Source organism: Pseudophryne corroboree, chromosome 6 (genome assembly GCF_028390025.1).
Source record: "Pseudophryne corroboree isolate aPseCor3 chromosome 6, aPseCor3.hap2, whole genome shotgun sequence".
Taxonomy (NCBI): domain Eukaryota; kingdom Metazoa; phylum Chordata; class Amphibia; order Anura; family Myobatrachidae; genus Pseudophryne; species Pseudophryne corroboree.
Window position 1 is genome coordinate 753,370,542 of NC_086449.1, and position 144,179 is coordinate 753,514,720.

A 144,179-nucleotide genomic window follows, 5' to 3' on the forward strand; every position below is an offset into this window, starting at 1 on the left:
GTCGACCTAATGCATGTTGACCATACCTAATGACTGTCGACTTAGACATTTTAGATCTTCCGTACAGTACGAGACCCGGAACTCCCATAGGACCAATACTCAAGAAGTGACTTAATTGTGCTAAAGTTTCATTACCCTGTTTGTACATAATATAATACTATAATGAAGTGTCATAACGAAGAGAGAATATTAACTTGACAAAAAGTAATTGGTGACATCCAACAGATTCAAATTTGGGGTACCGAGTCAAACTGTATCAGGGACCTCAATATTAGGCAAAATCTTCACTTTCCCAGATATTTCAGATCTCGCGTGTATTAGATGGCGTTTAAACCGTTCCTTCCCGCTGTCCCCTAGTTAAATGTATAAGTCCACTCCCAGGACAGAGCAGCGGACAGAGTGGGAGTTGGGGCAGTATAGAGCAGATGTGCGGAGCAGGACAGATCAGCGGCAAGAGAGTGAGTGGGGCAGCACAGCGAAGGGGATGGAGCCGGATGGAGCAGTAGAGAGAAGCCGGTGCAGAGCCATGGTGGAGCGGGATGGTGCACAGCATAGAGATGCGGTAAGTTGGGACAAACTAAAACAAATTAGGTATTTTTGGCAAAACCAAAACCGAAACACAAAAATAGTTTTAGATCTAAAACAAGTATGAAATAAATATGCATGATGTCTAATTGTGTCACAGATTTATGAACATGCCCCTACTGTACTTGCCCGCCAGTTACCCGCCACATTTATTCACTAGCGAGTAAATGCTGAATATAATTAATAGAAAAGTAATACAAGTTATGCAGGGGCCCATGTGCAGACTCCGGGTGGGCCCCCTCCTCTCCACATTGCCGCAGGCTCTTGCATCGAGCCAGAGTATACTGCGCATGCGCAGGTCTCCGGAAACATGGCGCCCACCATGGTCTGGAGACAAATTTTAAACTGCGCATGCGCGGTGGCCATATTTGGATGGATTTTTGCAGCAAATGCAGCGGCTGTAACACTGGTCGTGGAACTCCGGAGAGGTTAGTATAAATAACATGGTTGCAGTGTGTGCTGTGTGGGTCCCCCCCCCCGGACCCAGGGGCCCCTGTGCACCGCACACATTGTACTCATGATAGAAACGCCAATGAAGTTATGGGAAAAAAGTAATGTATCGTCCAAAGGCTGCTTGAGACAGTCAATCCAATAAATACATGAACATTAAAATTAACAAAAAACATTTTTATAGGTGTCGAGCTCAGCGTGGCACCTACTTACCTTGGTGATGTCCTTCCTTCTCATGATGAGCAAGGACTTACTGTACCTCCCAAATTCCTGGGAGTCAGAAAAAAGTGCAGAATGTCAGAATAGGGGGCAGTTCCTTCAAGTCACGACTGTCCCACCCATCTTAACATTATGATGTTATTCTATTGTACTTGATGTCTTTCTATCCAGGGAGAAACATGTGTAGTAGATGTAACCTGCAGAAGTTGTTCCCTACCCACTTTCCCTAGAGGAAGATAGTAACAAACAAATAAACATTTCAAAATTAATTAAAACTGTCTGACACCTTGTTATTCTTGCTCTACACTGCAATCTGGCTGCCAAATACCAACACTGGTACCCTGAGAGCTGGCTTTATGATGCTGTCAGCAGCACATACTCCTCGTCTATTAAATTGTTAGTATGAGTAGCTACTGTTCTCTGTTTTGGATTTTTGACCCTAATCATTTTTGACCATGCTTAACTGCCCTTACTATTCTTGTCTTCCACCTGCCCTGACCTCAGCCACTCAGTTGATTGTCCTTGTCTGTCACCTGCCCTGGCCAATGTTTGTGACCTCTAGGTACTGTTTGTATGCGTCAGCTTTGTAATACAGACTTACACCATTACCCAAATCCTAGGGGCAACTGATTTTACGGGAATTAGGGGTTGTTATTATTATAGGTGAAGACCTTACAATCAGTTCCAAACGTTTATTACAGAACTGGTGCCATAGATTACACTATTTGCAGCAGTCTGAGGATGAGCATTAGGAGACAAAGCCCTGCAATGTGATAAGTTATTGGGATAATAAATTATTGAATTAATAAGAATAAAAACATTTATTGTATTTCCAGGATGAAGGGTGGTCAGAGGATTAACAGCAAGCAACAAACGATAAGCTGCCATGGAGAAAAACATTCTGTCAGCCCACCTTGCTAAGTTCTTTGCAATGCTAGTGTCAGTAATAATGCTCATCCTCAAAAGTTTCCTAAAAGATAAAGTAATGGGTAACAAACGCTTGCCTAATGTGTGCAGTGCAATACAATTTCTGATGACGATGCAGCACCGTACAGGGCTGGCCAGACCTCCTGAGCGCATGCCGAGGAGGCGGGGCCAACAGCCGCTGGGAAGAACAGCATGCTACAGGAGGACTGTACATGCTGCATTGTGCAAGTGGCACTGCAGTATTGATACTGTCTTCCAGGCACCCTGATAGCCAGATGCAGGGACCGAGTGGCCATGGTGTATGCTAATGAAGTGATCGTTCTGTTCTTTATTAGATCGTTCTGATGTGTACCCAGGATCTGATATGTCAGCCTATCTGGCCAACTTATCAGCTGGGGACACATCGCTCTATGGCCCTCATTCCGAGTTGTTCGCTCGCTAGCCGCTTTTCGCAGCAGAACACACGCATAGCCGCCGCCCTCTGGGAGTGTATCTTAGCTTAGCAGAATTGCGAACGAATTATTCGCAATATTGCGAAAAGATTTTTCTGTGCAGTTTCTGAGTAGCTCGAGACTTACTCTTCCAGTGCGATCAGTTCAGTGCTTGTCGTTCCTGGTTTGACGTCACAAACACACCCAGCGTTCGCCCAGACACTCCCCCGTTTCTCCAGCCACTCCCGCGTTTTCCCCAGAAACGGCAGCGTTTTTTCACACACTCCCATAAAACGGCCAGTTTCCGCCCAGAAACACCCACTTCCTGTCAATCACACTACGATCACCAGAACGAAGAAAAAACCTCGTAATGCCGTGAGTAAAATACCAAACTTCTTAGCAAATTTACTTGGCGCAGTCGCAGTGCGAACATTGCGCATGCGCAATTAGCAGAAAATCGCTGCGATGCGAAGAAAATTACCGAGCGAACAACTCGGAATGAGGGCCATTGTGTACCCAGCTTTACGCTAGTCTTGAAGTACAACCAACAGGTCATGTTTTGTGGAATCATGCACAGGTGAGCAAATCTATTTTGCTGGATCAGTAATTATCCCACCTGCTTCCCCAGACAGAGATCCTCAACACATGTCCTGCGGGGGAACTTGAAGGTTGAGATTGTGAGCCACTGATATATAAGATAGAAGCGGAACAGGACACTTGTCTTCCTAGAGCTCCCTTCCTAAAGTCACCCTTACTGTAACAATAGTCTTATGTTTAGAAATCATTTCAGTTTAGTTGAATCTATGCATTTGGGGGCCTGATGGCTTAGGTAGAACCTAGATGTTAATACCCAGTGTCTAATTTTTGTTGTTGTTGCTGTGCCCAACACTAACATCCCAAATTATCTTCTAGACATCCTCCCTAGCTATCACTTAAGCATGCTTCTCCAATAGGCATTGGGGGTGATACATACGGACCTATTTATTATCATTGCAGGAATCATTACACTTGCAGAAACACTAGTTTCCACATGTTTTATGCAATGGGCCCCTTCATATATTGGGGCCTGATATTACGTTCTTGGTGCTCTGAACAAAGAGGTGTAGTGTAGCAACTCCAAAAGCACCAGAACGTGACACTGAAGTAATGGCCAGGTGTGTAGTGATGTAAACCCCTAGCAACCTACCTCCGTTGTTTCACCCGCGTGGTCAGTTCACGCCTGCGAGACTATGGTTTCTTGGGCCTCCGGCAGCCGCGTTTGAAGGGCGGATTAGGTCTGCCCAACTCCGATGCCCCCAGGTCTTAATGTGAGACAAGGCGTGAACCGAGACGGGATGATAACAAGGGGACCTCTAACTAAACAAAACAGAGAGCTAGGGGCTACTAAGAGACCTAAAACTAAACGTATGTGCGGCACAGCTGCCAGGATAAACAGCAACAAAGGAAATGCTGTCCACACGCCGACACAATACTGTTGTGTACCGGCGGTGACAGCATATGCAGCACCTTCTGCAAAACACCAGTAACTAGCATAACAAAAGAATACAGCGGCCTAGGCCGATGGACGCGACAAAGCCGCTACTCACGGAACAGGTACAAATACTGGCAAACGGACAGGAACCCCCAATGTAGCAGACACAGGCTCTCAGGACCGGAGGACAGGCAGAATCCCAAACGACAGACCGGTGGACACCAAGAAGCCAGATACTCGATCAGGCACAGACAAAGCCACAGGACTTCTGGACAGGAATGCTTCAAGGCAGGATACTGGATCAGACACTGGATCAGACACTGCTAGACAGAAGCTCAGAAACTATCACCAGTGTCTGTGTAATGCACTGAGCCAGAATATAACAGGGAGCCCTAATTAATTATGTCGTGCAGCTGCCCTGTTGCACGACTCCAAACTGACAAGATGCAATTAACAGACAGGTGAGGCCAAACACATGGAAACAGGCTGCAATTACACAGACTCACCACCGGCAGCAAACAAGAGTCTTCTAAACCAGAGCAAAGGGTAATCCTGGCCTGCAAGAGAACTATAACATAAAATACATAAACGGAAAACAGGAATGAACCACTACCTGTGGTTCATAACAGTACCCTCTCCTTAAGGGTGGGCTCCGGACACCCCATGACACCCACGGGGAACAGAAACAGAAGTATAACATAAAATACATAACCAAAATGCAAAACAGGAATGAGCCACTGCCGTGGCTCATAACAGTACCCTCCCCCCCCTTGAAAAGGGGTCAACGGACCCCAAAATTCAGGTTTTCCAAAACAAGGGATACACTAAAAAACCTGATACTGGAACAAACAGACAAAGACAAGAAACAGAAACAAGCTGTGGCAACAGCTTGTAACAGAGCCCCCCCCCCCCCCCCCCCCCCCCCCCCTTGACGGTGGCCACTGGACACAAGACAAGGGAAAAAAATTCTCTCTTTTTTTTTTTACACAATGCAAGAGTAAATAATTATTTCTTTTTGTTCTTTTTTTTACAAAGTTCTTGAGGTCTGACCAAGGTAATTCCCCAAACATTGTCTGAACTGATGGTACCTTCCAGCAAGGCTGGGTTCAAATCAGAGATTGGTTTCTTAACCTTGGGAGCTGAACTTTCAGGCAAAGTACTACTACTAGAAGAAGACAGAAAAGCACATCCTGCAGTCAAAACAATGGGCTGAGACTTTCTGAACCCCACCCGGGGCAGTGGCCCTCGGAACCCCCGCTGGGTCAGTGGCCTTCGGGAACCCCGCTGGGGCAGTGGCCTCCCTCTCTGCCTCCCTCACTGGGACCGGGCCGTCAGCCTCCCAATCTGGGACCGGGCCGCCAGCCTCCCTCACTGGGACCGGGCCGTCAGCCTCCCTCACTGGGACCGGGCCGTCAGCCTCCCTCACTGGGACCGGGCCATCAGCCTCCCTCACTGGGACCGGGCCATCAGCCTCCCTCACTGGACCGGGCAGTCAGCCTCCCTCACTGGGACCGGGCAATTAGCCTCCCTCACTGGGACCGGGCCATCAGCCTCCCTCACTGGGATCGGGCCATCAGCCTCCCTCACTGGGACCGGGCCATCAGCCTCCCTCTCTGAGTCGATAATTATCGAAACATCTCCCGGGATTATGACCTCCGGGACTTTTGCTGAAGCTATAACCTTCAGAACCTCCACTAAAGCTATGCCTCTTGAGTCCTTTCCTGGGGAAGCAACCTCTAGACCCTTCTCTGGGGCTGTGTCTCTTGAGACCCCACTTGGGGATATTACTTCAAAGATCCCTTCTGGGGTTTTGCTTCTCGAGTTCCCTTCTAGAACTATGGTTTTAGATACCCTTTCTGGGGTTGCGCTTTTCAAGTCCCTAACTGGGGTAACAGCTTTTGAGACCCCTTCTGGTGTTGACACCTGAGCTATTATATCTAATGACCCTCTATGACCCTGGGCATCGGGTACCGCACCGGGACTCTGGGCATTGGGTACCGCACTGGGACCCCGGGCATCGGGTACCGCACCGGGACCCCGGGCATCGGGTACCACACCGGGACCCTGGGCATCGAGTACCGCTCCGGGACCCCGGGCAACGGGTACCGCTCCGGGACCCCGGACAATGGGTACTGCTCCGGGACCCCGGGCAACGGGTACCGCTCCGGGACCCCGGGCAACGGGAACCGCTCCGGGACCCCGGGCTTCCACTACCGGGGTTTGCAACTCTGATTCAACAGGAAAGTCAAGAGAGGAGAGAAACATTCTACTTTGGTTCCTGAATCTATAATGGGGCTCCCTAGCCCAAGGACCCCAATTATAGGACAGAGTGCTTTTTAGTGTGGGTTTTGTGACAAGTACCTCTGCCACAGTAGAGACAGGAGTAGGTCTTGAATCCTGACTCAACTTGGCCAGAGGGCAGGACTTGTTGCCACACTTTGGCTTGCGCATCTCACAGGTCTGCAGATAGTGGCCTAAACCCCCAAAATATAGGCATAAATTTAAGTTTCTGCGACGCAGACGCTCCTCTTCTGAGAGCCTGGGCCGCAGAAAACTTTTAAACCTTTTCTCTCCAACTGAACCTGATGATTCTCTTGCCACCATATTGTGAGCAAGAGTCTCTTTAGAGATAGATGTACTCTCAACAACTTCTGGCAAGATAAGCAAAATTTTGGTCAGAAGGTTTTGCAGTTGCTTTAAGGATTGCTGCAAAACTTCCAGCCGCTCAGGTTTCAAAGCACTGAAAGCAGAGTTCAGGGCTGAGAGAGACGCCTGCAGGGCTTGCATAGTTGACATAGGAGGATTTCAAACTAGACAAGACAAGACTGGACTGGATTCCAAACACCGGACTGGATTCCAAACACCGGACTGGATTCCAAACACCGGACTGGATTCCAAACACTGAATTCTAGACAGGACTGGATTCTAAACACCGGATTGGATTCTGCACACTGAATTCTAGACAGGACTGGATTCTAAACACCGGACTGGATTCTGTACACTGAATTCTAGACAGGACTAGATTCTAGACAAGACACTGGACTGGGCCAAAAAAGAAAAAACTACTATTTAGCTTTGTTTCTTTTTTGTTGTGGGCCGGTGATAATATTACGTTCTTGGTGCTCTGAACAAAGAGGTGTAGTGTAGCAACTCCAAAGCACCAGAACGTGACACTGAAGTAATGGCCAGGTGAGTAGTGATGGTAACCCCTAGCAACCTACCTCCGTTGTTTCACCCGCGTGGTCAGTTCACGCCTGCGAGACTATGGTTTCTTGGGCCTCCGGCAACCACGTTTGTAGTGCGGATTAGGTCTGCCCAACTCCGATGCCCCCAGGTCTTAATGTGAGACAAGGCGTGAACCGAGTCGGGATGATAACAAGGGGACCTCTAACTAAACAAAACAGAGAGCTAGGGGCTACTAAGAGACCTAAAACTAAACGTATGTGCGGCACAGCCGCCAGGATAAACAGCAACAAAGGAAATGCTGTCCACACGCCAACACAATACTGTTGTGTACCGGCGCGGACAACATATGCAGCACCTTCTGCAAAACACCAGTAACTAGTATAACAAAAGAATACAGCGGCCTATGCCGACGGACGCGGCAAAGCCGCTACTCACGAAACCGGTACAAATACTGGCAAACGGACAGGAACCCCCAATGTAGCAGACACAGGCTCTCAGGACCGGAGGACAGGCAGAATCCCAAACGACAGACCGGTGGACACCAAGAAGCCAGATACTCGATCAGGCACAGACAAAGCCACAGGACTTCTGGACAGGAATGCTTCAAGGCAGGATACTGGATCAGACACTGGATCAGGGCTGGAAGCAGCTAGACAGAAACTGCTAGACAGAAGCTCTGAAACTATCACCGGCGTCTGTGTAATGCACTGAGCCAGAATATAACAGGGAGCCCTAATTAATTATGTTGTGCAACTGCCCTGTTGCACGACTCCAAACTGGCAAGATGCAATTAACAGACAGGTGAGGCCAAACACATGGAAACAGGCTGCAATTACACAGACTCACCACCGGCAGCAAACAAGAGTCTTCTAAACCAGAGCAAAGGGAAATCCTGGCCTGCAAGAGAACTATAACATAAAATACATAAACGGAAAACAGGAATGAACCACTACCTGTGGTTCATAACACCTGATAGGGCCATTAGTATTCAGCAAACTCCAAAAACGCTGAGTTTTTGGTGTTTGCTCTCAGAAACCAGTGCAATGTTCAGATGGCATTGATTCCCAGGGCCCCACTCCTTCCTATGGGGGTTGTGAAGCAACAGAATGACCTGTGGCTGTGCGTATGCATGAATTCAGGTCATATATGCGCACAAGGCCAGATTGGCAGATGGCCCCTGATGATGAATAGGCCCCACAGTGATTGGGTTGGGTGAATTGTGATGACGTTCTTCACTGATATAAATTAATAAAAGTGAAACACGATTGCCTAAATGGAAAAAATTGATCTGGTTTGAAAACTTTTAACTGAAATTCATGGTGAACAGAATTTATAGACTTCATATGACCTCAATAGCTTCCTATACCACTGTTTTGTTTTTTTAAAATGACAAAAATAGCAAATCTATAGCATTGATATTCCTTTCTGCAACGTTCCTAAATACAGTATGGGGGTGGTATAGATCCTCTAATATTACCTGCATGCTTATATTGCTTTCCTCTCCAGTTTGTAAAACCGCTTATTAGTAAATAAACTATCTGCCCTTAAAAAAATGCAGCAAATTTCAATACTGGCCAAATGTATAATAGTATTCCACTTATTGTACATACAGGTATTTGATGCAATTCTCAGTTGATGTTCTTACGCTCTGAGTTTTATAAGTTATCTATTGAAGTGCTATATAAAAATAGACATGTCATCAGTCCCACATTATGCCTTTTCGTCACTGTGTAGTGTCTAGTGTTTTCCTGAAACTGCCTCACTTGACATTTAATTCAGCACATCTCTACGCACTATGAGCTTGATTCATGTTTGTAAGTAAAGCAAAAAAGCAAGTCATTTTGTGTCTGGAGCAAGCTATGGTTCCATGCAAGGGGGGCAATACTGTATATTTATATTTTTTCTGTGCAGGGTAAATACTGTCTGCTTTTGCATGTAGCCCACACATATTACACAGGTTGTTTTTACACTGCAATTTAGATTTCAGTTTGAACACCCCCCCCCCCCAAAATCTAACTCTCTCTGCACATGTTACATCTGCCCCACCTGTTGTGCTACATGGTTTTGCCCAGTTACTTGCTTTTTTGCTTTATTTACAAACATGGATCAGGCCCTATACTGCATTCTGGTCATTCACTCCTAACATTGGCCCTCATTCCGAGTTGTTCGCTCGTTGCCGAATTTCGCTATATTGCGATTAGTCGCTTACTGCGCATGCGCAATGTTCGCAGAGCGCATGCGCTTAGTTATTTTACTCAAAAGTTAGGTATTTTATCACGGCATTACGAGGATTTTTCTTCGTTCTGGTGATCGGAGTGTGATTGACAGGAAGTGGGTGTTTCTGGGCGGAAACTGGCCGTTTTATGGGTGTGTGTGAAAAAACGCTACCGTTTCTGGGAAAAACACGGGAGTGGCTGGAGAAACGGGGGAGTGCCTGGGCGAACGCTGGGTGTGTTTGTGACGTCAAACCAGGAACGAAACTGACTGAACTGATCGCAGTGGCAGAGTAAGTGTCGAGCTACTCAGAAACTGCTAAGAAATTTCTATTCGCAATTTTGCGAATCTTTCGTTTGCAATTCTGCTAAGCTAAGATACACTCCCAGAGGGCGGCGGCTTAGCGTGTGCAATGCTGCTAAAAGCAGCTAGCGAGCGAACAACTCGGAATGAGGGCCATTGTCCTTGGGCAAATCGGGAGGTGTGGCTAGGTCATATGGAATCACTTGACTACCAAAAATCTCCAAACTCTCCTCTTAAGGACACCCCCATTGCTGTGCTAACTAGTGTAATAACTGGTCACAGTGGTGAGTGGGACATACCTCCCGAAAGTCCCAGCAATTGGAATAAAGGACATTCTGTTCTAATCAGGACTGCGTTGCCTAGAGTAGGACATTAGGAAGGTAGGCAGAGAGGATGGAGGAGTAAGCACTAGTCTCACAAATAGAGATGAGTGATCTGGATTCCTTTTAATTGGGACCGCTCCGAACATTGGGGATCCAAGTTCTCCCACCAGAGTCGGATCCTACGTTGAGGCCGAATGTCATACTTCCGGTGTCTGATTCTCGCAGGACTTGGATTCTATATAAGGTACCGTGGCCATTTCACTGATGCACGCTGACCACTGCGCTGTACTCTGCTGTACTTATAAGTGACTGTGTATAGGGGGCACGCTTCTGCTATGCTGTGCTATACTCTGCTTTACTTATAAGTGACTGTGCATAGGAGGCACACTTCTGGTATGCTGCACTATACTCTGCTGTACTTATAAATGACTGTGTATAGAGGGCACGCTTCTGGTATGCTGCATTATAATCTGCTGTACTTATAAGTGACTGTGTATAGTGGGCACGATGCTGTATGCTGCACTATACTCTGCTGTACTGGCTGCACTTATAAGTGACTGTGTATAGGGGGCATGATGCTGTATGCTGTGCTATACTCTGCTGTACTGGCTGTACTTATAAGTGACTGTATATAGGGGGCACACTTCTGGTATGCTGCACTATACTCTGCTTTACTTATAAGTGACTGTGTATAGGGGCATGCTGTTGTACTAGCTGTGCTGTATAAGTGACTGTGTATACACTGCTGTACTAGCTGTGCTGTATAACCTGTGCTGTATAAGTGACTGTGTATAGGGGACTCACTGCTATATACTGCGCTATACACTGCTGTACTAGCTGTGCTGTATAAGTGACTGTGAATAGGGGGCATGCTGCTGTAAGCTCACTATACTCTGCTGTACAGGCTGCTCTGTATAAGTGACGGTGTATAGGGGCATGCTGCTGTATGCTGCGCTGTACTCTGTGGTAAATTATACTGTTTGGTGCCACCTACCTTAGTGCAATTTGTTCATGTGCATCTATACGCCCTGTGCCTCCATGCAGTTTGAACCGAGCTGTAAGTTCAAAAACAAACAAACATATATATATATATAGATCTATTGTTTGTTCTGTTTGGTGCGCTTTACCCTGGTGCGCTTTGTTCAATGCCCCCTGACTCCACTCAGTTTGAACAGTTAAAAAAAGAAATAAAAATATATATTGATCTGTTCTGTGCACTGTACCCCAGTACGCTGTGTCAATGTTTCATAGATGTGCTATAAACTGCTTTGGCCAATACTGGTGAAATTTTTTTGTGAGCTGTGAGGTGGTCACAATTGACAGGATATTAATATAATTGAGGTTAATAATACTCTAGAAACAAAAAAGGCCCACATTATTTGATTTTAGCTTTTTTTGTCAGTTATATTGGTAAAAATGCAAATCCAAATCCAAAGGTGGGGGACGAATCAGAGCCAAATCCAAATCCAGCAAAAATGGTTCGGCGCACATCTCTACTTACAACTAACCTGTCATATTGCACTCTGCTGCAATGTGCTCAGCCCTGGGATGGCTACCACTAAGTGCATCACATTTGTACTGCTTTAACTCTACTAGGGGTTGCCCATAGCAACCAATCAGATAATAGCTATTATCTTCTAGAAGGAATTAGCTACAGTAAATGATAAGTATCTCTTAAAACCTGCACTTTAGTAAATATAACCCTACTGTTGTAAGAAGTCTCTCCAGGAGGGAGCATAATATGCTAAATAAATAAATTATCTCTCTCTCTAATTGCCATTGTGTATTATCAGTCAGGTGCGCTGAAAGGGGAGGGGGTGTGGGTACTACTTACCAGGGCCTGGGCCGCTTGGAGGGGCCAGGCGGGGGCCCGGAAGAGAGAGGAGAGTGCTGCTGCTCAGTGCCAGAAGCCCCTCTCTACAGTCAACCACATCCTGCTGTGTACTGGGCTGCAGCAGGTCCAGGGAGGCTCCTCTCTCCCCCTATGATGTGCCCCCATCATGTGCCCGCCTCACTGCTGCTGCACTGCTATACAGCAGCCAGATTGATGACCCCCCCTCCGCCCCCAAAAAGGGAAGTGGAGGAGGGGGTGTGGCTAAATTGAGGGAGAAGTGGGCCTGTCCCCTTCTGGACTGCCCTGTATGTAGTTCAAAATCCGCTAGGTAGTAAAACAAAACACTAATGCTTCATGTCCACTTTAAGATGCAATAAAATAACATTACAGTCAAGTTCAGGTTCCATCTAGACAGCACCACCTGTTCGGCATTGAATTACACCTGGACATTTTTTTTAAAATGCGGGCAACTATGAACACTGCCGTGATCCATCTAACATCTACTCCTTCCCTGGAATGTCCACAAACCTTCCCAAATGACAGCAGGCAGTTTCCCAAGAAGAGCGCTTAGTTGCCGGGTCATCAAGAACCTCCGGCCTACATAAACACAGAGGGCCTGATTTAGAGTTGCACACTTGTGGGCTGCAGATCGGCCAGATTGTGCACTCTGAAATAAATGCCTACCTTTACCTGTATTCTGAGTGGATTCATTTATACAGTATGTCCCTATCCAGCAGCTTGTGAATGTAGCCGCCAGCGCACATCAGAACCAAAACCTATACATGATACAAGATACCTGTCAGGAATCAGATGGAGCTCCGGATACGCTTCTCCTCTGAGTTGCCTGGAAATCTGCATACATGACGATGACACCCTCAGACCACTTACAGTAGCCTATGTGTAGATACCCAGATGGGGCCCAGTTACACTTACTCAGCCGTAAGTGGAGATGCAGCTGAGAATATATACGGCTCTGAGGGGTACATGTACAGTACTATAGCACCACGTATCGGGCCGATATAGCTCTTCCTGCTTCACCTCTTTACCAAGGCGAAGCAGGAAGCAGTAGCAACGAGATGTATTAACATCTCAGCTGCCGGAGTGGGGGAGTGAAAATTACCCCCTCCGGTGATCCCTGTCACAGTCCACAGCTCATCAGCCTAGTGCTGATGGACTGTGTCTCACTGCCCGGTCGGCTCCACTGGGCATGCGCAAGATTTAACAAGCAGTGCAAGATCTTCCGTACAGCCGCAGCAGCCAGTGACAGTGGCTGTGAATGGGGCAACAACACTTGCAGCTGTGGAAATCAATAGCGGCAGGTGTCAGAACATACATTTCCCCGCACATCGGCGCGCTGTCTAGTAGACAGGAGCGCCGATAATGCCAGGGGTACATAGCGCCTCTGGAATTTGCACAAACCGCCACAGTAATACATGGGAGAGAAGTGGTATCAGTACACATAATGTGCGCTGAGCACTTTACCCCATACCAGCTAGTTATACATCTCCCCTGGTGGCTGCTCTAAGGGCCTAATTCAGAGTTGATCGCAGAAGCAAATTTGTTAGCAGTTGGGCAAAACCATGGTGGTCATTCCGAGTTGTTCGCTCGCTAGCTGCTTTTAGCAGCATTGCACACGCTAGGCCGCGGCCCTCTGGGAGTGTATCTTAGCTTAGCAGAATAGCGAACGAAAGAGTAGCAGAACTGCTACTAAATATTTTCTTGCAGTTTCTGAGTAGCTCCAGACCTACTCCTAGATTGCGATCAGCTCGGTCCATTTAGTTCCTGGTCTGACGTCACAAACATGCCCTGCGTTCGGTCAGCCACTCCCCCGTTTCTCCAGACACTCCCGCGTTTTTTCCCTGACACGCCTGCGTTTTTTAGCACACTCCCGGGAAACGCTCAGTTACCACCCAGAAACGCCCCTTTCCTGTCAATCACTCACCGATCAGCAGTGCGACTGAAAAGCACCGCACGAACAACAGCAAAACTGCTAAGTTTTTAGTTAAATAACTAAGCGCATGCGCGATGCGTACCATGCACATGCGCATTAACCATTTAGCAACAAATCGCAGCATAGCGAAAATCGGCAACGAGCGAACAACTCGGAATGACCACCCATGTGCACTGCGGGGGGGGGGGAAGATATAACATGTGCAGAGAGAGTTAGATTTGGGTGGGGTGTGTTCAAACTGAAATCTAAATTGCAGTGTAAAAATAAAGCAGCCATTATTTACCCTGCACAGAAACAAAATAACCCACCCAAATCTAACTCCCTCTGCACATGTTACATCTGCCCCCCCTGCAGTGCACATGGGCCGATTTTCGCAGCGCAGCGGTCAAGTGAAAAAACGGCAATTCTGCGCATGCGCAGGGTATGGAAGTACTTTCACACAAAAGTTTGTAGTTTTACCCAAGCTCGAGTGATCGTAGTGTGATTGACAGGAAGTGGGTGTTTCTGGGCGGCAACTCGGCGTTTTCAGGGAGTGTGCTAAAAAACGCAGGCGTGCCAGGTTAAAACGCAGGAGTGGCTGGAGAAACTGGGAAGTGGCTGGCCGAACGCAGGGCGTGTTTGTGACGTAAAACCAGGAACTAAACGGACTGAGGTGATCGCAGTCTAGGAGTAGGTCTGGAGCTACTCAGAAACTGCAGGGAATTATTTAGAAGCAGTTCTGCTAACCTTTCGTTCGCTATTCTGCTAAGCTAAGATACACTCCCAGAGGGCGGCGGCCTAGCGTTTTTTAATGCTGCTAAAAGCAGCTAGCGAGCAAACAACTCGGAATGAGGGCCATGGTTTGGCCCACCTGCTAACAAATTTGCTGCTGCGATCAACTCTGAATTACCCCCTATGTTGTGAAAGCTCAGCTATGTAGAATGCGGCATGCAAATTGCAAGATCCGTTCACATAACAGACTGCACAGGTAAAGGTGTTATGGCAAAATAAGTGTAATAAAATGTACATACAGTAGCAATGATCATAATGAGTCATCCATTCAACACTGAAGCTTAATTCATTGATATAAGCTGTGACAATTCTGCTGCATTTTATAACGTACAGTATAAGATCTATAGTAGTCCTTTTTGCTATTTCCATTTGGGGCCTAAAGTTTTTCATAAGCAAAATCTTCCGACGTAAGCGTGCATTGACCTACATGCCTGCTCTAGACAGTGCGTTACTAGGAATTTGGAATCCTTGTCTTCATAATTGCAGCCCTGAGGCGAACACCTAGTAAGTGTGATGTGTGAAAGCTCATCTGCAGAGACTGCGAGTGTTCAGCAGGTGGCAGCCCAGCTCTACAAATATGAATGGAATGGGACCTTGTATCACACTGATTCTGTCTCACTTCGAACAGGGAACCTAACGTGCAGACATATCAGCTCTTCACAGTGTGGGACACACTGCCATCTGTACTAAAGCTGTGATAGCCTCTGCTTGCTGTTGTGACTTGCCACACGCTGTGTACGCATCTGAGAGTGTTTAGGCATACCGTATATAACGTGTGTTGTTTATACTAGAGGCAGGTACTCCATTTGTCTATGTCGCCTTAATCTGCTCCGTGCTATTGTCTGGGATTGTGCTTTGTGTTTTATATGCCAGACAGACTTCATGGTCTGCCCTGGGTACACAGATTCTCAGATGCACGTAAGCACAGTGTTAAGGAGCGCGTGGTGAGGGTTATTTACTAACACTGCACATGATGTTACGTTTGCACTAATTCATAGCAAGCAATCAGACATTTACTCTCACTCATATCTCATCTCTTGTCTAAAGTAATGCTTCAAACTCACAATGGTGACATATAAGGGTCTGATGGAGGTCAGTATTAGGGAGCATGGGGGGCTGCACTGTGTAGCATCCACAATACCCTGTGGCTTTGCTGGGGGGGCAATTTTATTGGAGGGGGGGGGGGGGCACAACTTAGTTGCCCTGGGGTCCCCACAAGCCTTAATCTCACTCTGTGTGTATGCAATGGCGACATTTACGCAGTTGAGCAATTATCATCCAACTGCGCATGCGTGGCTGCTGTCAATGAAACTGCGGCAAAAGATGCAGTTGCGTACTTCTGCCTCGCTGCCCCCCCCAGTTACCACCCAGAAACTCCCACTACAATTGCAGGGATCCAAATTTGTTCTGCACCTTAGAGCGGTAACCATCAGGACTCACGCGCAGTGCAACTTTGACGCATGCTCGGACAGAAAACATTGGCCGCATGCAGCTTTAACATTAGAGGCACCTCTGAATCAGGCCCAAAGTGTAGAAGTTGCTCATAGCAACCAGTCAGTGACATAGGGGTCTATGTACTAAGCCTTGGAGAGAGATAAAGTGGAGAGATATAGAGTACCACCCCTTTCCATACCCGTTCTGTTTCTGCCCTCTGGGGCGTGGGATCATTATTTCAGCTCGCTACCCCCGGAGTAGGGAGGCACCCAACCCTTTACACAGCTAAACCTGATCACTATGGGTGCAATACGTGCGATAACGGAGATCATTTTAGAAAGGAAATTGGGCGTGATATATCATTTGAATCCCACCCTGTGTTTGAAAAATGTCAGTTAGGAGCTGAATGATTGGTACTTTATCTCTCTCCAAGGCTTAGTACATTTGCCTCTGTGTCATAATACTGTGACATTCTGTAAACCTGTTATATCTGGTTAATAAACCAATCCTGGTTAAGCTATATACCATGTGGACTAACCTCCATCACACACCGCTGCCACCCATATCAACTATAGGGTCTGCCAATAACTGCCCCTGAAAAGCAATTGTTTCCTACAAACAGACATCCATCAGCACACAAACAAGCATCACAGGGACACCAAGCAAACTAACAAACAAGGGAGGAAGGACGGGGAACTTGCAGCATCATTTCTACCCCATTCAGACCAAGCCTCCGACCCATGGCTATTCCTGGGGCAACCTGGGTCCTGGCTTGGTGTGATAGCGTCAATCCTGGTTGTGGGTCATGAGGTCTCGACCCAGTTGTGACCAAGGATGAACCTGGGACTGACCCGGGTAGTCTTCAATATGAAAGCGCAAAAGTATGCAGAGAGCCGGAGCGCCGACACTTGAAGATGATGTCAATGGGAAAACCCAGTAATAACTAGAGATGAGCGCCGGAAATTTTTCGGGTTTTGTGTTTTGGTTTTGGGTTCGGTTCCGCGGCCGTGTTTTGGGTTCGACCGCGTTTTGGCAAAACCTCACCGAATTTTTTTTGTCGGATTCGGGTGTGTTTTGGATTCGGGTGTTTTTTTAAAAAAACCCTAAAAAACAGCTTAAATCATAGAATTTGGGGGTAATTTTGATCCCAAAGTATTATTAACCTCAAAAAACATAATTTACACTCATTTTCAGCCTATTCTGAACACATCACACCTCACAATATTATTTTTAGTCCTAAAATTTGCACCGAGGTCGCTGTGTGAGTAAGATAAGCGACCCTAGTGGCCGACACAAACACCGGGCCCATCTAGGAGTGGCACTGCAGTGTCACGCAGGATGGCCCTTCCAAAAAACCCTCCCCAAACAGCACATGACGCAAAGAAAAAAAGAGGCGCAATGAGGTAGCTGACTGTGTGAGTAAGATTAGCGACCCTAGTGGCCGACACAAACACCGGGCACATCTAGGAGTGGCACTGCAGTGTCACGCAGGATGTCCCTTCCAAAAAACCCTCCCCAAACAGCACATGACGCAAAGAAAAAAAGAGGCGCAATGAGGTAGCTGTGTGAGTAAGATTAGCGACCCTAGTGGCCGACACAAACACCGGGCCCATCTAGGAGTGGCACTGCAGTGTCACGCAGGATGTCCCTTCCAAAAAACCCTCCCCAATCAGCACATGATGCAAAGAAAAAGAAAAGAAAAAAGAGGTGCAAGATGGAATTATCCTTGGGCCCTCCCACCCACCCTTATGTTGTATAAACAAAACAGGACATGCACACTTTAACCAACCCATCATTTCAGTGACAGGGTCTGCCACACGACTGTGACTGATATGACGGGTTGGTTTGGACCCCCCCCAAAAAAGAAGCAATTAATCTCTCCTTGCACAAACTGGCTCTACAGAGGCAAGATGTCCACCTCATATTCACCCTCCGATATATCACCGTGTACATCCCCCTCCTCACAGATTATCAATTCGTCCCCACTGGAATCCACCATCTCAGCTCCCTGTGTACTTTGTGGAGGCAATTGCTGCTGGTCAATGTCTCCGCGGAGGAATTGATTATAATTCATTTTAATGAACATCATCTTCTCCACATTTTCTGGATGTAACCTCGTACGCCGATTGCTGACAAGGTGAGCGGCGGCACTAAACACTCTTTCGGAGTACACACTTGTGGGAGGGCAACTTAGGTAGAATAAAGCCAGTTTGTGCAAGGGCCTCCAAATTGCCTCTTTTTCCTGCCAGTATAAGTACGGACTGTGTGACGTGCCTACTTGGATGCGGTCACTCATATAATCCTCCACCATTCTATCAATGTTGAGAGAATCATATGCAGTGACAGTAGACGACATGTCCGTAATCGTTGTCAGGTCCTTCAGTCCGGACCAGATGTCAGCATCAGCAGTCGCTCCAGACTGCCCTGCATCACCGCCAGCGGGTGGGCTCGGAATTCTGAGCCTTTTCCTCGCACCCCCAGTTGCGGGAGAATGTGAAGGAGGAGATGTTGACAGGTCGCGTTCCGCTCGACTTGACAATTTTGTCACCAGCAGGTCTTTCAACCCCAGCAGACCTGTGTCTGCCGGAAAGAGAGATCCAAGGTAGGCTTTAAATCTAGGATCGAGCACGGTGGCCAAAATGTAGTGCTCTGATTTCAACAGATTGACCACCCGTGAATCCTTGTTAAGCGAATTAAGGGCTGCATCCACAAGTCCCACATGCCTAGCGGAATCGCTCCGTGTTAGCTCCTTCTTCAATGCCTCCAGCTTCTTCTGCAAAAGCCTGATGAGGGGAATGACCTGACTCAGGCTGGCAGTGTCTGAACTGACTTCACGTGTGGCAAGTTCAAAGGGCATCAGAACCTTGCACAACGTTGAAATCATTCTCCACTGCACTTGAGACAGGTGCATTCCATCTCCTATATCGTGCTCAATTGTATAGGCTTGAATGGCCTTTTGCTGCTCCTCCAACCTCTGAAGCATATAGAGGGTTGAATTCCACCTCGTTACCACTTCTTGCTTCAGATGATGGCAGGGCAGGTTCAGTAGTTTTTGGTGGTGCTCCAGTCTTCTGTACGTGGTGCCTGTACGCCGAAAGTGTCCCGCAATTTTTCTGGCCACCGACAGCATCTCTTGCACGCCCCTGTCGTTTTTTAAAAAATTCTGCACCACCAAATTCAAGGTATGTGCAAAACATGGGACGTGCTGGAATTTGCCCATATTTAATGCACACACAATATTGCTGGCGTTGTCCGATGCCACAAATCCACAGGAGAGTCCAATTGGGGTAAGCCATTCCGCGATGATCTTCCTCAGTTGCCGTAAGAGGTTTTCAGCTGTGTGCGTATTCTGGAAAGCGGTGATACAAAGCGTAGCCTGCCTAGGAAAGAGTTGGCATTTGCGAGATGCTGCTACTGGTGCCGCCGCTGCTGTTCTTGCGGCGGGAGTCCATACATCTACCCAGTGGGCTGTCACAGTCATATAGTCCTGACCCTGCCCTGCTCCACTTGTCCACATGTCCGTGGTTAAGTGGACATTGGGTACAACTGCATTTTTTAGGACACTGGTGAGTCTTTTTCTGACGTCCGTGTACATTCTCGGTATCGCCTGCCTAGAGAAGTGGAACCTAGATGGTATTTGGTAACGGGGGCACACTGCCTCAATAAATTGTCTAGTTCCCTGTGAACTAACGGCGGATACCGGACGCACGTCTAACACCAACATAGTTGTCAAGGACTCAGTTATCCGCTTTGCAGTAGGATGACTGCTGTGATATTTCATCTTCCTCGCAAAGGACTGTTGAACAGTCAATTGCTTACTGGAAGTAGTACAAGTGGGCTTACGACTTCCCCTCTGGGATGACCATCGACTCCCAGCGGCAACAACAGCAGCGCCAGCAGCAGTAGGCGTTACACGCAAGGATGCATCGGAGGAATCCCAGGCAGGAAAGGACTCGTCAGACTTGCCAGTGACATGGCCTGCAGGACTATTGGCATTCCTGGGGAAGGAGGAAATTGACACTGAGGGAGTTGGTGGGGTGGTTTGCGTGAGCTTGGTTACAAGAGGAAGGGATTTACTGGTCAGTGGACTGCTTCCGCTGTCACCCAAAGTTTTTGAACTTGTCACTGACTTATTATGAATGCGCTGCAGGTGACGTATAAGGGAGGATGTTCCGAGGTGGTTAACGTCCTTACCCCTACTTATTACAGCTTGACAAAGGGAACACACGGCTTGACACCTGTTGTCCGCATTTCTGGTGAAATACCTCCACACCGAAGAGCTGATTTTTTTGGTATTTTCACCTGGCATGTCAACGGCCATATTCCTCCCACGGACAACAGGTGTCTCCCCGGGTGCCTGACTTAAACAAACCACCTCACCATCAGAATCCTCCTGGTCAATTTCCTCCCCAGCGCCAGCAACACCCATATCCTCCTCATCCTGGTGTACTTCAACACTGACATCTTCAATCTGACTATCAGGAACTGGACTGCGGGTGCTCCTTCCAGCACTTGCAGGGGGCATGCAAATAGTGGAAGGCGCATGCTCTTCACGTCCAGTGTTGGGAAGGTCAGGCATCGCAAACGACACAATTGGACTCTCCTTGTGGATTTGGGATTTCAAAGAACGCACAGTTCTTTGCGGTGCTTTTGCCAGCTTGAGTCTTTTCAGTTTTCTAGCGAGAGGCTGAGTGCTTCCATCCTCATGTGAAGCTGAACCACTAGCCATGAACATAGGCCAGGGCCTCAGCCGTTCCTTGCCACTCCGTGTGGTAAATGGCATATTGGCAAGTTTACGCTTCTTCTCCGACAATTTTATTTTAGGTTTTGGAGTCCTTTTTTTTCTGATATTTGGTGTTTTGGATTTGACATGCTCTGTACTATGACATTGGGCATCGGCCTTGGCAGACGACGTTGCTGGCATTTCATCGTCTCGGCCATGACTAGTGGCAGCAGCTTCAGCACGAGGTGGAAGTGGATCTTGATCTTTCCCTAATTTTGGAACCTCAACTTTTTTGTTCTCCATATTTTATAGGCAGAACTAAAAGGCACCTCAGGTAAACAATGGAGATGGATGGATTGGATACTAGTATACAATTATGGACGGACTGCCACGGTTAGGTGGTATAAAAAAACCACGGTTAGGTGGTATATATTATAATAATAATACAATTATGGATGGACGGACTGCCTGCCGACTGCCGACACAGAGGTAGCCACAGCCGTGAACTACCGCACTGTACACTGGTTGATAAAGAGATAGTAGTATACTCGTAACAACTAGTATGACACTATGACGACGGTATAAAGAATGAAAAAAAAACCACGGTTAGGTGGTATATATTATAATAATAATACAATTATGGATGGACGGACTGCCTGCCGACTGCCGACACAGAGGTAGCCACAGCCGTGAACTACCGCACTGTACACTGGTTGATAAAGAGATAGTAGTATACTCGTAACAACTAGTATGACACTATGACGACGGTATAAAGAATGCAAAAAAAACCACAGTTAGGTGGTATATATTATAATAATAATACAATTATGGATGGACGGACTGCCTGCCGACTGCCGACACAGAGGTAGCCACAGCCGTGAACTACCGCACTGTACACTGGTTGATAAAGAGATAGTAGTATACTCGTAACAATTAGGATGACACTATGACGGTATAAAGAATGAAAAAAAAACCACGGTTAGGTGGTAGGTATATAATAATAAATAATACAATTCTGGTCGGACGGACTGCCTGCCGTGTGCCGACACAGAGGTAGCCACAGCCGTGAACTACCGCACTGTACACTGGTTGATAAAGAGATAGTAGTATACTCGTAACAATTAGGATGACACTATGACGGTATAAAGAATGAAAAAAAAACCACGGTTAGGTGGTAGGTATATAATAATAAATAATACAATTCTGGTCGGACGGACTGCCTGCCGTGTGCCGACACAGAGGTAGCCACAGCCGTGAACTACCGCACTGTACACTGGTTGATAAAGAGATAGTAGTATACTCGTAACAATTAGGATGACACTATGACGGTATAAAGAATGAAAAAAAAACCACGGTTAGGTGGTAGGTATATAATAATAAATAATACAATTCTGGTCGGACGGACTGCCTGCCGTGTGCCGACACAGAGGTAGCCACAGCCGTGAACTACCGCACTGTACACTGGTTGATAAAGAGATAGTAGTATACTCGTAACAATTAGGATGACACTATGACGGTATAAAGAATGAAAAAAAAACCACGGTTAGGTGGTAGGTATATAATAATAAATAATACAATTCTGGTCGGACGGACTGCCTGCCGTGTGCCGACACAGAGGTAGCCACAGCCGTGAACTACCGCACTGTACACTGGTTGATAAAGAGATAGTAGTATACTCGTAACAATTAGGATGACACTATGACGGTATAAAGAATGAAAAAAAAACCACGGTTAGGTGGTAGGTATATAATAATAAATAATACAATTCTGGTCGGACGGACTGCCTGCCGTGTGCCGACACAGAGGTAGCCACAGCCGTGAACTACCGCACTGTACACTGGTTGATAAAGAGATAGTAGTATACTCGTAACAATTAGGATGACACTATGACGGTATAAAGAATGAAAAAAAAACCACGGTTAGGTGGTAGGTATATAATAATAAATAATACAATTCTGGTCGGACGGACTGCCTGCCGTGTGCCGACACAGAGGTAGCCACAGCCGTGAACTACCGCACTGTACTGTGTCTGCTGCTAATATAGACTGGTTGATATTTAAAGAGATATTAGTAGTATACAACAATACTATACTGGTGGTCAGGCACTGGTCACCACTCCTGCAGCAAAAGTGTGCACTGTTAATTAATATAATTGTACTCCTGGCTCCTGCTAACAACCTGCAGTGCTCCCCAGTCTCCCCCACAATTAATTATAAGCTTTTAATTTATACATTGATGACTGTGCAGCACACTGGGCTGAGCTGAGTGCACACAGACTGAGTCACACTGTGTGACTGACTGTGCTGTGTATCGTTTTTTTTTTCAGGCAGAGAACGGATATAGCAGAGAGAAGTGAACGGATATATTATATTAAATAAAAGTTAACTAGCAACTGCACTGGTCACTGACTGTGGTAAACTAACTCTGTCTGCGACTCTGCACAATCTCTCTCTATCTAATCTATCTATCTCTATTCTAATGGAGAGGACGCCAGACACGTCCTCTCCCTATCAATCTCAATGCACGAGTGAAAATGGCGGCGACGCGCGGCTCCTTATATAGAATCCGAGTCTCGCGATAGAATCCGAGCCTCGCGAGAATCCGACAGCGTCATGATGACGTTCGGGCGCGCTCGGGTTAACCGAGCAAGGCGGGAAGATCCGAGTCGCTCGGACCCGTGGAAAAAAAAGTGAAGTTCGTGCGGGTTCGGATTCAAAGAAACCGAACCCGCTCATCTCTAGTAATAACCCAGGTCCAGTGTGGAAACACTTTCAATCAGCTGGATACAGCTTAAAACTGTGTTCAATAAACCAGGTTGGACCAGCATTAGTGTCCTGATGATGCTAACCTCACTAATCCCTCTCCCACTACCTTGATAGGCTGCCTTGTAATAACATCCAGTCAGTCAACGAATGTCTTCTTAACCCCTTATCCACCAAACCATCTATCACCCGTAAGCCCAATGCGCTTATGTGCCTTTTGCGTTTATTGCACTCAGGCACCTTATACACCTTTGGAAAAGAAGGTTAGAGTCCTAATACAATTGTTTCTGTTTTAGTTTTGTTCAGGAATGGACTAAATTGTTTTGCCTCGTTAGGATCTTATGCCACTCCCTGTCCTCTGCCACCACCGCCACAGAACCCCCATATCGCAATACAGCACATGCCCTATGTATGAAAAACTGTATATATTCTACCAAAATGAAGAAGAATGAACTTGGGACCTTATTATACTGGCTGCTGTATGTGCTCCAACATGCAGCCTGATTCTGCATTGGATGCAAGTCCAAAAGCTGATACGTCCTGCAATTGTGAGCCGTCTGTGTATGCGCCCGATAAATCAATTGCAGACTGCACATGCGCAAAGTCAACTGCCAACTCTGCATGTGCTGCACGATACATACACAGCCTGATGAAGGATACAAGAGCAGCCGGTTCGCTCTCTGTGGGTGTTCAGATGTCTTCTCCCATGAAATGGGTATTACTGGAAGGCAACAGTGCGGCCACCTTGTGAACACACAGAAAAGATCCGTCTCGTGTCAGTATCCTGGGCCTCTGTGGCTTTCATTAGCATATTATAGTTAATCAGGCTGCAGCAGTCATCCGCTCATCAATTGACTCAGAACTAGGCCCATGTTCCCTCTCCTAACTTCAGCATAACTAAAGATACATTCAATGTAAGGAAGAAAATGTAAATGGGTTGCTCACTAATTAAACTATCCTTCACCCATGTATAGTAAATGTGTGCTGAAACGGACATTTACAGATCACCCAACGCTATAAATATAGGTGTAAGTAAACGTAGGGCCTGATTCAGGGATGGATGTATTGTAAACCCATTTTTTTTGCTGTTTGTGCATGTGCCGTGATGGTTTTGCTGGCGGTGGCTGCAGAGAGGATTGATCCGACATATAGTGATTGACAATCAGGGACCATTTGGGGGAGGTAACAGGGAGTGGCAGCAAACACACAGGAGTGTCATCACCACTTTGGGGGGGTGTTTGAGGCTGCGACTGCAATCATGTAGGCAGCTGCAATGTCTCTGCGGCCATGCTGTGCAGCCTTAGGGATACGCATAGCTTTGATAATCTACTGTACTTAGCTGCTGGGAGATGTATAGCCGCCAGTGGGTGTCTCCATACAAATCCAGGTGGTAGTGACATCTGCCATGCGCACAGCATCTATTCAGCGGGTGGAACAGCGGGACAGTCCCAGAAAACGGGAATGTCCCGCAAAAATTGGGGCAGTTGGGAGGTATGTGGATGGGTGGAGCTATCCACCAATCAGAGTGCTGATAGCCACTCAACATAAGGGGCATGTTAGGATTTTTTTCAGTTGGTTACCATGAATGGGTGTGTAAGTATGGGCCCCAGTGCATTGCTTTGCCCAGAGCCTACAATGCTATAATGACAGTCCTGAATGGGAATGGTCTTGGGATTAATGGGGTTGATCTGGATTGGCCAGGGCGTAAAGTGGGGATGTATTGGCAGTATGGACTATTGTCCCAAATGTAAAAATGGAGGAAAGAATGCTTTAGTAACGCGAACCTAAAACCCTTTAAATGTTTATGTATTACTATTATATATATAAGTGTTTTGTTTCATAGCAAATCTACAGCAGAACAATCGCAATTAAAGTTATTGTCAATGTACCTTTGTGCGGCTTCGGCATCCGCACCCAGTGATGTGTTCCTGTTCCCTGCGTTGTGGGTTTCCAACATCAGACAGGCTAAATTTGTGCTGTCAGACTCGGTTTGTATGTGATATGCATTGTCTGAAGTCATGCTTAGTCCCATTTTAGTATGCATGGCAGCACAACATTGTGCAGCAAGACAAAACAATATGTGTTTGTATTGTAAGGTACTCTGAGGAATATGCATTGTGGTGAGGAATGCAGTGTAAAGTTCTGCAAGGGGGAACAATGAAATGTGATCCTCTTGCATCCAGTGTGGATCTCTCCAGCATCCAAGCGTACATTAACCGTACATGACAATAAGGGAAATTGCTGTAAGAGATGGTGCCTTGGGAGGGAACTTCCTGGATTTAAAGATGAGTAGACAGGGGTGTAACTGGAAATGTCTGGGCCCCATGGCTAAATTGTGAGGGTAGTCGTTACGGACCATCTATCGTAATTATACCTAACCTGAAGTCTGCTCCATCCCCAATCACCATCCAAGAGTGTAAGAAATACATTAGTGGCAATCTGGATATCAGTTTGTATTATATATATTTACTACATACTGTGGGGCCTAATTCAGAAATTCAGACCTGATTGCAACAGCACAATTTTTCTCTAATGGGCAAAACCATGTGCACTGCAGGTGGGGGGCGGGGGGGGGCAGATATAACATGTGCAGAGAGAGTTAGATTTGGGTGGGGTGTGTTCAAACTGAAATCTAAATTGCAGTGTAAAGGGGGGTACACACGTAGAGATCCGGGCTTAAAATCTAAGCAATCTGACTAGATTGCTTAGAAATTAAGCACGGATCTCTCGCGTGTATGCCCCCCAGTGATAGCGATGCGCGGCCCATCGCACATCGTGCGCACACATCTCTAGGTGTGTACCCCCCTTAAAAATGAAGCAGCCAGTATTTACCCTGCACAGAAACAAAATAACCCATTGAAATCTTTTGCCATATCGCTAGATAACTGTGCACAGACTAAACGTACTTCTGAGTTACATATCTACTTGTGAGCTGGACATTACAGCAAATCAGTTTGGAAACATGAAAGTCACACCTTTCCCATCCAATCTGTGTTCGCTAAGAGTAGCGTCATACTGACAAATCTTCAGCAGCGGATTTCCACAGACCCAAAATGCTGAGTTGGTTATCATGAGTGATTTATGAGTGATTCCTCCACGCCTAAAAATCGCTTCTCTAAATATTGAATATTATTATGTCGATTTTTCAGGTTTCAGGCACAGAACTGAAGCAGCTACAGATGGCTGCTTAACTAGAATGAATACTCTCAATGCCAGGTAAGTGTCAGATGCCATTGATTTTAATAGAGTAACATTTTCATGTAGCATTTAAACACTGGTCTAAGCCACTGTAAACAGCAACAGGCCAGTCTATTGCTAGAATACAATGGGGGGTATTCATTTGTTTGAAAAGTCAGTTGGGTGTCTGTTATTTCCTATCTAATAGACAGGAAAAAACAAACACCCAACTGACTTTTCAGACAACTGAATTCCCCCCAATATGTTATCTCCTGTATTAACATCTTAATGGATACTTATGGGAATGTCATAATCGCTGTAGATCTCTCCGGTGTGGCGCTCCCCTAAAATAGGATTTATGATTGTTGCAACAGTATGGCGGTCTTCTGAATAACTGCTGTTAGGCTGGTTAATATAATCTTTATGTTGTATGCCTAAGGCTTGGGCCACACATAGCGTTTTCCCCAGTCCCATTTTGCAAGACCCCCCCCCCAATCTGGCGAAAATGCTATGTGGATTCATGCTATGGGTTATACTCAATTGCAGTCGGAAGCTGACTTCTGTCGGAAAGATGGCAGTTTTCGACTTTTTTAGGTCAGAAGTGGTTCCGACCTATTTAATAGACCCCAGAATTTTCCGACAAGTCGGGAATACCGACTTGTCAGAAAGCACGTGGATTGACAGAATAGCCACCGATCCACGTGCTTCTGTCGGAAATGGGGCCAAATCCTTTAAAAAAAGTCAGATTGAGGAGATGAGGGAGCTGAGACGAGGAGACGGGGAGAGCAGCGGGGAGACGGGGGAGAGCAGCAGGCAGAGCAGGAACCCAGTGGCTACAGCAGCGTAGCAGGAGGATGGGGCACCGCCGCCGCTCATGGCAGCGTCCTCCCAGCTCCAGCAAGCGAGGACCCGCTTGCTGAAGCCGGGTGGTCGCTACCGTGAGGTCTGGCGGCTGTGCCACATCCTCCTGCTACGCTGCTATGGTTCCTGCTCACCCCGCTGTTCTCCCCCGTCTCCCCGCTGCTCTCCCCCGTCTCCCCGCTGCTCTCCCCCGTGTCCTCCTCTCAGCTCCCTCATCTCCTCAATCCGTCTTTTTTTTTAAGTCGGATTGATAATGTCGGGAACGGCCAAATCCGAGTTCATTGAATAGGTCCTGTCAGATCCATTCCGACAAATGCATATCGGAATGGATCCAACTTTAATTGAATATACCCCATAGCCTTATGGCTGGATGCCGCAGAACGGCATCCAGCCAGTGCCAAGATTGGTTTTCAAGCGAACACAGTGCACTGAAATTTATGTATTCTCCCTGAAATCCGGTCGTCCCTTCATCTGGCTCAACCAAAGCATGCTGCAGTTGGGTCTGTTGGATGCGGCCCTGCCGCATATGTGTGAGCAGCTGGATAGGAGCCCATGTACAGGATCCTTCCGGCCAAGCAGGTCCCGTTCCTGTATTGCTATGTCTGACCCCAGCTTAAAGGCTTGTACGCACAGATGTGGGGGGCATGGTGAAATGAACAAAAATGTTGGTTTCCTAGAACCTTTGCTCAGTCATTCTAGCTGCAGTCTGCACATATCATGATGAATTGAATTGCCCTTATGAGAGCTATTGGTGCGTTCTTCAGGTACTGAGTGCTCTATGCTGCATGGAGACAGTGAGAGTACATGTCCAACGTACTGGTAAAAGCGAGAATAAAGTACAAGGTCATCAAAATACATGCGTATGCGGCTGCGTAGGAGCAGACCGCTTAGAGTCCCCATGCTGACCACTGTCCACTACCAAAAGCACCTACAAAGGGCACATGAGCGTCAGAACTAGACAATGTAGCAATAAAGAGATTTGCCTGGTCGGATGAATGATGGTTTCTTTTACTTCATGTGCTCAGCCAGGAATGTGTGCAGAAGTTATCTGGGGAAGAGATGGTATCAGGATGCACTATGGGAAGAAGGAAAGCTGGTGGAGGTAGTGTGATGCTCTGGGCAATGTTCTGCAGGGGAGCCTTGAGTACCGGCATTTATGTGTATAACTTTGACACGTACCACCTACCTAAACATTGTTGCAGACCAACTACACCCCTTAATGGCAATGGTATTCCCTGGTGACTGTGACCTCTATCAGCAGAATAATACACCCTTCCACACTGCAAATATTGTTCAGTAATAGTTTGATGAACATGACAAAGAGTTCAAGGTGTTGACTTGGCCTTCAAATTCCCCAGATCTCACCCCAATCGAGCATCTGTGGGATGTGCTGGAAAAACAAGTCCGAGCCATGGAGGCTCCATCTCGCAGCTTACAGGACACAAAGCATCTGCTGCTAACGTCTTGGTGCCAGATACCACAGGACACCTATAGAGGTCTTGTGGAGTCCATGCCTTGATGGGTCAGAGCTGGCGGCATGAGGGCAATCTACACAACTTAGTTTGGGGTTTTTAATGCTATGGCTGATCGGTATATGTGTATCTATACATATTCTTATACTGTGTGTGCATATATATATATATATATATATATATATATATAATAACAAGAGGGGGGAGATCAGTGCGCTCGCCCTAATTTGTATATAGTTCTTAGTACATACAGTTCGTTAGTAGTCCTATATCCTGTTCCTGTCCCCAGAATACACAGGGTAGGTTAGAGGTTTACACAACCAGGTCAAATTGGCCTGTTATCAACACCCTCCACGTAATGCGGGCGGCAGCTCAATTCTTCAAATTCACCACCAGGTATAAGTGGTTTAAGGAAAATCTGAAACAACAACGGGAAGAACAGACAAGCGCCTATGGTGTAGTAATTTTTGGACATAATCGTCACACGCAAAAATAAACTTGCGTACCGTGTTACGGCTTGACATATAGTGTATCAATCTCTCTCTCTTCTGGATTCTGCAATCTCAGGATCTAGGTATACTCTTTATGAAGGTCTTTCAGACTCCACCATAGGCGCTTGTCTGTTCTTCCCGTTGTTGTTTCAGATAGATATATATATATATATATATATAAAATATACACACACATACTGTATACTGTATATACAGTATATATACTGCATATTTATATGTGACATATATACATATACACACGTAAATATGTTATAAGCTGTGTGTGTGTGTGTGTGTGTGTATACAGTGTATATATATATATATATATATATATATATATATATATATATATATTAGAAACTTTGTAAGGCTGTATTAGTAAATTCTAGGTCTACTGCTGCAGCATCTCTTGGCTCAGAAAACAAACGTTCCATATCCTATTAATGAAGGCCTGGAACGTAGGAACATTTCGCAGAGCAGCTTTGTAACTTTATCAATAGAGATGACACTGATGGATTGATTCAACTGTAGTAGCTCTAGGCTAGGAATAACTCTAGGAAATCAACATGGCAGGTCTGAGGTTAAAGTGCACTGTTCAGGAGGCTTCGGGGGACTGAAGTGTATAAAGATATTAAGTATCAGTACACTGCACGGCACGCTCATCTTTCACAACAAACGTTACTTTAGGAAAAAAAATGTTGACCTCACGCCAGGCCTGAAATGACAAAAACCTCAGTGATTCCTCGGCATCAATCACAGTTTATGCTGTGGGATTTTATGGCCGCCTGGTAACGGAAGGGAAATAGCACACTGATGTGTGAAGTCATGAGAGCTTGTCCTAATGTCACTGATACTTTGTGATGCATCTTAATGGATGCAGCTTGTGAAGTACCATGCTTCTTCAAGGGATGTGCAAACGTCAGGGCAGTACCACCCTCCCATTATATGCAATGAGGATCTCACAAAGTGGACAAGGTGCCAGGCGCAATGAGCAATGGCACTGTGCTGTAATATGGTACAGGTTCTATCTGAAGGTGCAGCAGCCTTTATTGCAGCTTTTAGGGGTCTATGTACTAAGCCTTGCAGAGAGATAAAGTAGAAGGTGATAAAGTAACAGCCAATCAGCTCCTAACTTCCATGTTATAGGCTGTGTTTGAAAAATGACAGGAGCTGGTACTTTATCTCCATCCATTTTATCTCTCTCCAAGGCTTAGTAAATAGACTGCACAGTCCACTAGGGTCATCAATTAGCGCAAATTACATTATCATTTTAAAAAAAAATGTAATTAAGTTGAATGGGGATTAATTGATATTATGGAACATAGCGTTATACAGAAAGCCAAATGCAGTCTACTCCATATGTAGTTAATGAAAACAACAAACACAAACATAAGGCATTAATAATCAGGGCCAGATTTAGGGACACATTGAAATGTATGTGTTCACATTGAAATCCCGCCGTCCTGTCATCCGTCTCAACCGCAGCATGCTGCAGTTGGATCCAGGGGCGGAGGCGGGACTGCCGCACATGTCTGTGGGCATGTGCAGTCTCCTTCCGTCCTAGCGGTCCCGCTGAACGGGGCCCGCTTGGCCGCTATGTGTGGCTCTACCCTGTCATTGTACACAGGATGTGTTTGAGAAAATGACAGTTAGGAACTGAGGGGCAGATGTATTAAGCCTGGAGAAGTGATAAAGTGGAAGGTGATAATGCATCAGCCAGTCAGCTCCTAACTGTCTAGTTACAGGCAAGTTTGAAAAATGACTGGCTGGTGCGTTATCACCTTCCACTTTATCACTTTTCCAGGCTTAATACATCTGCCCCTGATTGGTCTGTACTTTATCTCGCTCCACTTCTTTCTCTCTCCAAGATTTGATACATCACCCCCTTTGTGAGGAAAATAGAAATATATTTATGTGATCTATGTATGACTGTGTGGTCAAATGGTGGCCAGTCATGCTGTAATCATAATGGGCCTACAGTATTTTTATGTGGAGGCCTGGGGCTGTAGCCCCATCTCGCCCTGATAATGACACAATATAACCTGTTATTCTTATGCTGTCAAAAATATCTTATGAAGACAAAACACACGTGTCACAACTGTTCCGCCAATTAGAGTGAAAGCCGTTATAGTCATACAGTAAATAGACGTGATTTACCTCAGCAGATCGTTTTAAACATGGCATTTATGTCGGTGGCTCTTATCTTTCTCGTTAGCCGGCTCTGTACTAAGCACATCCTTGCAGAACACGTGGCATGGAATTCAATTAGTTTAACCCATTCAGAGCCTCACACCTCTCATCTGAGACTGACAGATTTCTCACCTCTCACCTGAGACAGCAATTTACACATTCTGTGCTGTCACTGGAATAGAATTTCTTTTATTTTCTAGTCCACCCAAATTAATTTCAGACACCTTGTACTACCTTTTTGGTGGTGTACAGGGTGAAATATATGTTTTTGTAATTTGGATTTTACAAGGAAAACTGAGCAAAAATAGAGAAAAAATATGATTGGTATTTTTAATAAAAAGAGCGTGCATTTACATGGAGGGACAGAAGGTTAGGCTGACAGGCGTTGACACCACTGCAGAGCTTCCCTGAGCCCCCTTAGGCTCTCCCCCCTCTATGGACGCTCTGGCGATGACCTCGGAAGGCAGTAGGGAAAGCGATCATCGCCTGCACATCATTCTAGTTAGAATACTGTGCACGGATGATCACAGACAGCGTCTGGTTCCTGCGTACGAGCCTGGAACCATAACAAAAGGTTCTCGCCCCTACACAGTACCCAAAGGCATGTGCTAGGGCTGTGCTGCTGTCTCCACCATCAGCAGCGAGACGATAGATGTGTAAACAGTAACACAGCAGACTACAGGTCATTTACAGGGGAATTAAAAAGTAGCTGTACAGTGGGTGCAGCTCTGTGGGTGATCAGCCCACTAACAGTGCTTTCTGCAGTTATGTCACTTTTATATCCTATGGTGGATGTACAGTAATGTATGTGAGTATCCACCAACGTTTTAAAAAGTTGGCATCTGTGTAGGGGCAGATTAAGAAAGGAGGGGGCCCATGTGCTAACTCCGGGGCCCCCCCTCTTGTCAGCGCATGAGCCAAGTAGACTCTTTCGCTGTTCTAGAATCTACTTGGCATGTGCCGATCTCAGGGAACATGATGCCCCCTCGCCATATGTCCAGTGATCGATCAAATGCACCTCAGATCTCCGGTAAAATGGCACCTGTACTATTTTACCAGTGATTTCTGTGGCCCTGACAGACAGATAAGTACCTATTGGTGCAGGGTGCACCTATTATAGATATGCCCATGCTCCCATGCATGCAATAGCACTGTAGGGTGAAATACTAATTGGTTAGCAGCAGTGCTGTAGGTCTTTGCACGCCTAAGACAAAACTATTTACGGGCATACTGTATTTATCAAAATTGTTTGTACTAAAATAATGTTTCCAGGGTCAGACTGGCCCACAGGGGAACAGGGGAAACCACCGGTGGGCCACACTGCCTGTGGGCCCTCCTCCTCCTCTTGGGATCAGGTTCCAGACTCTATCCTAGTGCACTTGAATTATGCATTATACTTATGTTACATTATACTTCACAAGAATATGGTTTATTATATATTTACCAAGGGGAACAGAACATGTACTCTGTAACAGTTAGCCAAACCTCTGTGGTGGCTGGCCACGCCCCATTGGAGCCTGGCCACACCTTTAAGCATGGGCCCCTACAACAGCTTTCCCCGGTGGGCGCTTCATGCCCCAGTCCATCACTGAATGTTTCACATTAGTTTAGTTCATCTGAAATGTAGTAAAAGACTTTTGGAGCAGTTTTCGTGAAAAACTATTCCAAGGCCTTTCATTTGTATATTTTAAGTAATCAGATCGCATTTACCATTCTTGTAATGGAAAATACAATCTTCCTGAATTTAAGGGGAATTGTGTAAAAATTCAGGGTGGCGGAGGTAACTCTGCCATAACAGTGCTATCTGTTGATGGCCTTAAGCAGGGTCCCCCCCCCCCCCCTCCTTCCCCGACTCCCGCTCTCCTCTAACAGGCACAGCAGAGCCGGGAGCTAGCCCCTGTGATCAGCTTTGTAAATAGGATGCGGTTACATTGCCGCCAGTCGGGATACCGACGCCAGAATCCCGACCACTGACAATGCGGACAGCCGGCATCTCAGCAAACAGGGGCTATTCCCATTTGTGGGTGTCCATGACACCAATAGAGTGGGAATAGAACCTAGCATGCAGTGTGGCAAGCACAGCAAGCCCGCAAGGGGCTTCGTTGCACTTGCCCCCCTGCTGGCATTCTGGAAGCCAGGATCCGGGCGTCGGTATGCTGACCACCAGGATCCCAGCCGCCAGCATATCATACCCAACCTTTCTAAATAAACTACAAGCTGACCACTGTTTAAAAAGAAATAGTTAAAAAACAAACAAAATTCAAATAGTTTCGTGCATCCAGGGGTCCGGAGATCGGTGAGCTCTCTCCTCCGGTCAGCTGGTCGCCGGGCTCCTGCTCTGTGATCTGGTCAGCTGTGCTGTGCTGTGTAAACCGCCTTCTCACTTTCCAGCATATGAGCAAGAGCCCGGCGACCAGCTAACCGGAGAAGATACTCGCTGATCACCGGTCTGGAAAGTATAGTACTAAGGAAAAACTTAGGGTTGGGGTATTAGTGTTAATTTAGAGGTATGGGTTAGGGTATTAGGGATAGGTTATTAGGGTTGGTGTAGTGGTTAGGGTATTAGGGTTGGTGTGGTGGTTAGGGTATAGGGTTAGTTTAGAGGTTTGGGTTAGGAATAGGGTATTAGGGTTGTGTAGGGTTTAGCAGATTGGGTTCAGGGTTAGTGCATTAAGGTTAGGGGTTATGGTTAGGGTGAGGTTTCGGGTTGGTTATGAGTTAGGGTCAGGATTAGGGTAGGGATGCTATCCCTCCTGGATTTACAGATCTAAATATATTTGTGTAGATTCAGGTCTAGGCCCAGGCAGAATATACAGTTTTCAACTGCTGTGTAATACCACTTTCATACCAAAAACTGCGGGACTTGCTCGGGAATACGGTCTCGGGATCATGCAGGGACATTCCCGGGTTAGGCACCTTTCATACCGCAGTCAGCAGCCCGGCATATTGCCGGGTTGCTGACGTCAGCGGTGACGCGGCGGCTTTAGAGATCACATGATCTCCAAGCGCTGCCCGTACATAGAGAGTAAACGGGAGCCGTTTCAGAGTTGATCGCAGCAGCAAATTTTTTAGCAGTTGGGCAAAACCATGTGAACTGCAGGCGGGGCAGATATAACATTTGCAGAGAGAGTTAGATTTGGGTGGGTTATTTTGTGTCTGTGCAGGGTAAATACTGGCTGCTTTATTTTTACACTGCAATTTAGATTTCAGTTTCAACACACCCCACCCAAATCTAACTCTCTCTGCACATGTTATATCTGCCCCCCCCCCCCCCCCCCCCCCTCCCCTGCACTGCACATAGGGGGTAATTCCAAGTTGATCGCAGCAGGATTTTTGATGGCAAGTGGGCAAAACCATGTGCACTGCAGGGGAGGCAGATATAACATGTGCAGAGAGAGTTAGATTTGGGTGTGGTGTGTTCAATCTGCAATCTAATTTGCAGTGTAAAAATAAAGCAGCCAGTATTTACCCTGCACAGAAACAAAATAACCCACCCAAATCTAACTCTTTCTGCACGTTATATCTGCCTCCCCTGCACTGCACATAGTTTTGCCCAACTGCTTACAAATTTGCAGCTGCGATCAACTCTGAATTATGCCCACATTGCTATGGATTGTTGAAGGGGCCCCAAGCCAGTATCTTACCTAGGGCCCCATGAGGTAAATCCAGCTTTGACATCACCCACAATGCACAGCTGCGCTGAAGACTGAAGCATAGCCACCATCATTATAGAGGAATAATCAATGATAGCAGGGATAAAAAAAATCATTTGTCACTTATATGCCCATATTGGTATCATTTTGTATTAGAAATATTGGTTTATAAAATGCTGCATCACTTTTCCCTGAATCGCTTTGTCAGAAATAAACATTAGACCTGTTTTATTGACTAATGACAATTTACTTTTGCTGCTCTGCAATGAAAGGCAGGACAGCCACCAAGGGTTAACCTGCTCCTTGTAAAGGCTTAAAAGTTGTATTTATGTTACCGACTCTGGTTGAAAAGCCATTATGGAGCAGCTGTATTGTGCTTTACTGCGGCTCAGACAGAGGAAAGCTTTTAGGACAGAATTTCTCAAAGGTTTATGATATATTTATATTTCAAGACCCTTACAGGATCATAATCTTGCTTGAATTGTGTAATCACATTCGGCACCAAAGAGAACCGGCGGACGGCAGTGACATATTTAAAGACACATATTTTTCAGTGCTATGTTTCAAATCAGGAAGACATATTTAAGATGGTTTAGCGCGTTATGCTGTAGAGCCTTTATGGGTGAGACTGCAGACGCAGCATCTCAAATGAGAAACTTATGAATAAGATCTAATTGTTCTTTATTCAACACACATAAAACAAGTATATTTTGTATACATTCGTAGCTTGCGGAGAGTTTTTCCAGCATTTCGGCACTTGCAGTAGCAACCCTTTTCCTAGAAGCATTGCAGTCTGTTCATCACTTGTTGCCCTGCCAAAGCTGTAAGGGATAATTGGAGCGAATATAATGAAATGCTCAGAAAAATAGATTAAGCAGCACATCTGGCCTGCACATAGCAGCCATTTTAGTGCTGAACCAATATTAATAAGAAAGTGGCCAATCACCTTACTAGGAACTATCACTGAGCCATTTTGTGGAATGTGTAAATACTGCTGACAATTAAACCTATGTAGTCCTCAGAATACAGTGCTAAGAGATATTGGTTAGAAAGATATTGGTTTCATGCATATTGAAAGTCTGCATTTTCAGGAATACTGTTTAGTCCACAAAATGGCTGACTGGACATTGACTTCCGGTGGAGCTAAGAGGATAACAGTGGTGTGGATTTTTTTGTGTTTGTTCACTGTTTGACTGGGTTCGCTATGATATCCCGGAGCCTCGGATCCCGGCGATCAGAAGCTGATGCCAAGATACCGAAGGGTGAAATGCTGAAAAGTGTTCTTCTCTCTCCCATACCTCCTAACCCTCCCTTTACACAACCTAACCCTAACCCCCCTGCCCTTCTATAGTGCCTAATCCTAACCTCCCTGCAGTGGGGCCTAAACCTTACGCCCAACACCCCACAGCCTAAACCTACGCCCCCCCCCACAGTGGGTGCCTAACCCTAACCCCCTCCCCACAGACTAACCCTAACCCCCCCCCCCCCCCTTGCGCCTAACTTCCGTGGGGGATGTCTACTCTTCCCCCCCAGCCCTAAACCTAATACTGGCGCTATACTTACATAGGTCAGGATGCCGACTATCAGGATTCCGACGTCGGTATCCCGACAAATTTGGGATTTGTAAATTCCATTTGTTATCATTCAGCCAATGGAAAACCTTTAATCAACCAATCATCCCATTGGGACCTTCACTTTGGATGGACCATCACCAGGCTCTCTTACCAGGAAAGGATGACCCATCAGCAAGACCATCTGGGACCCCAGCACGACATGCAGATTTGACTACCTTAAATCTAATTAGCTCACCAGACTCTGATTGCCTTGATTCCGGACTAACATATGTCTAGCCCGACCTCAGTTAGCTGCGGGAATGGATCACAGGGTCAACCCTAATTAGGCCGACAGTTGTTATGCCGACAGTTACTGGTCAACATGGCAAATGTCAACTTGATAAAAAGGTCAACGTGTGAAGGACAAAGACAAAAGGTCAACACTGGAAAAGGTCGACAGGGACAACCGATCGACACTGGAAAAGGTTGACATGACAAATGGTCGACACACCATTTTTTGGGGTGTCGTTTTCACAATCACAGCACACGGAACCCCAATTAGTGTACCACGTTCCCTTGCATGGCGAGCGGCTTCGGGCAAGGTTCATATTCCCAATAGTAGTCCATGTGGATGGTAAAGTATGAAGAAGTTGAAAAAAATGAAATAAACCCAAAAAGCTGTGTCGACCATATGTGTGTCAACCATTTGCACCTGTCTACTTTTTGTACATGTGGACCATAAGCACTGTTGACCTTTTGTCCATGTCGCAACTAACTGCATGCCGACAATTAGTGGTCGACCTATTGACTGTCGACTTATCCGGATACCGTTAGCTGCACCCCACCAGCATTAAACAGGCATGCATAACCATTTGGCCATGCCTCACCACAAGGCTCCTGCTTACAAAAAAATGCTTACTACACCCAGACCATGTTCTGCAGCAATCATTGCTAGGCTATCCTCCAGAGCACAATCAGACTCTGCATGCCAGCCACAGACTGCCACTGCATCATATCACTTTCCATGAAAGTACGGAAGTGGCAGTACGGATGGTGTAATGGTTAGCATTACTGCCTCACAGCACTGAGGTTGTGGGTTCGATTCCCACCACGGTCCTAACTGTGTGGAGTTTGTATATTCTCCCTGTACTTGCGTGGGTTTCCTCTGGGTACTCAGGTTTCCTCCCACAAACCAAAAATATAATGGTAGGTTAATTGGCTCCAGACAAAAATTAACCCTAGTGTGTGTGATGTATGGTTGAGAATATAGATTGTAAATTCCACTGGGACAGGGACTGATGTGAATGGGCTAATATTCTCTGTAAAGCACTGCGGAATATGTGTGCACTATATAAATAACTGGTAATAATGAAATACTTACATTTTGGTGAACTGTTCCTTATCCAATTGCAGGTTCTGTGGATCATATAAATGTAAACACAAAACACATGAAGGATTTGGAAGCAATATAAGATACAGCTATTGATGACTGCTTTACATACCATACACAGTACCGCACGTCACTGCACTAAAGTAACCAAGTGGAAATATGTACTGGAGCAAGCTGAACCTTGACTATTTGTAAAATCTGATTTACAGTATTTCGGTATCCAGGAATAAATATACAAACATGACTGCAATGTTTTATAGCAGAGACATGACCTGAGAGATCTGGAGCATGCAAATGAGCTGACATCACTCTTCAGTATGAGATCACGGCTAACCCCTGGCTTAGGATAACACAAATGTAATAACTCACACATGCCCCCTGTTTTCCTTCTCCTGATTATCTCATTTTTGGTCTTTATTTTGATGTCAGTTATAATATATCAATCTTTAGCAACAGACATAAGTAATACTGGACCTGCAGTGGGGTCACTGACAGCTGGAGTCTAGATCTACCTGTCAGACAGTAATGGGGTGATGTAACATAGGCAGGTCAGGGCCTGTCTCCTATAGGAGTCTCATTAGATAAAGATGACACCTCTAGCTGGATAACAAAGGTAAGAATTGCTGCTACAGAATCCAAAAATTCACATCCAAACCAGAAACACACTACAGAGTCTACAAAGCTTCTATCGTATCGAGCTACAGAAATATCTATACAGCATTTCCTTCAACGTTATTGGTTTCATTCATATTGTCTGGCGCTTCATGGCGCAGTGCATGGAATTTTTATTTTATAGAGGGGCATGACTATGCCTCCCGTATTTGGCCATACAACGCCAGGACCCGAGCCCCATTCAGCTCTCAACAGCCCTGCCACCATTTGGAGCCACCCGGAGCATTTTTAGGACACACAGGTGATTGGCTCCTTCCTGATCTTTGAAGTCACTCCCACTTGTTGTGACGTAACGATGTCCCGGACAGATTTAGGCAAGATAGCTGCTGGTTATAATTTATAAAGCAACAATTATTTTGAAAGCAACTTGGTTTTACTTTAAAATTAATTACTGCCTTAAATCTAGTGACTTTTTCACAGAAATCATGACGGAACCAGCAAATCACAGCCTATTATATGCGGGCCAGTGATTTGCTGGAAACTATTTCCACTCAAGTAAATTTAGATATTGCCATTTGTTGTGACAGCATTAACATATTATTTTCATAATTATCCTGATTAGACTATCATCATGGCTGAGATTTTCACTAATAATAGTCAATATACAGCAAGCTCCTGTATTATTATTTTTGATATAAGTACTTTTACAGTACATATAGTTTATGCATGTGTGTACACGAAGTTCATACTCTTGGCAGGTGAGGTGCTACTCCTAGTGTAATGTTCAGCAGTTGACATATATATATATATCAAACACAACAATTGTGAAATTGGCGGCCTAGGGGAGGTATTCTCCTGACCCCTCTTATGTTAGTATCTCTTTCAATATGTCTTACAGAGAGCATAAAATACACAGAGAGTTCCAATATACAGATTTTTTTATTAAAACATTGCTAAAATATCAATTATGTCCTTATATCCTTAGATGCATTAACAGATGACAGCCTCCTCACATAACATGTGTTAGGTGCCGCGGTCCACGGCGCCGCTCGGTCTGTTTCCGGGCGACGCTCACGGCCGCCGCACCTCCCTCGCTGCCCGCCCGGCACCTAGCAACGCCAGGACGCCGTGCGTACTGTAGCCGCCGGGTCCCTGGCAACGCTAGGACGCCGGGCGTCCTCAGCCGCCGGGTCCATGGCAACGGGGACGCCATTGGCGGACCGCGTTCCCCGTTGCCAGATAAGATTGATTAGTTGTTCGTGCAGCAGGGCAGCTGCGCGACAACTATTAATTAGTGTCTGGGGGCTGGTCTTGCGGGCCCTCCTGTCATTGGCCAGCAGGGCCTTTTTATGGGTGCCAGCACACTGCAGCCTCGCCGGTGATAGCTTCCTGTACGCTGTACCTGCCTTGCAAAGTTTGTTCCTGGTCTGCTGTATCTGGTCGATCCTGCTCTCCGTGCTCCTGAGTCCTGGAGTTCTGAAGCCGGTCCTGGGAATCCTTCCAGTCCAAGTGAACCTGTTGCTGTCATCTGGGGGTTCTTGTTGATTGGGGTTCTCTCCCGGTTCCGTGAGTAGCGGCTTCTGCCGCGTGTTGCGGCCTAGGCCGCTTAATCCTAGCGTTAGTTTTGTACTGGTGTTTTTTGCGGAGGTTTCCGCTTTACACTGTCCTCCCCGGTACACAACGGTGCCGTGTGGAGTGTGGACAGTGGTATCTTTTGTTGTTCTTTTCCTTTGGCGGCGTGCCGCACATATATTTAGTTTTAGGGTAGTTAGTAGCCCCTAGCCTTCTGTTTGCTTTAGTTAGAGGTCCCCTTGTTATTATCCTGTCTCGGTTCATGCCTTGTCTCACTCTAAGACCTGGAGGCATCGGAGTTGGGCAGACCTAATCCGCCCTTCAAACGCGGCTGCCGTGGGCCCAAGAAACCATAGTCACGCAGGTGTGAACTGACCACACGGGTGAGACAATGGAGGTAGGGTGCTAGGGGCTATTTCCATACCACACCTTATTTCAGCGTCACGTCCTGGAGCTCTGGACTCACTACGCAACATCTCTCCTGTTCTGAGCACCAGGAACGTAACATTATCACCGGTCAAAAAAGAATAAAGAGTTATTTGTATTTGGTGGGCCTTGAAATTCGGCCTCATGAATCCGGCAGTATTAGAACCGAATCCCAGCCAGCTTTTGGCCAACCAGATTCAGGAACTAACTCAGATGGTTCAGGATCTTACTCTTCGGGTGAGATCGCAGGAAGATCTTTTGCGAGCCTCCCCGAGTATGATTCCAGAACCAAAGATGCATCTTCCTGACCGTTTTTCGGGTAACCGAAAGGATTTTTTTAATTTTAAGGAAGCTTGTAAACTTTATTTTCGGTTAAGGCCCCGATCCTCTGGTACTGAGTCTCAACGGGTCGGGATTGTGATGTCTTTGCTTCAAGGCGACCCGCAAACCTGGGCTTTTGGGTTAAAAGCCGATGACGCAGCCTTGCTATCGGTAGATGCCTTTTTTAAGTCCTTAGGCCTTTTGTATGATGACCCTGATAGAGAAGCATCGGCTGAGAGTCACCTGCATGCACTAAAGCAAGGGAAAAATCCAGCAGAAGCGTATTGTACCGAGTTTCGCCGTTGGTCGAACGACTGTGGCTGGAATGACCCGGCCCTGCACAGTCAGTTTCGCCTCGGTTTGTCTGAAGTTATTAAAGACAGTCTCCTTCAGTACCCCGCTCCAGAGACTTTAGACAAACTCATGGAGCTTGCCATTAAAATTGATTGTCGTCTCCGGGAGCGGAGGGCTGAAAGAGGAGCTAGTTTCAGGCCTAGTCCATGTGTGTATACTTTCCCTGAGGACGTTGAGGAGCCCATGCAAATGGGTCTCTCCCGGCTGTCCCCAGAGGAAAGAACCAGAAGGCTAAATTCTGGTCTCTGCTTGTATTGTGGTGGCAAGGGACATGTCGCACGCAATTGCCCGAATAAGCAGGGAAATGCTCTGACCAAGTGAATTGTGAGGGGATTCACTTGGGTCTTCAATTAATCTCCTCTAATGATTCCTTATTAGTTCCTGTAAAAATTTCCTTTGGTAGTCTCAGTTCGTTGGTGTCGGCCTTTGTCGACAGTGGAGCTGCGGGAAATTTCATGGCTCTTGGTTGGACTCAGGCATTGGGCGTTCCACAGATATCTTTGGATAAACGTATCACCATGCACGGCTTGGATGGTGGTCCGCTTTCTAATGGGGTAATCACTCACCGCACACCTCCAGTACAACTGACAGTGGGGGCCCTACATTCAGAGAAAATCGAGTTTTACCTTACCCATTGTCCGGCAGTCCCCATAGTTTTGGGTCACCCCTGGCTTGCCTTTCATAATCCCACCAAAGATTGGCGGTCTGGGGAGATTTCCCGATGGGGTCCCTTTTGTGTTAAGGAATGTATTTCCCGTCCAGTCCGGGTTGCGGCAGTCACCCCAGATCTTATTTCTTTGGAATATCAGGACTTTGCCGATGTTTTCTCCAAGGGTAATGCGGATATTCTGCCCCCTCATCGGTCCTATGACTGCGCCACTGACTTAGTTCCCGGTGCCTCTTTGCCTAAAGGGAAACTCTATGCCCTGTCTGGGCCGGAAACTACGGCAATGGATGAGTATGTACAGGAGAGTCTGAAGAAGGGCTTCATTAGGCCCTCAAGATCTCCATTGAGTGCAGGGTTCTTTTTTGTTGAGAAGAAAGACGGGTCGCTCAGACCATGTATTGATTATCGGGCTCTGAATAAGATCTCTGTTAAAAACAGCTACCCCTTGCCACTGATTTCGGTACTATTTGATCAGCTCCGTACTGCCGTTATCTTCTCCAAAATTGATCTTAGAGGGGCTTACAATCTCATCCGAATAAAATCTGGGGATGAGTGGAAGACGGCTTTCAGCACACAGTCGGGACATTATGAATACCTGGTGATGCCGTTTGGGCTGTCTAATGCTCCTGCTGTATTTCAAGATCTTATCAACGACGTCCTTCGCGACTTTCTAGGAAAGTTCGTAGTCGTTTATTTAGACGACATTTTGATTTACTCTGAGTCCTTTGAACAACATATTACCCATGTGCGACTGGTCCTTCAGAGGTTACGGGAAAATCATTTGTACACCAAACTGGAGAAATGTGATTTCCACATCACAGAAGTGTCCTTCCTGGGGTATATTATTTCTCCAAAGGGGTTTTTTATGGAACCAAAAAAACTCCAGGCAATCCTAAATTGGGCACAACCCACGAACTTAAAAGCAATCCAGCGCTTTTTAGGGTTTGCAAATTATTATAGGCGTTTTATTCATACCTTCTCAGATTTGGTTGCTCCTATTGTGGCATTGATTAAAAAAGGAGCGGACCCTTCCAATTGGTCGCCTAAAGCCAAGTCTGCCTTTCTGGCCTTGAAACAGGCCTTTGTCTCAGCTCCAGTACTTAGACACCCTAACCCGGATCTCCCCTTTATTGTCGAGGTAGATGCCTCAGAGGTTGGAGTGGGGGCTATCCTTTCTCAGGAAGACCCGGAGTCTCGGGAATTACACCCATGTGCCTTCATGTCTAGAAAATTCTCCTCCGCAGAATCCAACTATGATGTTGGTAATCGAGAATTGTTGGCAATTAAATGGGCTTTTCGAGGAGTGGAGGCACTGGTTGGAAGGAGCAAAGCATACCATTACTGTGTTCACTGACCACAAGAACCTGCAGTATATTGAGTCAGCTAAACGGCTTAATGCTCGACAGGCATGTTGGGCGCTGTTTTTTACTCGTTTCAGGTTTATCATCACCTTCAGGCCCGGTTCCAAGAATACGAAAGCTGATGCCCTTTCACGTTGTGTTCTTCCGGTTCACAATAACCACTCAGCTACTACCCCCATAGTCCCATCGTCTGTCATCCGGGCTGGCCTCACTCAGGATTTATTTACACAGCTAGTCCAGCTTCAGCAGCAGGCTCCCAGTGTCACTCCTGCAGATCGTCTCTTCGTCCCTGAATTTCTGAGAGGCACTGTTCTAGCTGAGTTTCATGATAATAAGGTTTCTGGTCATCCGGGTATCTCTAAGACCTTGGAATTAATCTCTCGCTCAGTGTGGTGGCCTAATCTTTCTAAAGATGTGAGGGAATTTGTCCGTTCCTGTCAGGTTTGTGCTCAGTACAAGGTATCTCGATCGTTGCCGGTCGGGCAACTCATGCCTCTAGCCATTCCTCTCAGGCCATGGTTACATATATCCATGGATTTCGTGGTGGACCTTCCGCTTTCAGCTGGGTTCCGAGTCATTTGGGTGGTAGTAGACCGTTTTAGTAAGATGGCCCACTTCATTGCTCTTCCCCGATTAACCTCCGCTCAAGGGTTGGCTGTTTTGTTTCTCCGCCATGTCTTTAGGCTCCATGGTTTACCCATGGATATTGTCTCTGATCGGGGACCACAATTCATTGCCCGTTTCTGGAAACGTTTTTTTGTGCCTCTTTAAATATGAAACTCTCTTTAACATCTGGGTACCATCCACAGTCTAACGGACAAACTGAACGTGTTAATCAGTCATTAAAACAGTATTTACGACTATACTCGGCCAAACTTCAGAATGATTGGTCTGAATTTCTTCCTTTGGCCGAGTTTGCCTATAATAACTCTTGTCATTCTTCCACCAAGGAGTCTCCATTCTTTTCGGTCCTGGGCTTTCATCCTAGAGCCAATACTTTTTACCCTCATTTTCCAGTCTCTTCGTTGACCTTAACTTCCCGTCTCAGAATGATTTGGAAAAAGGTGCACCTTGCCCTTAAGAAGGCTGCCTTCCGAGGAAAGATTTTTTCAGATAAGTTCCGACGCCCATGCACTTTTAAGGTGGGAAATAAGGTGTGGTTGTCAACCCGCAACATCAAGCTCCGACAACCCTCGGATTGGGACCCAAATTTATTGGACCGTTCCTTATCGTAAAGAAGGTCAATCCAGTTGCTTTTCGGCTACGCTTGCCTAAATCACTCAAAATTGGCAATACTTTTCATTGTTCCCTTCTGAAGCAATATATTTCTTCCAGGAGATTCCCTCGGAAAACTTCTCAGGGTAGACCTCCGGTGGATGTTCTGGGGCAACAAGAGTTTTTGGTGGAGAAGGTTTTAGATTCCAAAGTTTCTCGAGGCCGGCTGTATTTTTTAGTTCACTGGAAAGACTATGGCCCGGAGGAAAGGTCTTGGGTCCTGGATAGGGATCTACATGCCCCTAAACTTAAGAAATTATTCTTTCAGGAATTTCCTCAGAAACCCGGCTTTAGGGGTTCTTTAACCCCTCCTCAAGGGGGGGGTACTGTTAGGTGCCGCGGTCCGCGGCGCAGCTTAGTCTGCTTCCGGGCGACGCTCACGGCCGCTGCACCTCCCTCGCTGCCCGCCCTGCGCCTAGCAACGCCAGGACGCCGTGCGTACTGTAGCCGCCGGGTGCCTGGCAACGCCAGGACGCCGGGCATCCTCAGCCGCCGGGTCCATGGCAACGGGGATGCCATTAGCGGACCGCGTTCCCCGTTGCCAGATAAGATTGATTAGTTGTTCGTGCAGCAGGGCAGCTGCACGACAACTATTAATTAGTGTCTGGGGGCTGGTCTTGCGGGCCCTCCTGTCATTGGCCAGCAGGGCCTTTTTATGGGAGCCAGCACACTGCAGCCTCGCCGGTGATAGCTTCCTGTACGCTGTTCCTGCCTTGCAAAGTTTGTTCCTGGTCTGCTGTATCTGGTCGATCCTGCTCCCCATGCTCCTGAGTCCTGGAGTTCTGAAGCCGGTCCTGGGAATCCTTCCAGTCCAAGTGAACCTGTTGCTGTCATCTGGGGGTTCTTGTTGATTGGGGTTCTCTCCCGGTTCCGTGAGTAGCGGCTTCCTAGCGTTAGTTTTGTACTGGTGTTTTTTGCGGAGGTTTCCGCTTTTCACTGTCCTCCCCGGTACACGACGGTGCCGTGTGGGGTGTGGACAGTGGTATCTTTTGTTGTTCTTTTCCTTTGGCGGCGTGCCGCACATATATTTAGTTTTAGAGTAGTTAGTAGCCCCTAGCCTTATGTTTGCTTTAGTTAGAGGTCCCCTTGTTATTATCCTGTCTCGGTTCACGCCTTGTCTCACTCTAAGACCTGGGGGCATCGGAGTTGGGCAGACCTAATCCGCCCTTCAAACGCGGCTGCCGTGGGCCCAAGAAAACATAGTCAGCAGGCGTGAACTGACCACACGGGTGAGACAATGGAGGTAGGGTGCTAGGGGCTATTTCCATACCACACCCAGAGCTGGATTAAGGCATTGGGGGGCCCGGGGTACTTAAGACAGGGGGGCCATAAGGTGTAAATTTTAAATTATAATATACGGTGTGTGTGTGTGTGTGTGTGTATATGTATATATATATATACACACACACACACACACACACACACATATGCCTTACATATTGTACACACATACAGAGTGAGTGTGTGTGTGTATATATAATTATATATATATATATATATATATATATATATACACACACACACACAGATACTGTATATATAAGAAAAAAAAAATATATATATATATACACATAGACTGTACATATATAATACACATACATAGACACACATATATATATATATATATATATATATAAACCCAGTACATAATGCAGCCAGCCTTACGTTTTTATGTGCTTTGCTGCTGGCAAGATGCCCAGCCCGGCGCGTGTGTTTCAGCACATAGCCTAGGAGAGGTGCTGGCTGAGACTGGGTGCCCTCCTCCCTCCCTCCCTGCAGCCTGCGCGCCCAGCCAATGACTGAGCCGCAGGCTGCTGCTCCTCAGCTTATTGGACAGCTGAGCCGTCGCTCAGCTGTCCTTCCGTTTACAGGCATTCACTCCCTGCGTGCGGCGGCCGCGGCGCCAGCCTTTCCAGTGCAGTGGAGCCGGGAGCCAGAGCTGCCCTGCCGCTGCGTGTGGCTCCCGGGAGCGCAGCGCAGTACCGCAGATCGGAACAGAGATCCGATCTGCGGCGGGGGGCCCTTTTAAACAAGGGGGCCCGGGGTACTTATCCCCGGGACCCCCCTCTTAATCCGGCTCTGACCACACCTTATTTCAGCGTCACGTCCTGGTGCTCTGGACTCACTACGCAACATCTCTCCTGTTCTGAGCACCAGGAACGTAACAACATGGAGGTTTGATTTCTCATAGATGCACAGACTGCTTCTTCCATGAGATCCTCCTTCCAATGATACAGGTTGGAGGTTACATCAAAGCATAATAGAATACCCAACGTGTTTGGTCAGATAGACTTCATCAGGGGTGTATCTATAATATTAGAGCACAGAACTCTTTAGGACATTATAAAAAATGGTGTAATGTGTCAGTGTACCTGGAGTCTCCCGCCCATCCAGTTGTGGCTTGTCTAGTCGACTAGTTTTCAGGTGCGGCTCTTGCCGAGTCTGCATAGAACACCTGTATAGGATTTTGGCAGAAGGACGGAGATACCCCAGTACAGACAACACCCCCAAAGTACACAAAGATCACTACGGTGGGACACGGTAACAAGATTTATTACAAGAAGGTGGTCGCCGTTTCTAGTAACTTGAGTTGCTGGTTAATAAACCTGGCACATTTCGGTAAGGCACATTATCTCACAAGACTTATCAACTGCATAATACACATACCACAACATCAACATGAATACTTTTCAGCGCATCAGTGCTTACGCTATCACTTTAGAATGGCTGAGTTAGGAAAGTTCAAACAGTGTACTAAAGAGTCGCTAGGTGGTGTTGTGGTGCCAGCAAAGGGGGTCTCTGACTCAATACACAATCCGGAGAAGTTCAAGCATAAGTGGGTGCAATTCACAATGAAAAGTCACCTGGGTCAAGTATGGGCTTAAGGGGGTACACGGCTGGGGTACGGTGGTGGCTCAGCGTCTGATCTATAATAATGATAGCGTCTATGACCGTGCAGAGTAGGGCATTTGGGAGGTGCAGTGTTCCTTAGGTGGAATAATGGCAGACTGGGCACAACTGTATGCTGTCACTGCTGAGGTACCATTTCACAGTGGAGCTGGGGCAGAGTTATGACACCGCTGTAACATGTCTCCAGTCAGAGCAAAGGGGCAGAACTGGGTTGGAGGATGGGCTATGATGTAGGCACCTGGTGGCTACCAGTGTTCTCACTGGCCTGTGCTGGCTGAACTGGATGCTCCTTTCATGGCATCCCCCTCACCTGGGTACACATCTATACACAGCTTGCCTCTTGTGTCCCGGCCGCGGCTTTCCATTTCACCTCCCTGTGTCAGTGGCAGCACTGTCAGCTCTCCCTCTGGCCCGCGGCTCTCCTGGTCGCTGCAACGGTGTGACACACTCCCCGGCTCTCTCCTACCACTGTCAGTGCTGCGGTAAGTGGCGCTGGGTTCCGTCTCCTGCAGGCGGCTCTCCCCTCTCACTGTCAGTGCGGCGGTCAGCGGCGCTGAGCTCTGTCTCCCACAGGCGGCTCTCCCCGGTGATCAGCAGCACAGTCCCGCTGCTCTCTTCCTCTCTCCGTCCCCGCTGCTTTTTAGGTGCCAACTTCGCCTCCTGTTCTCCGCGCTCGCAGGGCCCTGTTCTTCTCCCTCTCCTGGGTCCTAAGGCTCGCCTCCTCTCCTCCTTACTAGTCTGTGTTGCTTAGCAACCAGTCGGGCAATTAACCCCTGCAGTTCTGGTTGCCAGTAAAGGTTGGGGGGACATGGACTGGGGCATCATATACTCCCCCTCTGGAAGAGTGCATGTCCTCACGCATTAGGCAACATGTCCAAAGTCAATGCCACAGTCTTTCAAGATGCAAGCAGTAGTAAACAGGTGAACGTAACCAAATTGGGTACCAACATGTATAGACATTTCTGAATATAAACGTATTTACAGGTCAAGTATTAGCTTATTCCCTATATCTGGAGGGCGGGACGCCCTTTGTGCTATGTCCCGACCTTCGAATTTCCACAGTGGGGATTCTGTGCTTACTATGGGTAGTGGCTGGAGTGGGCCAACTCTGACCCTCTAAGGCAGAGGTTCTCAAACTCTGTCCTTGGGAGCCCACACAGTGCATGTTTTGCAGGTAACCCAGCAGGTGCACAGGTGTATTAATTACTCACTGACACATTTTAAAAGGTCCACAGGTGGAGCTAATTATTTCACTTGCGATTCTGTGAGGAGACCTGCAAAACATGCACTGTGTGGGCCCCCGAGGACCGAGTTTGAGAACCTCTGCTCTAAGGGCTCATTAACCATGGGATCTAGGGTGTCATGAGGCGCTAAGCTCGATGCGGGTGGAATGCACATAAAGAGTAAGAGCTCGATGGGGTCAAGTAAGGGTACGCCCTTCTGCCACAGGTGAGTCTGCTGTTTCTGGTGGTACTTCGGAGGTGCAAGGCTTGAGTTGCTCTCTGGACACAACAATGACAGGACCATCTTGACCTCGGCGGATCTCATAGGTGAACCGTTCTCCCCCCAGGACACTGACAACGACATAGGGTGCGTTATCCCACATGGTATCCAACTTACTGGTGCGATGGTTCCGTTTCTTCCAAACAAGGTCACCCACATTTAGAGTCGTAGGCCGGATAGTTGCATTGTAATTCTTTTCTTGGCAGTTTCGGACGGTTCCCATCCACATTTCCACCAGTCCTCGGGCTACTTCAATTCTCCATTGATGCTCACGGACCCAGTCGGTTTGTGGAGTGGCCGGAGAAGTTAGTGCGGGGGTACGCTCCAGGTCTTGAGGCAATTTACCTTGTCGGCAGAACATAAGGTAGTATGGCGTGAAACCGGTGGAAGAATGTTCAGCATTATTGTAGAGGTAGATGAGTTCGGGTAACAATGTCAGCCAACGGGCGCGGTCTTCAGCTGGTGCAAAGATAATGTATTTGTATTAATTACTTAATACAGGTTCTGGCGCTATGACTGTGCTGGTTCTCTAAGCTGCTGTTAAAGTGAGAGACAGTCAATCTCTCATAAAACTGGAAATTACAATATATAAAAAAGAAGAAAAAACAGCGCTAAGAATAAATCTAAAAACAGGTGTTTTCATAAGAATGAATCACATACGTTTAATGTTACTCAACATACATATATATAAAAAAATTCTCTCACAAATGTAAAACCATAATAAATGGAGCCTCTATAGCCAGTCTCTGACCACCGACAATTTAATATGTGTAGCCACACCTATTAATATTAATAATGTCCCTGTGACCGGTCACAATATCAACAGGATCCTTAGTTTTAGATATGCAGATGTGTCCAATCTTGTGGTATAATTACCAGATGTTTACATTTTTCTTTGACGGCCCAGACTAGGGCGAGCAGCTCCAACTTAAAAGTGTTGTAATTCTCGCAATTCTGTTCTGTTTTGTGTAGTCCCCTGCTGGCATATGCGATTACTCTCTCGCGCCCATTCTGCACTTGGGACAATACGGCTCCCAATCCATGATGGCTTGCGTCTGTGTAGACTTGAAACGGCTGCTCGTAATCGGGGTAAGCCAATAGTGGGGCTCCCGTCAAGGAGGTCTTTAACTGGTGGAAGGCCTGTTGCTGTTCTTCGCCCCACTGCACCGACGACAATCCCCTCCTCTCGCGGCCGGACTGGCCTCTCAACAATTCATGCAACGGTGCTGCCACTTTGGCAAAGTGCTCTACGAAATGTCTGTAGTAGCCCACAAACCCGAGGTAGTTTCGGACATCCCTGACAGTCTTCGGCACTGACCAGTCCCGAACAACTCGGACCTTCTCAGGGTCGGGCATCACGCCCCCAGCGCTGACAACGTGGCCTAGGTACTGGTCCTTGGGTTTGAGCAGGAGACATTTCATCAGCTTAAGTTTCAGACCATTTTGTCAGTTGCTGGAACACTTCCTCTAGATGCTGCAAGTGGTCCTCGTAACTCTTCGACAAGATTATTACGTCATCGAGGTATAACAGTACCATCTCGAAGTTGTGCTGTCCAAGACAGTGTTCCATTATGCATTGGAACGTGGCGGGCGCGTTACAAAGCCCGAAAGGCATCCTTTCGAATTCAAACAGACCCATTGGCGTTGTGAAGGCTGTTTTTTCCATGTCCTTGGGGGCCATCTGGATCTGCCAGTATCCACTGGTGAGGTCAAGGGTCAAAAAGTATGCGGCTGTCTTCAGGGCCGTCAAGAACTCTTCGATCCGAGGAAGAGGGTAGGCGCCCTTATCGGTAGCCGCATTGAGCTTGCGGTAATCAACACAGAAGCGAAGGCTGCTGTCCTTCTTCTTAACGATCACTAGCGGGGCTGCCCATGGGCTGTGACTTTCCTTGATAACTCCTGCGTCTTTCATCTCCGCAATCATATTCCTCACAGGCTGGTACAAGGCTGGGGGAAGTAGTCGGTGTCTCTCCTTGATAGGAGGGGTCGTCCCTGTAGGAATATAATGGTACACTTTGTCGTCTTTTCCGAAATCAGAAGGATATTGGCTAAAAGCTGCCGCATTCCGCCGCACCACTCGTAATACTCCCACTTTCTGTTCATTGGAGGTATCTGCGTCGCCGATCTGAATATCAGCCCACCATGGGGGTTCTTGACCCGTTGTCTACTGCCCCTCGGTCACTGTCTCTTGGGCAGCTGTGGTCACATCCTAGCCCACAATGTCTTGGAAGTCAATTGAGCTTATTTTCGCCACCAGGCAGCGCTTGTGTAATCTGATAGCATAGGGATGCAGGTTCAATATGTGTACTGGCACTCTTCCGTGTTCCACCTTTGCTAGTGTTCTCGCCACTGCGAAGGGTTCTTGGCCCTTTGAGTCACAGGGTTCCACCAAGGCTTCATAATACCGTCCTCCTGGACCGATTCTCGCCCTACACCAAACCACATGTTCGGAGTTTGGCCTCAAGAGGATAGACCAGTGGTCGGCAATTCTGGCCTTCCCAACCTCCCCTCGATGGTTGGTGAACTTCTTCTCCCTCTCCAACAGGCGCACTGTCTGTTGTAAGGCCCTCCGCTCTACCGGGGCTGCTATCTGCATTTCCTGCCAAAGGGCTTCCACTAGCTCATCAGGGCAGTTCTTCAAGACATTCATGCCCAGGATGATGGGAGGTAGGTGAGTGTTAGAGGCAGTGGTGATGACATACCCTTGCCAGGGTAATGTCGTATTTCCAATTTTCGTGTCCGCTTCCCAGTAACCCTGATACGTTATGGGTTGCCTGTTGCTGGCCAGCAGGTGGAGCCAGGTGGTTGGTGGAGACACAATGGCGGTTTCGTCTCAGTGCTGAAGGAACTCGGTGATCCGAATGGTTGAGACTTGCGACCCAGTATCCAACAGAGCTGGCACTTCGATTCCGTTGATCCAGATCTTCAGGTGCAGACACTCTCCGACGTACCTGGACCATTCTTGGGGCAGTGGACCACTTACTGGTTCCTCTCCCGAAGGTCGGTCCGTTGCCTCGGGAGTTCTTTGTTTAAAGTAGTCGCAGGACAGTTCCTTTCGATATGGCCACTCTGTCGACACCCTCTGCATATCGGGCTCCCCTGAGAGTCGAACTGGTCAGTGGATCTTCGGCCAGATTCTCTTTCCACGTCCCAGCGAAGATGACTCCGCCCACCTCGTTCTTAATGCCATTCTTGGCATCTATTCCTATCTTGATCCCTGTCAAGCTCTTCCAACCTTCGGCTCATTCGGGAGAGATTGTCACCTCCTCAGCTTCTGATTGAGTGTTTCAATAGGATCTGGTCCCGGTGGGGCTTGTGCTTGCTGCCACTTGGGCTAGTCCGTCTGGCTTTCTGAGCGGCGCGGTTTCTCTGTTGCTGTCATCTTCACTTCACTCCGAAGACGCGTCTTTCTCGACATTATTGCTCTGTTTTTTTCCAAAGATCTGCAGCACCGTCTCTTTGAATTCGGAGAAGGAGCTCCCTGGTTGCTGACGTCTCTCCATGCACAATTGAGAGCGAATCGTCTCTCCTCTCGCCCCTTCTACAAACAGGTCTGTTAACATTCTATCCCTTCGACCTTTCGTTCATCCAGGGCCCGTATAGCCTTTGTGGCTTCTTGTAGGAGCAGCGCGAAGTCTCGCAGTGATTCGTCGGGTCTTTGTTTTCTTGCATAAAGGCGGCTCTTTAATTCCGCTATGGTCTGGCAGTCGAATATGGGAGGGGTAATTCAGACCCGATCACACGCTGCAGTTCTTCGCAGCGTAGCGATCGGGTCAGAACCACGCATGCGTCGGCGCCGCAGTGCGCCGGTGCATGGCCGCCCGTCGCTGTGGGACGATTGCCTCTTTCTGATTGACAGGCAGAGGCAGTCAATGGACGGGAGGGGGCGAAACGGCGGTGTTTGGCCGCCGTTTTGTGGGCGCGGTCCGGCCAACGCAGGCGTGGCTGGACTGTGCGGGGAGTGGCCCGCAGTGGCTGCGTGACATCACACGCAGCCACTGCGGGCCGGGGAGTAAAGAGTAGCTCCCGCTGGTAGCATCCTCCTGCCGGATGCTGAGGTGGGAGTGGCGGGAACCCGTGGATCCAATATCTTGTTCGTATCCTGTTCGCGGATGCCAAATGTAATGTGTCAGCGTACCTGGAGTCTCACGCCCATCCAGTTGCGGCTTGTCTGGTCGACCAGTTCTCAGGTGCGACTCTTGCCGAGTCTGCGTAGACCACCTGTATAGGACTTGGGCAGAAGGACGGAGATACCCCAGTACGGACAACACCCCCAAAGTACACAAAGATCACTATGGTGGGACACAGTAACAATATTTATTACAAGAAGGTGGTCACTGTTTCTAGTAACTTGAGTTGCTGGTTAATAAACCTGGCACATGTCGGTAAGGCACATTATCTCACAACACTTATCAACTGTATAATACACATACCACAACATCAACATGAATACTTTTCAGTGCATCAGTGCTTACGCTATCACTTTAGAATGGCTGATTTAGGAAAGTTCAAACGGAGTACTAAAAAGTCGCTAGGTGGCGTTGTGGTGCCAGCAAAGGGGGTCTCTGACTCAATACACAATCTGGAGAAGTTCAAGCATAAGTGGGTGCAATTCACAATGAAAATTCACCTGGGTCAAGTATGGGCTTAAGGGGGTACACAGCTGGGGTACGGTGGTGGCTCAGCGTCTGATCTATAATAATGATAGCGTCTATGACCGTGCAGAGTAGGGCATTTGGGAGGTGCAGTGTTCCTTAGGTGGAATAACGGCAGACTGGGCACAACTGTATGCTGTCACTGCTGAGGTACCATTTCACAGTGGAGCTGGGGCAGAGTTATGACACCCCTGTAACATGTCTCCGGTCAGAGCAAAGGGGCAGAACTGGGTTGGAGGATGGGCTATGGTGTAGGCACCTGGTGTTCTCACTGGCCTGTGCTGGCTGAACTGGATGCTCCTTTCAAGGCTCCCCCCTCACCTGGGTACACATCTATACACAGCTTGCCTCTCGGGTCCCGGCCGCGGCTTTCCCTTTCACCACCCTGTGTCAATGGCAGCGCTGTCAGCTCTCCCTCTGGCCCGTGGCTCTCCTGGTTGCTGCAGCAGCATGACGCGCTCCCCAGCTCTCTCCTACCACTGTCAGTGCGGCGGTAAGTGGCGCTGGGTTCTGTCTCCCGCAGGCGGCTCTCCCCTCTCACTGTCAGCGCGGCGGTCAGCGCTGCTGGGCTCTGTCTCCCGCAGGTGGCTCTCGCCGGTGATCAGCGGCACAGTCCCGCTGCTCTCTTCCTCTGCCCGTCCCCGCTGCTTTTTAGGCGCCAACTCCGCTTCCTGTTCTCCGCGCTCGCAGGGCCCCGTTCTTCTCCCTCTCCTGGGTCCTAAGGTTCGCCTCCTCTCCTCCCTACCAGTCTGTGTTGCTTAGCAACCAGTCGGGCAATTAACCCCTGCAGTTCTGGTTGCCAGTAAAGGTTGGGGGGACATGGACTGGGGCATCATATTTGCATATCCAAATATATAACAATTGGAATATCACAGAACATATACAGGCTACAGACAAGGACAAAACAAGTTTGAATAGCGGACAATGGGGTCATTCTGACCCGATCGCTCGCTGCAGTTTATTGCACCGCAGCAATCGGGCCGGAACTGCGCCAGCCGAAGGCCATCCTTTCCTAGCGATCGCCTCTGCGGCGGTCACTGGGCGGGAGGGGGCGGCACTGCGGTGTTTGGCCGCCGTTATGAGGGTACAGTCCAGCCAACGCAGGCGTGGCCGGTTCGTGTGGGGTGCGGGCCGCAGTGACGTCACACACAGCCGCTGCGACCAGGGGCAGCGACGATCAACTCCCGGCCAGCCGCAGGAGCTGCGCTGGCCGGGAGTTACTCAACAAGTACAAAAGCATCGGCGCTGTGCGATGCTTTTGTACTTGTGCGGGGGGGGGGGCGCACAGACATGCGGGGCGGACTAGTCCTGTGCTGGGCATCCCCCCGCATATCTGGGAACATGATCATAGCTGTGCTAAATTTACTCGGAATGACCCCCAATGTACAAGGCCTTTTGTATATATGTATATATATATTGGTCTGGACAGAGGGGGGGGAGGAGATTACAGGCAGAACAGAAGATTTGGAGATATGGGTGACAGCATTCCTTTGCCAATGTGATAAAATAAAGGTCTGGGAAAACTGGTCTATATGATCAAGAAAAGCAGGAATATCATAATACAGTATTACTAAAGCATTTGCAAAATGTACACAATGCATGATACATATCATACAAAGATGGAATACTAGGAAACGAAGGGTTAAGCACTAAAGAGTTCAGGAAAATAAATGTGACGGATTTCCAGAATGGACAGGTGGTCTACACAGGACTATACATTACATGACACAATGGATAGAGCCAGGATCACAGTATGGGTGTGCAACTGGCGCCACCGGCTAGGTCACTGCCCAAATGGTACCCTTTTACATCTTACAAGGTGCATCGAATGTCACCCTGCTACATAGAAAAACACAGAATAATCTTGTTTGTTAAAGAATGTCATGTGCATCGGGGATAGGACTTGCCAGCACAAGCCATCATTGACCCCTGTTATGGCGCTAGGTAAGGCTTTCTAAAAACCCTACCCATGTTTTTGTTCTTTAATTTGGACTAATGACAGTTTGGACAAGTAATGAAGTTAACTGTAAATATCTGAAAGGACACATTTCAATGGCAGGAGATTAATAATTGCTCTTTCTACCCACATACCAGCAACTTCACTTCGTTCATGTAACAGTACCCATTAATTGGATGGACGAGCTCAGGAGATCCTGAAGAAATGGCTGTTGTGACTTTTTGCTAGGAGAACCTAATGATGGCCTGTTATGATGACCTGTCTGTCGGTTGAACGCTCTGTATGCACTATAAAGAGATAGCACAGGAAAATGTGGGACAAATACGTTTAAAAACACCACCCTCCTTCATTAGTCTTTAAAACAGGGTTAGCGCTGTACTGTGTCTAGCGAGATGAATATTTGCTGTTTTTCTAGTTGCTAGGACGTTAATTAGTAATGTAAATGTATGCTTTCTGGTAGCCAAATTCTTTCTTGCCATAAAATGTTCACAGATCTAAACCATTTTTAGACTTTACAACTTTGGAACCATTTTAATACCAATGACTAACTCATCAACAGATGCATAACGTAATTCAGGCCTGGACTGGCAATCTGACATCTCTGGCTATTGCCAGTCGGGCTGGTCTGCTTGAGAGTATTAATGGACAGGTCTTTGATTCCAGAGTTTTGCAATCATGTGCTTCAGATTTGTCAGTCAGTCAGTCAGCCAAGGAACCCTGATAAAAATAAACAGTTGTCTTGAGTTGCAGTCATTGTGCAATCCGCTCTGAGCCAGCTCTGATGACAATAGATATACAGAATCACAAGCTAACAACCCAGTGAGGGAATGGGCTGTGTAGATGTAATAATGTGGGCTGATGCAAACTTTGCTTTTTAACCCCAGCCTAGCCCTACATACAGTCATTTCCATGGCAAATGTTCAATGGCATGATCCATCCTGGGCAGTGGCGTCTCTATAATCGATGCATACCCTGCACCCTTGTTTAAAAGTCACCTCTATAGAGTCCCACATCAGCAGTGTTGCACATATCACACGGAAAATGGCACTTTCCAAGTAATTTTCTCATTCGCTGTAGAAAAATCACCAGGAGCATAGCATGGGCGCCATGTTCTCGGAGACCTGTGCATGCCCTATGCCAGAGTCTACTAATTTGCGCCGCCACTGGAGAGGTGGAAGCACATACGGATCTGCAAATGGGCCTCCTTTCATAATAATCCCTCTGACCCTGGGGGGGGGGGAATCATTTTAAAGGCATCCTTAGGTTCAGGGAACACAAGTGTATTGTACAGTAACACCCATCATCTCCCGGTGAGCAACACTTTACCATCCTTTTAGCAATGAAGATGTTAAACTTGGCAACAAGTAGTTTTGTTTGTTTGCCTTCTATCTATCTCCCAGGCAGATGGATAGCATTGGAGACGCAGGGGAAAAAAGATGCTGAAACAGCAAAAGGAGGAGACAGATTAAATCTCAGAAAGTACCAAAATATCAATCTCCAACTCTATCAAGACTGCCTTTCCACTTGGACTTCTCTGCACAATGTACTGAGTATTGATAGCCCAGCACTGCAGAGCGCTGAGCGCGTGCCTGTCATTCTCACTTACACAGTGCAAGACTGCAGAGCAGCAGTGAGTCTCATGGTATCCGGACTCCAGGTCGACAGCAAAAAGGTCAACACACCTTAGGTCGACGCCAATTGGTCGACACACCTTAGGTCGACATGGACAAAAGGTCGACAGGAACAAGGTCGACATGGAAAAAGGTCGACATGAGTTTTTCAGGATTTTTTTCTTTTTTGGAACCTTTTCATACTTAACGATCCACGTGGACTACGATTGGAACGGTAATCTGTGCCGAGCGAAGCGGTAGAGGAGCGAAGGCACCATGCCCGAAGCATGGCAAGCGAAGCGAGCCATGCGAGGGGACGCGGTGCACTAATTGGGGTTCCCGGTCACTCTACGAAGAAAACGACACCAAAAAAACATAAAAAACTCATGTCGACCTTTTTCCATGTCGACATTGTTCCCGTCGACCTTTTGTCCATGTCGACCTTTTGTCCATGTCGACCTAAGGTGTGTCGACCAATTGGCGTTGACCTAAGGTGTGTCGACCTTTTTGCTGTCGACCCTCAGTCCCAGACCCAGTCTCATACTCCTTGCAGTTCTTATAGATTGCACTGGCAGCTATTGGTAACAGTACACTGTAAGCAGTATAACAGTGGGGGTAATTCAGATCTGATTGCAGCAGCAAATTTGTTAGCTAATGTGCAAAACCATGTACACTGCAGGTGGGGCAGATGTAACATGTGCAGAGAGAGTTAGATTTGGGTGGGTTATTTTGTTTCTGTGCAGGGTAAATACTGTCTGCTTTATTTTTACACTGCAATTCAGATTTCAGTTTAAACACATCCCACCCAAATCTAACTCTCTCTGCACATGTTATATCTGGGGTTTGTCCATTAGCAAACAAATTTGTCCTTAAAACAAATGCAATGGTGAGTCCCTTTGCCTGCTCTGTCAATGTGTGTATTGTCAATAAGCTTCACCTTAACCCTTTTACAGTTTAACTAAAAAGATTCCCTTCTACATTATGGGGCATATCCAATTGGCCGCAAGGTTTTGCCTGCACAGAATTATGCAGACCTCACAACCAATTTGGTTTACCGCAGATATGCGCACTCCCAATACCTACTGTATCCAAAAAATTGATTGTGGTGTATTTTGTGGGAGCAGAATTGCAGGCGGCTGATGATGCTGTGTGCGGGGAGCGGGTAAAGTGTAGTGTGTGCGGGGAACGGGTGAAGTGTAGTGTAGTGTGTATGGGGAGCGGGTGCAGTGTAGTGTAGTGGAGTGGAAGTATAGCGTGTGCAGGTAATGGGTGCAGGGTGAGTGGTAATGTAGTGTAGTGTAGTGTAAGTATATATAGTGTGTGCAGGGTGAGTGGTAATGTAGTGTAGTGTGTGCAGGGAGCTGGTGAAGTGTAGTGTAGTGTGTGCAGGGAGCGGGTGCAGTGTAGTGTAGTGTAAGTATAGTGCGGGCAGGAAATAGGTGCAGGGTGAGTGGTAATGTAGTGTAGTGTGTGCGGGGAGCGGGTGTAGTGTAGTGAAGTGTGTGCGGGGAGAGGGTGTTGCGTAGTGTGTGTGGGGAGCGGGTGTAGTGTAGTGTGTGCGGGGAGCGGGTGCACGGTAGTGTAGTGTAAGTATAGTGTGTGCAGGACCAGGTGCAGGGTGAGTGGTAATGTAGTGTAGTGTGTGCAGGGAGCGAGTGCAGTGTAGTGTGTGTGGGGAGCGGGTGTAGTGTAGTGTAGTGGAAGTATTGTGTGTGCAGGTAATGGGTGCAGGGTGAGTGGTAAAGTAGTGTAGTGTAGTGTGTGCAGGGAGCAGGTGCAGTGTAGTGTAAGTATAGTGTGTGCAGGACCAGGTGCAGGGTGAGTGGTAATGTAGTGTAGTGTTCGGGGAGCAGGTGCAGTGTAGTGTGTGCAGGGAGCGGGTGCAGTGTAGTGTAGTGGAAGTATAGTGTGTGCAGGACCAGGTGCAGGGTGAGTGGTAGTGTAGGTACAGTAGAGTGTGCAGGGAGTAGGTGCAGTGTAGTGCAGTGTAAGTATAGTGTGTGCAGGACCAGGTGCAGGGTGAGTGGTAATGTAGGGTAGTGTGTGCAGGGAGCGGGTGTAGTGTAGTGTAGTGGATGTGTAGTGTGTGCAGGACCAGGTGCATGGTGAGTGGTAGTGTAGGTATAGTAGAGTGTGCAGAGAGCAGGTGCAGTGTAGTGTAGTGGAAGTATAGTGTGTGCAGGACCAGCTGCAGGGTGAGTGGTAATGTAGTGTAGTGTGTGCGTGGAGCGGGTGCAGTGTAGTGTAAGTATAGTGTGTGCAGGACCAGGTGCAGGGTGAGTGGTAGTGTAGTGTGTGTGGGGAGTGGGTGCAGTGTAGTGTAGTATGTGTGGGGAGCGGGTGCACGGGTGCAGTGTAGTGTAGTGTAGTGGAAGTATAGTGTGTGCAGGGTGGGTGGTAATGTAGTGTAGTGTAGTGTGTGCGGGGAGTGGGTGTAGTATAGTGTGTGCGGTGAGCGGGTGCAGTGTAGTGTAGTGTGTGCAGGGAGCGGGTATGGTGTAGTGTAGTGTAGTGTAAGTATAGTGTGTGCAGGTTATGGGTGCAGGGTGAGTGGTAGTGTAGTGTAGTGTGTGCAGGGAGCAGGTGCAGTGTAGTGTAAGTATAGTGTGTGCAGGACCAGGTGCAGGGTGAGTGGTAATGAAGTGTAGTGTGTGCAGGGAGCGGGTGCAGTGTAGTGTAGTGTAAGTATAGTGTGTGCAGGACCAGGTGCAGGATGAGTGGTAATGTAGTGTAGTGTACTGTGTGCAGGAAGCAGGTGCAGTGTAGTGTAGTGTAGTGTAGTGTAAGTATTGTGTGTGCAGGACCAGGTGCAGGGTGAGTGGTAATGTAGTGTAGTGTGTGCGGGGAGCGGGTGCAGTGTAGTGTAGTGGAAGTATAGTGTGTGCAGGTACTGGGTGCAGAGTGAGTGGTAATGTAGTGTAGTGTGTGCGGGGAGCAGGTGTAGTGTGTGCGGGGAGTGGAAGCAGTGTAGTGTAGTGTAAGTATAGTAGTGTGTGCAGGACCAGGTGCAGGGTGAGTGGTAATGTAGTGTAGTGTGTGCGGGGAGCGGGTGTAGTGTGTGCGGGGAGTGGAAGCAGTGTAGTGTAGTGTAAGTATAGTGTGTGCAGGACCAGGTGCATGGTGAGTGGTAATGTAGTGTAGTGTGTGTGGGGAGCTGGTGCGCGGGTGCAGTGTAATGTAGTGTACAGGGCCGGCTCCAGGCATGTTCCAATAGAGCGGCTGAACAGGGCGCCGCACTTTATGGGCGCCGCTAGCTCTGGCCGCCATATTGGAGCCTGGAGCCGTCCCTGCAGCACTGCACTGTCTGTCTCCCCCGCCCCCGCTAACCGGCGCCGGCCCGTGAGCCAACTAGAGCTCGCGGCCCGGCAGCTGAGGCTGATTGGCTGCCGGACCGCGAGCTTTGATTGGCTTGCGGGCCGGCACCTAGTTGCAGTGGCCGCCGGAGATTGAGGGCTAGGAGAGGCGCACGCTGCGCTCTCCTCCCGCCCTCAGCTACAAAGCAGCACGGGCAGCGCAGCAGCCTCAACCCACAGGAGCAGACTCATGGTGAGCAGCTTGGGGGGGGGGGGGAAGAGGAGGATATCTGGTGGCACTGGGGACATGTCTGGCACTGGGGGCATGGAACATGTGTATCTGGCATTGGGGGCATGGGACATGTGTATCTGGCACTGGGGGGCATGGGACTAGTGATGTGCACCGGAAATTTTTCGGGTTTTGTGTTTTGGTTTTGGGTTCGGTTCCGCGGCCGTGTTTTGGGTTCGGACGCGTTTTGACAAAACCTCACCGAAATTTTTTTGTCGGATTCGGGTGTGTTTTGGATTCGGGTGTTTTTTTCAAAAAACCCTAAAAAACAGCTTAAATCATAGAATTTGGGGGTCATTTTGATCCCATAGTATTATTAACCTCAATAACCATAATTTCCACTAATTTTCAGTCTATTCTGAACACCTCACATCTCACAATATTATTTTTAGTCCTAAAATTTGCACCGAGGTCGCTGGATGGCTAAGCTAAACGACCCAAGTGGCCGACACAAACACCTGGCCCATCTAGGAGTGGCACTGCAGTGTCAGACAGGATGGCCCTTCAAAAAAATTGTCCCCAAACAGCACATGATGCAAAGAAAAAAAAGAGGCGCAATGAGGTAGCTGTGTGACTAAGCTAAGCGACCCAAGTGGCCGACACAAACACCTGGCCCATCTAGGAGTGGCACTGCAGTGTCAGACAGGATGGCCCTTCAAAAAAATTGTCCCCAAACAGCACATGATGCAAAGAAAAAAAGAGGCGCAATGAGGTAGCTGTGTGACTAAGCTAAGCGACCCAAGTGGCCGACACAAACACCTGGCCCATCTAGGAGTGGCACTGCAGTGTCAGACAGGATGGCACTTCAAAAAATACTCCCCAAACAGCACATGATGCAAAGAAAAAAAGAGGCGCACCAAGGTTGCTGTGTGACTAAGCTAAGCGACACAAGTGGCCGACACAAACACCTGGCCCATCTAGGAGTGGCACTGCAGTGTCACGCAGGATGGCCCTTCAAAAAAATACTCCCCAAACAGCACATGATGCAAAGAAAAAAAGAGGCGCAATGAGGTAGCTGTGTGACTAAGATAAGCGACCCAAGTGGCCGACACAAACATCTGGCCCATCTAGGAGTGGCACTGCAGTGTCACGCAGGATGGCCCTTCAAAAAAATACTCCCCAAACAGCACATGACGCAAAGAAAAAAAGAGGCGCAATGAGGTAGCTGTGTGACTAAGCTAAGCGACCCTAGTGGCCGACACAAACACCTGGCCCATCTAGGAGTGGCACTGCAGTGTCACGCAGGATGGCCCTTCAAAAAAATACTCCCCAAACAGCACATGATGCAAAGAAAAAAAGAGGCGCAATGAGGTAGCTGTGTGACTAAGATAAGCGACCCAAGTGGCCGACACAAACATCTGGCCCATCTAGGAGTGGCACTGCAGTGTCACGCAGGATGGCCCTTCAAAAAAATACTCCCCAAACAGCACATGATGCAAAGAAAAATGAAAGAAAAAAGAGGTGCAAGATGGAATTGTCCTTGGGCCCTCCCACCCACCCTTATGTTGTATAAACAGGACATGCACACTTTAACGAACCCATCATTTCAGTGACAGGGTCTGCCACACGACTGTGACTGAAATGACTGGTTGGTTTGGGCCCCCACCAAAAAAGAAGCAATCAATCTCTCCTTGCACAAACTGGCTCTACAGAGGCAAGATGTCCACCTCCTCCTCATCGTCCGATTCATCACCCCTTTCACTGTGTACATGCCCCTCCTCACAGATTATTAATTCGTCCCCACTGGAATCCACCATCTCAGGTCCCCGTGTACTTTCTGGAGGCAATTGCTGCTGGTGAATGTCTCCACGGAGGAATTGATTATAATTCATTTTAATGAACATCATCTTCTCCACATTTTCTGGAAGTAACCTCGTACGCCGATTGCTGACAAGGTGAGCGGCTGCACTAAACACTCTTTCGGAGTACACACTGGAGGGAGGGCAACTTAGGTAGAATAAAGCCAGTTTCTGCAAGGGCCTCCAAATTGCCTCTTTTTCCTGCCAATATACGTACGGACTGTCTGACGTGCCTACTTGAATGCGGTCACTCATATAATCCTCCACCATTCTTTCAATGGTGAGAGAATCATATGCAGTGACAGTAGACGACATGTCAGTAATCGTTGGCAGGTCCTTCAGTCCGGACCAGATGTCAGCACTCGCTCCAGACTGCCCTGCATCACCGCCAGCGGGTGGGCTCGGAATTCTTAGCCTTTTCCTCGCACCCCCAGTTGCGGGAGAATGTGAAGGAGGAGATGGTGACGGGTCACGTTCCGCTTGACTTGACAATTTTCTCACCAGCAGGTCTTTGAACCCCTGCAGACTTGTGTCTGCCGGAAAGAGAGATACAACGTAGGTTTTAAATCTAGGATCGAGCACGGTGGCCAAAATGTAGTGCTCTGATTTCAACAGATTGACCACCCGTGAATCCTGGTTAAGCGAATGAAGGGCTCCATCCACAAGTCCCACATGCCTAGTGGAATCGCTCTGTTTTAGCTCCTCCTTCAATGTCTCCAGCTTCTTCTGCAAAGGCCTGATGAGGGGAATGACCTGACAACGTTGAAATCATTCTCCACTGCGCTTGAGACAGGTGCTGTTCCACCTCCTTTGCCTATATTGTGGCCAGATGTATAGGCTTGAATGGCCTTTTGCTGCTCCTCCATCCTCTGAAGCATATAGAGGGTTGAATTCCACCTCGTTACCACCTCCTGCTTCAGATGATGGCAGGGCAGGTTCAGGTGTGTTTGGTGGTGCTCCAGTCTTCTGTACGCGGTGCCTGAACGCCGAAAGTGGCCCGCAATTCTTCGGGCCACCGACAGCATCTCTTGCACGCCCCTGTCGTTTTTTAAATAATTCTGCACCACCAAATTCAAGGTATGTGCAAAACATGGGACGTGCTGGAATTTGCCCAGATGTAATGCACGCACAATATTGGTGGCGTTGTCCGATGTCACAAATCCCCAGGAGAGTCCAATTGGGGTAAGCCATTCTGCGATGATCTTCCTCAGTTGCCGTAAGAGGTTTTCAGCTGTGTGCGTATTCTGCAAAGCGGTGATACAAAGCGTAGCCTGCCTAGGAACGATTTGGCGTTTGCGAGATGCTGCTACTGGTGCCGCCGCTGCTGTTCTTGCAGCGGGAGGCAATACATCTACCCAGTGGGCTGTCACAGTCATATAGTCCTGAGTCTGCCCTGCTCCACTTGTCCACATGTCCGTGGTTAAGTGGACATTGGGTACAACTGCATTTTTTAGGACACTGGTGAGTCTTTTTCTGAGGTCTGTGTACATTTTCGGTATCGCCTGCCTAGAGAAATGGAACCTACTGTAGATGGTATTTGGTACTGGGGATACAGTACCTCAATCAAGTCTATATTTGGCTCTGAATTTAACAATGGATACCGGAACCACGTTTCTCATCGCCCAGGCTGCCAAGGCCTCAGTTATCCGCTTTGCAGCAGGATGACTGCTGTGATATTTCATCTTAATCGCAAAGGACTGTTGGACAGTCAATTGCTTACTGGAAGTAGTACAAGTGGTCTTCCGACTTCCCCCTCTGGGATGACGATCGACTCCCAGCAGCAACAACAGCAGCGCCAGCAGCAGTAGGCGTTACACTCAAGGATGCATCGGAGGAATCCCAGGCAGGAGAGGACTCGTCAGACTTGCCAGTGACATGGCCTGCAGGACTATTGGCTTTCCTGGGTAAGGAGGAAATTGACACTGAGGGAGTTGGTGGTGTGGTTTGCAGGAGCTTGGTTACAAGAGGAAGGGATTTAGTGGTCAGTGGACTGCTTCCGCTGTCGCCCAAAGTTTTTGAACTTGTCACTGACTTATGATGAATGCGCTGCAGGTGACGTATAAGGGAGGATGTTCCGAGGTGGTTAACGTCCTTACCCCTACTTATTACAGCTTGACAAAGGCAACACACGGCTTGACACCTGTTGTCCGCATTTGTGTTGAAACAATTCCACACCGAAGAGCTGATTTTATTTGTATTTTGACCAGGCATGTCAATGGCCATATTCCTCCCACGGACAACAGGCGTCTCCCCGGGTGCCTGACTTAAACAAACCACCTCACCATCAGAATCCTCCTTGTCAATTTCCTCCCCAGCGCCAGCAACACCCATATCCTCATCCTGGTGTACTTCAACACTGACATCTTCAATTTGACTATCAGGAACTGGACTGCGGGTGCTCCTTCCAGCACTTGCAGGGGGCGTGCAAATGGTGGAAGGCGCAAGCTCTTCCCGTCCAGTGTTGGGAAGGTCAGGCATCGCAACCGACACAATTGGACTCTCCTTGGGGATTTGTGATTTCGAAGAACGCACAGTTCTTTGCTGTGCTTTTGCCAGCTTTTCTTTTTTCTAGCGAGAGGATGAGTGCTTCCATCCTCATGTGAAGCTGAACCACTAGCCATGAACATAGGCCAGGGCCTCAGCCGTTCCTTGCCACTCCGTGTCGTAAATGGCATATTGGCAAGTTTACGCTTCTCCTCAGACGCTTTTAATTTTGAGTTTTGGGTCATTTTACTGATCTTTTGTGTTTTGGATTTTACATGCTCTGTACTATGACATTGGGCATCGGCCTTGGCAGACGACGTTGATGGCATTTCATCATCTCGGCCATGACTAGTGGCAGCAGCTTCAGCACGAGGTGGAAGTGGATCTTGATCTTTCCCTATTTTTTTAACCTCCACATTTTTGTTCTCCATATTTTAATGCGCACAACTAAAAGGCACCACAGGTATACAATGTAGATGGATGGATACTAGTATACTTATGGACGACGAGTGACGACACAGAGGTAGGTACAGCAGTGGCCTACCGTACTGCTATATACAGTATAATGGACCTGGTGGACACTGTCAGCAGACTGCGTTTATAGTATAAAGAAAAAAAGACACCACAGGTATACAATGTAGATGGATGGATACTTAGTATACTTATGGACGATGAGTGACGACACAGAGGTAGGTACAGCAGTGGCCTACCGTACTGCTATATACAGTATAATGGACCTGGTGGACACTGTCAGCAGACTGCGTTTATAGTATAAAGAAAAAAAGACACCACAGGTATATAATGTAGATGGATGGATACTTAGTATACTTATGGACGACGAGTGACGACACAGAGGTAGGTACAGCAGTGGCCTACCGTACTGCTATATACAGTATAATGGACCTGGTGGACACTGTCAGCAGACTGCGTTTATAGTATAAAGAAAAAAAGACACCACAGGTATACAATGTAGATGGATGGATACTTAGTATACTTATGGACGACGAGTGACGACACAGAGGTAGGTACAGCAGTGGCCTACCGTACTGCTATATACAGTATAATGGACCTGGTGGACACTGTCAGCAGACTGCGTTTATAGTATAAAGAAAAAAAGACACCACAGGTATACAATGTAGATGGATGGATACTTAGTATACTTATGGACGATGAGTGACGACACAGAGGTAGGTACAGCAGTGGCCTACCGTACTGCTATATACAGTATAATGGACCTGGTGGACACTGTCAGCAGACTGCGTTTATAGTATAAAGAAAAAAAGACACCACAGGTATATAATGTAGATGGATGGATACTTAGTATACTTATGGACGACGAGTGACGACACAGAGGTAGGTACAGCAGTGGCCTACCGTACTGCTATATACAGTATAATGGACCTGGTGGACACTGTCAGCAGACTGCGTTTATAGTATAAAGAAAAAAAGACACCACAGGTATACAATGTAGATGGATGGATACTTAGTATACTTATGGACGACGAGTGACGACACAGAGGTAGGTACAGCAGTGGCCTACCGTACTGCTATATACAGTATAATGGACCTGGTGGACACTGTCAGCAGACTGCGTTTATAGTATAAAGAAAAAAAGACACCACAGGTATACAATGTAGATGGATGGATACTTAGTATACTTATGGACGACGAGTGACGACACAGAGGTAGGTACAGCAGTGGCCTACCGTACTGCTATATACAGTATAATGGACCTGGTGGACACTGTCAGCAGACTGCGTTTATAGTATAAAGAAAAAAAGACACCACAGGTATACAATGTAGATGGATGGATACTTAGTATACTTATGGACGACGAGTGACGACACAGAGGTAGGTACAGCAGTGGCCTACCGTACTGCTATATACAGTATAATGGACCTGGTGGACACTGTCAGTAGACTGCGTTTATAGTATAAAAATAAAAAAACACCACAGGTATACAATGTAGATGGATGGATAGTATACTTATGGACGACGAGTGACGACACAGAGGTAGGTACAGCAGTGGCCTACCGTACTGCTATATACAGTATAATGGACCTGGTGGACACTGTCAGCAGACTGCGTTTATAGTATAAAAAAAAAAGACACCACAGGAGTGTTTTTCAGGCAGACAAACGTATACTGGTGGTCGCTGTCAGCAAAAATGTGCACTGTACTCCTGCTATAGCTGCTCCCCAGTCCCCACAATTAAGCAGTGTGAGCACTCAGCACAGATATATCATGCAGCACTGCACACTGAGCACAGATATGGTATGGAGCGTTTTTTTCAGGCAGAGAACGGATAAAAAACTGGTGGTCACTATTAGCAAAACTCTGCACTGTACTCCTAACAGCTGCTCCCCAATCCTCCCCACAATAAGCTAAGCAATCAGATCAACTGTGTAGTATATAACTAGTATATAAACGGAGAGGACGCCAGCCACGTCCTCTCCCTATCAATCTCAATGCACGTGTGGAAAATGGCGGCGACGCGCGGCTGCTTATATAGAATCCGAATCTCGCGAGAATCCGACAGCGGGATGATGACGTTCGGGCGCGCTCGGGTTAACCGAGCCGTACGGGAGAATCCGAGTATGGCTCGGACCCGTCTAAAAAGGGTGAAGTTCGGGGGGGTTCGGTTTCTCGGAAACCGAACCCGCTCATCACTACATGGGACATGTGTATCTGGCACTGGGGGCATGTATCTGGCATTGGGGGCATATCTGGCACTGTGGGGACAAGAGTATCTGGCATTAGGGGCATATCTGGCACTGTGTGGGGCATATATGTATCTGGCACTGTGTGGGGCATATATGTATCTGGGACTGTGTGGGGCATATATGTATCTGGCACTGTGTGGGGCATTTATGTATCTGGCACTGTGTGGGCATTTATGTATCTGTCACTGTGGGGGCATTTATGTATCTGACACTGGGGGCATTTATGTATCTGGCACTGGGGGCATTTATGTATCTGGCACTGTAGGGGCATTTATGTATCTGGCAATGTGTGGGCATTTATGTATCTGGCACTGTGGGGGCATTTATGTATTTGACACTGTGGGGGCATTTATGTATCTGGCACTGTGGGGGCATATCTGGCACTGTGGGGCATTTATGTATCTGGCACTGTGGGGGCATATCTGCACTGTGGGGGCATTATGTATCTGGCACTGTGGAGGCATATCTGCACTGTGGGGGCATTTATGTATCTGGCACTGTGGAGGCATATCTGCTCTGTGGGGACATTTATGTATCTGACACTGGGGGCATTTATGTATCTGGCACTGGGGGCATTTATGTATCTGGCACTGTGGGGGCATTTATGTATCTGGCAATGTGTGGGCATGTATGTAATGTATCTGGCACTGTGGGGGCATTTATGTATCTGACACTGTGTGGGCATTTATGTATCTGGCACTGTGGGGGCATATCTGCACTGTGGGGGCATTTATGTATCTGGCACTGTGGAGGCATATCTGCACTGTGGGGGCATTTATGTATCTGGCACTGTGGAGGCATATCTGTACTGTGGGGGCATTTATGTATCTGACACTGGGGGCATTTATGTATCTGGCACTGGGGGCATTTATGTATCTGGCACTGTGTGGGCATTTATGTATCTGGCAATGTGTGGGCATTTATGTATCTGGCACTGTGGGGGCATTTATGTATCTGACACTGTGGGGCATTTATGTATCTGGCACTGTGGGGGCATATCTGGCACTGTGGGGGCATTTATGTATCTGGCACTGTGGGGGCATGTCTGCACTGTGGGGGCATTTATGTATCTGGCACTGTGGGGGCATATCTGCACTGTGGGGGCATTTATGTATCTGGCACTGTGGAGGCATATCTGCACTGTGGGGGCATTTATGTATCTGGCACTGTGTGGGCATATCTGCACTATGGGGGCATTTATGTATCTGGAACTGTGGGGACATATCTTGCACTGTTTGGCCATTTATGTAGCTGGCACTGCTGGGGGGCATGTCACGTGTAGCTGGCACTGCTGGGGGGCATGTCACATGTAGCTGGCACTGCTGGGGGGCATATCACGTGTAGCTGGCACTGCTGGGGGGCATGTCACGTGTAGCTGGCACTGCTGGGGGGCATGTCACGTGTAGCTGGCACTGCTGGGGAGAATATCATGTAGTGTTCCCGCTAGGCGTCTGTGCCTGGCGCAAAGTGTATAGGAGGTTCTACCTGGTGCAATGTGTATTAGCTGCACTACTGTGTGGTGTAATGCGAATTGCCACTATTTTGTGGCCACGCACCTTCCCCACGAAGCAACGCCCATAAATTTTAGCTGCGCGCCTTTAGCGCGCATTGTCCATGCTTTAGCATATAGATATGGGAACAACAAGCATTATAGTATGTACATCATTTAGCCCTCCTAACTTAAAAATGTGCCCTCCCTGTGATCAGCACCCTGCCCTAAAAAGTGAGCACTATCATGTGTAGCTGGCACTGCTGGGGGGCATATTGTGTGTAGCTGGCACTGCTGGTGGGCATGTCATGTGTAGCTGGCACTGCTGGGGGGCATGTCATGTGTAGCTGGCACTGCTGCGGGGCATGTCATGTGTACCTGGCACTGCTGGGGGGCATGTCATGTGTAGCTGGCATGGCTGCGGGGCATGTCATGTGTAGCTGGCAGTGCTGGGGGGCATATCATATCTATCTGGCACTGCACATTATGTGTATCTGGCACTATACTGGAGACATTATGTGTAAGGAACACTACTGTGGCTGTTATGTGTAAGGCTGCTAATTGTGTGTGCGTAGAGGGGGTGTGAAAATATATTTATAGTTTGATGATATAAAGTTACGAGGCCACGCCCACCTTCCCATGGGGGCCACGCCCACTTTCCCAGGAGCGCGAGCGCATATGGGGGGGGCACTTTTAAATGTTCTCGCTCAGGGTGCTAATAGGCCTGGAGCCGGCCCTGTAGTGTAGTATAGTGTAAGTATAGTGTGTGCAGGTAATGGGTGCATGGTGAGTGGTAATGTAGTGTAATGTGTGCAGGGAGCAGGTGCAGTGTAGTGTAGTGTAAATATAGTGTGTGCAGGACCAGGTGCAGGGTCAGTGGTAATGTAGTGTAGTGTGTGCGGGGAGCGGGTGCAGTGCAGTGTAAGTATAGTGTGTGTAGGTCAAGGTGCAGGGTGAGTGGTAATGTAGTGTAGTGTATGTGGAGGAGCGAGTGAAGTGTAGTGTAGTGTAGTGTGTGTGGGGAGCGGGTGCAGTGTAGTGTAGTGGAAGTATAGTGTTTGTAGGTAATGGGTGCAGGGTGAGTGGTAGTGTAGGTACAGTAGAGTGTGCAGGGAGCAGGTGCAGTGTAGAGTACTGTAAGTATAGTGTGTGCAGGACCAGGTGCAGGGTGAGTAGTAATGTAGTATGGTGTAGTGTGTGCAGGGAGCGGGTGCAGTGTAGTGTAAGTATAGTGTGTGCAGGACCAGGTGCAGGGTGAGTGGTAATGTAGTGTGGTGTAGTGTAGTGTGTGCAGGGAGCGGGTGCAGTGTAGTGTAGTGTAAGTATAGTGTGTGCAGGACCAGGTGCAGGGTGAGTGGTAATGTAGTGTAGTGTAGTGTGTGCAGGGAGCGGGTGCAGTGTAGTGTAGTGTAAGTATAGTGTGTGCAGGACCAGGTGCAGGGTGAGTGGTAATGTAGTGTAGTGTACTGTGTGCAGGAAGCAGGTGCAGTGTAGTGTAGTGTAAGTATTGTGTGTGCAGAACCATGTGCAGGGTGAGTGGTAATGTAGTGTAGTGTGTGCAGGAAGCGGGTGCAAGGAGAGCTGTAGTAAAGGTACAGACTACAGTAGTGTGTGCGGAGAGGAGGTGCAGGGTTAGGTGTAGTGGGGTGCAGGATTAGGGGTAGTGGGGTGCAGGATTAGGGTTAGTGGGGTGTAGGGTTAGTGGTAGGGATGAGCGGGTTCGGTTCCTCGGAATCCGAACCCGCCCGAACTTCATGTTTTTTTACACGGGGCCGAGCGACTCGGATCTTCCCGCCTTGCTCGGTTAACCCGAGCGCGCCCGAACGTCATCATCCCGCTGTCGGATTCTCGCGAGGCTCGGATTCTATCGCGAGACTCGGATTCTATATAAGGAGCCGCGCGTCGCCGCCATTTTCACACGTGCATTGAGAGTCATAGGGAGAGGACGTGGCTGGCGTCCTCTCCGTTTATAGAGAAGAGAGTGAGACAGTAGAGAGAGACACAGTAGTAATTTTGGGGAGCATTAGGAGTACTAGTTACTTGCTGAAGTGATAGATAGTGTGACTGTATATTATCTGACTTGTGGGGGAGACACTGACAGTGGGGAGCAGTTAGAGTCTGAGAGCAGGACTCAGGAGTACATATAACGTACAGTGCACACTTTTGCTGCCAGAGTGCCACACTGCCATTGTGACCACACTGACCACTAGAGATGAGCGGGTTCGGTTCCTCGGAATCCGAACCCGCCCGAACTTCAGCTTTTTTTACACGGATCCGAGCGACTCGGATCTTCCCGCCTTGCTCGGTTAACCCGAGCGCGCCCGAACTTCATCATGACGCTGTCGGATTCTCGCGAGGCTCGGATTCTATCGCGAGACTCGGATTCTATATAAGGAGCCGCGCGTCGCCGCCATTTTCACACGTGCATTGAGATTGATAGGGAGAGGACGTGGCTGGCGTCCTCTCCATTTAGATTATAAGAGAGAGAGATTTACTGGAGTTTAGGACTAGGAGGAGTACTGTAGAAGTGTAGAGAGTGCAGAGAGTTTACTAGTGAGTGACCACCAGACAGTGCAGTTTATTTAATATATCCGTTCTCTGCCTGAAAAAAGCGATACACACAGTGACTCAGTCACATACCATATCTGTGTGCACTGCTCAGGCTCAGCCCAGTGTGCTGCATCATCTATATATATTATATATCTGTCTGACTGCTCAGCTCACACAGCTTATAATTGTGGGGGAGACTGGGGAGCACTGCAGTGCCAGTTATAGGTTATAGCAGGAGCCAGGAGTACATAATATTATATAGTGAGTGACCACCAGACAGTGCAGTTTATTTAATATATCCGTTCTCTGCCTGAAAAAAGCGATACACACAGTGACTCAGTCACATACCATATCTGTGTGCACTGCTCAGGCTCAGCCCAGTGTGCTGCATCATCTATATATATTATATATCTGTCTGACTGCTCAGCTCACACAGCTTATAATTGTGGGGGAGACTGGGGAGCACTGCAGTGCCAGTTATAGGTTATAGCAGGAGCCAGGAGTACATAATATTATATTAAAATTAAACAGTGCACACTTTTGCTGCAGGAGTGCCACTGCCAGTGTGACTGACCAGTGACCTGACCACACTGACCACCAGTATAGTTAGTAGTATACTTATATTGTGATTGCCTGAAAAAGTTAAACACTCGTCGTGTGACTTCACTTGTGTATTGTTTTTTTTTTTATTCTATAAAAATAAAACTCATTCTGCTGACAGACAGTGTCCAGCAGGTCCGTCATTACATAATATATAATATATACCTGTCCGGCTGCAGTAGTGATATATATATATTTTTTATATCATTTATCATCCAGTCGCAGCAGACACAGTACGGTAGTTCACGGCTGTGGCTACCTCTGTGTCTGCACTCGGCAGGCAGTCCGTCCATAATTGTATACCACCTAACCGTGGTTTTTTTTTCTTCTTTATACATACATACTACTACGACATCTCTTTATCAACCAGTCTATATTAGCAGCAGACACAGTACAGTACGGTAGTTCACGGCTGTGGCTACCTCTGTGTCTGCACTCGGCAGGCAGTCCGTCCATAATTGTATACCACCTAACCGTGGTTTTTTTTTCTTTCTTCTTTATACATACATAGTTACATAGACATCTCTTTATCAACCAGTCTATATTAGCAGCAGACACAGTACAGTACGGTAGTTCACGGCTGTGGCTACCTCTGTGTCTGCACTCGGCAGGCAGTCCGTCCATAATTGTATACCACCTAACCGTGGTTTTTTTTTCTTTCTTCTTTATACATACATAGTTACATAGACATCTCTTTATCAACCAGTCTATATTAGCAGCAGACACAGTACAGTACGGTAGTTCACGGCTGTGGCTACCTCTGTGTCTGCACTCGGCAGGCAGTCCGTCCATAATTGTATACCACCTAACCGTGTTTTTTTTTTCTTTCTTCTTTATACATACATACTACTACGACATCTCTTTATCAACCAGTCTATATTATTAGCAGCAGACACAGTACAGTACGGTAGTTCACGGCTGTGGCTACCTCTGTGTCTGCACTCGGCAGGCAGTCCATAATTGTATACTAGTATCCATCTCCATTGTTTACCTGAGGTGCCTTTTAGTTGTGCCTATTAAAATATGGAGAACAAAAATGTTGAGGTTCCAAAATTAGGGAAAGATCAAGATCCACTTCCACCTCGTGCTGAAGCTGCTGCCACTAGTCATGGCCGAGACGATGAAATGCCAGCAACGTCGTCTGCCAAGGCCGATGCCCAATGTCATAGTACAGAGCATGTCAAATCCAAAACACCAAATATCAGAAAAAAAAGGACTCCAAAACCTAAAATAAAATTGTCGGAGGAGAAGCGTAAACTTGCCAATATGCCATTTACGACACGGAGTGGCAAGGAACGGCTGAGGCCCTGGCCTATGTTCATGGCTAGTGGTTCAGCTTCACATGAGGATGGAAGCACTCAGCCTCTCGCTAGAAAAATGAAAAGACTCAAGCTGGCAAAAGCAGCACAGCAAAGAACTGTGCATTCTTCGAAATCCCAAATCCACAAGGAGAGTCCAATTGTGTCGGTTGCGATGCCTGACCTTCCCAACACTGGACGTGAAGAGCATGCGCCTTCCACCATTTGCACGCCCCCTGCAAGTGCTGGAAGGAGCACCCGCAGTCCAGTTCCTGATAGTCAGATTGAAGATGTCAGTGTTGAAGTACACCAGGATGAGGAGGATATGGGTGTTGCTGGCGCTGGGGAGGAAATTGACCAGGAGGATTCTGATGGTGAGGTGGTTTGTTTAAGTCAGGCACCCGGGGAGACACCTGTTGTCCGTGGGAGGAATATGGCCGTTGACATGCCAGGTGAAAATACCAAAAAAATCAGCTCTTCGGTGTGGAGGTATTTCACCAGAAATGCGGACAACAGGTGTCAAGCCGTGTGTTCCCTTTGTCAACCTGTAATAAGTAGGGGTAAGAACGTTAACCACCTCGGAACATCCTCCCTTATACGTCACCTGCAGCGCATTCATAATAAGTCAGTGACAAGTTCAAAAACTTTGGGTGACAGCGGAAGCAGTCCACTGACCAGTAAATCCCTTCCTCTTGTAACCAAGCTCACGCAAACCACCCCACCAACTCCCTCAGTGTCAATTTCCTCCTACCCCAGGAATGCCAATAGTCCTGCAGGCCATGTCACTGGCAATTCTGACGATTCCTCTCCTGCCTGGGATTCCTCCGATGCATCCTTGCGTGTAACGCCTACTGCTGCTGGCGCTGCTGTTGTTGCTGCTGGGAGTCGATGGTCATCCCAGAGGGGAAGTCGTAAGCCCACTTGTACTACTTCCAGTAAGCAATTGACTGTTCAACAGTCCTTTGCGAGGAAGATGAAATATCACAGCAGTCATCCTGCTGCAAAGCGGATAACTGAGGCCTTGACAACTATGTTGGTGTTAGACGTGCGTCCGGTATCTGCCGTTAGTTCACAGGGAACTAGACAATTTATTGAGGCAGTGTGCCCCCGTTACCAAATACCATCTAGGTTCCACTTCTCTAGGCAGGCGATACCGAGAATGTACACGGACGTCAGAAAAAGACTCACCAGTGTCCTAAAAAATGCAGTTGTACCCAATGTCCACTTAACCACGGACATGTGGACAAGTGGAGCAGGGCAGGGTCAGGACTATATGACTGTGACAGCCCACTGGGTAGATGTATGGACTCCCGCCGCAAGAACAGCAGCGGCGGCACCAGTAGCAGCATCTCGCAAACGCCAACTCTTTCCTAGGCAGGCTACGCTTTGTATCACCGCTTTCCAGAATACGCACACAGCTGAAAACCTCTTACGGCAACTGAGGAAGATCATCGCGGAATGGCTTACCCCAATTGGACTCTCCTGTGGATTTGTGGCATCGGACAACGCCAGCAATATTGTGTGTGCATTAAATATGGGCAAATTCCAGCACGTCCCATGTTTTGCACATACCTTGAATTTGGTGGTGCAGAATTTTTTTAAAAACGACAGGGGCGTGCAAGAGATGCTGTCGGTGGCCAGAAGAATTGCGGGACACTTTCGGCGTACAGGCACCACGTACAGAAGACTGGAGCACCACCAAAAACTACTGAACCTGCCCTGCCATCATCTGAAGCAAGAAGTGGTAACGAGGTGGAATTCAACCCTCTATATGCTTTAGAGGTTGGAGGAGCAGCAAAAGGCCATTCAAGCCTATACAATTGAGCACGATATAGTAGGTGGAATGCACCTGTCTCAAGCGCAGTGGAGAATGATTTCAACGTTGTGCAAGGTTCTGATGCCCTTTGAACTTGCCACACGTGAAGTCAGTTCAGACACTGCCAGCCTGAGTCAGGTCATTCCCCTCATCAGGCTTTTGCAGAAGAAGCTGGAGACATTGAAGGAGGAGCTAACACGGAGCGATTCCGCTAGGCATGTGGGACTTGTGGATGGAGCCCTTAATTCGCTTAACAAGGATTCACGGGTGGTCAATCTGTTGAAATCAGAGCACTACATTTTGGCCACCGTGCTCGATCCTAGATTTAAAGCCTACCTTGGATCTCTCTTTCCGGCAGACACAAGTCTGCTGGGGTTGAAAGACCTGCTGGTGACAAAATTGTCAAGTCAAGCGGAACGCGACCTGTCAACATCTCCTCCTTCACATTCTCCCGCAACTGGGGGTGCGAGGAAAAGGCTCAGAATTCCGAGCCCACCCGCTGGCGGTGATGCAGGGCAGTCTGGAGCGACTGCTGATGCTGACATCTGGTCCGGACTGAAGGACCTGACAACGATTACGAACATGTCGTCTACTGTCACTGCATATGATTCTCTCAACATTGATAGAATGGTGGAGGATTATATGAGTGACCGCATCCAAGTAGGCACGTCACACAGTCCGTACTTATACTGGCAGGAAAAAGAGGCAATTTGGAGGCCCTTGCACAAACTGGCTTTATTCTACCTAAGTTGCCCTCCCACAAGTGTGTACTCCGAAAGAGTGTTTAGTGCCGCCGCTCACCTTGTCAGCAATCGGCGTACGAGGTTACATCCAGAAAATGTGGAGAAGATGATGTTCATTAAAATGAATTATAATCAATTCCTCCGCGGAGACATGACCAGCAGCAATTGCCTCCACAAAGTACACAGGGAGCTGAGATGGTGGATTCCAGTGGGGACGAATTGATAATCTGTGAGGAGGGGGATGTACACGGTGATATATCGGAGGGTGATGATGAGGTGGACATCTTGCCTCTGTAGAGCCAGTTTGTGCAAGGAGAGATTAATTGCTTCTTTTTTGGGGGGGGTCCAAACCAACCCGTCATATCAGTCACAGTCGTGTGGCAGACCCTGTCACTGAAATGATGGGTTGGTTAAAGTGTGCATGTCCTGTTTTGTTTATACAACATTTGGGGAGGGTTTTTTGGAAGGGACATCCTGCGTGACACTGCAGTGCCACTCCTAAATGGGCCCGGTGTTTGTGTCGGCCACTAGGGTCGCTAATCTTACTCACACAGTCAGCTACCTCATTGCGCCTCTTTTTTTCTTTGCGTCATGTGCTGTTTGGGGAGGGTTTTTTGGAAGGGACATCCTGCGTGACACTGCAGTGCCACTCCTAGATGGGCCCGGTGTTTGTGTCGGCCACTAGGGTCGCTAATCTTACTCACACAGCTACCTCATTGCGCCTCTTTTTTTCTTTGCGTCATGTGCTGTTTGGGGAGGGTTTTTTGGAAGGGACATCCTGCGTGACACTGCAGTGCCACTCCTAGATGGGCCCGGTGTTTGTGTCGGCCACTAGGGTCGCTAATCTTACTCACACAGCTACCTCATTGCGCCTCTTTTTTTCTTTGCGTCATGTGCTGTTTGGGGAGGGTGTTTTGGAAGGGCCATCCTGCGTGACACTGCAGTGCCACTCCTAGATGGGCCCGGTGTTTGTGTCGGCCACTAGGGTCGCTAATCTTACTCACACAGCTACCTCATTGCGCCTCTTTTTTTCTTTGCGTCATGTGCTGTTTGGGGAGGGTTTTTTGGAAGGGACATCCTGCGTGACACTGCAGTGCCACTCCTAGATGGGCCCGGTGTTTGTGTCGGCCACTAGGGTCGCTTATCTTACTCACACAGCGACCTCGGTGCAAATTTTAGGACTAAAAATAATATTGTGAGGTGTGAGGTATTCAGAATAGACTGAAAATGAGTGTAAATTATGGTTTTTGAGGTTAATAATACTTTGGGATCAAAATGACCCCCAAATTCTATGATTTAAGCTGTTTTTTAGTGTTTTTTGAAAAAAACACCCGAATCCAAAACACACCCGAATCCGACAAAAAAAATTCGGTGAGGTTTTGCCAAAACGCGTTCGAACCCAAAACACGGCCGCGGAACCGAACCCAAAACCAAAACACAAAACCCGAAAAATTTCAGGCGCTCATCTCTACTGACCACCAGTATAATATATATTGTGATTGTCTGCTTAGGAGTACTACTTGCAAGTTGCTGATAGTGTGACCAGTGACCTGACCACCAGTCACCACCAGTTTAATATATATATATATATATATATATATATATAATTGTATATAATATATATTTCTCTGACGTCCTAGTGGATGCTGGGGACTCCGTCAGGACCATGGGGATTAGCGGCTCCGCAGGAGACAGGGCACAAAAATAAAGCTTTAGGATCAGGTGGTGTGCACTGGCTCCTCCCCCTATGACCCTCCTCCAAGCCTCAGTTAGGTTTTTGTGCCCGTCCGAGCAGGGTGCAATCTAGGTGGCTCTCCTAAAGAGCTGCTTAGAAAAAGTTTTTAGGTTTTTTATTTTACAGTGAGTCCTGCTGGCAACAGGCTCACTGCAACGAGGGACTTAGGGGAGAAGAAGTGAACTCACCTGCGTGCAGGATGGATTGGCTTCTTAGGCTACTGGACACCATTAGCTCCAGAGGGATCGAACACAGGCCCAGCCATGGAGTCCGGTCCCGGAGCCGCGCCGCCGACCCCCTTGCAGATGCCGAAAAGTGAAGAGGTCCAGAAACCGGCGGCAGAAGACTTTTCAGTCTTCATGAGGTAGCGCACAGCACTGCAGCTGTGCGCCATTGTTGTCACACACTTCACACCAGCGGTCACGGAGGGTGCAGGGCGCTGCGGGGGGCGCCCTGGGCAGCAATGAGAATACCTTGTTCTGGCTAAAAAAATACATCACATATAGCCCCTGGGGCTATATGGATGTATTTAACCCCTGCCAGGTCTCACAAACACCGGAGAAGAGCCCGCCAAAATAGGGGGCGGGGCCTATCTCCTCAGCACACAGCGCCATTTTCCTGCTCAGCTCCGCTGCGAGGAAGGCTCCCAGGACTCTCCCCTGCACTGCACTACAGAAACAGGGTAAAACAGAGAGGGGGGGGCACTTTTTTTGGCGTTTTTTGATATATTAAGCTGCTATAAGGGAGACAACACTTCTATAGGGTTGTTCCTATATATTTATAGCGCTTGGGTGTGTGCTGGCAAACTCTCCCTCTGTCTCCCTAAAGGGCTAGTGGGGTCCTGTCTTCGATAAGAGCATTCCCTGTGTGTCTGCTGTGTGTCGGTACGTGTGTGTCGACATGTATGAGGACGATGTTGGTGTGGAGGCGGAGCAATTGCCGGTAATGGTGATGTCACCCCCTAGGGAGTCGACACCGGAATGGATGGCTTTGTTTATGGAATTACGTGATAATGTCAGCACATTACAAAAATCAGTTGACGACATGAGACGGCCGGCAAACCAGTTAGTACCTGTACAGGCGTCTCAGACACCGTCAGGGGCTGTAAAACGCCCTTTACCTCAGTCGGTCGACACAGACCCAGACACGGACACCGAATCTAGTGTCGACGGTGAAGAAACAAACGTATTTTCCAGTAGGGCCACACGTTATATGATCACGGCAATGAAGGAGGCTTTGCATATCTCTGATACCGCATGTACCACAAAAAGGGGTATTATGTGGGGTCTGAAAAAACTACCTGTAGTTTTTCCTGAATCAGACGAATTGAATGAAGTGTGTGATGAAGCGTGGGTTAACCCTGATAGAAAACTGCTAATTTCAAAGAAGTTATTGGCATTATATCCTTTCCCGCCAGAGGTTAGGGCGCGCTGGGAAACACCCCCTAGGGTGGATAAGGCGCTCACACGCTTATCAAAACAAGTGGCGTTACCGTCTCCTGAAACGGCCGCCCTCAAGGATCCAGCGGATAGGAGGCTGGAAACTACCCTGAAAAGTATATACACTCATACTGGTGTTATACTGCGACCAGCCATCGCCTCTGCATGGATGTGCAGTGCTGGGGTGGTTTTGGTCGGATTCCCTGACTGAAAATATTGATACCCTAGATAGGGACAGTATTTTATTGACTTTAGAGCAATTAAAGGATGCTTTTCTTTATATGCGAGATGCTCAGAGGGATATTTGCACTCTGGCATCGAGAGTAAGTGCGATGTCCATATCTGCCAGAAGAAGTTTATGGACGCGACAATGGTCAGGTGATGCGGATTCCAAACGGCATATGGAAGTATTGCCGTATAAGGGGGAGGAATTATTTGGGGTCGGTCTATCGGATTTGGTGGCCACGGCAACAGCCGGGAAATCCACCTTTTTACCTCAGGTCCCCTCCCAACAGAAAAAGACACCGTCTTTTCAGCCGCAGTCCTTTCGTTCCTATAGGAACAAGCGGGCGAAAGGACAGTCATATTTGCCCCGAGGCAAAGGAAAGGGTAAGAGAGTGCACCAAGCAGCTTCTTCCCAGGAGCAGAAGCCCCCCCCGGCTTCTGCAAAGCCCTCAGCATGAAGTTGGGGCTTTACAAGCGGACTCGGGGGCGGTGGGGGGTCGACTCAAGAATTTCAGCGCACAGTGGGCTCACTCACAGGTGGACCCCTGGATCCTGCAGATAGTATCTCAGGGTTACAGGTTGGAATTCGAGAAGTCTCCCCCTCGCCGGTTCCTAAAGTCTGCTCTGCCAACGTCTCCCTCAGACAGGGCGACGGTATTGGAAGCCATTCACAAGCTGTTTTCTCAGCAGGTGATAGTCAAGGTACCCCTCCTACAACAGGGAAAGGGGTATTATTCCACACTATTTGTGGTACCGAAGCCGGACGGCTCGGTAAGACCTATTCTAAATCTGAAATCTTTGAACCTGTACATACAAAAATTCAAGTTCAAGATGGAGTCACTCAGAGCAGTGATAGCGAATCTGGAAGAAGGGGACTTTATGGTGTCCCTGGACATCAAGGATGCTTACCTGCATGTCCCAATTTGCCCTTCACATCAAGGGTACCTCAGGTTCGTGGTGCAAAACTGTCATTATCAGTTTCAGACGCTGCCGTTTGGATTGTCCACGGCACCTCGGGTCTTTACCAAGGTAATGGCCGAAATGATGTTTCTTCTGCGAAGAAAAGGCGTATTAATTATACCTTACTTGGACGATCTCCTGATAAGGGCAAGGTCCAGGGAACAGCTGGGGGACGTAGTGGCACTAACCCAAGTAGTGCTGCAACAGCACGGGTGGATTCTGAATTTTCCAAAATCTCAATTGACCCCGACGACACGTCTGCTGTTCCTGGGAATGATTCTGGACACGGTTCAGAAAAAGGTGTTTCTTCCGGAGGAGAAAGCCAGGGAGTTATCCGAACTTGTCAGGAACCTCCTAAAACCAGGGAAAGTGTCTGTGCATCAATGCACAAGAGTCCTGGGAAAGATGGTGGCTTCTTACGAAGCGATTCCATTCGGCAGATTCCATGCACAAACTTTTCAGTGGGATCTGCTGGACAAATGGTCCGGATCGCATCTGCAGATGCATCAGCGGATAACCTTATCGCCACGGACAAGGGTGTCTCTTCTGTGGTGGTTGCAGAGTGCTCATCTGTTAGAGGGCCGCAGATTCGGCATACAGGACTGGGTCCTGGTGACCACGGATGCCAGTCTGAGAGGCTGGGGAGCGGTCACACAGGGAAGAAACTTCCAGGGAGTATGGTCAAGCCTGGAGATGTCTCTTCACATAAATATACTGGAGCTAAGAGCGATTTACAATGCTCTAAGCCTGGCAAAACCCCTGCTTCAGGGTCAGCCGGTGTTGATCCAGTCGGACAACATCACGGCAGTCGCCCACGTAAACAGACAGGGCGGCACAAGAAGCAGGAGAGCAATGGCAGAAGCTGCAAGGATTCTTCGCTGGGCGGAAGATCATGTGATAGCACTGTCAGCAGTGTTCATTCCGGGAGTGGACAACTGGGAAGCAGACTTCCTCAGCAGACACGATCTACACCCGGGAGAGTGGGGACTTCATCCAGAAGTCTTCCACATGATTGTGAACCGTTGGGAAAAACCAAAGGTGGATATGATGGCGTCTCGCCTCAACAAAAAACTGGACAGGTATTGCGCCAGGTCAAGAGACCCTCAGGCAATAGCTGTGGACGCTCTGGTAACACCGTGGGTGTTCCAGTTAGTGTATGTGTTTCCTCCTCTGCCTCTCATACCAAAAGTACTGAGAATTATACGGCAATGGGGAGTAAGAACGATACTCGTGGCTCCGGATTGGCCAAGAAGAACTTGGTACCCGGAACTTCAGGAGATGCTCACGGAAGATCCGTGGCCTCTACCTCTAAGACGGGACCTGCTTCAGCAGGGACCGTGTCTATTCCAAGACTTACCGCGGCTGCGTTTGACGGCATGGCGGTTGAACGCCGAATTCTAAGGGAAAAAGGCATTCCGGAAGAGGTCATTCCTACACTGGTAAAAGCCAGGAAGGAGGTGACTGCACAACATTATCACCGCATTTGGAGAAAATATGTTGCGTGGTGTGAGGCCAGGAAGGCCCCCACGGAGGAATTTCAATTGGGTCGATTCCTACATTTCCTGCAAACAGGATTGTCTATGGGCCTCAAATTTGGGTCCATTAAGGTTCAAATTTCGGCCCTGTCGATTTTCTTCCAGAAAGAATTGGCTTCAGTTCCTGAAGTCCAGACTTTTGTAAAAGGAGTACTACATATACAGCCCCCGGTTGTGCCCCTAGTGGCTCCGTGGGACCTTAATGTAGTTTTGGATTTTCTCAAATCCCATTGGTTTGAGCCACTCAAATCGGTGGATTTGAAATATCTTACATGGAAAGTAACCATGCTACTGGCCCTGGCTTCAGCCAGGAGAGTGTCAGAATTGGCGGCTTTATCGTATAAAAGCCCATATCTGATTTTACATTCGGACAGGGCAGAACTGCGGACGCGTCCTCAGTTTCTGCCTAAGGTGGTGTCAGCGTTTCACCTGAACCAGCCTATTGTGGTGCCTGCGGCTACTAGCGATTTGGAGGATTCCAAGTTGCTGGACGTTGTCAGGGCATTGAAAATATATATTTCAAGGACGGCTGGAGTCAGAAAATCTGACTCGCTGTTTATACTGTATGCACCCAACAAGCTGGGTGCTCCTGCTTCTAAGCAGACGATTGCTCGTTGGATTTGTAGCACAATTCAACTTGCACATTCTGTGGCAGGCCTGCCACAGCCTAAATCTGTCAAGGCCCATTCCACAAGGAAGGTGGGCTCATCCTGGGCGGCTGCCCGAGGGGTCTCGGCATTACAACTCTGCCGAGCAGCTACGTGGTCGGGGGAGAACACGTTTGTAAAATTCTACAAATTTGATACCCTGGCTAAAGAGGACCTGGAGTTCTCTCATTCGGTGCTGCAGAGTCATCCGCACTCTCCCGCCCGTTTGGGAGCTTTGGTATAATCCCCATGGTCCTGACGGAGTCCCCAGCATCCACTAGGACGTCAGAGAAAATAAGATTTTACTTACCGATAAATCTATTTCTCGTAGTCCGTAGTGGATGCTGGGCGCCCATCCCAAGTGCGGATTGTCTGCAATACTTGTACATAGTTATTGTTACAAAAAAATCGGGTTGTTATTGTTGTGAGCCGTCTGTTCAGAGGCTCCTACGTTTGTCATACTGTTAACTGGGTTCAGATCACAAGTTGTACGGTGTGATTGGTGTGGCTGGTATGAGTCTTACCCGGGATTCAAAATCCTTCCTTATTGTGTACGCTCGTCCGGGCACAGTATCCTAACTGAGGCTTGGAGGAGGGTCATAGGGGGAGGAGCCAGTGCACACCACCTGATCCTAAAGCTTTATTTTTGTGCCCTGTCTCCTGCGGAGCCGCTAATCCCCATGGTCCTGACGGAGTCCCCAGCATCCACTACGGACAACGAGAAATAGATTTATCGGTAAGTAAAATCTTATTATAATATTGTATACCACCTACCCGTGTTTTTTTTTTTTTCTTTCTTCTTTATACATACTACTATAGTAGCTTACTGTAGCAGTCTGCGGTGCTGCTGAGCTGACTGTGTCCAGCAGGTCCGTCATCAGTCATTACATAATAAATATATATACCTGTCCGGCTGCAGTACTAGTGATATTATATATATATATCGATTTCATCTCATTATCATCCAGTCTATATTAGCAGCAGACACAGTACGGTAGTCCACGGCTGTAGCTACCTCTGTGTCGGCAGTCGCTCGTCCATCCATAATTGTATACCACCTACCCGTGTTTTTTTTTTTTTTCTTTCTTCTTCTTTATACATACTACTATAGTAGCTTACTGTAGCAGTCTGCGGTGCTGCTGAGCTGACAGTGTCCAGCAGGTCCGTCATCAGTCATTACATAATAAATATATATACCTGTCCGGCTGCAGTACTAGTGATATTATATATATATATATATTGATTTCATCTCATTATCATCCAGTCTATATTAGCAGCAGACACAGTACGGTAGTCCACGGCTGTAGCTACCTCTGTGTCGGCAGTCGCTCGTCCATCCATAATTGTATACCACCTACCCGTGGTTTTTTTTTTTTCTTCTTTATACATACTACTATAGTAGCTTACTGTAGCAGTCTGCGGTGCTGCTGAGCTGACAGTGTCCAGCAGGTCCGTCATCAGTCATTACATAATAAATATATATACCTGTCCGGCTGCAGTACTAGTGTGATATAATATATATTGATTTCATCTCATTATCATCCAGTCTATATTAGCAGCAGACACAGTACGGTAGTCCACGGCTGTAGCTACCTCTGTGTCGGCAGTCGCTCGTCCATCCATAATTGTATACCACCTACCCGTGGTTTTTTTTTTTTCTTTCTTCTTTATACATACTACTATAGTAGCTTACTGTAGCAGTCTGCGGTGCTGCTGAGCTGACAGTGTCCAGCAGGTCCGTCATCAGTCATTACATAATAAATATATATACCTGTCCGGCTGCAGTACTAGTGATATTATATATATATATATATATATTGATTTCATCTCATTATCATCCAGTCTATATTAGCAGCAGACACAGTACGGTAGTCCACGGCTGTAGCTACCTCTGTGTCGGCAGTCGCTCGTCCATCCATAATTGTATACCACCTACCCGTGGTTTTTTTTTTTCTTTCTTCTTTATACATACTACTATAGTAGCTTACTGTAGCAGTCTGCGGTGCTGCTGAGCTGACAGTGTCCAGCAGGTCCGTCATCAGTCATTACATAATAAATATATATACCTGTCCGGCTGCAGTACTAGTGATATTATATATATATATATATATTGATTTCATCTCATTATCATTATTGAAAGAATGGTGGAGGATTATATGAGTGACCGCATCCAAGTAGGCACGTCAGACAGTCCGTACTTATACTGGCAGGAAAAAGAGGCAATTTGGAGGCCCTTGCACAAACTGGCTTTATTCTACCTAAGTTGCCCTCCCACAAGTGTGTACTCCGAAAGAGTGTTTAGTGCCGCCGCTCACCTTGTCAGCAATCTGCGTACGAGGTTACTTCCAGAAAATGTGGAGAAGATGATGTTCATTAAAATGAATTATAATCAATTCCTCCGTGGAGACATTGACCAGCAGCAATTGCCTCCACAAAGTACACAGGGAGCTGAGATGGTGGATTCCAGTGGGGACGAATTGATAATCTGTGAGGAGCGGGATGTACACGGTGATATATCGGAGGATGATGATGAGGTGGACATCTTGCCTCTGTAGAGCCAGTTTGTGCAAGGGGAGATTAATTGCTTCTTTTTCGGTGGGGGTCCAAACCAACCCGTCATTTCAGTCACAGTCGTGTGGCAGACCCTGTCACTGAAATGATGGGTTGGTTAAAGTGTGCATGTCCTGTTTATACAACATAAGGGTGGGTGGGAGGGCCCAAGGACAATTCCATCTTGCACCTCTTTTTTCTTTCATTTTTATTTGCGTCATGTGCTGTTTGGGGAGTGTTTTTTGGAAGGGCCATCCTGCGTGACACTGCAGTGCCACTCCTAGATGGGCCAGGTGTTTGTGTCGGCCACTAGGGTCGCTTATCTTACTCACACAGCTACCTCATTGCGCCTCTTTTTTTCTTCTTTGCGTCATGTGCTGTTTGGGGAGTGTTTTTTGGAAGGGCCATCCTGCGTGACACTGCAGTGCCACTCCTAGATGGGCCAGGTGTTTGTGTCGGCCACTAGGGTCGCTTATCTTACTCACACAGCTACCTCATTGCGCCTCTTTTTTTCTTCTTTGCATCATGTGCTGTTTGGGGAGTGTTTTTTGGAAGGGCCATCCTGCGTGACACTGCAGTGCCACTCCTAGATGGGCCAGGTGTTTGTGTCGGCCACTAGGGTCGCTTATCTTACTCACACAGCTACCTCATTGCGCCTCTTTTTTTCTTCTTTGCGTCATGTGCTGTTTGGGGAGTGTTTTTTGGAAGGGCCATCCTGCGTGACACTGCAGTGACACTCCTAGATGGGCCAGGTGTTTGTGTCGGCCACTAGGGTCGCTTAGCTTAGTCATCCAGCGACCTCGGTGCAAATTTTAGGACTAAAAATAATATTGTGAGGTGTGAGGTATTCAGAATAGACTGAAAATGAGTGGAAATTATGGTTTTTGAGGTTAATAATACTTTGGGATCAAAATGACCCCCAAATTCTATGATTTAAGCTGTTTTTTAGGGTTTTTTGAAAAAAACACCCGAATCCAAAACACACCCGAATCCGACAAAAAAAATTCGGTGAGGTTTTGCCAAAACGCGGTCGAACCCAAAACACGGCCGCGGAACCGAACCCAAAACCAAAACACAAAACCCGAAAAATTTCAAGTGCACATCCCTAGTTAGTGGTAGTGGGGTGCAGGGTTAGGGGCAGGGCCAGCTCCAGGCCTTCTAGCACCCCGAGCGGGAAACTTTCGAAGTGCTTCTGAAAAAATGGCCGTGGCCTCGCAACTTCATATTATCAAACTATAAATAAATACTTTTTCACACCCCCTCTACACACACAATTAGCAGCCTTACACATAACAGCCACAGTAGTGTTCCTTACACATAATGTCTACAGTAAAGCGCCAGATACACATGATATGCCCCCCAGCAGTGCCAGATACACATGATATGCCCCGCAGCAGTGCCAGATACACATGATATGCCCCGCAGCAGTGCCAGATACACATGATATGCCCCCCAGCAGTGCCAGATACACATGATATGCCCCGCAGTAGTGCCAGATACACATGATATGCCCCCAGCAGTGCCAGATACACGATATGCCACCCAGCAGTGCCAAATACACATGATACAGTATGCCCCCCAGCAGTGCCAGATACAGATATGTCCCACAGTGCCAGATACAGATATGCCCCACAGTGCCAGACCCAGATATGCCACCACAGTGCCAGGTACAGATATGCTCCACAGTGCCAGATACAGATATGCCCCACAGTGCCAGATACAGATATGCCCCACAGTGACAGATACAGATATGCCCCACAGTGCCAGATACAGATATGCCACCACAGTGCCAGATACATATATGTCCCCACAGTGCCAGATACAGATAATGTATGCTACCACAGTGCCAGGTACAGATATGCCACCACAGTGCCAGATACAGATATGCCACCACAGTGCCAGATACAGATATGCCACCACAGTGCCAGGTACAGATATGCCCCACAGTGCCAGATACAGATATGCCCCACATACAGATATGACCCACACTGGCAGATACAGATATGCCCCCAGTGCCAGATCCAGATATATCCCCAGTGCCAGATAAGTATATTCCCACAGTGCCAGATACAGATACAGTATGCCCACAGTGCCATATCCAGAGATGCATCACAGTGTCTGATCCAGCTATGCCCCACAGTGCCAGATCTAGATATGCCCGCAGTGCCAGTTCCAGATATGCCCCATAGTGCCAGATACATATATGCCTCCAGAAGTGCTGCTCACCGCCGCCGGGCTCCTCCGCTGCTGGACTCCTCTTCAATCACTGCCGCCGGGCTCCTCCGCTTCTGGGCTACTCTTCAATCACCGCCGTTAGTCACCTCCACTGCTGGTCTCCTCTTCAATCACCGCTGCTGGGCTCCTCTTGAATCACCGCCGCTGGGCTCCTCCGCTGCTGAGCTCCCCTTCTCCTAGCACCGCCGCTGGTCTCCACAGACAGGACATGCTGCCAGTGTCGGACTGGGGCATGAAGGGCCCACCGGGGTGGTGCTGTTGTAGGGGCCTATGCTTAAGGGTGTGGCCAGGCTCCACTGGGGCGTGGCCAGCCACCACAGAGGTTTGGCTAACCATTACAGAGTACATGTTCTGTTCCCCTTGGTAAATATATAATAATCCATATTCTTGTAAAGTATATATAATGTAACATAAGTATAATGCATAATTCAAGTGCACTAGGATAGAGTCTGGATCCTGAACCCTAGAGGAGGAGGAGGGCCCACAGGCAGTGGGGCCCACCGGTGGTTTCCCCTATTCCCCTGTGGGCCAGTCCGACCCTGCATGCTGCTGGTGTCCGAGGGGTGGGGAGGAGAGTGCAGCATGTGCCTCTCCTTCACCCTCAGTAAGTATGATCTCCCCATCTCCTGCGGCAGTGTGGCGGGCATCTCAAATATGGTGCCAGTTTGTGAGCACATCAAAGCTTGCGATCCGGCAGCCAATCAGGAGCCGGTTGGCGAGCTCTTATTGGTTAGCTGCTGGCACCAAATTTGAAAGCCACCCTTAAAAACCCAGCGCCCTGCGCGGCCGCACAAGCCGAGCGTGCCTGGAGCCGGCCCTGGTTAGGGGTAGTGAGGTGCAGGGTTAGGGGTAGTACCTGTCCTGTGCCCAGCCGGTCCATGGAGGCTGTCTGCAACGCTGGAGAAGAGACGGAGGAGGACAGCGCTGCAGAAGGTTAATAATTAAGGCCTAATTAAGCTAATTGGAAACTTCCAATTACTTAGTCATTAGTGGGGTGATCCAAAGCACTCCAGATGAAGTCCCAACAATTTTTTCCTTAAAATAAGGAATTAAGGAAAACTTAGACCTGCTCTGGAGGTGCTAAAAAAACCTGAGCGTTCAATAAAAATTCAAAACCCTGCACCCAATTGAATGCCAAAAATCTCACACCTACCGGAAAAACCCCACAGGTACGAGATTAGTGTTATACTTGCACCTAATTGAATATGCCCCCATGACTTGGGCAAACTACGTCAGCATTAATGTACTTGTCCACCTTCATATCATTTACTGTATAACATATCATTTATTTTTTTGTTCTTGCATGTTACCTCCCAACTGTTACTGAAACCATTGCTGTATTCTTGGGAATACAATCTTACATTTTGAGCCTTGCATGTACATATATAGCAGTTGGCAGATTTATTTTATTTAAAAAAAAAAACGTTATTATTTTTCATTCATTTTAATTGCACATGGACATGACCAGGCTGGTGTTATCATCAGGTACCCTAGCAGCCAAGATTTAGAGGGCTTCTAAAACAGTGAATGGATGACATAACACCATCCATTCAGTGTTCTGAAGCTCCCAGCAACCACGTATTGTCCAGGCTGAGCGCCACCCACAGGCATGGAGGTATAATCAAATGCTATGTTAGTTTTTTTCTATAATGTCCCTATAGAATGAGATTGATGGCGTTAGGCATGCGGTGGGGGTTACACTGTCACACTATACTTGAAATATAGGATAATGTTTAAATACTTAAGGAAATATATGAAATGATATAATTACACTGAAGCAAAGTTAACAGACCGTATACTTTTGGGCCACACCATTCAACACAGTACCAGCCACAAGAAGACTGACGCATGACACACTAGGAGCTACAGTAAGAAAACAAAGTCTACTCCATCTGTTGTTCAGCGAAAAATCTTCACTTCCTGCTGGAGAAGGTCATAGGAGGCATGCTCTATAAGGCAACAAAATGGCTGAGCGCACTCTGCAGGGGACCTTCGTTATTAGCAGTCTCATTAAGCAGAACTCCACATGCTGTCTTATATAATGTCCCGTAGTGTTCTAGTTAACCTAAAGGAATTGATGCAATCATCTGCACTGCTTTACTGTACAGTAATGCAATGCTCTGCCTCACGCATGCCTCAGAATCTCAAACCGATGCTTATGCAATACTCTGCTTGATTTTCTACCTTCCAGCCTCTGTATATGACTGATTACACTTTATGTTATGCAATGCCCTGCAGGATACCTTGCCTCCTCTGTTATAGGATGGAATGAATACATAATGCATAATTACAAATGTGACTTCCCTTCAGTCATACATTAACACTTTTACTACCACGGAGACTGCACTACACGCAGAGCAGATTAACTGTTCTATTAGTTCTGTGGGATAAAGAAGTGACTAATGACAGACAGAGAAGCTGTATTACTGCAGCTACTAAACTCAGCTTTCCCCTTGCTGGCCCAGGCCTCAAAGAGGGGACAGTTGATAAATGTTGTAACTTGGACAAATGTGATGTATGTAACCCATAGCAACTGAAACAATTGTACTGTATGTCTACCACATTCCAAAAAATGAAAGCACACCTATGGTTGCGATGGGTGACAGCACATGTGTCCTGCCAGTTTTGTGGGAGCATTTTATTATTAATATCATTTATTTACGTAGCTCCATCATATTACTCCGCACTGGGCAGGGACTATTTGTCATTTCATGTCAGTCCCTGCCCCATTGGAGCTTGCAGTCTGGGTCTATTTACTAAGCCTTGGATGGAGATAAAGTGGGTAGAGATAAAGTGCCGGCCATGGCAGAGCTGCTAGCTGCCATGTCACAGGCTGTGTTTGAAAAATGACAGGAGATGACTGGCTGGTACTTTATCTCCAGCCACTTTATCTCCATCCAAGGCTTAGTAAATAGATCCAGTGTCGGACTGGGGCATGAAGGGCCCACCGGGAGGGGGGGGGGGGGTATAAGGGGAGGGGCCAATGCATAGCATGTGGCCAGCCACTACAGAGATTTGGCTAGCCATTTGAGAGTACATGATCTGGGCCCTTGATAAATATATATAGTAAATACTGCTAGTGCATGCATGATAATGTACTACTGTAGGTTAATAACAGGAATGCACTAAATAAAATACACCATAGACCTATGCGGTATAATGTAACACAGTGCCGTAACTAGACATTTTAGTGCTGTGTGCAAGAAACGGCATTGGCGCCCTCCCCACACATGCAAGATAGGGGCAGTGCGCGGCGTGGGCGCGCAAATAATAAGAATTTACTCACCGGTAATTCTATTTCTCGTAGTCCGTAGTGGATGCTGGGAACTCCGTAAGGACCATGGGGAATAGACGGCTCCGCAGGAGACTGGGCACATCTAAAGAAAGAATTAGGACTATCTGGTGTGCACTGGCTCCTCCCCCTATGACCCTCCTCCAAGTCTCAGTTAGGACACTGTGCCCGGAAGAGCTGACACAATAAGGACGGATTTTGAATCCCGGGTAAGACTCATACCAGCCACACCAATCACACCGTATAACTCGTGATTGGAACCCCGGTTAACAGTATGATAACAAAAGGAGCCTCTAAACAGATGGCTCGCAATAATAACCCGATTTGTGTAACAATAACTATTTACAAGTATTGCAGACAATCCGCACTTGGGATGGGCGCCCAGCATCCACTACGGACTACGAGAAATAGAATTACCGGTGAGTAAATTCTTATTTTCTCTGACGTCCTAGTGGATGCTGGGAACTCCGTAAGGACCATGGGGATTATACCAAAGCTCCCAAACGGGCGGGAGAGTGCGGACGACTCTGCAACACCGAATGAGAGAACTCCAGGTCCTCCTCAGCCAGGGTATCAAATTTGTAGAATTTTGCAAACGTGTTTGCCCCTGACCAAGTAGCAGCTCGGCAAAGTTGTAAAGCCGAGACCCCTCGGGCAGCCGCCCAAGATGAGCCCACCTTCCTTGTGGAATGGGCTTTTACAGATTTAGGCTGCGGTAGTCCTACCGCAGAATGCGCCAGCTGAATAGTGCTACAAATCCAGCGCGCAATAGTCTGCTTAGAAGCAGGAGCACCCAGTTTGTTGGGTGCATACAGGATAAACAGCGAATCAGTTTTCCTGACTCCAGCCGTCCTGGAAACATAAATTTTCAGGGCCCTGACTACGTCCAGTAACTTGGAATCCTCCAAGTTCCCAGTAGCCGCAGGCACCACAATAGGCTGGTTCAAGTGAAACGCTGATACCACCTTCGGGAGAAACTGAGGACGAGTCCTCAATTCTGCCCTATCCATATGGAAAATCAGATAAGGGCTTTTATAGGACAAAGCCGCCAATTCTGACACACGCCTGGCCGAAGCCAGGGCCAACAGCATGACCACTTTCCACGTGAGATATTTCAAATCCACAGTCTTAAGTGGTTCAAACCAATGTGATTTCAGGAACTCCAAAACCACATTGAGATCCCAAGGTGGCACTGGGGGCACAAAAGGAGGCTGAATATGCAGAACTCCCTTGACAAAAGTCTGAACTTCAGGCAGGGAAGCCAGTTCTTTCTGGAAGAAAATCGACAGGGCCGAAATCTGGACCTTAATGGACCCCAATTTGAGGCCCAACGTCACCCCTGTTTGCAGGAAATGCAGGAATCGACCCAGTTGAAATTCCTCCGTTGGGGCCTTCCTGGCCTCACACCAAGCAACATATTTTCGCCAAATGCGGTGATAATGGTTTGCGGTGACATCCTTCCTGGCTTTGATCAGGGTAGGAATGACTTCCTCCGGAATACCCTTTTCCTTCAGGATCCGGTGTTCAACCGCCATGCCGTCAAACGCAGCCGCGGTAAGTCTTGGAACAGACAGGGCCCCTGCTGCAGCAGGTCCTGTCTGAGCGGCAGAGGCCAAGGGTCCTCTGAAAGCATCTCTTGAAGTTCCGGGTACCAAGCTCTTCTTGGCCAACCCGGAACCACGAGTATAGTTTTCACTCCTCGCCTTCGTATTATTCTCAGTACCTTGGGAATGAGAGGCAGAGGAGGAAACACATAAACCGACTGGTACACCCACGGTGTTACTAGAGCGTCCACAGCGATCGCCTGAGGGTCCCTTGACCTGGCGCAATATCTTTTTAGCTTTTTGTTGAGGCGGGACGCCATCATGTCCACCTGTGGTCTTTCCCACCGGTTTACCAGCATTTGGAAGACTTCTGGATGAAGTCCCCATTCTCCCGGGTGGAGGTCGTGCCTGCTGAGGAAGTCTGCTTCCCAGTTATCCACTCCCGGAATGAACACTGCTGTCAGTGCTAACACATGATTTTCCGCCCATCGGAGAATCCTTGTGGCTTCTGCCATTGCCCTCCTGCTTCTTGTGCCGCCCTGTCTGTTTACATGGGCGACCGCCGTGATGTTGTCTGATTGGATCAGTACCGACTGGTTCTGAAGCAGGGGCCTTGCTTGGCTTAGGGCATTGTAGATGGCCCTTAGCTCCAGAATATTTATGTGAAGCGAAATCTCCTGATCTGACCACAGTCCTTGGAAATTTCTTCCCTGTGTGACTGCCCCCCAGCCCCGAAGGCTGGCATCCGTGGTCACCAGGACCCAGTCCTGTATTCCGAATCTGCGGCCCTCTAGTAGATGAGCCCTCTGCAGCCACCACAGCAGCGACACCCTGGTCCTTGCCGACAGGGTTATCCGCTGTTGCATCTGGAGATGGGACCCGGACCATTTGTCCAACAGGTCCCACTGGAAAGTCCTTGCGTGGAACCTTCCGAATGGAATTGCTTCGTACGAAGCTACCATTTTTCCCAGGACTCGTGTGCATTGATGTACCGACACCTGTCCCGGTTTTAGGAGGTCTCTGACTAGAGATGACAACTCCTCGGCTTTTTCCACTGGAAGAAACACTTTTTTCTGGTCTGTGTCCAGAATCATTCCCAGGAACAGAAGACGTGTCGTCGGGACCAGCTGTGACTTTGGAATATTGAGAATCCAGCCGTGCTGTTGTAGCACTTCCCGAGAAAGTGCTACCCCCACTACCAACTGTTCTTTGGACCTCGCCTTTATCAGGAGATCGTCCAAGTACGGGATAATTAAAACTACCTTCTTGCGAAGGAGTATCATCATTTCGGCCATTACCTTGGTAAAGACCCTCGGTGCCGTGGATAACCCAAACGGCAGCGTCTGGAACTGATAGTGACAGTCCTGTACCACAAATCTGAGGTACTCCTGGTGAGGGGGGTAAATGGGGACATGTAGGTACGCATCCTTGATGTCCAGGGAGACCATGTAATCCCCCTCGTCCAGGCTCGCAATAACCGCCCTGAGCGATTCCATCTTGAACTTGAACCTTTTGATATAAGTGTTCAAGGCTTTTAAATTTAAGGTGGGTCTCACCGAACCGTCCGGTTTCGGTACCACAAACATTGTGGAATAGTAACCCTTTCCTTGCTGAAGGAGGGGTACCTTGACAATCACTTGCTGTGAATACAGTTTTTGGATAGCCACCAACACTGCCTCCCTGGCAGAGGGAGTTGCTGGTAAGGCAGATTTTAGAAAACGGCGGGGGGGGGGGGGGGGGGGGACGTCTCGAATTCCAGCCTGTACCCCTGAGATAATACTTGAAGGGTCCAGGGATCCACCTGTGAGAGAGCCCACTGTGTGCTGAAATTTCTGAGACGGGCCCCCACCGTACCCGGGTCCGCCTGTGAAGCCCCAGCGTCATGCTGTGGACTTACCGGACGCAGGGGAGGACTTTTGCTCTTGGGAACTGGCTGTATGCTGCAGCTTTTTCCCTCTACCTTTGCCTCTCGGCAGAAAGGACGCGCCTCGAGCCCTCTTGTGTTTTTGGGGCCGAAAGGACTGTACTTGATAATACGGTGCTTTCTTTTGCTGTGGGGTAGCTTGTGGCAAAAATGTCGATTTCCCAGCCGTAGCTGTGGAAACGAGGTCTGAAAGACCATCCCCAAACAGTTCCACCCCCTTATAAGGCAAAACTTCCATGTGCCTTTTTGAATCGGCATCACCTGACCACTGCCGAGTCCATAACCCCCTTCTGGCGGCAATGGACATTGCACTTATTTTTGATGCCAGCCGGCAAATATCCCTCTGTGCATCACGCATGTATAAGACAGCGTCTTTTATATGCTCTACTGTCAGCAAAATATTGTCCCTATCCAGGGTATCAATATTATCCAACAGGGAATCTGACCACGCGGCAGCAGCACTGCACATCCATGCTGATGCAATCGCTGGTCGCAATATAATGCCCGTGTGTGTATATATAGCTTTTAGGGTAGCTTCCTGCTTTCTATCGGCAGGATCCTTTAGGGCGGCCGTATCCGGAGACGGTAGTGCCACCTGTTTTGATAAACGTGTAAGCGCTTTATCTACCCTAGGGGATGTTTCCCAACGTGACCTATCCTCTGGCGGGAAAGGGTACGCTGCCAATAACCGTTTAGAAATTATCAATTTCTTATCGGGGGAAGTCCAGGCTTCCGCACACACCTCATTTAATTCCTCAGATGCAGGAAAAACTACTGGGAGTTTTTTCTCACCGAACATAATACCCTTTTTTGTGGTACCTGGGGTACTATCAGAAATGTGTAATACATTTTTCATTGCCTCAATCATGTAACGGGTGGACCTATTGGAGGGTACATTAGTCTCATCGTCGTCGACACTGGAGTCGGTATCCGTGTCGACATCTGTGTCTGCCATCTGAGGTAGCGGGCGTTTTAAAGCCCCTGATGACATTTGAGACGCTGGAACAGTCACAAGCTGAGTAGCCGGCTGTCCTATGTCGTCAAACCTTTTATGTAAGGAGCTGACGCTGTCACGTAATTCCTTCCATAAGTCCATCCACACAGGTGTCGACCCTTCAGGGGGTGACAACACACTTACAGGCATTTGCTCTGCCTCCACATCATTTTCCTCATCATACATGTCGACACAGCGGTACCGACACACAGCACACACACAGGGAATGCTCTGACAGAGGACAGGACCCCCCAAAGCCCTTTGGGGAGACAGAGGGAGAGTATGCCAGCACACACCAGAGCGCTATATACCACAGGGATATCACCTATAAAGTGCGTTTTCCCCTTATAGCTGCATATATATTATACTGCGCCTAAATTTGTGCCCCCCCTCTCTTTTTTACCCTTTCTGTAGTGCAGGACTGCAGGGGAGAGCCAGGGAGCGATCCTTCCAGCGGAGCTGTGAGGGAAAATGGCGCCAGTGTGCTGAGGGAGATGGCTCCGCCCCTTTTTCGGCGGGCTTTCTCCCGCAATTTTAAGATTTCTGGCAGGGGTTAATATACACCTATATAGCCTCTGGGGCTATATATGGTGTCAGTTTGCCAGCCAAGGTGTTATTTATTGCTGCTCAGGGCGCCCCCCCCCCAGCGCCCTGCACCCATCAGTGACCGCAGTGTGTGGTGTGCATGAGGAGCAATGGCGCACAGCTGCAGTGCTGTGCGCTACCTTGGAGAAGACAGAAGTCTTCAGCCGCCGATTTTCCGGACCTTCTTGCTTCTGGCTCTGTAAGGGGGACGGCGGCGCGGCTCCGGGAACGGACGACGAGGTCGGGTCCTGTGTGCGATCCCTCTGGAGCTAATGGTGTCCAGTAGCCTAAGAAGCCCAAGCTACCACCACTTAGGTAGGTTCGCTTCTTCTCCCCTTAGTCCCTCGGTGCAGTGAGCCTGTTGCCAGCAGGTCTCACTGTAAAATAAAAAACCTAAATTATACTTTCTTTCTAGGAGCTCAGGAGAGCCCCTAGTGTGCATCCAGCTCAGCCGGGCACAGAAATCTAACTGGGGCTTGGAGGAGGGTCATAGGGGGAGGAGCCAGTGCACACCAGATAGTCCTAATTCTTTCTTTAGATGTGCCCAGTCTCCTGCGGAGCCGTCTATTCCCCATGGTCCTTACGGAGTTCCCAGCATCCACTAGGACGTCAGAGAAAATATATGGGGCGTGGCTTCATGGGGAAGGGGCGTGGCCACAAAATAATACCAATTCATACTACGGTGCACAGTAGTCTCCATTATTCAAATTACGCTGCACAGTAGCGCCACTACACCACCTTTTTACACATTACAGCAGACAGTCCCCCTTTTTACACTTTACGGCAGACAGCGTCCACTTTTTTACACATTACGGCAGACAGCGTCCCCTTTTTTACACATTACGGCAGACAGCGTCCCCTTTTTTTACACATTACGCCAGACAGCGTCCCATTTTTTACACATTACGGCAGACAGCGTCCCCCTTTTTTCAACATTACAGCAGACAGCGTCCCCTTTTTAAACATTATGGCAGACAGCATCCCCCTTTTTTACACAGTATGGCAGACAGCGTCCCCCTTCTTTCAACATTACAGCAGACAGCGTCCCCTTTTTACACATTACGGCAGACAGCGTCCCCTTTTTACACATTACAGCAGACAGCGTCCCCCTTTTTACACATTATGGCAGACAGCGTCCTTCTTTTTACACACTGCGGCAGCCAGTCCCCCTTTTTACACATTACGGCAGACAGCGTCCCCCTTTTTACACATTACGGCAGACAGCATCCCCGTTTTTACACATTGCTGCAACCAGTCCCCCTTTTTACACATTACGGCAGACGGTGTCCCCCTTTTTACACATTGCGGCAGCCAGTCCCCCTTTTTACACTTTACGGCAGACGGTGTCCCCCTTTTTACACATTGCGGCAGCCAGTCCCCCTTTTTACACATTACGGCAGATGGTGTCCCCCTTTTTACACATTGCGGCAGCCAGTCCCCCTTTTTACACATTGCGGCAGACGGTGTTCCCCTTTTTACACATTGCGGCAGAAAGGAGAAAGAGAGAGAGAGAGATACTTAACATCTCCCCGCCGGCAGTCAGGCTCCTCGTGCTGGCAGCTCCCTCGGTGCTGGCAGAGGAGAAGGAGGAGGAGGGAGGGGGACTGGAGCCGCAGCAGCGCTATGTAATTGGTAGTAGTGCCGCTGCAGCAGCAGCTCCCTCTCCTTCCGTATAGGCTGCCCGGCGCTGCTGTGAATGCTGGGATGAAGTAAGCGCATCCCAGCATTCACAGCAGCACCGGGCAGCCTATACGGAAGGAGAGGGGGCTGCTGCAGCGGCGCTACTACCAATTACATAGCGCTGCTGCGGCTCCAGTCCTCCTCCCTCCTCCTCCTTTTTCGCTGCCCGGCACTGCTCTCTCCTCTCCAGCGCGGCGCACGGCACACAGCAGAGGCGGCATGTAATGAGTCAATTTGTATAAGTCAATTTTATAACATATGTATAATGTATAACTCAAGTGCACAGTCTGGAACCTGATCCCTAGTGGAGGATGTGGGCCCACAGGCAGTGGGGACCACCGGAGGTTTCCCCTGTACCCCTGTGGGCCAGTCTGACCCTGAATAGATCCCCCCTTCCCCCGTAAACTGACCCCTAAAGTCAGGGCCGGTGCTAGGGTGTTCGGCGCCCCCCTGCAAACTATAAATTTGCGCCCTCCCATAATCCTTTGGCGCGCACCGGGAAAAGGGGTGTGGTCTCACAAGTAAGGGGCATGGCAACACAATAGTACCCCCATTTAAAATTACGCCAAAATGTAGCACAATCTTATTTATCTTATACGTAATGCCCCACCCGTAATAGTAGCGTCCTTATGCATAATGCCCCCCCCGGAGTATTAGCGTCCTTATACATAATGCCTCCCCAGTAGTAGTAGCGTCCTTATACGTAATGCCTCCCCAGTAGTAGTAGCGTCCTTATACGTAATGCCTCCCCAGTAGTAGTAGCGTCCTTATACGTAATGCCTCCCCAGTAGTAGTAGCGTTCTTATACATAATGCCTCCCCAGTAGTAGTAGCGTCCTTATACATAATGCCTCCCCAGTAGTAGTAGTAGCGTCCTTATACATAATGCCCCCCCAGTAGTAGTAGCGTCCTTATACGTAATGCCCCCCCAGTAGTAGTAGCGTCCTTATACGTAGTGCACTCCAAGTAGTAGTAGCGTCCTTATACGTAGTGCACCCCCAGTAGTAGTATCGTCCTTATATGTAATGCCCCCCCCCCAGTAGTAGTAGTAGCATCCTTATACGTAATGGCCCCCCAAGTAGTAGTAGCATCCTTATACGTAATGCCCCCCCAGTAGTAGCAGCATCCTTATACGTAGTGCACCCCCAGTAGTAGTATCGTCCTTATATGTAATGCCCCCCCCCAGTAGTAGTAGTAGCGTCCTTACACGTAATGGCCCCCCCAGTAGTAGCAGCATCCTTATACGTAATGCCCCCCCAGTTGTAGTAGCGTCCTTATATGTAATGCCCCCCCCAGTAGTAGTAGTAGTAGCGTCCTTACACGTAATGGCCCCCCAGTAGTAGCAGCGTCCTTATACGTAATGCCCCCCCCCCAGTTGTAGTAGCGTCCTTATACGTAGTGCACTCCAAGTAGTAGTAGCGTCCTTATACATAGTGCACCCCCAGTAGTAGTAGCGTCCTTATACGTAATGCCTCCCCAGTAGTAGTAGCGTCCTTATACATAATGCCTCCCCAGTAGTAGTAGCGTCCTTATACATAATGCCCCCCCCAGTAGTAGTAGCGTCCTTATACGTAATGCCCCCCCAGTAGTAGTAGCGTCCTTATACGTAGTGCACTCCAAGTAGTAGTAGCGTCCTTATACGTAGTGCACCCCCAGTAGTAGTATCGTCCTTATATGTAATGCCCCCCCCCCCAGTAGTAGTAGTAGCGTCCTTACACGTAATGGCCCTCCAAGTAGTAGTAGCATCCTTATACGTAATGCCCCCCCAGTAGTAGTAGCATCCTTATACGTAGTGCACCCCCAGTAGTGGTATCGTCCTTATATGTAATGCCCCCCCCCCCCCAGTAGTAGTAGTAGCGTCCTTACACGTAATGGCCCCCCCAGTAGTAGCAGCAGCATCCTTATACGTAATGCCCCCCCAGTTGTAGTAGCGTCCTTATATGTAATGCCCCCCCCAGTAGTAGTAGTAGTAGCGTCCTTACACGTAATGGCCCCCCCAGTAGTAGCAGCATCCTTATACGTAATGCCCCCCCCCCCCCCCCCAGTTGTAGTAGCGTCCTTATACATAGTGCACTCCAAGTAGTAGTAGCGTCCTTATATGTTATGCCTCCCCCCCAGTAAGAGTAGTAGCGTCCTTACACGTAATGGCCCCCCCAGTAGTAGTAGCATCCTTATACGTAATGCCCCCCCAGTAGTAGTAGTGTGAGAGGTGCGGCTGCGGTGCGTGTGGTGCCTGCTGCCGTGCAGGTGTAGACTCGGTACTCACCAGGCGCCGCTCTCTCTCACCTTCAGGTACCGGAACCTTCAACGGACCTGGCAACTCTTCCGTCGGACCCGGACACGACGACCTAGGAGGAAGGAGATTTCTGAGTACTGTCCTCCGGACTGTGGACCGAAACGCCCTCCGACCTAAAGAAAAATAGTGCTTTCGGGCTAGGTGAGGGTCATCCCAGGCGTCCGCCTCAGAGCCCGAATTTCACCTATTGGCACTCTCGCACCAGGTGGAAATTCTACCTTGCACCGGCGTGCAAGGCTCACCGTTGCCCTGAAGGAAGGGAGATAGATAGGGACACACAGACGAAACACACAGACCGATGTTACTCACCGTCCTACGTCTTGTACTCCGATCTTCTCCACTTACAGGTCCCTGTAAGGAGGCAAAGAGAGAAACAGCCGTGTAGGGCCTAACTCTAATCTAGTGTGCGTCCGCTACACTAACTGCATAACAAAGCCCTCAAACTGGCCTAAGTGTAAGTGGTGCAACACAACTATGCACAAACTCTATAACAACATTTTGCCCTGCACGGTAACAACACACACATCGGAAATACAACATAAAACGGTGCTGTCCCTTTTTAATCCCTACCTGCCGTTGGAAGGGGGTGGGCACCGCACGGCCTACCCACCTCCTGTGCCTTCCCTTATGTGGGCCTCAGGCCCGACTGCCTAAATACCTCAGGGTGGCCCGAGCCTAGTGCCCAGTGCCACCTTTATTCACCTTGGGGGGGTACTTACTCGCTGGGCCTAGCGCCCCCTGACGGCGCCCAGGCCGGAGGCCTGACTTCACCCACGGGCCTAGCGCCCGCCTAACTTATTGCCCGTTGGGTGACCTGGGCCTTGTGCCCAGGGTCACCTTAATATTCCCTAATTGCCAAAAATACACTAGGGCCTAACGCCCTCTAATGCCCCGCAGGCCTATTGCCTGATTTGCCCCCGGGCCTAGTGCCCGCCTAACTGGTGCCACAGGGGTAGGGTGGCTTGGGCCTAATGCCCAAACCACCTAATCAAATATTGGCCCCCAAACTCCTAGCTGCGCCACAGGCCTAGTGCCTGAATTGTGCCCTCGGGCCTAATGCCCGTCCCTGGTGGTCGAGGGAGGAAGAGGGGAGGGGGTGAAGGTTGCCTCACCGAGGCCTCACCTGCTCCAGGGAACTCCAGCGTCCTCTTCTGCCGCTGACCCGTCCTGGCCAGCGGCGTCGCCTCCGCTGCTCCGCATCCAGCCGCCGCTGGACATCTTCTTCCCGGAGCCCGACCGCTGACCTCCTCCTCGCGCTCTTCCGCGCGCGCGCAGCCCTCTCCTCCCGCCCGTCGCGTCTTCTTCTCTTCGCGCTCCTCCGCGCCGTCCTGTCTTCAGGCTCCCGCCCGGCGTCTGACATCAGACGCCGGGGGCGGGGCCTATGACGCGGCGAGCACCGATTGGCTCGCCGCGCCCCTCTGTGATTGGCCGGCGCCCCGCGAGCCGCGATTGGCTCGCTGGAGGCACCGGATTCAAAAAGCCGCGGGCGGCGCTTCTGATTGGCGGCCCGAGCGGCGCCAAGTTTAAAGCGCCGCCGCGCCGCTCCCCGCCGCCGACAGCCTGGTGCAGGGAAACATCCGATCCCTGCACCAGACACCCGCCGCCGCACACTCAGCGCTGGGGACAGACAAGCTGCCCCAGCGCTGCCCCCAGCTAGGGACAGCAACACGGATGTGCCCACAGGGCACATCTTTACATTCCCCCCCCCTTTTTCCTTTGTAGTCCCTACAAAGTTCCTCACGACTTCCATTGTCCGCGGGTCAGGGAATTCCGAGGTCCCTCCGGCGAGGTTGTGTTCGAGGGCCCAGCCTGGACCGGCCGTGACCCCACACCCTTCCTCCTCCAGCTCCGGGTTCCTCTTACGTCCTGACCTCCATCGGCGGATCCTCTGGGGGAGTGGCATCTCCTCACGGTCGCTCGACGTTGGCCACCAAGGGGAATCTTCCTCCACGGGGACAACAGTCACCCACTCTTGACCTTCGATATCGTCTGTGGCTTCGTCCCTGTCTTCCGAGTGTGGTATCGACCACCACCCAACAGCGGAATCCTCCGGGGCATCCGTTTCCTCCCGGGCAACAGCCACCACATGTCGCATTTCCTCGTGGGGCATCTCCAAAGGTCCTGTGTCTTCCTCTGGAACGGGTCCTCCCACGGCACCGCGATCCTCTCCCCGTACATCCGTCCATTTCGGCACTCCCGGCAGGTATTCTTGCTCCAGGACTATTTCTTCCTCTTCACGGAGGGCATTCAACTGGGAGCATGACTCCACCCGATCCTGCCAGTCACTCTCGTCGGCGCTACCGATGCCAGAGTCGTCCTCCATCTGTCCTGGGAGAGATTCGTCGGCGGACAGCTCACCGTAGTCCGAGTCCTCCTCCGATATCTGTACTGGGGTATCGTGTTCCTCCTCAGCGTACTTAGTCTCTTCCGCTGGTACCTCTGCTTCCTCAGCGTTCTCCTTCGCTTCCGCTGGCATCTTTACTTCCTCAGCGTACTCCTTCGCTTCCGCTGGCATCGTTACTTCCTCAGCGTACTCCTTCGCTTCCGCTGGCACCTCTGCTTCCTCAGCGTACTCCTTCGCTTCCGCTGGCATTGTGACTTCCTCAGCGTACTCCTTCGCTTCCGCTGGCATCTTTTGGTACCCAGGACACTCCCGTTCCGCACGTCCTGGACGTGGCCGGTTCCATCGCGGGGAGATCCCGGACGTCTCAGTCACTGGGTCTTCACGCTTTTCTTCGCAGCGTGGTCTCTTCTCCTCCCAGTCGTCCACCTCCGCCTGCTGCGGGAAAGGATCCTTCGTTACTGGGGTCACTTTCTTGGGACAGAGTAGGTCCGTGGCATCTTCCCAGGGGCACTCACTGGCCGCATGTCCTGGTCGCCGACACTTCCAACAAGGGAGGGCCACTGCCACCTTCTCCAAGACGGGTCCCTTGTCCACCTCATTCACTGGGGAATCTTCACCCGTTTGTTCCGGCTCAGAGGAAATGGGCACCTGCGAACTAACTTCCAGCAGGGTCTTCCGCTCCATTTCCCTGGTTTCCTCCTCCCATCTCTGGGCGCGACCATCCGCAATCATCCGGTCTTCATTCCACGGACAGTCGGGAAGCGCATGTCCTCTCGCCTCGCAGAGCGCACACACAGGCTCTGCAGCCACCCGGTCCCAAAGCTGCTGACGAGACTCCGTCATCTGCTTCACCGTGGCCTCGTAGTCCGTCCTGTCTTCCGTCCATGGACATTCCAGGAGCCGATGTCGGGGATCTCCACAGTTTTCACACCAGGAATCAACCTCGTCTTGGCTCAACTCTTCGTCCCAGGGACAACTGTTGTGCTCATGCCCGTAGTTTCCGCAGAGCAAACACCAGGACTCCTTCTTCGCTTGGCCCTTCTGACGTCTTCGGTCCGCTTCCTGGACCACCTTCTTTGGGGACGTCTCTCGCCAAGTACACTCGCTGGCAAAGTGCCCTGTTTGCCGACATTTCTTGCAGGGGGTCACAGCGGCCTTCTTGCGCCCCTTCTCCCGGCGCTCTTCTTTTCCACGCTGGATCGACCGCTGCACCATCTTCAGGATGTCTGCCCCAGACACCGTCACCCAGTCGCTCTGGTCCGCACACATCCGGGGGTGAGTCTTCTCCGGAGCCGTCCGCAGGGAGGTCTTCTTGGTGGCGTTCCACATCGTGTCCGTGATCCGGTCTCTTTGATCCTGCCGACTACGCCAAGTGTGAGAGGTGCGGCTGCGGTGCGTGTGGTGCCTGCTGCCGTGCAGGTGTAGACTCGGTACTCACCAGGCGCCGCTCTCTCTCACCTTCAGGTACCGGAACCTTCAACGGACCTGGCAACTCTTCCGTCGGACCCGGACACGACGACCTAGGAGGAAGGAGATTTCTGAGTACTGTCCTCCGGACTGTGGACCGAAACGCCCTCCGACCTAAAGAAAAATAGTGCTTTCGGGCTAGGTGAGGGTCATCCCAGGCGTCCGCCTCAGAGCCCGAATTTCACCTATTGGCACTCTCGCGCCAGGTGGAAATTCTACCTTGCACCGGCGTGCAAGGCTCACCGTTGCCCTGAAGGAAGGGAGATAGATAGGGACACACAGACGAAACACACAGACCGATGTTACTCACCGTCCTACGTCTTGTACTCCGATCTTCTCCACTTACAGGTCCCTGTAAGGAGGCAAAGAGAGAAACAGCCGTGCAGGGCCTAACTCTAATCTAGTGTGCGTCCGCTACACTAACTGCATAACAAAGCCCTCAAACTGGCCTAAGTGTAAGTGGTGCAACACAACTATGCACAAACTCTATAACAACATTTTGCCCTGCACGGTAACAACACACACATCGGAAATACAACATAAAACGGTGCTGTCCCTTTTTAATCCCTACCTGCCGTTGGAAGGGGGTGGGCACCGCACGGCCTACCCACCTCCTGTGCCTTCCCTTATGTGGGCCTCAGGCCCGACTGCCTAAATACCTCAGGGTGGCCCGAGCCTAGTGCCCAGTGCCACCTTTATTCACCTTGGGGGGGTACTTACTCGCTGGGCCTAGCACCCCCTGACGGCGCCCAGGCCGGAAGCCTGACTTCACCCACGGGCCTAGCGCCCGCCTAACTTATTGCCCGTTGGGTGACCTGGGCCTTGTGCCCAGGGTCACCTTAATATTCCCTAATTGCCAAAAATACACTAGGGCCTAACGCCCTCTAATGCCCCGCAGGCCTATTGCCTGATTTGCCCCCGGGCCTAGTGCCCGCCTAACTGGTGCCACAGGGGTAGGGTGGCTTGGGCCTAATGCCCAAACCACCTAATCAAATATTGGCCCCCAAACTCCTAGCTGCGCCACAGGCCTAGTGCCTGAATTGTGCCCTCGGGCCTAATGCCCGTCCCTGGTGGTCGAGGAAGAAAGAGGGGAGGGGGTGAAGGTTGCCTCACCGAGGCCTCACCTGCTCCAGGGAACTCCAGCGTCCTCTTCTGCCGCTGACCCGTCCTGGCCAGCGGCGTCGCCTCCGCTGCTCCGCGTCCAGCCGCCGCTGGACATCTTCTTCCCGGAGCCCGACCGCTGACCTCCTCCTCGCGCTCTTCCGCGCGCGCGCGCAGCCCTCTCCTCCCGCCCGTCGCGTCTTCTTTTCTTCGCGCTCCTCCGCGCCGTCCTGTCTTCAGGCTCCCGCCCGGCGTCTGACGTCAGACGCCAGGGGCGGGGCCTATGACGCGGCGAGCACCGATTGGCTTGCCGCGCCCCTCTGTGATTGGCCGGCGCCCCGCGAGCCGCGATTGGCTCGCTGGAGGCACCGGATTCAAAAAGCCGCGGGCGGCGCTTCTGATTGGCGGCCCGAGCGGCGCCAAGTTTAAAGCGCCGCCGCGCCGCTCCCCGCCGCCGACAGCCTGTTGCAGGGAAACATCCGATCCCTGCACCAGACACCCGCCGCCGCACACTCAGCGCTGGGGACAGACAAGCTGCCCCAGCACTGCCCCCAGCTAGGGACAGCAACACGGATGTGCCCACAGGGCACATCTTTACAGTAACATCCTCATACATAATGCCCCCCAGTAGTAGTAGCGTCCTTACATGTAACGCCCGCCAGTAGTAGTAGCGCTATACGTAATGCCCCCCCCTGTAGTAGCGTCCTTATACGTAATGCCCCCCCAGTAGTAGTAGCGTCCTTACACGTAATGGCCCCCCCATGTAGTAGTAGTAGCGTCCTTACATGTAACGCCCGCCAGTAGTAGTAGCGTTATACGTAATGCCCCCCCTGTAGTAGCGTCCTTATACGTAATGCCCCCCCAGTAGTAGTAGCGTCCTTACACGTAATGGCCCCCCCAGTAGTAGTAGCGTCCTTACATGTGATGCCCCCCCAGTAGTAGTAGAGTCGTTATACGTAATGCCCCCCAGTAATAGTAGCGTCATTATATGTAATGCCCCCCCTGTAGTTGCGTCCTTACACGTAATGCACCCCCCCAGTAGTAGCGTCCATAAAACGTGTGCGCACACACACAATTCACACACATAGACACACACATACACATCCACCATATATACACACACACACACACACACACACATTTCTCTGTCACCCTCCACTTACCTAAGCCACTGTCTCCCTCAGTACAGCACTGCAGCAGCCTGGTCCGTTTAGCTCCGCCCATTCCGGTCCGTGTAGCTCCGCCCCCTCCTTTGATACTTACCGAGCCACTGACACACAGGTGAGGGGAGGGGAGTGGGCTTTTCATGCTGCCAGCGCCGCACAGCTGCTGGCAGCAGCAGCAGCAGCAGCACGGGTGTCAGGACGGCGCAGTGCAGGGAAGGAATGCAGAGCAGGGGAAGCACCTCTTCCTCCCAGCGCCTCCCTGCACTGCATCCCTTCGCTGAGCGGGCAGCGCCGGGCCTGCCTAAAGTACCAACCAACCAACCAACCATCTCCTGTCACTTTTCAAACACAGCCTGTATTGTGACAGTTAGTAGCTGATTGGTTGGTACTTTATCTCCATCTACTTTATCTCTCTCCAAGGCTTCGTACCTAAATTCCCTGCTGTACAAGTACACATACAGACATACTATGGGGTAGTACATTTAATAAAGCTTTTCAAAATGAGGAGTGGAGGCTTGCCTATAGCAACCAATCAAATTCTGTCTATTATTTTACAGTAAAGAAATGATAGCTAGAATCTGATTGGTTGCTATGAGAAACAGCACCACTTTTTATTGTTAAGGGTAGATCTACAAAAACTTCTACAGTATGTGTATGTTGACGTATCTAAGAATAACTGCTATTGTAAACATAGAAACATAGGGGGTAATTCTGAATTAATCGCAGCAGGACATTTTTTAGCAGTTGGGCAAAACCATGTGCACTGCAGGGGAGGCAGATATAACATGTGCAGAGAGAGTTAGATTTGGGTGTGGTGAGTTCAATCTGCAATCTAAGTTGCAGTGTAAAAATAAAGCAGCCAGTATTTACCCTGCACAGAAACAAAATAACCCAACCAAATCTAACTCTCTCTGCACATGTTATATCTGCCCCCCCTGCAGTGCACATGGTTTTGCCCAACTGCTAAAAAATTTCCTGCTGCGATCAACTTGGAATTACCCCCATAGAATGTGATGGTAGATAAGAACCACTTGGCCCATCTAGTCTGCCCATGTACACGCACACACTTACACAACTGGGTTAATATTTGTTGGGAGCAAATTAACCTATCAGTATATTTTTGAACTGTAGGAAGAAAGTGAAACCCACGTGAGCACGGAGAGAATATACAGACTCCACACAGGGAGGATCACGGTGGGATTCGAACCCATGACCTCAGTGCTGTGAGGCAATAATGATAACCTGCAGGTACCATTATTTGCATTGGATCTAGTAGCAACAGACTAGTTGGTGTGTCTCTCATAATTCCTAAAGGTCTCACATTGTTAAAGAAAATATGTATATGTTAAAAAGTGTTGTATATATATATATATATGTATGTATTTATTTATTTATTATTTTCCCTGTCACTGTAATGCCATAAAAATTGTATTCAAATTACACATGTGATATCCCTACACTAATACGTAACAATGGGGAAAAAAATAGAAAAATTATCCCTTTTATGAGTTTTGATTGATTGATTCTCCCTAGAGTATAGAAGTTAAATAATAATAATACAACTATCTAGCTGAATATGCTGCAGAAACCATTATGTGTCCTGAAAATAAAGAACACAAAATTAGCATCATAATAAGAAATAAAAAATAATTCCCGTGGAAACCAACAGAGGAAATACCATGACAGTGAGCATGGATAGGCAACAGTTTGATGTTGTAGTTTTGCATCATTTAGAAAGCAAATTGTCACTCAAACATCTATAGATAGATTGTGGAGATGAATTCTAATAGACTTGCTGCTGTTTTATCTCTGTTGTCAAGGTCAGGACTCCTGTTGAGTGTTTTATCTCTGTCAAGTGCGTGAGGGCAGTGAGTACTGCGCCTGACTACGCACATAATGAACTACAGGTGCTTCCTGCGATGGGAAGTACCACGCAAACATTTACCAGTATTCTGTGTCCGACACATCTATGTGTCCATACCAGCCATGGGTGTAGTTATAGTGAGTTCAGGTGGTGCCACTGATACGGCATGAGGACCGGAGGCTGACGGGGCCGCCTCTGGGGCCTGACTCATCTTCAGGTCATAAAGTTGTCCAGTCGGGTTCCCGGTATTATCCGCTAAGGACTTTGTGGCATAATGTGAACTGTGGGCACTATGTGGCATGTGTACTTGCAGCAGTACAATGTAGCATATTGTTTAGGGAACTACAATATGGACTGGGGGCGCTGTGTGGTATAATGTGAACTTGGGCACTGCTATGGGGCATAACATTAACTACAGTTCACAAAATGGACTAGGGCATAAAATGAACTAGGGCACTCCTGTGGTGCATAAACTGTCGTTGAGAGAGGTGTCTCTCTATAAGGGGCAAGTGGCGCCTTCAAAATGTTGCTTTGGGGCCCACCCAGTTCTGGCTAGGCCCCTGCCCCTAGCTCTCCACTTGTAAGACCAGCTGTCATCAATAGTAGTATTTGCACCAGCCTTATCTTTGGTACAGGAGATCTTTGTTTTGCTTTAAAAAAAATCACCGCTTTAAATCTATCGCCAAAATTGCTGGAAAATCTGCACTTTCACAAACTCATACCCTATGACCCCCCCATCCCCTATGTGCTTAAGTAGCACCTGCTTGGAAGTCATTTTAAAGCTGCACTTTCACCAACTGTAACGTCTGGCTGCATGAAGCAGCCCCTGGGGCTCCGGCTTGAGGAGGGGGCATGTTAGTAACAGGTCACAGTAGGGGTTAGTTAGTAACAGTGAGGAGGGGGAATGTTAGTAACAGGTCACAGTAGGGGGCATGTTAGTAACAGTGAGGAGGGGGCATGTTAGTAACAGGTCACAGTAGGTGGTATTGCAGCTTTAAAATGTTGGCAATTATACTTTTTTTCTTATATTCGCAGGCATAAAGAATTATTCAGACCCTTTCCAGAAATCCACGTCTGCGTGGAATGGTATCTGGATCCCAGCGTTTGAGATGCCGGCAGTCAGAATGCTGACAGCAGTATCCCGACAGGCAGGATGCCGACACCTGGTAGGTAAGTAGTCTAACCCTAACCCCCTAACCCTTCCCCCTCCTCAGCATAACCCTAACACTCCCTCCCCACAGCCTAACCCTAATCCTCACCCATAAGTGCCTAGCCTCCCCCTTCTTAGTGCCTAAACCTACCCTCTCTTTCGTAGCCTAACCCTAACCTTCCCCTCCCCTGTAGCCTAAACTTAACCCTCCCTCTGCAGCCAGTATGGTGACCAGATCCCATCTGTGTAATATAAATTACTGTATAATATGAAATATTGTGACTGGTTTGCATTTCTATATATTATACTCTGCTGATTTTTCAAAGGTGGCACGCAACTGCCAATCTAGGGGGTAATTCCAAGTTGTTCGCAGCAGGATTTTTGATAGCAACTGGGCAAAACCATGTGCACTGCAGGGGAAGCAGATATAACATGTGCAGAGAGAGTTAGATTTGGGTGTGTTCAATCTGCAATCTAATTTGCAGTGTAAAAATAAAGCAGCCAGTATTTACCCTGCACAGAAATAAAATAACCCACCCAAATCTAACTCTCTCTGCACATGTTATATCTGCCTCCCCTGCACAGTGCACATGGTTTTGCCCAGTTGCTATCAAAAATCCTGCTGCGATCAACTTAGAATTACCCCCCTCATTCGTTTCTCCAATGAGAGCTAATTTTGTTGTTTACATTTATCTGTGATACTTAGGGGTCCATTTACTAAGCCTTTAATGGAGATAAAGTGGATGGAAATAAAGTACCAGCCAATCAGCTCCTAACTACCATGTCACAGCCTGGGTTTGAAAAATGACAGTTAGGAGCTGGTAGGCTGGTAATTTATCTCCGTGCTCTTTATCTCCATCCAAGGCTTAGTAAATAGACCTTAATGTCCAAATATGTAGAATAAATGCATGATTTTGTAATAGGAGTAGAACGGGGGCTTTTATATTAATTATCTTACCGGAAATAAGGCTTTAACTCACTTCACGCAGTACATGAAAGGGCCTGTTCTGTTTTCGCCATATCAGGATGAATATAATTAAAGAATATTCTTTGAAAAGTGAAAAAGTATGAAAAATTTTAAACTTTTTTTTCTAGATCATTTTGTCTATATTTTTATACTTTTTATTTAACAGTGCAGAATAATGATACAGGAAGGATGTAGCGCGTCTATACTAGAGATGAGCGCCGGAAATTTTTCGGGTTTTGTGTTTTGGTTTTGGGTTCGGTTCCGCGGCCGTGTTTTGGGTTCGACCGCGTTTTGGCAAAACCACACCGAATTTTTTTTGTCGGATTCGGGTGTGTTTTGGATTCGGGTGTTTTTTTCAAAAAACCCTAAAAAACAGCTTAAATCATAGAATTTGGGGGTAATTTTGATCCCAAAGTATTATTAACCTCAAAAACCATAATTTACACTCATTTTCAGTCTATTCTGAATACCTCACACCTCACAATATTATTTTTAGTCCTAAAATTTGCACCTAGGTCGCTGGATGACTAAGCTAAGCGACCCTAGTGGCCGACACAAACACCTGGCCCATCTAGGAGTGGCACTGCAGTGTCACGCAGGATGTCCCTTCCAAAAAACACTCCCCAAACAGCACATGACGCAAAGAAAAAAAGAGGCGCAATGAGGTAGCTGTGTAAGTAAGATAAGCGACCCTAGTGGCCGACACAAACACCGGGCCCATCTAGGAGTGGCACTGCAGTGTCACGCAGGATGGCCCTTCCAAAAAACATTCCACAAACAGCACATGACGCAAAGAAAAAAAGAGGCGCAATGAGGTAGCTGTGTGAGTAAGATAAGCGACCCTAGTGGCCGACACAAACACCGGGCCCATCTAGGAGTGTCACTGCAGTGTCACGCAGGATGTCCCTTCCAAAAAACCCTCCCCAAACAGCACATGACGCAAAGAAAAAAAGAGGCGCAATGAGGTAGCTGTGTGAGTAAGATAAGCGACCCTAGTGGCCGACACAAACACCGGGCCCATCTAGGAGTGTCACTGCAGTGTCACGCAGGATGTCCCTTCCAAAAAACCCTCCCCAAACAGCACATGACGCAAAGAAAAAAAGAGGCGCAATGAGGTAGCTGTGTGAGTAAGATAAGCGACCCTAGTGGCCGACACAAACACCGGGCCCATCTAGGAGTGTCACTGCAGTGTCACGCAGGATGTCCCTTCCAAAAAACCCTCCCCAAACAGCACATGACGCAAAGAAAAAAAGAGGCGCAATGAGGTAGCTGTGTGAGTAAGATAAGCGACCCTAGTGGCCGACACAAACACCGGGCCCATCTAGGAGTGTCACTGCAGTGTCACGCAGGATGTCCCTTCCAAAAAACCCTCCCCAAACAGCACATGACGCAAAGAAAAAAAGAGGCGCAATGAGGTAGCTGTGTGAGTAAGATAAGCGACCCTAGTGGCCGACACAAACACCGGGCCCATCTAGGAGTGTCACTGCAGTGTCACGCAGGATGTCCCTTCCAAAAAACCCTCCCCAAACAGCACATGACGCAAAGAAAAAAAGAGGCGCAATGAGGTAGCTGTGTGAGTAAGATAAGCGACCCTAGTGGCCGACACAAACACCGGGCCCATCTAGGAGTGTCACTGCAGTGTCACGCAGGATGTCCCTTCCAAAAAACCCTCCCCAAACAGCACATGACGCAAAGAAAAAAAGAGGCGCAATGAGGTAGCTGTGTGAGTAAGATAAGCGACCCTAGTGGCCGACACAAACACCGGGCCCATCTAGGAGTGTCACTGCAGTGTCACGCAGGATGTCCCTTCCAAAAAACCCTCCCCAAACAGCACATGACGCAAAGAAAAAAAGAGGCGCAATGAGGTAGCTGTGTGAGTAAGATAAGCGACCCTAGTGGCCGACACAAACACCGGGCCCATCTAGGAGTGTCACTGCAGTGTCACGCAGGATGTCCCTTCCAAAAAACCCTCCCCAAACAGCACATGACGCAAAGAAAAAAAGAGGCGCAATGAGGTAGCTGTGTGAGTAAGATAAGCGACCCTAGTGGCCGACACAAACACCGGGCCCATCTAGGAGTGTCACTGCAGTGTCACGCAGGATGTCCCTTCCAAAAAACCCTCCCCAAACAGCACATGATGCAAAGAAAAAAAGAGGCGCAATGAGGTAGCTGTGTGAGTAAGATAAGCGACCCTAGTGGCCGACACAAACACCGGGCCCATCTAGGAGTGTCACTGCAGTGTCACGCAGGATGTCCCTTCCAAAAAACCCTCCCCAAACAGCACATGACGCAAAGAAAAAAAGAGGCGCAATGAGGTAGCTGTGTGAGTAAGATAAGCGACCCTAGTGGCCGACACAAACACCGGGCCCATCTAGGAGTGTCACTGCAGTGTCACGCAGGATGTCCCTTCCAAAAAACCCTCCCCAAACAGCACATGACGCAAAGAAAAAAAGAGGCGCAATGAGGTAGCTGTGTGAGTAAGATAAGCGACCCTAGTGGCCGACACAAACACCGGGCCCATCTAGGAGTGTCACTGCAGTGTCACGCAGGATGTCCCTTCCAAAAAACCCTCCCCAAACAGCACATGACGCAAAGAAAAAAAGAGGCGCAATGAGGTAGCTGTGTGAGTAAGATAAGCGACCCTAGTGGCCGACACAAACACCGGGCCCATCTAGGAGTGTCACTGCAGTGTCACGCAGGATGTCCCTTCCAAAAAACCCTCCCCTAACAGCACATGACGCAAAGAAAAAAAGAGGCGCAATGAGGTAGCTGTGTGAGTAAGATAAGCGACCCTAGTGGCCGACACAAACACCGGGCCCATCTAGGAGTGTCACTGCAGTGTCACGCAGGATGTCCCTTCCAAAAAACCCTCCCCAAACAGCACATGACGCAAAGAAAAAAAGAGGCGCAATGAGGTAGCTGTGTGAGTAAGATAAGCGACCCTAGTGGCCGACACAAACACCGGGCCCATCTAGGAGTGGCACTGCAGTGTCACGCAGGATGTCCCTTCCAAAAAACCCTCCCCAAACAGCACATGACGCAAAGAAAAAAAGAGGCGCAATGAGGTAGCTGTGTGAGTAAGATAAGCGACCCTAGTGGCCGACACAAACACCGGGCCCATCTAGGAGTGTCACTGCAGTGTCACGCAGGATGTCCCTTCCAAAAAACCCTCCCCAAACAGCACATGACGCAAAGAAAAAAAGAGGCGCAATGAGGTAGCTGTGTGAGTAAGATAAGCGACCCTAGTGGCCGACACAAACACCGGACCCATCTAGGAGTGTCACTGCAGTGTCACGCAGGATGTCCCTTCCAAAAAACCCTCCCCAAACAGCACATGACGCAAAGAAAAAAAGAGGCGCAATGAGGTAGCTGTGTGAGTAAGATAAGCGACCCTAGTGGCCGACACAAATACCGGGCCCATCTAGGAGTGTCACTGCAGTGTCACGCAGGATGTCCCTTCCAAAAAACCCTCCCCAAACAGCACATGACGCAAAGAAAAAAAGAGGCGCAATGAGGTAGCTGTGTGAGTAAGATAAGCGACCCTAGTGGCCGACACAAACACCGGGCCCATCTAGGAGTGGCACTGCAGTGTCACGCAGGATGTCCCTTCCAAAAAACCCTCCCCAAACAGCACATGACGCAAAGAAAAAAAGAGGCGCAATGAGGTAGCTGTGTGAGTAAGATAAGCGACCCTAGTGGCCGACACAAACACCGGGCCCATCTAGGAGTGTCACTGCAGTGTCACGCAGGATGTCCCTTCCAAAAAACCCTCCCCAAACAGCACATGACGCAAAGAAAAAAAGAGGCGCAATGAGGTAGCTGTGTGAGTAAGATAAGCGACCCTAGTGGCCGACACAAACACGGGGCCCATCTTTGAGTGGCACTGCAGTGTCACGCAGGATGTCCCTTCCAAAAAACCCTCCCCAAACAGCACATGACGCAAAGAAAAATTTAAGAAAAAAGAGGTGCAAGATGGAATTGTCCTTGGGCCCTCCCACCCACCCTTATGTTGTATAAACAGGACATGCACACTTTAACCAACCCATCATTTCAGTGACAGGGTCTGCCACATGACTGTGACTGAAATGACGGGTTGGTTTGGACCCCCACCAAAAAAGAAGCAATTAATCTCTCCTTGCACAAACTGGCTCTACAGAGGCAAGATGTCCACCTCATCATCATCCTCCGATATATCACCGTGTACATCCCCCTCCTCACAGATTATCAATTCGTCCCCACTGGAATCCACCATCTCAGCTCCCTGTGTACTTTGTGGAGGCAATTGCTGCTGGTCAATGTCTCCACGGAGGAATTGATTATAATTCATTTTAATGAACATCATCTTCTCCACATTTTCTGGATGTAACCTCGTACGCCGATTGCTGACAAGGTGAGCGGCGGCACTAAACACTCTTTCGGAGTACACACTTGTGGGAGGGCAACTTAGGTAGAATAAAGCCAGTTTGTGCAAGGGCCTCCAAATTGCCTCTTTTTCCTGCCAGTATAAGTACGGACTGTGTGACGTGCCTACTTGGATGCGGTCACTCATATAATCCTCCACCATTCTTTCAATGGTGAGAGAATCATATGCAGTGACAGTAGACGACATGTCCGTAATCGTTGTCAGGTCCTTCAGTCCGGACCAGATGTCAGCATCAGCAGTCGCTCCAGACTGCCCTGCATCACCGCCAGCGGGTGGGCTCGGAATTCTGAGCCTTTTCCTCGCACCCCCAGTTGCGGGAGAATGTGAAGGAGGAGATGTTGACAGGTCGCGTTCCGCTTGACTTGACAATTTTCTCACCAGCAGGTCTTTCAACCCCAGCAGACTTGTGTCTGCCGGAAAGAGAGATCCAAGGTAGGCTTTAAATCTAGGATCGAGCACGGTGGCCAAAATGTAGTGCTCTGATTTCAACAGATTGACCACCCGTGAATCCTTGTTAAGCGAATTAAGGGCTCCATCCACAAGTCCCACATGCCTAGCGGAATCGCTCCGTGTTAGCTCCTCCTTCAATGTCTCCAGCTTCTTCTGCAAAAGCCTGATGTGGGGAATGACCTGACTCAGGCTGGCAGTGTCTGAACTGACTTCACGTGTGGCAAGTTCAAAGGGCATCAGAACCTTGCACAACGTTGAAATCATTCTCCACTGCGCTTGAGACAGGTGCATTCCACCTCCTATATCGTGCTCAATTGTATAGGCTTGAATGGCCTTTTGCTGCTCCTCCAACCTCTGAAGCATATAGAGGGTTGAATTCCACCTCGTTACCACTTCTTGCTTCAGATGATGGCAGGGCAGGTTCAGTAGTTTTTGGTGGTGCTCCAGTCTTCTGTACGTGGTGCCTGTACGCCGAAAGTGTCCCGCAATTCTTCTGGCCACCGACAGCATCTCTTGCACGCCCCTGTCGTTTTTAAAAAAATTCTGCACCACCAAATTCAAGGTATGTACAAAACATGGGACGTGCTGGAATTTGCCCATATTTAATGCACACACAATATTGCTGCCGTTGTCCGATGCCACAAATCCACAGGAGAGTCCAATTGGGGTAAGCCATTCCGCGATGATCTTCCTCAGTTGCCGTAAGAGGTTTTCAGCTGTGTGCGTATTCTGGAAAGCGGTGATACAAAGCGTAGCCTGCCTAGGAAAGAGTTGGCGTTTGCGAGATGCTGCTACTGGTGCCGCCGCTGCTGTTCTTGCGGCGGGAGTCCATACATCTACACAGTGGGCTGTCACAGTCATATAGTCCTGACCCTGCCCTGCTCCACTTGTCCACATGTCCGTGGTTAAGTGGACATTGGGTACAGCTGCATTTTTTAGGACACTGGTGAGTCTTTTTCTGAGGTCTGTGTACATTTTCGGTATCGCCTGCCTAGAGAAGTGGAACCTAGATGGTATTTGGTAACGGGGGCACACTACCTCAAGAAATTGTGTAGTTCCCTGTGAACTAACGGCGGATACCGGACGCACGTCTAACACCAACATAGTTGTCAAGGCCTCAGTTATCCGCTTTGCAGCAGGATGACTGCTGTGATATTTCATCTTCCTCGCAAAGGACTGTTGGACAGTCAATTGCTTACTGGAAGTAGTACAAGTGGTCTTCCGACTTCCCCTCTGGGATGACCATCGACTCCCAGCAGCAACAACAGCAGCGCCAGCAGCAGTAGGCGTTACACGCAAGGATGCATCGGAGGAATCCCGGGCAGGAGAGGAATCGTCAGAATTGCCAGTGACATGGCCTGCAGGACTATTGGAATTCCTGGGGAAGGAGGAAATTGACACTGAGGGAGTTGGTGGGGTGGTTTGCGTGAGCTTGGTTACAAGAGGAAGGGATTTACTGGTCAGTGGACTGCTTCCGCTGTCACCCAAAGTTTTTGAACTTGTCACTGACTTATTATGAATGCGCTGCAGGTGACGTATAAGGGAGGATGTTCCGAGGTGGTTAACGTCCTTACCCATACTTATTACAGCTTGACAAAGGCAACACACGGCTTGACACCTGTTGTCCGCTTTTCTGTTGAAATACCTCCACACTGAAGAGCTGATTTTTTTGGTATTTTCACCAGGCATGTCAACGGCCATATTCCTCCCACGGACAACAGGTGTCTCCCCGGGTGCCTGACTTAAACAAACCACCTCACCATCAGAATCCTCCTGGTCAATTTCCTCCCCAGCGCCAGCAACACCCATATCCTCCTCATCCTGGTGTACTTCAACACTGACATCTTCAATCTGACTATCAGGAACTGGACTGCGGGTGCTCCTTCCAGCACTTGCAGGGGGCGTGCAAATGGTGGAAGGCGCATGCTCTTCACGTCCAGTGTTGGGAAGGTCAGGCATCGCAACCGACACAATTGGACTCTCCTTGTGGATTTGGGATTTCGAAGAACGCACAGTTCTTTGCGGTGCTTTTGCCAGCTTGAGTCTTTTCAGTTTTCTAGCGAGAGGCTGAGTGCTTCCATCCTCATGTGAAGCTGAACCACTAGCCATGAACATAGGCCAGGGCCTCAGCCGTTCCTTGCCACTCCGTGTGGTAAATGGCATATTGGCAAGTTTACGCTTCTCCTCCGACAATTTTATTTTAGGTTTTGGAGTCCTTTTTTTACTGATATTTGGTGTTTTGGATTTGACATGCTCTGTACTATGACATTGGGCATCGGCCTTGGCAGACGACGTTGCTGGCATTTCATCGTCTCGGCCATGACTAGTGGCAGCAGCTTCAGCACGAGGTGGAAGTGGATCTTGATCTTTCCCTAATTTTGGAACCTCAACATTTTTGTTCTCCATATTTTAATAGGCACAACTAAAAGGCACCTCAGGTAAACAATGGAGATGGATGGATACTAGTATACTTATGGATGGACTGCCGAGTGCCGACACAGAGGTAGCTACAGCCGTGGACTACTGTACTGTGTCTGCTGCTAATATAGACTGGATGATAATGAGATGAAATCAATATATATATATATGTATGTATATATAATATCACTAGTACTGCAGCCGGACAGGTAGATAATATATTTATTAGGTAATGATGACTGATGACGGACCTGCTGGACACTGTCAGCTCAGCAGCACCGCAGACTGCTACAGTAAGCTACTATACTCTATAGTAGTATGTACAAAGAAGAAAGAAAAAAAAAACCACGGGTAGGTGGTATACAATTATGGATGGACTGCCGAGTGCCGACACAGAGGTAGCTACAGCCGTGGACTAACGTACTGTGTCTGCTGCTAATATAGACTGGATGATTGATAATGAGATGAAATCAATATATATATGTATGTATATATAATATCACTAGTACTGCAGCCGGACAGGCAGATAATATATTTATTAGGTAATGATGACTGATGACGGACCTGCTGGACACTGTCAGCTCAGCAGCACCGCAGACTGCTACAGTAAGCTACTATACTATAGTAGTATGTACAAAGAAGAAAGAAAAAAAAAAAACCACGGGTAGGTGGTATACAATTATGGATGGACTGCTGAGTGCCGACACAGAGGTAGCTACAGCCGTGGACTAACGTACTGTGTCTGCTGCTAATATAGACTGGATGATTGATAATGAGATGAACTCAATATATATATGTATGTATATATAATATCACTAGTACTGCAGCCGGACAGGTAGATAATATATTTATTAGGTAATGATGACTGATGACGGACCTGCTGGACACTGTCAGCTCAGCAGCACCGCAGACTGCTACAGTAAGCTACTATACTATAGTAGTATGTACAAAGAAGAAAGAAAAAAAAAAACCACGGGTAGGTGGTATACAATTATGGATGGACTGCCGAGTGCCGACACAGAGGTAGCTACAGCCGTGGACTAACGTACTGTGTCTGCTGCTAATATAGACTGGATGATTGATAATGAGATGAAATCAATATATATATGTATGTATATATAATATCACTAGTACTGCAGCCGGACAGGTAGATAATATATTTATTAGGTAATGATGACTGATGACGGACCTGCTGGACACTGTCAGCTCAGCAGCACCGCAGACTGCTACAGTAAGCTACTATACTCTATAGTAGTATGTACAAAGAAGAAAGAAAAAAAAAACCACGGGTAGGTGGTATACAATTATGGATGGACTGCCGAGTGCCGACACAGAGGTAGCTACAGCCGTGGACTAACGTACTGTGTCTGCTGCTAATATAGACTGGATGATTGATAATGAGATGAAATCAATATATATATGTATGTATATATAATATCACTAGTACTGCAGCCGGACAGGTAGATAATATATTTATTAGGTAATGATGACTGATGACGGACCTGCTGGACACTGTCAGCTCAGCAGCACCGCAGACTGCTACAGTAAGCTACTATACTATAGTAGTATGTACAAAGAAGAAAGAAAAAAAAAAACCACGGGTAGGTGGTATACAATTATGGATGGACTGCCGAGTGCCGACACAGAGGTAGCTACAGCCGTGGACTAACGTACTGTGTCTGCTGCTAATATAGACTGGATGATTGATAATGAGATGAAATCAATATATATATGTATGTATATATAATATCACTAGTACTGCAGCCGGACAGGTAGATAATATATTTATTAGGTAATGATGACTGATGACGGACCTGCTGGACACTGTCAGCTCAGCAGCACCGCAGACTGCTACAGTAAGCTACTATACTCTATAGTAGTATGTACAAAGAAGAAAGAAAAAAAAAAACCACGGGTAGATGGTATACAATTATGGATGGACTGCCGAGTGCCGACACAGAGGTAGCTACAGCCGTGGACTAACGTACTGTGTCTGCTGCTAATATAGACTGGATGATTGATAATGAGATGAAATCAATATATATATGTATGTATATATAATATCACTAGTACTGCAGCCGGACAGGTAGATAATATATTTATTAGGTAATGATGACTGATGACGGACCTGCTGGACACTGTCAGCTCAGCAGCACCGCAGACTGCTACAGTAAGCTACTATACTCTATAGTAGTATGTACAAAGAAGAAAGAAAAAAAAAAACCCACGGGTAGGTGGTATACAATTATGGATGGACTGCCGAGTGCCGACACAGAGGTAGCTACAGCCGTGGACTAACGTACTGTGTCTGCTGCTAATATAGAGTCTAGACTGGATGATAAATTATTGATAATGAGATGAAATCAATATAATATCACTAGTACTGCAGCCGGACAGGTACTATATATATTTATTATGTAATGACTGATGACGGACCTGCTGGACACTGTCAGGTCAGCACAGCACCGCAGACTGCTACAGTAAGCTACTATAGTAGTATGTATAAAGAAGAATGAAAAAAAAAAAAAAAACCACGGGTAGGTGGTATACAATATTATATATATATATATATATTATATACAATTATATATATATATATATATATATATATTAAACTGGTGGTGATTGATTATTAAACTGGTGGTCACTTCAGGTCACGTTGCAACTTGCAACTAGTACTCCGAGGCCTAAGCAGACAATCACAAAATATATTATTATACTGGTGGTCAGTGTGGTCACAACAATGGCAGTGTGGCACTGACTCTGGCAGCAAAAGTGTGCACTGTACGTTATATGTACTCCTGAGTCCTGCTCTCAGACTCTAACTGCTCCCCACTGTCAGTGTCTCCCCCACAAGTCAGATAATACACTTACAGTCACACTATCTAATCTATAAATATCACTTCAGCAAGTAGTATAGTAGTATACAGTATAGTAGTACTCCTCCTAATAATGTTCCCCAAAATACTGTGTCTCTCTCTTCTCTAAACGGAGAGGACGCCAGCCACGTCCTCTCCCTATGACTCTCAATGCACGTGTGAAAATGGCGGCGACGCGCGGCTCCTTATATAGAATCCGAGTCTCGCGATAGAATCCGAGCCTCGCGAGAATCCGACAGCGTGATGATGACGTTCGGGCGCGCTCGGGTTAGCCGAGCAAGGCGGGAAGATCCGAGCCTGCTCGGACCCGTGTAAAAAACCTGAAGTTCGGGCGGGTTCGGATTCAGAGGAACCGAACCCGCTCATCTCTAGTCTATACAGTTGTGCCCTCATATAACTAACCTCAGTGCGCCATGTGACGCAAGACGTCTAGCGCAAGTGAGATGCCAGGTCCCATGTGACTCTGCTAGCACTGGCCAACTTTTTAGCATATTTTCCACGAAAATGCATCTCAGTTGCAATGCGACTAGGATGTACCAGGAGACTGCGCAGATTAATTTGATATGCAACATTTGTACATCTGTGTGCGACTGAGTCTATATACAAAACACAGTGGAACTTGGTGTGGAAAAAGCAGCAGAGGCTGTATCTTAGGACTATACAGATGACTCAGTCGAACACAGATATACTGTACAAGTGTTTATAATCACATTAACAGCACAGTCTCCTGGTGCGTCCTAGTTGCATCATGTTGGGTCATAGTGGTATATTCAATTAAAGGCGGATCCATTCCGACATGCATTTGTCGGAATGGATCCTACAACCCCTATTCAACTCTCATCTCAATTCGACTTTTTCAAGTCGAATTGAGATGAGGGACTCAGAGGGGGAGGGGGAGCCGTGGGGAGACCAGCGGGGACAGCCGCCGGAGATCAGCACTACAGTAGCGCTGCAGGAGGATGTCACACACACAGCCGCCCGACCTCACGCCAGTGTACACCCGGCTCCAGCAAGCGTGACCTCACTTGCTGGAGCCGGGTGGAAGCTGCCATGAGCGGCGGCTGTGTGATATCATGCTGCATCGCTACTGTAGCGCTGATCTCCCCTGTCCCCCCGTCTCCCTACGGCTCCCCCTCCTCTCATCCTCTGGGTCCCACATCTCAGTCCGACATTTTTTATGTCGGACTGAGATGGTCGAAAAGGGGGCAAAAAGGCCTCGTTTTCGACACAAGCACATGGATCGTCAGCTACAGTATTCCGCCGATCCACGTGCTTTTCGACAGACAGAAGTTTTCAACACCAATTGAATATACCCCTAAGAATGTTATATTCCAATTTGTTTGTTTTATAGCTTTTCAACTAAACCCTCCGAACCATTTCTGCGGTCTTAAGTGTCCATAATCGAAGACGTCTATTTACTATTGCGTATTTATACACATCCAGTAAAGACTGGGGCCGAATACTGGAATTTGAGCCATCATCCAGTCCGTGTGGTTTCTAGCTCTTTGATTGCAGTACATTGCACAAACGCTTGTGTACAAAACAAATACAATTCACTAGGGTAGCGCAGAGAATAAAAAGAAATGCCATTACCAGATAAATGAATGTACAAAATCAAATTTTGGTCTGGGTATTAGAAGGATGCGTTACAGAATGTTTGCTTTAACAATGTCACCTGAACAAAGGGTTAATCGAAATCTGCCAATGTTTCCTTAGCCGCCCAGCAATTAAAATCCCATGCAGCACAGCACTGGCTTTCCGAGTGGTTAACCAGACACAGGACATCAAAATAATACTGACCGTAATATTTATCACTTTAGAAAATGCCAACGGATCAATATTTCAGGCAGCACGGGGATAACATTCTCTTTCTGTCTCCCTGCCTCTCCAGTCTTTATCACTTTCTTTCTCTATCAGTTAAACAAACTTGGAGATTTTTTTTGCTTCTGTCATTCCCTTACTTATCAAACTCTCTCCCCCTCGTGTCTGCTAATTACAACGTGTTGTTTGCAATAGTTTGCAGTGGATAAACTTTGGACAGTAAGGAAGCAGTGCTGCATTTAGCCATCTCCTCATCATCATATTATATACTGTGCTATATTGTTCAGCTAATCTGTCTGTCTGGCCGATTGGACACTACACCCAAGACCCCCATCCAAAGCCAAAGGATTGAAACTGTCACGAGCAATGTAACTATCCACCTGGGTTATCTGGAAAGGGATTCGGTCAGGCAGGGATGCCTTCAGAAATTGTGGGGCCCGGGACTGACAAAATAAACAGGGCCCCTCCCTCCCCCCAAAAAAAAGATTCTGCAGCACCGCTCCACCCCTATGTGATATCATACATTGTGACGTTACATGGGGTGTTGTGGACCTACAGGAATGGTTCACACAGAGTTGATGCGCAGGGAAGGCTTGTTTTATGAAGTGCTCCCTGCGCATCAATCTGCTGTTGATTCACAGACTGGTGCAGCTCTCCTGGTATTGGCGATAAGAGCCGGGGGTGGGCCCCCTCTCTGTAATGGCCCAGGACGCCAGTCCCCACAGTCCCCCCCTGATGGCTGCCCTGCGGTCAGGCTCCTGGTGGTTGGGATCCCGGCGGTCAGAATACTGACGATGGAATACCGATACTATTCTGAATGCCGACACAGGCATCCCGAATAGGATCTCCAGCCCGGCATCAGAATCCCAACAGCTGGGATCCCGAACGTCCACACACTGCTGCGCCGGAGAGGTCAGCCGCGGTGGGGGTAGGGGGGTTGTGTTGTGGGGGGGGGGTTGGGGGTTAGGTTTAGACTGTGGGCGGAGGATTAGGGTTAAGCTGCGCCCAGGGGGTGATCAGGTTTAGGCTGCGGGGAGGGAGGGTTAGGGTTAGGCACCCCCCAGGGAGAGTTATGGTTAGGCTGCAGGGTAGAGGGCTAGGTTTGGGCTGCGGGAAGGGGGCTTTAGGTTTAGGCACCATGGGAGGGTTAGGCTGCAGGGGGGGTTTGGTTTAGGTTTAGGCTGCGAGATGGGGGTGAGGTTAGGGTTTAGGGGGCCAGGAGGGAAAGTATACTTACCTTCCCCTTGTCAGAATACTGAACATCAGGATGCTGCGTTCGGTATTCTGACCGCTGCCATCCCAACCGCAGGCAAAACATACCCAACCCATCTGGAAAGTCTACTTTTAAAAACCATTGTTGTAGGTTGTACAGGGGAATTATTCAGGTTTGTTAGCAGACCAAAAAAGCAAGCAACTGGGCAAAACCACGTCACACTGCAGGTGGGGCAGATACAGAGGCAGAACTCTGGGAGGCAACGGAGTCATCTGCCGCCGGGCTCCTGCTCTGAAGGGGGGCACCTCTCCTCCCATTCTGTGACACCATTGAATTAAGTTAATTGATAGCTGCCGCTATCTCTTCAGTGGATGACTTCCTTACTGGTCCCTGCACCTTACAAATCACACCCTCTTTATTATACACATTTTACAGGTGTCATACCCAGGATTAGAAACCACAACCTATTAAACTGGAAGCAGACGTCTCACTGATGAAGCTATTTGCTCCTGTATAAGAAATATGATAATTTTAACTATATGAAGATACTTCTCTGACAATTACACCTAACTTCATATAGAAGGAATTCTCATGCTTCCTGTACAGGAGCAAATAACTCCATCAGTAAAGTGTCTGCTGTCAGTGTAACAGGTCATGGGTTCTAATCCTGGGTATGACTGCTATGAAACGTGTAAAATAAAAGACAATTAAATGTATAAATACAGTATATACATTTTTTTCAGAACACTACACACACACACACACACACACACACACACACACACACACACACACACACACACACACACATATGTATATGTATGCATGTATGTATGTATATATATATACATACATGCATGCATAAATACATACATACATGTATTTATCTTAATATAGGAAACAGGGGGGCACCAATATTTTTCTTGCCTCCGGGCAACTGTGGCGAACTTACGCCACTGGGCAGATATAACATGTGCAGAGAAAGTTACGGAGATTTGGGTGGGGTGTGTTCAAACTGAAATCTGAATTACAGTGTAAAAATAAAGCAGTCAGTATTTACCCTGCACAGACACAATATAACCCACCCAAATCTAACTCTCTCTGCACGTGTTATATCTGCCCCACCTGCAGTGCAACACGGTTTTGCCCATTAGTAACAAACCTGAATAACCCCCCAGATCATTATCATTGCATGTACCCGTTGGATGAAGGATGTAATTATTTAATTTGTGGATTGCTTAGGATAGCAGGATATAGATTTAATTTAGCTAAGCTCCGATGACTTATAACACTATCCAGGTGTGTTACTAAACATTTGTGGGCTTCATACAGTAGCTAAAATGTGAGCTCATGTATACAATGCAATGATGAAAAATTCCTAGAGGGCTTCAACAGGGAAAGAGAGAACCCCTGAGCTGTGAGCACCAAAACAGTTGCACCACCTATCCTGCACCTATAGCACTTATGCAGTGGCGGATCTTGCCACGGGCAAGCAGTACTTTTGCCCGGGGCGCCGCCTTCCGGAGGGCGCCGGCGCCATCCGGAGGGCGCCGCACCCTGGCAAGATCCGCCACTGTGCCCCCCGCTGTGCCCCGCTTTGAAGGGAACCAGACGCTACTCGTCTAGTTTCCCTTCATGGAGAGGACCTGTGCTGTGCGGTGCGCGATGACGTCATCGCGCACCCCACAGCAAAGGTCCTCTCCATGAAGAGAAACTAGACGCTATCGCGCACCGCACAGCAAAGGTCCTCTCCATGAAGGGAAACTAGACGCTATGCGCACCACACAGCATAGTGGCACAGACACTAGGGGTCATAATTGACCTCTAGTGTCTATGCTGTGCTATGGGAGAGACGTAATGACGTCTCTCCCATAGATCCGAGGAGTGTAGAAGAGCGGCGCCGGCGGAGGAGGAGGTCTGGAATCAGGAGCGGGGATTGTAAGTATACTTTTAGTTTATTTTTATTTTTCTTCCAGCTGCGCTACAGGGGCACAAATGGGGGCGTAACTGACCACGCCCCCATATGAAGCCACACCCCTATTTTTGCCCGGGGCGCCACAAGGGCAAGAACCGGCCCTGCACTTATGCACTGTACAGTACTGTATGTCACGCTCCCTTCCCACATCAAAACCTCCACCACACATACTGGTTTCCCCCCTCCCCCACCATCATTGCAGCACAACATGGTTTTGTCCCAGTGCAAATTTGCTTTCCTTTTTTTGCTTTATTCCTAACTCTACATGAGGCCAACGTGTTTCGTCATTGCAGAACAAGCTCACACAGTAGCAGAATATTCAGCTCATTTAGTAGTCAGTAATGATTAGAACAGTGATAATTCTCATTAAGCACTGCATCATTTCCTCGTATCTGGTTTCCAGTGTCTATTACAGAAGAACTGAATCCAAATACATTTTTTCTGTGATTAACCCAACTACCCCCGACTGGCAAAGAGACAGGCCACCCTGCCTGGTAACCCCGCTTTTCTGCTGGAGATGTCCCAGGGTCCGCAGCCTGATGCTGGAAACTAAACTGCAAGTGCTGGTTTTTAAATCAGTCAACACCCTCCTACTGCAGGAGAAACCGCGATCCCTGGATAGCAAGTGCTGGGAGTGACAGTGCTGGGGTGCACAAAGGGAGGCCCTGCACTGCAAACCCTGCACACATAACATACTTCTCTGGTGCCATGCCGCCATAGTTGCTGAATTTATAGCAGCCAAGTCAGCACTGTGGTGGGCGATGCGGGGAGTGACTTTGCATAGGGGGCGGGGTGGAGAGCATGATGCGGCACAGGAGGAGGCTGTGGTTGGGGGCGTGACTGCCCAATCGCATCATAGTGACTGAGCATGCCCGCCGCTATACAATGCCGAGATTACTGTACTGTGGGAGCCGTGGCTGCAATGACATGATCCTGCATGAACTGCATCATCGGCTGACCGGTCTGCCCACTCAGTAAGTGGGAGGCCCGCTCTCGGCTGTTCTGGGAGAGAAGGCAAGAATGCATGCAGCTTTTCTCCCTGATTTATGTAATGTGCCAGCACCACCACCACCACTGCATGATAGCAAATACTCTGGTGTTGTGCCAGGGCCTTTGCTAGCATCTGCATATGTGCCATCTTTCCAAATATGTCTGGAAAGATGGTGCTGATGGCAGAAGGTGGTGGTGGTGGTAGGGGGTGCTCCATAGAGGGGGTGGGAGCACTGCACAGGGCCACCCCAGGGTGTTAATATGCCTCTGGACAGTGTGCATACTGTTCAACAATAGCAGATTGGGAATGGACACAGAGGGTATGACTGCATCATAGGGAGCATTGTCATGCCCTTAATGCAGGTTCTATGCAGGTTCAGACTGGCACACGGGAAACACCCACCTCTTCCTCTAGGGATCAGGTTCCAGACTGTGCACTTGAATTATATATTATATGTTATATGTTAATTATAACAGCACAGAACTATGATGTATTTTCTACAGTGCATTGCTGTTATTAATCTGGTGCATTATTAAGCATGCACTGGCAGTATGTACTATATATTAATCAATGGGCCCAGACCATGCACTCTCTAATGGGTAGCCAAACCTCTGTGGTGACTGGCCACACCCCCTCTGGAGACTGGCCACACCCCTAAACATGCGTCCTTTCATGGCTCTATCCGACACCTGGTTCTATGGGACTCTTGTCTAGGCCTGGGAACAACTATGAAACACTTTATTTACATTGTCTTGTTACTTTCTATTCTGACTCTTGCAAGCTTCTTTCTCTTCCCTTTCTCTTCTGCTTCTCTCACCCTCCCTGCTCTCCCTCTGCATTCTCTCGCAGTGGGTTAAGGAAATGAGAATGAAAGTAATGAGAAACAACAGCCCGGAATGTGAAATTACTTAGAGGCAAGTTGATCAGCGAGACAAATATTTTCCGCTTTTTCAGCAGCACGGGTTATGTTTATAATTCAGATTTAATAAGAGGCCACGCTTTGTATGTAAGTATGAAGCTGAACCACGGATGGCCTCTATGAGGCTCTGCCTTATTTAATTATTTGTGTTAGGCCTGCATGCAAGTTAAATTTAACATAATAGAATAGATTTCCATCTCTGCAGATCTCTTATTTGTTACAAGTAATGCAGATTTAACCTCTATACTGCAAGCAGAAGAGGGAAATCAATGCAAAACTGATGTTTGATTCCTCTCATTGTGACAGAAAATAATAGCTGCCAGCAGAAACCCAACGGTGTAGGGGTCGGCCAATCATATTCAAGCTATCATTGATCGAGTGCATTCTATAAAATAATAGCTAGAATCTGATTGGTTGCTATGGGCAATTCCTCCCCTTGTCTTTTTTTACAAGGTTTGATAAATCTGTTCTCAAACGTGTCGTTTTTATCGGGCGAGGGTCTTTCCAGAACAAAAACAGGCTGAATGTTCTAATACAGGTTGAGTATATAATGCAGTGCATAGTATTGTCAAAAATTCCAGTTAATAATGATCTTTCCATGTTGTTATCCTGTCAACAAAATGGTAACTACGGTGACTAATTCACAAAGATTGTATAACAAGGAGATAAGCACATCTCTGAGATTCAAGTACATACTTGTGCAATAAGGCTATTCCCTCCCTTAAACAGGGCACCATTAGACTCGTCAACAAGAGCTGCACTAGGTAGGCATGCTCACACTAAGGGGGCTATTTACTAAGCTTTAGATGGAGATAAATTCCACGGAGATAAAGTACCAGCCAACCAGCTCCTAACTGACATGTCACAGACTGGGTTTGAAAAATGACAGTTAGTTGCTGATTGGCTGGTACTTTATCTCCATTTACTTTATCTCCATCCAAGGCTTAGTAAATAGACCCCTAAGTGCCAAGTAACCCATAAAAAGAGTAATGATGAGATGATGTGAGAGAGTACATGGCAGTCGCACATCGCACCTGTTAGAACGTTAACCTCGCCATCCCCATGGAGAAAGCTCCTAAAGTGAAAAGAGCTGTAAATGAGAGCATGATAAATTCTGACCATATGGACGAGCAGCCATTTAATTGGGCACATTGGAGATGAGATGCAGCTGAGTGGACAGTAAAGAAGATATAACAGTGGCTCCAAAGTGGTAGTTTACATGTCCACACATGGCAGCCAAGCTCAGAAAAGGCACCCAGGAGTTAAGAGTGAAAGAATATATAAAATATAGCGGGATGGCATGTCCTGAGATCGTCATGAGCACTTGAGTGGAGGGTCCCTTTCCTCTCTTCCCGGTCAACAGCTCTCACTGCCATGGAGCTATCAGGCGATTTATGGAGCTATCAGATGATTAGTTCACTAGGAGACCTATACAAAGGACATACGGACACTCTCCGAGGTTAGAAGAATTAATTTTTTAATACCCATTGAAGGAGGGGGTTCTTCAGAATAAGGGCAGTAAGGATCTGGAATACCTTGCCAGAGAAGGTAGTAATGGCGGACTCAATGGCGGAAAATGGGTTGGATACATTTTTAACTGATAAAGATATCCAGGAATATAACATTTAAAAAGACTGTATTGAGTTACTACGGGCATACTTTGGTTACATTCATAACAGTATAGGATCAAAACAAAGGTTGAAGTCGATGGACAACTTGTCTTTTTTTCAACCTCACTAACTATGTCACTTTATCACTATGTCACTAAGGTGGGACATTCCAGCAGGGGAGAACCTGCGTCAGGACAGTTAAGCATTATAGGAGGGCAGGGCAGATTAGGAACAGGGATGGAGCAGGGTAACCTGACATGAATCAGAATATGCCGGGTCCATAATACTTTATTTTACCAGTTGGACTTGAATACTTTTCAGTTGGGTTAAGTGGAGAAGTTGCAGACCCGTGGAGTTCCCAAGGCCCAAGCAAAAACTAGAAAAAAAGAACATGTAAAATGATACTGCAATATGGTAGAAAGATCAGGAAGGTCTTGAAAGTGGTGTTTGACTCTGGTAAAGTCATAGAAGACAGACATTGCCACAAATAACCTTGTCCCAAAGTTGCCCAGAAGTTGGAATCTGGGGAGGGGCATGTTTGGTGGTTAAAGGCTAGGTGGCGCTGGTCAGCCATCTGTTCAAGCCCAGGAGCCATATAATTAAATGAGGTATGGCCACAGCTATGTACAGTCTAACAGAGAGACCAGAGGATTTGATACCAGTAAACAGAGGTTCAGTGGGGAGCTTTGAAAGTGACCACGGTAAGACAAGTGTCCTTCAAGAGATAGGAGGCTGTGACAAAGCTCTCAGCAAGGACTGAGGCAGAGACGGACTGGGACCTGTTTTCAGCACTGGCATCCGTTTGTGCACACGTGAAAGGGGGCATGCGTGACGCAAAAGGCGCGCATGGACACTGCAAATGGGGGTGTGCCACGACTGAGGGTGCGTCGACTCATGGCACGCTCCCATATTGCTTAGCAACAGGGCACTATGGGCAGCAGTGCATGGGTTTTCCGGCCCACCAGACCATCGGCCCTTCTGGCATTTGCCAAAAGTGCCAGACGGGCAGTCTGGCCCTGGACTGAAGAGTAGGCTGAAAGGGTATGTCACGATCCGGGTATCTGGACGCCATTTCTTACCTATCAGATGCCTCCTAAGGCTGGCTCAGCGCTCCAGGACCGGATCCCATCTGTTATCCTGATGTGTACATTCCTGTATCCTCTCCTGTCACTCTGGGACACTGTCACAGTAAACGCCATATTACACCTGGCATGGCGTCTCCCGCGGCCTCCGCCGCCGTCCCTGAACTTCTGCATCCAGAGTGTCTGAGTGGCGATTACGTCAGCCGCGGCCTCCGCTGTGTCCGCGTGGTTGGATGTGCATCTGTCAGCCTGGCGCCTCCTGTCTCCAGTGGCCGGCGCCGCCATTACTGTTTTCATTACCACATGGATTACAAACCAAACTTCCCTCCAAGTGTCTGCATGGGCGCAGCCATCTTGGATTCTGTCAGCTGATCATTTACTCCAATCTGTTGTCAGTATTGTTAATCTGCATAATTGCCTAGCCAATCCCTTCCTTGCTGCAGGTATAAATACACTGTGCCTGAGCAAGGAAGGCGTCAGTGCTTTGGTTGTCAAACCTAGTTCCTGTTTGTCTCTCTCCTGTGATTGTCTTCCAGGTTCCAGCTCCTGTCTCAAGACTTCCACCATAGAGACCCGCACCAGCATTCCACCTGCGGTGTAGCCTGACTCTCCAATCCATTGTGGATTCATCTGTTTCCAGCTACAACATTACCTGCTTCCAGCCCAGCTTCCAGCAGAGTACAGCTTCTCTTAAAGGGCCGGTGTCCTTTCTACACTTTACCACTCTCCACCGGTATTATTATTTCTCCGCTCTCAAGTTCTACATTTCAGCTCATATTTCATCGCTCCCAAGTTCATTTATTATTTAACTGGTTCCAGCCAGTATCCACTCCGTGCTAACAACAGTCTGGTTCCAGCCAGTATCCACAGCAGCCGTTTTATCTTCAGCAACCCAGCTTTTCCTGGAACACCAGCTGGTACAATCCTGGGTTATCTCCACTGCTACAGTCGGGCCTGGTAAGGACTTTCCATCTAGAAGATTATAAGAACTATCTCACACTACCAGTTCCCTGTGGCTCCTGCCATCCTGTAGTACCCAGGAACTGTATTTATTCTTTGCTGACTTTTACGTTTTCTTTTACTGCTGCTGTGTTGCGGAGTTGTCATAATAAACATCATTGACTTTTATCCAAGTTGTCGTGGTCACGCCTTCGGGCAGTTATTATTCATGTTACTTACATGTCCAGGGGTCTGATACAACCTCCCAGGTTCCGGTACATCTCAGCCCCTACAACTGAGGCTGCCTCCCGTCAGCTCAGGCCCTCAGTTGTGACAGGGTATTTACAGAGTAGAGACCCTCAGTGTAACAAAGAACTGTATTCTGTATTATGGGAGCCAGCATTTTAGTTGTACTACAAAGCTACCAATACCTGTAATAAAAATCTAATTTATGTGTAAAACCCTGAGTTTGCCGATCACAGCACACAACACGCGGCACTGATTGAAAAGCTACTACCTGGTCTACTTTCCCTATCACAATGTGACACAAATTAATTACAAAAAGACTTCAAGAATATTAACTGAACAATAATGTGCAGTATTCAGATTAGAAGATGTAAGGCACTATAGTGAGCTCAGAGATCTGAACGCAATGACAATAGCTCTTCAATACAATAGAAGACAATTGACACAGTTGACAATAGTAGATGAATACACCTTAAATGCGGTACGTGGAATATATAAGCAGAGTGTAGTTTTACTAGGAGTCTAGGACACACTGTAATTAACCCATTAAGCATAGTAATGTATTTAGCACAATACAAGAGGTGCAGTATGAGGCGGTATAACAGAAGCATGCTGTCGCTGCAGAATCTGTGCAAGGCTCACAGGCTAGTACAGTAATAAAGTAGGTGTACACTATGGATTTACCTACAGATACACATCCTGGCTCCAAGAAATAAAATAATGGTGTCCTGGATGGCACAAAAATACTAATATAAATGAAAAGCATACACTGTAATCCATTAGAGCAGTGTTTACCAAACTTTAATGAATCACGGTGCCCTAGAGTACCAATGTTTTTTTCACAATACCCCTAGGGTAAAAGTTTTTTATTGATAAATTTTGCCAAAAAATAAATAAATTAAGTAAATTGTCATCCTTCGGTTCAGTTATGTGGTGGCATAGTTTTGCTTCTGATTGTCCTCATGGTTTTTGACTGGCAGCCACTAGCACTGGATTTGTCTATCGCTTTAACCATAAATAATTTGATTTGGTCCTGTAAACCGTGTGTAGTATGGTATGCCAGGGGCCGCGATCCCGACCGCCGGCATACCGAGAGCTGGGCAAACAAAAATGAGCCCCTTGCGGGCTCGCTGCACTCGCCACGCTGCGGACATGGTGGCACGCTAAGCGCACCACGCTATTTATTCTCCCTCCAGGGGGGCCGTGGACCCCCAAGAGGGAGAATAGTTGTCGGTATGCCAGGTGTCAGGATTCCGGCGCCGGTATACTGTGCGCCGGGATCCCAACAGCCGGCCTACTGAATACCACCCCTGTAAACTAACCGGAGGCACCACTGCATGCCCCGCACGTTGCAAAGATAATATGGGTGGACGTTGGCATTAGAATTCTGTTCGCAGCAATCGCCTGGAATTTTGGCAGAGTTGCTTCAATGTTTATTTGTTTGGACAATATGAAACAGCAATAACTGTATTATAATCAGAGATACAGTATCTCCTGCACTGAGTACACAATTGCTTGCTGCAGCAATCCCCATAATACTGTAGGCCAGGGGTGGTCAGTCTTTTAGAGTCGGTGATCTACTCTGAAAGCTGAAAAGATTTGGTGATCTACCAAGGTGGCACATTTGCATGCAACGTAGGAAAATGTATGTGATGTGACAAAAAAAGGGTGTGTGTTCTCACTGCAAGGGGTGTGGAGACTGTCTCATCAAAGTCACATATTGGGCTACACAGGAAAAAAACACGCCTTAGCCCCACAGTAATAAACACATTGGCCCGCACAGGAAAAATAGGCAGCTGTTCTGACTAGCATCATCCGAATAATATCAAATATAATAAAACAATGAATAAATTGGAAAGGATTGTCCTGCAGCCTGGGAAAATGGGGGACTTCCCATAAAGTTCCACTTGGTTAAGAGATGTTTGTGTGTGTGTTTCTTCGGCGCTGGATACAGGGGCGGATTGGCCCACCAGGACACCATGACAGATTCCGATGGGCCGGTCCCATATCCCCCTCAGCCAGGCCGATTCACACTCAGGCTGGGCTGGCTCACCCTGCTTCCAGTACTTGCGGTTCATTGGAACGCTATCCGGAAGTTAGGCTAGCTGGCACTTCCAGGTGCCACTAGCTGTGAAAAGTGGTGAAGCTGTTCTACCAACGGGGGACCTTGAGAAAGTTAACTAGCCCAGCAGCATCCTCTCTCTGGCCCCAGCCAAAGATCTCTTCAATTAGCCCGGCCCGGGAGCAGCAGCATAGCGATGGTCGGAGCCGGGTTCACTACACCCCCCCCCGCCACCTTAGCTCCCGCACTCTCACTGAACTGGCCAGAGCGGTGAATGAGCACTGAAGGGGACCCGGCAGAGAGGTTATTTTTAATTACACTATTTGCATTATCATGATGGTGTAAGGGTTAGGGCGTCCCCGGTCACAGTGTCTGGTTTGGGGACTGGACAGGAGCAGGATGTACCTTGTTCTCAGGATGCCAGCTGATCAGGCAGCACTCACAGCCAGCCCTGGGACAATCTCTAATGCAGAGTCCTTCATCCCTATAGCTGCCCAATGTCTGTCCATGATGATGGGCCTATTTATGTAATGCGGTGGCTACGTATGTAATGCGGTGGCTACGTATGTAATATGGTGGCTATGTATGTAATGTGGTGCTATTTTTGTAATGTGGTGCTATACCTGCAATGTGGTGCTATTTGTGTTATGTGCTGCTATTTGTCTAATGCAGTGCTATACGTGTAGCGCAGTGCTATACATGTAATGTGGTGCTAGTCATGCAATTATATGGTGGCTATGTATGTAATCAGGGGTGGATTGGCCACTGGGACAGATTCCATTGCCCTGGTCCCCTGTGTCTGTATTTCACTACTTGTGTGTGCCCCCACCCTGTACTGTGCTGTATGTAGTGTGTGCTCACTCCCTGTACTGTGCTGTATGTAGTGTGTGCTCCCTCCCTGTACTGTGCTATATGTAGTGTGTGCTCCCCCTCCCTGTACTGTGCTGTATGTAGTGTGTGCTCCCCCTCCCTGTACTGTGCTGTATGTAGTGTGTGCTCCCTCCCTGTACTGTGCTATATGTAGTGTGTGCTCCCCCTCCCTGTACTGTGCTGTATGTAGTGTGTGCTCCCCCTCCCTGTACTGTGCTGTATGTAGTGTGTGCTCCCTCCCTGTACTGTGCTGTATGTAGTGTGTGCTCCCCTCCCTGTACTGTGCTGTATGTAGTGTGTGCTCACTCCCTGTACTGTGCTGTATGTAGTGTGTGCTCCCTCCCTGTACTGTGCTGTATGTAGTGTGTGCTCCCCCTCCCTGTACTGTGCTGTATGTAGTGTGTGCTCCCCCTCCCTGTACTGTGCTGTATGTAGTGTGTGCTCCCCCTCCCTGTACTGTGCTGTATGTAGTGTGTGCTCCCTCCCTGTACTGTGCTGTATGTAGTGTGTGCTCCCTCCTTGTACTGTGCTGTGTGTAGTATGTGCTCCCTCCCTGTACTGTGCTCTATGTAGTGTGTGCTTCTCCTCCCTGTACTGTGCTGTATGTAGTGTGTGCTCCCCCTCCCTGTACTGTGATGTATGTAGTGTGTGCTCCCTCCCTGTACTGTGCTGTATGTAGTGTGTGCTCCCCCTCCCTGTACTGTGCTGTATGTAGTGTGTGCTCCCTCCCTGTACTGTGCTGTATGTAGTGTGTGCTCCCCCTCCCTGTACTGTGCTGTATGTAGTGTGTGCCCCCTCCCTGTATTGTGCTGTATGTAGTGTGTGCTCCCATCCTGTACTGTGCTGTATGTAGTGTGTGCTTCTCCTCCCTGTACTTTGAAACATATAAAGGTAAAAAAAAAAAGGGTTTGTAGAATGAAAAATCAGTAAAATCAGATGTAGAGTAAAGGCATGACTGCACTGTCAGTAGAAACAGAAAGTGGGCATATCAGTCCTTGTATATTCAGACGTACAGATGTCCATTAGGTAAGGGCATTGTAGCAGCATATGCATAAAGTCGAAGGTAAACATTAGCAAAACGTAAAGCAAAGGAGGCCCCAACTGTGTCTATCTCAGAATCAGGACCTCTGAGGAGTGACCCCGCCCTCTTGACAGGCCCCTCCCCCTCAGACTCTGCTTCCATAAATTGGTCCCGGGCTGGTGTTCGATCCCAATCCGCCCCTGGCTGGATATCACATATATTTTCTTTAAAAATAGTTAGAACAGCAATGTGTAAACCCTAATAAAAAAAAAGTATCTTTTGTTGGTTCAGTTATGGTCAGAATTATTCCCAAATAGGGAGATGTAGGGGCTTATGTACTAAGTCTTGGAGAGTGGTAATGTAGATGGAGATAATGGGGGCAATTCAGACCTGATCGCTAGGGTGCGTTTTTTGCATCCCTGCGATCAGGTAGTCGCCGCCTACAGGGGGAGGGTATTTTGTGTGTGCAGGTGTGCAATCGCATGTGCAGGAGAGCTGCACAAACAGCAGTTTGTGCAGTCTCTGCGCAGCCCAGGACTTACTCAGCCGCTGCGATGATCGCGGGCCGGAGCTGACATCACGATTCCTCCCACAAAACGCCGGGTCCCTCCTGCATTTTTCCGGACACTCCCTGAAAATGGTTAGTTGCCACCCACAAATGCCCTCTTCCTGTCAATCTTCTTGCGATCACTGGTGCGATCTGATTTTTTTGCACCATACCGTTGCTTCCTGGCGCTCCCCGTCACTGCGGACCATCGCACCTGCGCATTGCGTTGCATGCGCAGTTCAGATCTGATCGTCCGCTGTGCGAAAATGCACAGCATGCGATCAGGTCTGAATTAGCCCCAAAGTACCAACCAACCAGCTCCTAACTGTTTTACAACACAGCCTGTAGCATAGCAGTTAGGAGATGACTGACCAGTACTTTATCCCTCTTCACTTTATCACTTTCCAAAGCTTAGTACATAGACCCCTAAGGGTAGATTCCCATATAATAATGAAAAATTGATGTATGGAAAAGATTGTGATTCAGAGATGTACACAAATGCATTCGTAGCTGGGAATATGTACACAACGGTTGTGTGAAAGTAGGCTAATTTCACAGCCGCCTGGATTCGTATTGAGACACCCACCTGCAGTTTTGCAAATCTCAGCGTTTGCGAACAAAGATGCAGCGTCCGTTGCAGATCAGTCATTTACTGAAGTTCTGAGGAGCCCTTTGTATGCAGGAAGACAGCAGAAACATTGCAGCTGCATACGGGATCGCAGTCACATCCTCAGACACGCCCCACACCCCTGCGTATTTGTCGCCACTCCCTGATACCTCCCCCAAATGCTTCCTGACTGTCAATCACTTTGTCAATAAATCCTCTCTGCGACCGCCATCACAAAACCCTCGTGGCATATGTGCTGTATGACGTAGATGCACGCCCAGACTGCCGATACTCGCTCAACTCCCCCAAAAATTGGATTTACGCCCATTCCTGAATTACTCCCCATGTTAGTACCCACCTTTTCTTTTGTATTACTGGCGCACTTGCTGCCTACTGTATGCAAGTCATGTTCACACCCAACTCTGCATAGCTAGCAAAACGCTAATTTATTCCTGGGTGCATGTTACATTTGCGTTACGAGGACAAATTGCGTCAAATTCTGAATGAGTTCCATTGCTGGACAGCAGGCAGTTAATGGTTGACCTTAATAGAATTCACTTTTTTTTCCTCCTTCTAATAGCCCCTATGGAAGCTACAATAAAATTGATATGTGATCTCTCTAAAATAGAACTATAACAAATCTTTTGTTTAATGACTTACTAAATAAAAACCTAGCATTACGCTGATTTAATTTAAATTTAATGTTCCAGGCAGACACAATGATGCAGAATATCGGACATAATTTCATATTATGTACTGCACGCCATATGCTGGATACACCAGTGCTGAACAGAGCTGTACTTACAGTATTCTGCACTTCAGAATCAGATCCTTGTAGATAGAAAGACCATTCCAATAATTCTATTTGGGCACATGTTTAAATGTAACATATGTTATTAAGCATTTGCTCTCTTTAAAAGTCATCCATGCAATATGGAAAAGGATAGAAAATGTTTGATAGTTGTGATAAATACTGTTAATATGCGATGTAATGTTATTAGCGCTTGTTTTCTTCCATACTTTCTCCATATCAGTTTCTGAGCCTGGCTGTTCCAGATCGATGCCACATGCTAGGTTTAGTGGAAGGCAGTAAACTTGCTGTCTTTGTAAACAAGGACATCATTGAGCTTCTAGCAAGCAAATTAGGTTCTGACGTAACAGTCAAGTTGCTTTGGTAACTGATTTTTTTTTTTTTTTTTTTAATAACACGGTGCAATGTCGCAAAGCAACTACCAATAGGCATATACAGTAGGTATTACATAATAAAACAAACTCTATTGGAAACTTTACATGGATGATTGATATTACTAACAGGAGGTCCACTGATGAGTACTGTAGATTTACTAACATTTCTAGAAAAGGAAAAGTTGAGATGTTTCCTCTAGCAATTGATCATATCCCACCTGTCACTTAACTGCTACAATCTAGAATATGATACCTGGGGTCTGGTTGCTATAGGAAATAACTCTACTTTTCATTTTTAGAAGTTTTAGTACATCTACCTCTTAGCGGTTTATGTACTATGCCTTGGAGAGAGATAATGTGGACGGAGTATCAGCCAATCAGCTCCTAACTGCCATCTTACAGGCTGTGTGTGCAAAATGACAGGAGCTGTTTGGCTGGTACTTTATCTCTGTCCACTTTATCTCCAAGGCTTAGTACATAGGAGGTCATTCCGACCAGTTCGCACGCAGTGGTTCTTCGCTGCGATGCGAACGGGTCGGGACTGCGGCTGCGCGGCGGCTGCAATGCGGCCGCAATGCGCACGCGTGTCATTGCCTGGTGATGGTCGTCACCGGGCAGCGACGCTGGCAGCGCTGAAAGTGATCGCAGCGGCGATCGCTAGAAGATTGATAGCGGGGAGGCATTCCTGGGCGTCAACTCACCGTTTTCCAGGCGTGGTGAGGCAAACGCAGGTGTGTCCAGGCGTTTGGAGGGTGGATGTCTGACGTCAATCCCGGGACCTTCGTTGCTGGATCCGTTGCACAGGGTAAGTAGGTCTGACCCTGGTCTTGTTTTACAGGAAACTTTTTTAGCATAGCAGGGCTGCACAAGCGATCACAGCCCTGCTATGCTAAAATACACTCCCCCCATAGGCGGCGTCTAGTTGATCGCACGAGCAGCAAAAAGTTGCTACGTGCGATCAAATCGGAATGACCACCATAGACCCTTTAGTCTGAAGTACACTTTTGGATAACTCAGGCCCCTATGTATTTCCTGACCGCCATGTAACAAAAAGGATTTCAGAATTCAAAGATCAATATGTGGCTCACACAGGGCTGGCATCACGGACGGACAGACATTTTAGCACAAAATATTCTTGCTTTTAATATATATAATCTTTAATTATGTCATCTGTGTTAATGAGATTGAGTATCATAAAGACAGTGGGAAATGGAAACAGTGAATCAGTGCAAAGACAGAAGATGATTAACTCGGCATGCAGAATGAATGTACTATGATGTCATTTTACATAAATCTGTATTCTGGATGAAAATGTGTTACTTTTACATGGCAAGGAAATATGTGCAGCTGCTTAACTAAAAAATGTAAGCGCTGTAAACTGGATAATTACAGATACCTGGAAAATATGGATATACCCCTTCAACAGATAGAATTGATGATGTGGGCATTAATAACAAAATGGCATAATGAAATTTGAAAGAAAAAAGTCTGATGAAATAATAGTAAATACAAATAATGATATAATAATAATAATAATAATAATAAGTGTAAAAAATAAGATTTTACTCACCGGTAAATCTATTTCTCGTAGTCCGTAGTGGATGCTGGGAACTCCGTAAGGACCATGGGGAATAGCGGCTCCGCAGGAGACTGGGCACAACTAAAGAAAGCTTTAGGACTACCTGGTGTGCACTGGCTCCTCCCTCTATGACCCTCCTCCAGACCTCAGTTAGGATACTGTGCCCGGAAGAGCTGACACAATAAGGAAAGGATTTTGAATCCCGGGTAAGACTCATACCAGCCACACCAATCACACCGTATAACTCGTGATACTATACCCAGTTAACAGTATGAAATATAACTGAGCCTCTCAACAGATGGCTCAACAATAACCCTTTAGTTAAACAATAACTATATACAAGTATTGCAGACAATCCGCACTTGGGACGGGCGCCCAGCATCCACTACGGACTACGAGAAATAGATTTACCGGTGAGTAAAATCTTATTTTCTCTGACGTCCTAGTGGATGCTGGGAACTCCGTAAGGACCATGGGGATTATACCAAAGCTCCCAAACGGGCGGGAGAGTGCGGATGACTCTGCAGCACCGAATGAGCGAACTCTAGGTCCTCTTTAGCCAGGGTATCAAACTTGTAGAATTTAGCAAATGTGTTTGACCCCGACCAAGTAGCTGCTCGGCAAAGTTGTAAAGCCGAGACCCCTCGGGCAGCCGCCCAAGAAGAGCCCACCTTCCTCGTGGAATGGGCTTTTACAGATTTAGGATGCGGCAGTCCAGCCGCAGAATGTGCAAGTTGAATCGTGCTACAGATCCAACGAGCAATAGTCTGCTTTGAAGCAGGCGCACCCAACTTGTTGGGCGCATGCAGGATAAATAGCGAGTCAGTCTTTCTGACTCCAGCTGTCCTGGAAACATAGATTTTTAGGGCCCGGACTACGTCCAGCAACTTGGAGTCCTCCAAGTCACGAGTAGCCGCAGGCACCACAATAGGCTGGTTCAAATGAAACGCTGAAACAACCTTTGGGAGAAATTGGGGACGAGTACTCAATTCCGCCCTATCCATATGGAAAATCAGATAAGGGCTTTTACAAGACAAAGCCGCCAATTCTGATACACGCCTGGCCGAAGCCAAGGCCAACAGCATGACCACTTTCCACGTGAGATATTTTAGTTCCACGGTTTTAAGTGGTTCAAACCAATGCGACTTTAGGAAATCCAACACCATGTTGAGATCCCAAGGTGCCACTGGGGGCACAAAAGGGGGCTGAATATGCAGCACTCCCTTGACAAATGTCTGAACTTCAGGTAGTGAAGCCAGTTCTTTTTGGAAGAAAATCGATAGAGCCGAAATCTGGACCTTAATGGAACCCAATTTTAGGCCCATAGTCACCCCTGACTGTAGGAAGTGCAGAAATCGACCTAGCTGAAATTCCTCCGTTGGGGCCTTCCTGGCCTCACACCACGCAACATATTTCCGCCATATGCGGTGATAATGGTTTGCGGTCACTTCTTTCCTAGCTTTAATTAGCGTAGGGATAACTTTCTCCGGAATGCCCTTTTCCTTCAGGATCCGGCGTTCAACCGCCATGCCATCAAACGCAGCCGCGGTAAGTCTTGGAACAGACAGGGCCCCCTGCTGCAGCAGGTCCTGTCTGAGCGGCAGAGGCCATGGGTCCTCTGAGATCATTTCTTGAAGTTCTGGGTACCAAGCTCTTCTTGGCCAATCCGGAACAATGAGTATAGTTCTTACTCCTCTCCTTCTTATTATTCTCAGTACCTTGGGTATGAGAGGCAGAGGAGGGAACACATACACCGACTGGTACACCCACTGTGTTACCAGAGCGTCCACAGCTATCGCCTGAGGGTCCCTTGACCTGGCGCAATATCTTTTTAGCTTTTTGTTGAGGCGGGACGCCATCATGTCCACCTGTGGCCTTTCCCACCGGTGTACAACCATTTGGAAGACTTCTGGATGAAGTCCCCACTCTCCCGGGTGGAGGTCGTGTCTGCAGAGAAAGTCTGCTTCCCAGTTGTCCACTCCGGGAATGAACACTGCTGACAGTGCTAACACATGATTTTCCGCCCATCGGAGAATCCTTGTGGCTTCTGCCATCGCCATCCTGCTTCTTGTGCCGCCCTGACGGTTTACATGGGTGACCGCCGTGATGTTGTCTGACTGGATCAGCACCGGCTGGTGTTGAAGCAGGGGTCTTGCCTGACTTAGGGCATTGTAAATGGCCCTTAGTTCCAGAATATTTATGTGTAGGGAAGTCTCCTGACTTGTCCATAGTCCTTGGAAGTTTCTTCCCTGTGTGACTGCCCCCCAACCTCGAAGGCTGGCATCCGTGGTCACCAGGACCCAGTCCTGTATGCCGAATCTGCGGCCCTCTAGAAGATGAGCACTCTGCAGCCACCACAACAGCGACACCCTGGTCCTTGGAGACAGGGTTATCAGCTGATGCATCTGAAGATGCGATCCGGACCACTTGTCCAACAGATCCCACTGAAAGATCCTTGCATGGAACCTTCCGAATGGAATTGCTTCGTAATAAGCCACCATCTTTCCCAGGACTCGCGTGCAGTGGTGCACCGACACCTGTTTTGGTTTTAGGAGGTCTCTGACTAGAGATGACAACTCCTTGGCCTTCTCCTCCGGGAGAAATACTTTTTTCTGTTCTGTGTCCAGAACCATCCCCAGGAACAGTAGACGCGTTGTAGGAACCAGCTGCGACTTTGGAATATTCAGGATCCAGCCGTGCTGTTGTAGCACTTCCCGAGCTAGTGCTACACCGATCAACAACTGTTCCCTGGACCTCGCCTTTATAAGGAGATCGTCCAAGTATGGGATAATTAAAACTCCCTTTCTCCGAAGGAGTATCATCATTTCGGCCATTACCTTGGTAAATACCCTCGGTGCCGTGGACAGACCAAACGGCAACGTCTGGAATTGGTAATGACAGTCCTGTACCACAATCTGAGGTACTCCTGGTGAGGAGGGTAAATGGGGACATGCAGGTAAGCATCCTTGATGTCCAGTGATACCATGGAATCCCCCTCGTCCAGGCTTGCAATCACCGCCCTGAGCGATTCCATCTTGAACTTGAACCTTCTTATATAAGTGTTCAAGGATTTTAAATTTTAAATGGGTCTCACCGAACCGTCCGGTTTCGGTACCACAAACATTGTGGAATAGTAACCCCGTCCTTGTTGAAGAAGGGGTACCTTGATTATCACCTGCTGAGAATACAGCTTGTGAATCGCCTCCAGCACTGCCTCCCTGTCCGGGGGAGCTGTCGGCAAGGCAGATTTGAGGAAACGGCGAGGGGGAGATGTCTCGAATTCCAGCTTGTACCCCTGAGATACCACTTGTAGAATCCAGGGATCCACCCGTGAGCGAGCCCACTGGTCGCTGAAGTTCTTGAGACGGGCCCCCACCGTACCTGGCTCCGCCTGTGGAGCCCCAGCGTCATGCGGTAGACTTAGAGGAAGCGGGGGAGGACTTTTGTTCCTGGGAACTGGCTGTATGTTGCAGCTTTTTCCCTCTACCTCTGCCTCTGGCAGAAAGGACGCGCCTCTAACCCGCTTGCCTTTCTGGGGCCGAAAGGACTGTACCTGATAATATGGTGCTTTCTTTGGCTGTGAGGGAACATGGGGTAAAAATGCTGACTTCCCAGCTGTCGCTGTGGAAACGAGGTCCGAGAGACCATCCCCAAACAACTTCTCACCCTTGTAAGGCAATACTTCCATGTGCCTTTTAGAATCTGCATCTCCTGTCCACTGCCGAGTCCACAATCCTCTCCTGGCAGAAATGGACATTGCGTTTATTTTAGATGCCAGCCGGCAAATATCCCTCTGTGCATCTCTCATGTACAAGACAGCGTCTTTAATATGCTCTACGGGTAGCAATATAGTGTACCTGTCTAGGGTATCAATGTTTTCCGACAGGGAATCTGACCACGCAGCTGCAGCACTGCACATCCATGCTGAAGTAATAGCCGGTCTCAGTATAATACCTGAGTGTGTATATACAGACTTCAGGATAGCCTCCTGCTTTCTATCTGCAGGCTCCTTTAGGGCGGCCGTGTCCGGAGACGGTAGTGCCACCTTTTTTGACAGACGTGTGAGCGCTTTATCCACCCTAGGGGATGTCTCCCAACGTGACCTGTCCTCTGGCGGGAAAGGGTACGCCATTAGTAACTTTTTAGAAATTACCAGTTTCTTATCGGGGGAAGCCCACGCTTCTTCACACACTTCATTTAATTCATCAGATGGGGAAAAAACCACTGGTAGTTTTTTCTCCCCAAACATAATACCCTTTTTTGTGGTACCTGGGGTAATATCAGAAATATGCAACACATTTTTCATTGCCGTAATCATGTAACGGGTGGCTCTATTGGAATGTACACTAGTCTCATCATCGTCGACACTGGAGTCAGTATCCGTGTCGACATCTGTGTCTGCCATCTGAGGTAGCGGGCGTTTTCGAGCCCCTGATGGCTTTAGAGACGTCTGGGCAGGCACAGGCTGAGAAGCCTGCTGTCCCACATCTGCTATGTCGTCAAACCTTTTATGTAAGGAGTCGACACTGTCGCGTAATTCCTTCCACATAACCATCCACTCAGGTGTCGACCCCGCAGGGGGTGACATCACATTTATCGGCACCTGCTCCGCCTCCACATAAGCCTCCTCATCAAACATGTCGACACAGCCGTACCGACACACCGCACACACACATGGAATGCTCTGACTGAGGACAGGACCCCACAAAGCCCTTTGGGGAGACAGAGAGAGAGTATGCCAGCACACACCAACAGCGCTATATAACACAGGGATTAACACTATAACTGAGTGATTTTTCCCAATAGCTGCTTGTATACACAATATTGCGCCTAAATTTAGTGCCCCCCCTCTCTTTTTTACCCTATGTAGTCTGGAAACTGCAGGGGAGAGCCTGGGAGCGATCCTTCCAGCGGAGCTGTGAGGGAAAATGGCGCCAGTGTGCTGAGGGAGATAGCCCCGCCCCT

At 48.2% G+C, this 144,179-nt stretch overlaps 1 long non-coding RNA gene across 2 annotated transcripts; it reads right to left on the reverse strand.

The window, feature by feature from the left end:
* Positions 1-36,113: 36,113 nt before the first annotated feature.
* LOC134935663 (uncharacterized) lies at positions 36,114-106,605 on the reverse strand. Of its 2 annotated transcripts, none has more exons than XR_010180323.1 (3): positions 106,394-106,605; positions 38,363-38,397; positions 36,114-36,249 (listed from the first exon to the last, which is right to left on the reverse strand). It is a non-coding gene; the product is annotated as an uncharacterized LOC134935663 (long non-coding RNA). The 2 variants fall into 2 exon arrangements; XR_010180322.1 differs by lacking the exon at positions 106,394-106,605 and adding an exon at positions 56,119-56,268.
* Positions 106,606-144,179: the final 37,574 nt, after the last annotated feature.